Raw genomic sequence first — 135,014 nt, 5'->3', positions numbered from 1 at the left:
TTCCTTCTTCCATTTAAAAAAATTTTATTATTATTATTATTATTATTATTATTATTATTATTATTATTATTATTGAGACAGGGTCTTACTCTGTCATCCAGGCTGGAGTGCAGCAGCACAATCTCAGCTCACTGCGGCCTTGAACCTCCCAGGGTTCAAGCAATTCTCCCATCTCAGCCTCCCTAGTAGCCAGGACCACAGGCATACACCACCACACCTGGCTAATTTTTGTATTTTTTGTAGAGACATGGTCTCACTATGCTGCCCAGGCTGGTCTCAAACTCCTGGCCACATGTGATCCACCTGTCTAGCCCTCCCAAAGTGCTGAGATTGCAGGTATAAGCCACTGCACCCTGCAAAGAATTCTATTGATCTAACTATGCCGGAGTAGAGACAGATCAATATTACACATTGTATTATTTCCTGGGCCCGCCATAACCAATTACCACAGGTGGCTCAGAATTGTGGGAATTATTCTCTCACAGCTCTGGAGGCAGAAATCCAAACTCAAGGTGTCGGCTGGGCTGGGTCCGCTGAAGGCTCTCAGGGAGGGTCCTTCCTTGCCCCTGCCAGCTTCTGCTGGTTCCTGGCGTTCCCTGGCTTATGGCCGCATCCCCCCAGCCTCTGCTTCCATCGGCACATGGTCTTCCCGGCCTGTGTCTCTGGGTCTCTTCTTCTTATGAGGATACCAGCCATGGGGTCAGGGCCCACCCTGCTCCAGAACTACCCCCTCTTCACTTGACTACATCTGCAAAGACCCTATCTCCAAAGAAGGTCATATTCTGAGGCTCCAAGTGGATGTGAATTTTGTGGGGATTTTTTTTTTTAGTTAACACATAATAACGTACATATTCATAGGGCACATGTGATATTTCAATACATGTATATGATCCCATTTCAACAAGTAACGATCACAGCAGGTGACTGGGATGTCCGTCGCCGCAAACATGTATCTCTTCTTCATGTTGGGAACATTCCGATTCTTCTCTTCTAGCTATTTTGAAATATATAATAAATTATTAACTGTAGTCCCCCTACTGTCCCATAGAACACTAGAGCTCATTCCTTCTGCCCAACTGTAATTTTGTACCCATTTACCAATCTCTCCCTATTCCCCTCTCCCCATCACCCTTCCCATTCCCTGGTCCCCAGGCTCATCCACTTTTCCTCAAATGACAGAATTGCATTCTTTTTTATGGCCGTATAGTATTCCATTATGTATATGCACTTCATTTTCTTTATCCATTCATCCATTGATGGGCACATAGGTTGATTCCATCTCTTAGCTATTGTGACTACCACTACAGTGAGAATGTGGGTGCAGATGTCTCTTTCACATGCTGATCTCCTAGTCTTTGTATACATACCCACTAGCAGAATTGCTGGGTCATATGGTAGTTCTGCTTTTAATTTTTGGAGGAATTTCCATACTGTTGTCCAGAATGGCTGCACTATTTTAAATTCCCACTAAGAGTGTATAAGAGTTACTTTTCCCTGTATCCTCACCAGCATTTGTTGTTTGGTTGTTTTTGTCTTTTTGATAATTTTATTTCTATTTTAAGTGGGATGAGATATCTCACTGTGGTTTTGTTTTCTGGTTTTTGTTTTTGTTTTTGTTTTTGTGATGAAGTCTCGCTCTGTCACCCAGGCTGGAGTGCACTGCCACGATCTCCACTCACTGCAACCTCCACCTCCTGGGTTCAAGCAGTCCTTCCACCTCAGCCTCCCAAGTAGCTGGAATTACAGGCATGCATGACAATGCCCAGCTATTTTGTGTATTTTTAGTCGAGACAGGTTTCACCATGTTGGCCAGGCTGGTCTCAAACTCCTGACCTCAAGTGATCCACTCGCCTCGGCCTCCCAAAGTACTGGGATTACAGGTGTAAGCCACCATGCCCAGCCCTCATTGTGGTTTTAATTTACATTTCTCTGATGATCAGTGATGTTGAGCATTTTTTTCATATACTTGTTGGCCCTTTGTATGTCTTCTTTTGAGAAATGTCTATTTAGAATACTTGCCCATTTTTAAATCTTATTTGGATTTTTTGCTGTTGAGTTGTTCAAGTTCTTTATATGCTTTTGTTGCCAGTGCTTTTGAAATCTCAGCCATAAAATCTTTGCCCAGACCAATAGCCTGAAGTGTTTCCCCTATGCTTTCTTCTAGTAGTTTCATAATAAGTCTTTAATCCATTTTGAGCTTTTTGTGTGTATCGTATAAGGTATGGGTCCAACTTCATTCTTTTGCATGTGAATATCCAGTTTTTCCAGCACCATTTATTAGAAACCGTCCTTTCCCCAACACATGTTCTTGGTGCCTTTGTTGAAAATCAAGTGGCTATTAATGCATGGATTTGCATCTGGACTCTCTATTGTGGTCCATGTGTCTATGTGTATGTTTTTAGCCAGTACCATGCTGTTTTGGTTACTATGGCTTTGTAGCATATTTTGAAGTCAGGTAGTGTGATGCCTCCAGTTTTGTTCTTTTAGCACCAGATTGCTTTGGCTATTGGGGTGTTTTGTGGTTCCATACGACTTTCAGGATTGTTTTTTTCTATTTCTGTGAAGAATGTCATTGCTATTTTGATAGGGATTGCACTGAATCTGTAGATCACTTTAAGTCATATGTGGGGACATTATTAACCATCATTTCTTCAACCTAAAAGTTCATTTCTTTCTTTTGATTTTAAAAGACATTAAAACATCACTGTGGGTCCCTGCAGGTATCATGGGCCCAGGCGCAGTGTGTCCTGGAGGCGCCACCCCATCTCCATCCACCCCAGCACCTGGCACATTCTCCTGGCACACAGTAGGTGTGCACCAGACTGCCTTCCTGCAGGGGTCCCAGCAGCTAGAGAGAGGTCAGCTTGCCTGTGCTTTCTGCTCCCCCTCCCCAGTTATCACCTGTGCCTCCTCCCGGGTGCTGGGTGGATAATGTTCTTTGCTGTAATCTGCTTCTTCCGAGAGTGCCTTCCCACTGGCCGCCCTGCACAAACAGCCCCACTCTGGCTGCCACCCGCCCGGCTCCAGACTCCTGATATGAATGCAAAGGTTAGATATTCTTGACACCGCTTTAATTTTTCAAATAGCAAGCCAGTTACCAAGCACGTTGGCACCTGGGCTCGGTTCCACCACGACTTGGCAGGGCCCACGCAAGCCGCTGGCAGTGATGGATGCGTGCCCCTCGGCACACACCCCCCCACCCACCCGGCCGCAGCCACGCCAGCCCTGGGACCTCACGCAGCCAGTCCCCGGCAGCTGTGAGGCCCGAGTGCCAAGACACAGAGTGGGCTTTTCCAAGCCCCGGGATCCGGCTGGGCGGGCTTCCCAGCACGGCCTCTGGGAAATGTGTGCAAGGCCTCCGTCCATCTGTAGGGACTAAGCTGCTAGGAGGGCCTGGGGCTGAGCGATTTCATGTTTTTTCCCACCCACCTGGCCTCACCCTCCCTCAGCCTCCTCGCCAAAACAAAATCACTTTAAAAATAAAAGGTAACCGGCAATGCAGAGGCTCTCAGAGCTGGATGGAACTTAGCCATCAGAGGGTCCCATTCACTCATGGTACAGTTGGAGACACTGAAGCTGCAACCAGGAGGCTGAACAGCCAAGACTAGAGCCAGGGTTTTGGCTATCAGAGGGGACAGTCGCTCAGCAGTTCTCAGGAGCATGCGAGCCAGGCAGCCGGTCCGATTCCTAGCTCTGCCACTCATGAGCTCTGCAAATCCGGGCAAATCGCTTCACCTCTCTGTGCCTCAGTCTCCCCATCCACAGAGTACAACCCACACAGGACCTGCCTCTCAGGCTGTGGTCAGGACGACGGTGTCATCAGCGTATGGGGAGAGGTGGGCCTCAAGCAAGGCTGGACAGTCGCCGCACGGGGTACAGAACCCTGGAATGGTAGGGTCCCTGAGGAAGGTCAGAGTCAGACCCCTGCGGCAGGTGAGACACAAAGGCCATTCCGGACCACACTCCACAGTGAGGCCAGCACCCGCATCCATGCACCAGGCCACCAAGAAGGGCCATCTGTCCGCCAGGCACCGTCTGGTGCTGCTAGGCCTCTGGGAAGGACTCCAGCTCCTGACTTATGGGCACTGGCAAGTACTAGGTAGACAGACTGGAGCTCAAGGGGACATCAGAGCCCTCTGGACAGGCCAAGAGAGGGGCTGCGTGTGGCCCAAAGCACCCAGCCCAAGGACTCAGACCCCACCAGGTGTGTGCCCTCCTCAACCTCATAGCAGATAGGGCTCTGAGGCAAAGCCCCTCCCCTGCCTGCCTCCCTTTTGAGAAGACTGAAGCCCCATCTGATCAGCCCTCGAATGTCCGCTAAATGCCTCTAAACAGGAGGTGGGGTTCAGCCTCTCACAGACAAGTGTGCCTGAGAGCCTCAGGTGAGCCAGGGGCCACTCAGCTGGAGGGACAGGGCCCTGGACAGGTGCAGTTTGATGAGGGTAGAAGGACACAGATGACGCCGGGGCCAGCGTCACCCACACACCAGCCCCCGGCCACACAGCTGCTGATCACTCTGTACATGGCTGGTGAGACTCATAAACTGTGGGGTTTTTTTTAAACATATTTAATTTTAATTATTTTACATTTAAAAACTGAAGCAATAATTGGATTATTTGTAACTCAGAGGATAAATGTTTGTGGGATGGATACCCCATTCCCCAGGACGTGCTGATTTCACACTGCATGCCTGTATCCAAACATCTCATGGACCCCACAGGTACATACACCTACTACAGACCTGCAGAAAAATTCATTAAATTTAATTTTTAAAAACTGAAGCCATGTGGGCCAGGCGCAGTGGCCCACGCCTGTGATCCCAACATTTTGGGAGGCCAAGGCAGGCAGATCACTAGGTCAGGAGTTCGAGACCAGCCTGACCAACATAGTGAAACCCTGTGTCTACTAAAAATACAAAAATTAGCTGGGCGTGGTGGTGTGCACCTGTAATCCCAGCTACTCAGGAGGCTGAGGCAGGAGAATTGCTTGAACCCGGGAGGTGGAGGTTGTAGTGAGCCAAGATTGTGCCACTGCACTCCAGCCTAAGCAACAGAGTGAAACTCCTTCTCAAAAAAAATAAAAATGAAAAATACTGAAGCCATGTGAAATAGCCTCTTGTTCAACACAACTTTATTGTCTAGGTAGGACATTCAACATGTAGTGTCTGAAGTAAGAGGTACTCTCAATGTAAGAAAAGTACCAGGTTTTTAAGACTAGTACATACAAAAGAATGCAAAATATCCCAATAATTTTAATATTGATTATGTGCTGTTTCAATATTTTGGATGGATTGGGTTAAATAAAATGTGATTAAAATTCATTTCACCAGTTTCTTTTTACCTTTTTAATGTGGCTACTCAAAAATTGTAAATTATCTCTGTGGTTCACATGACAAATGTTGCCCAACTTACGATGGGGTTACGTTCCAGCAAACCCATCCATTGAATCAAACGCATTGAAGCCACCTGAACATCATAGCGCAGACTGGCCCACCCTACGTGTGCCCAGATCACTGCCATTAGCCTACAATTGGGCAAAATCATCTAACACAAAGCCTGCTTTATAATAAGATGTTTACTATTTCATGGAATTTACTGATGTTCTACTGAACGCATATGGCTTTCACACCATTGTGAAGTCAACAGATCCTTAAGCTGCATCCTAAGTTGGGAGCCATCTGTCTGCAGCTGACCCTTAAACAACATGGGTTTCAACCTATAGGCAGGTTTTCTTCCACCTCTACCACCCCTGAGGCACAAAGACCAACCTCTCCTCCCACTCCTCCTCCCCTTCTCCCCCTCCCCCTCCTCCCCCTCCTCCCCCTTCTCCCCCTCCCCCTCCTCCCCCTCCTCCCCCTTCTCCCCCTCCCCCTCCTCCCCCTCCTCCCCCTTCTCCCCCTCCCCCTCCTCCTCCTTCCCCTTCTCCCCCTCCCCCTCCTCCCCTCCTCCCCCTCTCCCCCTCCCCCTCTTCCCCCTCCTCCCCCTTCTCCCTCTCCCCCTCCTCCCCCTTCTTCCCCTCCCCCCCTTCTCCCCCTCCCCCTCTTCCCCCTCCACCCCCTTCTCCCCCTCCCCCTCCTCTTCCTCCTCCCCTCCCCCTTCCTCCTCCCCTCCCCCTCCTCTTCCTCTTCCCCTCCCCCTCCTCTTCCTCCTTCCTCCCCCTCCCCCCCTTCCTTCTCCTCCCCCTCCTCCTCTGACTTAGCCTCTTTGATGTAAGATGACAAGGATGGAAACCTTTATGATGATCCACTTCCACTTACTGAATAGTAAGTATATTTCTCCTCTTTATGATTTTCTTAATAACATGTTCTTGCTTTATTGTAAGAACACAGCATGTAATACATGTAACATACAAAATATCTGTCCATCAACTGTTGATGTTATCAGTGAGGCTTCTGGTCAACAGTCGACTATTCGTAGTTCAGTTTTGGGGGAGTCGAAAGTTACATGCAGGTTTTCACTGCATGGGGGAGGGGGTCGCAACCCTAACACGTGCATTGTTCAAGGGGAAACTGCGTGTCTGTTGGGCCCCAGTGTTTTGGGGCCTTTGCTGATTTGCTCCTTTTGAACTTGCCAGTAAAGGTGGTAATAAACGTAGCAGAACCCTCGCCAGCCCTCTCGAGCACCAGTCTGGGAGCTAAGCTTACATTCTCCAGCTGCCCTCAATGCCCCCGCATTCCGACAAGATAGGATCCATTGATCCCTATCCGGGCCCAGAGAGATGGAGTAACTTGCCCAGGTCACACAGCAAGGCCTTGGGGGACCTCATATCTACAGGCCTGAGGTGGAGGCCCTGGGAGCGCGCCTGGTCTCCTCTCCTCCCTCCAGCTCCTCAGCCACATTCTGCCCTGGATTTTCTCGGGGATTGGGGGCCTTTCTCAATTCCTAAAACCAACAGTGAATCCAACCCCAGGAGCGCCTCCTCTGGCCGCTGTCTACCGGAACCAGGGGAGGAGAGAAGTGAGACCAGAGACTGCAGACCTTGAAGGCCAGAACAGGGAAGGGGGAAGTGGGCCAGCGGGGAGGGTCGTGGCGGGGGCACCCAGGGGTACAAAGGTACTTAGCCCCTGCAAGGGCCAGGAGGGAGGGCAGGGGGAAGTAGGAGGACCCCACCCCTCGCCCACTCAGCAAAGGACTTTTGGGCACCTGACGCGCACTCACCACCGTGCTCAGTGTTGGGTGCAGTGGTGGGTGGGGCCTCAACCTCACAGAGCTGGCATTCGGCAGCAGGGACAGGTGCTGACCACCCTAATGGTCAAGCGGAATGCTTGCAGGGTGCAAGGTCACAAAGGTCTGGGTTCAAACTCTAGCTGGGCCCCACTATGTGACCCTGGGCTACCGTGGGCTGCAGCCCGCTGGCGTGAGGAGAGACCTCGAAGGTGCAGGGAACTCTGGGGCTTCCCCCACCACAGGTAGAGGAGATTCAGAGGTCTCCACAGAGCGCACAGAAAAGCCAGCTCTGCCCCAGCCCCCTCCCCGCCCTCACACCCAGCCTGAGCACTTCCTTCACTCCCTGGATCAGGGCTGCATGCAAGATGTCACCGGGGCTCACTGGCTCTGCAACCTACGTCTCTGCAAACCACTGATGCCTCCCACTCCCACCTCTCACAGGGAGCTGACTCGATTTGCCCGAGGTCCCTGAGCTGGCAGGAACAGATCGGAGTGTTCTGGCTCCCCTCCCCCCGCCCCCCTGCCATGGGTCTAGCAGATTAAAAGAAAACTTCCCCAGGAAGGCTGCAGAGACACACCCAGCCCTGTTTCTGAGATCACAGGCGAGGAGCCCAGAGGCAGGGACAGAATGACAAATGCTTCTTAGGGGACCCAAATGCCTCCCGTTCCGGGTACAGAGTGCTGCCCTATTATCCACCAATGCAGAGAGCACTGCTGCAGGGCGAGGGCTCCGGAATGTTTGCAGGACGCATAGCAGAGCTGTGAGTCAGCCGAGGCAGGGAGGAGGCCGCACAGCAGGGCGGGCAGGTGGGGAGCCGGGCGTGAGGTCAAACCCTCCATGCAGAACTAGGGTAAACAATGGCCCAGGACCAGCCCTTGGGCGGCATTCTCCATGGCCCAGCCCAGGTAACATCGGAACTGTGCCCAAGAGGAGGAAAGGCACTCGCCAGGAGGGAAGCCATTTGCCCTGGGTCCTTCCGGGATTTGGGGCCAAGATTCTGGACTCCCAGCACAGTGCTCTCTCTTGGCCAAGCGCTGCCTGGGAATGGCTGTCCCTGGATATAAATGAAACCTTGTAGATTTGAAGAGTATTCTAGCCGCCCCAGAAGGCTGGCTGCTCAGAGGTGCTGTCTCACGATGGGATCATATACGCAGACATGGGGCCCTACCTCAAACTGGCCGTGTGACCTGGGGCAAGCCACTTATGGGTCTGAGTCCCAGTTGCCCCACCTGGAAAAGGGACAGGAATTCCTACCACCCCAGGCACATGTACAGTTCCAATGAGATAAGAACCGAAGCACCCACTGTGTGCCAGGCACTGGGTAGGGGCTTTGCACGTGGTATCCATTGTCTGTGCTGCACCCTCTCCACGTTAGGGAGGCAGAAACTGGCACGTGGAGAGGCCAGCTTGCCATCGGCCACACTCTGAGGATGTGGCAAGGCCAGAACCTGCAGGTTCATGCCCTCTGCAGTGCAGTGCCTCCAGCAGGCTCCCAGAGGGCATGGGACCCTCTGCCCCAACCCACCTGTGAGCCCCTCAGAGCCTGGGAAGACACGTGCGGGTGCAGCTGCAGGGAGGACAGGGCTGATCCGAAGGCTCCTTGGGGTGGGGAAGGATGGCTGAGCTGGGATCCACTTTCCACATGGGTCCTGAGCACACTGCTCTTCACTCCAAGTTCTCGGCCACTTGGGATCACGCTCTTCTTTAATTCTCCAAGCAATGCCTCCCACTGCCCTCGGAGCGGTACACCCCACCAGGGGCCTCCCCAAAGTCCCTGGGGATCAGGCTGAGACAGATGGGCAGGGGCTTGACTCCCTCCGAGCTGCCCTCCGCCAGCTGCCTCCACTCCTGTTCTCAGGCCCACCTTGCCCCCTGCCCCTCGCTGGGCACCCCAGGGTCGTGGTGGGGGCAGGCGGTCCCAAAGGCCTAGGCTCTGGATGACTTGCATTGAATAATGCTCTACTGCTCCCAGGACCCCTGTGCAGGGTGGCACTGTCTCCCTCTCTCCAGCACCTCTGCCCAGTTCCCACGGCCCTCCCCCCTGACCAAAACCACCAGTTCCGAGCCTCAATGGTACAGAGTGGTCCAGCCAACCTTTCACCAGCTACCCAAAAATCCCAGGGGAGGTAGTCAGCTGGGCTTGAGGACAGCCACCCCAGCCCTGGGGGAGCCACTCCCAGGCAGGACACCTCCTGCCTCTCAGGTCACACCCCTTCCTAGATGCCCACATCTGTATGATGGGGATGAGAAAACCTTCTCTTTATGGAAGAAAATCTACAGAGAGCCCTGAGCAAGAGCTTGGCATGGATATAACACGCACCCAACAGCTGCTGCCACTTCCTTCCCTGGGAGGGCCTTCTGCAGCTCGGCGCCCTCAGCCTGTGCGTGGCTTTGCCCCCTGCACATTTGGTAAGTGAAGCTCAAGGCTGAGACCAAAGGCACACAGGGGCGTGTGCATGCTTGAGTCTTATGGGTACGTGCTGTGTGCCTGTGTGTATGCATGCCCAGGCAGGTACGTGTGTGTGGGTGTGCAGAAACATGTACGTGTGTGCATGCATGCCCAGGCAGGTACGTGTGTGTGGGTGTGCAGAAACATGTATCTGTGTGTGTTGTGTGCAGAAGCATGTACATGTGTGTTGGTGTGCAGAAGCATGTATGTGTGTTGTGCCTGTGTGTGCATGTGGGCAAGTATATGTGTCGCTCACATAAGAAAGTTCCTTAAATTATAACCACCTTGGAGTATGTCACACTTATTGCTGCCATGATTATAGCAGTGGTCACTTTTGGGCGCCTGGTGAGTGCCCAGCTAAGCACTTGCCCGGTGAGGGTCCCAGCCAGGATTGAATTCCAGCCTTCGTGACTGCAGACGGGCACCCCCCACCTGCACCTGGCATGTCATGGACCTAGCACACAGGAGCGTGTGACCACCTGACCCAAGAGCTCTGCAGCAAAGGGCCCAAGCCCATTTGCTGGATCCTGAGCCGCTATTGCGGCTGGACTCTCACACGTGACCTGTGCACCCGACCTGTTTGCCACATGGCACCAGGCCCTTTCTGACCGCACTCCCGCCTCGTCCCAGCCAGCAGGCATCAGCAGGACCCTGGGAAAGCAACAGTGATGTAGTCAGGGCCACCTCCTCATCTCCTGCTCCATGCTAAAGAGAGAGCCAGACAAAGACTGGAGGTCTCTAGGAGGGACAAATAGAGCCACCAAGTCCCCGCAGAGGAGCAGCCCCTGCATGCTGCTGTGAGCGTGGAGTACCCCACCTCCTCACACCAGCCCCACCAGCAGGAGGTCGACGGCCACGTTCTACAGGTGAGGAAACTGAAACGCAATGTGGACCCTGCCTGAGGTTACCCAGCTAACATGCTGCAGCTGCGGTGCGAAGCCAGCCGTGGCTTCCATTCAGACATGCTACTCCAAGGAGACCCCCAGACCTCCCCAGCAAGGCTGCCCTCTCTCCCTAACCTGCTTCCCCAGGGGGCTGAGTCTCTGATCCCATGAGAATGCAAGCCATAAGGATAGGACTTGGTCTGTTCTGTCCCCTGCGGTGCCCCAGCACTGTGAGGTGTGCTTGGCTCATGGAAGGTGTTCAGAAAGTGCTGAATGAATGGATGAGTGTGTAAGTGAATGAATGAATGGGCTGCTTCAGTCTCGGCTCAGAGTCAGGGTCCTGAGGTCATTTGCGGGTTGGAATCTTCATTCCACATTGGGTCGCACAGCCTTATGCAAAAGTCACTTTACCCCTTGGCTACTCCACCCGTAAAATAGTGACAGAGCTACTACAGGGGCTGGTGGTGGGATTACAGGGGAGAGGCCAGTGCTGGGCACAGTGGTACTGGCTGCCACTCTCCCCATCCGGATCTCAGGCCCTCAAAGCCAGTTTGCCCCTAGTGCCCTCACTCCAGAGGTTCCCCCAGAGTATCTCTCCCAAGAAACCCATGGTTGGTATCCAGGCCCCTGAGAAGCACCTGAGCTGCCCTCCTCATGTGTGTTAAGTCCATCCACTTAACTTTGGCACCCAAATCCTCACTTTCTGAGAGACAAGAGTCTTTGCCAAATGTATCGGTCAGGATGAAATTTGACCCCACGTAACTTTCCTATCATGTAAAAGAAGTCCAGGGATAGGCAGTCTAAGGCACCAAGAAGTCAACAGGAACCAAGCTTCCTTCCAACTAATTCACCACTCCCAGGGCGTGGCTCTCAACCTCATAGTCTAAGATGGCTGCAAGAGCTCCAGCCATCACATCCACATTCCAAGCAGCAAGGAATGTGGAAGGGAGAAAGGAGGTGTGCCTATTCCCTGGAAGGAGACTTCCTAGAAGACCCACGCTGCTCACATCTCATTGGCCAGAACTGAGTCACACACTCAGTGGTAGAGCATGACAGTAATGACCCCTAATTTATTCACACTCCCTCATATGACTGTTTGACTCTGTCACTCCTCCCGCCAGGAGATGAAGTTTATTTCTCTACCCCTGAATCTGGACTTGGCCTGTGACTTGCTTTGTCCAAAGGGACGAAGCAAACAGGACGCAAGCAGAGGCTGGAAAAGCTTTTGTGCATGCAGGCAGCTATCTCGGTACTGGGACCTCCTGCCAGCACATGAGCAAGGCCGGGCTGGTCTCCTGAGGATGAATGAGCACATAGGGAGAGCATCGCTGTCCCAGCAGAGGCCCCCAACATGGGAGAGAGGCCATCCCCAACCATCCAGCCACAGTCAGGCCAGCCCGGATCAGAAATCTTGCTTAGCCAACTCACAGAACCTGGAGAAATAATGAACTCTCGCTGTTTTAAGTCACAATGTTTTGAGGTGGTTTGTTACACTGCAAAAGCTAGCTGATACACTTCTCCAGCAACAGGGAGGCTAGGCAATGCAGCCTACTCAATGGACCACAAAGCTCCTACACTGGATTTTTGAGTCTAAAAGGAAAGGAAGTAGGCCCAGTGGCTCACGCCTGTAATCCCAGCTACTGAAGAGTCTGAGTTCAGAGGATCACTTGAGGCCAGGAGTTTGAGACCAACCTGGGCCACACAGCAAGACCTTGTCTCCAGCAAAAAAAAAAAAAAAAAAATTGTTTTAATTAGCCAGATGTGGTGGCTCATGCCTGTAGTCCCACCTACTCAGGCAGCTGAGGCAGGAGGATCACTTGAGCCCAGGAGTTTGAGGTTTGCCAGGCTGGAGTGCAGTGACAAAATCATTGCTTAAGCTATGATGCTGCCACTGCACTCCAGCCTGAGTGACAGAGCAAGACCCATCCCCCAAAAAATAAGTAATTAGGCCAGATGCAGTGACTTACGTCTGTAGTCCCAGGGCTTTGGTAGGCCAAGGCGGGCAGATCACTTGAGCCCAGGAGTTTGATACCAGCCTGGGCTACATGGTGAAACCCAATCTCTAGAAAAAATACAAAAATCAGCCAGAGGTGGCGGCATGTGCCTATAGTACTAGTACAGTCTAGGCACTGGACTATACTATAGCAGTAGTCCCAGCTACTTGGGAGGCTGAGGTAGGAGGATCACTTGGGCCTCAGAGGTCAAGGCTGCAGTGAGCCATGATTGCACCACTGCATTCCAGCCTGGGTAAAAAAGCCAGACCTGTCTCAAAAATAAATAATAAATAAATAAATAAATAAATAAATAAATAAATAAATAAATGGAAGGAGAAAGTGAACATAAGACCCAAGCTCAGTAGCCCCCACCACACCCAATTCCTGCTCTGGCCTTGCCCCCAAAAGTGCAGAAGAGAGGCATGGTAGTCCTCCCCTTGCTCCGAATTTCTGTTCCTGTACCACTGTGATGCCAGGCCATTTCAGGAAGGGGCTCTGAGCCAGCCATGCTGAGGTCTCACCACCATCTCTCTGTGGGTGACCAGTCACACAGGATCTCTTCCTCAGATGGTCTTCCCTGTGGTCTCCCCACAATGCATCCTCCATCCTAGACTCACTGCTGCCCCAGCTCCTGCACTCAGCTGTCCCCAAAAGCCTGAGCCAGGCACCCTTCGTGCCCCGCACACCCACCACCTATGTCCAGCCGCTCGGGCAGCCCGGGGCAGCCATGCCTGTGACGTTCAATACCCAGCTCCTGGAGTCATGTAACGCCCAGAGGGACAGAGACAGAGGCCCTTCTCGCTCCCCTTCCCCAGCACCTAGCTCAGGGCTGAGCACAGGATGGATGCAAAGAACAGGGAAACTCCACGGAAGGAGTTCCTGAAGTTTCTAAGGACACTTTCCGTACAGTTCAGGAGGGGACGCTGCACTGTCCCTGATGCTCACCACGGTCTGTCCCTCCTGTCCTAACCACGCTCCCCGTACAGCTCAGGAAGATAACACTGCACTGCCCTGATGCTCACCACATCTCTCCCTTCTGTACTCTTCAGGCTCCAAAACGCTTTCACATTCTGTCTCTCAGCCTTCAAAGTAACACTACCTAGGGCTATACCAGGCGACATTATTCAGCTTTACAGAGGAAAAAACTCTGATCCCCAGGATAAACGATAAATGACTGCTCATCCCAAAAGACGTGGCCATATTTGATTATTCTGAGTCATCCCAACCTGACACAAGCTACCCTTGGGGACAGGGTGGCAGACAGAACACCCTGGGAAGCCCCAGGTGGCTTCCATGTGACGAGAACTGGTAAACTGAGGGCTGTGTTGGGGTTTGCCCCGTGGGCCGGGTGCCCTGGGCAGCCCAGGCCTGGCAATAACTCACCCTGAGCTACCTCAGTTTACCTGGCTGTGAAATGGACTGGGAAGACCAGGTCAGGGGTCCCAGGCAGGGTCGGGGGTCAGGGGTGGGGTTTGCTGTGGCAGACAGGTGAGGGCCTGCCCCACCTAAAGCTTCTGCTACTCAGCAACCTCCAGTCACTGCTGGAGGGGGCCGGCCAAGCAACACCAGGTCCTCTGGAAATTGAGATGAATTCATGAAACCTCCTGTAGCGGCCTGCATGGTGGCTTCGAAAGACGTGTCCACGTCCTAACCAAATGTGGCCCTATTTGGTAACAGGCATCTGCAGATGCAATTAAGGACCTTGAGGTGAGATCATCCTGGAGAACCCAAAATCCAATGACCAGCCTCCTCCTGAGGGCTCAGAGGAGAGGCACAGGGAGAAGAGATGGGGGCCACGTGAAAACAAGGCGGAGACTGGAGCGGGGCAGCCACAAGCCACAGGGCACCTGGAGGCACCAGGGCAGACAGAGGCCGGGGTCCCTCCCTGGAGCCGTCGGAGGGAGCGCAGCCCTGCCTACATCTAGATATCGGGCTTCAGCCCCAGCACTGGGAGAGAAGGCATTTCTGTGGTTTCCAGCCCCCACCAGTTTGTGATCTTTTGTTATGGCAGCCACAAGAAATCTCCCAGCTGACACGGCTGGCTCGTTTCTTTCACTAGTACTGAAGGCGCCAGAACATATGTCACGGCCACCCTTGTCCTGGGGGTCCCAGCCAGCAAGGCCTGGACTCCAGATCACAGCCCTGCACTGGAAGTCAACGAGGAAACAGCCCCCAACATGTGACGTCGAGGAGGCGAAGCCCGCCTCCCAGGCCGCAGGCTGCTCTCTGGAGAGTGGGCAGTGACACGCCTCCTTCAAGGACCCTGGCTATGACGGCCTTTGTAAACTGCAAAGTGCCTTCCAGGTTACACGGTGGGGTTATGAACGGGACTGAGTTCCTATCTCCCGAGAGTGAGAGTGCGAGTTCCTGACCCACGCCCCACCCCAGGAACAGCCAGGGCACAGAGGCCAGTGCCGAGAGCTGGGCCCTGAAGGTCCCGCAGTGGCCTGCAGCACCCCTGGGGCTGCACCCGCCTGCCGGGAGAGGAGCGGCCCCGCCCTCCCCCAGGGGAGGCGGCCGTCACATGGCAGAGGTGCCAAGCTGGTGAAAGGCCGCCCTCCCTCTCCTGGCACCGCCGTCCACTGCAAATGCCTGGCCAGAGTCGGTGCCAGCAGCCTTCAGGGGCTGTCATGTGCCCAGGCTGCTGGCAGCTGCTGGTCAAGGGGCCTTGCCCTCCCTCTCTCTGGACACACCTTTGATTCGGAGGAATGTGTGTGTGTGCTTTTTATTCCTTGAAGGGGAAAAAGCTCTCTCTCGGCAGAATTCTTCCCGGGACCCCGGCTGCTGACCGCTGGTGAGGGGTCCTGGGAAGGTCAGGCCTCTGCAGAGACCTCCGCCCCTGCCTTCCCACCACCCTCCCTGACACCGTTAACACACTCCGTGCCTTCGGTTGCTCGGGAAGGATTAGAGGGCCGTGGCTTTAAATCCCACCTCTGAGATTATAAATCCTGGAATCCAACTCTGCCTCCAAGCTGGTGACCCTGGGCAAGTCCCTCCATCCCCCTGACCCACAGTTTGTTCATCCACATCATAGGGATATTCCAGAGGGCTCGACAGAGGACTAAGCACAAGGAAACCGTGCTCCTTATCAGCTCCACAAGGGCACTCTGAGAGTTTTCACCTTCCGGGGGTTATTAATGATGACGCCAGGGCGACAGGTGTCGCCCGGGACTTTGGGGCAGACTGGGATGTTTGGCAGGCTCTGATTAAATAAGATAACATACATCAATAAGATAACATCCTTGGCTCAGGCCTCCTAGCAAGTGCTCCGCAAACACTAGTGATCGCCACTCCCATCTTCTCCCAATCCAGGCTACGTGCCCGTGGTCGTGTCACCAGCTGCTCCAAGCTTCAGTCTCTGTAGGACAGAGCTGATCACTTGGAGCTGAGCCTTCCTAGGCCACGCTGGTCGCAGAGCCACTGCCCTGCAAGGGAGTTTCATTTATTCATAATAAATCCTATGTTAAGGCTGAGGGTGAGACAAGCCTTTTTGTTTCTGGCATTTTCTCCTAAGCAAAGCCTGGTGCAGACAGAAGGAAATCATGATCCGTCCATCTCAGCACCAGGAGTTCTCGGTGGAGGGCCCGTTGCCAGGTAGAGGGGCTTCTGGAAGAGCAGCCATAGGTTCCCAAGGAGCTGGAGGTCATGAGCCAAAGCTGCAGGTTTTGCTGGGTTCACAAAGGGGCCAAGGGGCAGGGGCCCAGTGACCACCTGGCCTCAGGCCCCAGAAGGACCCCTGTAGGCAGCTCGGCATCACCAAGGGCAGCTCCCAAGAGATGACCAGGAGCCTAGAGGCCACCCCCATGTGAACAATGGGGCCCTGGATCCCTACGAAAGAGGGTGGCAGAGCTGGACATGAAGCCGGCACCTGGCACAGGTCCTTCTCTTTCCTGGGTGAGGCCTGGGGCTCTCCCATTCTGGAAGGCATGAGCATAAAAGCACCTCCCTGTGGCACCCCCAGCCCCTACGCCCGGGGGCTAGCTTGCCTTTTTGCTCCACACACCAGGGTCATCCTCATGCAGTCAGGGACAATATCCCTACCCCTCGGTCCCCACAATATTCCAAACCCATCACTGAGCACTTCCGAGTGAGAGCTGGGCCACAGCCTCCCTGACCTTCCAGAAGGGCTGTCGCACGGCCTGTTTGCTCACATGAAAAAACCGGGCTCAGAAAGGTTAGGTAACTTGTTCAGATCACACAGCTGCGAGGGCTGGGCTCGAGCCCAGGTCTGTCTGGCTCCGCCGCCTGTGTTGTGGGCTGAGCTATAAAACTGCACACCCCTCACCCACCTCCCCACATACTGGTCCGTCTATCCCTCAGCCACAGTGCTCAGAGCTGCCTCTGGCCCCAGAATGCATGGAGGTGGAAGGAGACCCGGGAGGAAATGAGACTCATGGAAAGGGAATAACATGATGAATGCAGCACTAGAGCCCAGAGACAGGGACAGGTGAGGCCTCCTGAAGAGGGGCGTCGGGGTGGGTCAGGTTGGCCAGGTGGGGATGACGGGACAGCAGAGGGAAGAGCAGTGGACACGCAGAGAGAGAGACAGCGGTGCCATGTCCAGGCAGCTGCAGGACGTTCTGGAGGCTGCCCTGAGTGAAGGTGCGGGGAAAGGAGGGGCCGGGCTTCGCTGGGCATTCTCGGCTCAAACCAGGGGTTGGGGCTTTTCTCTTAGATTGAATCCTGAAGAACCATAGATAGTTCTAAGCCCAGGGTGAGTGACAACATTGACCATTTGGAAGTGCCCACCAGAGGCCACGTGTCCCAGAAGGAGAGGAGTTAGAACAGGGAGTTGCCGGGAGGGGAGATGGCACTGAGCTGGGGGCAGGGAGGGAGAACAGGCGGCCTAAGGAGGTCTGAGACGGGACTGGGCGGCAACATGAACCAGCTGGGGGTGAGACCGGGAGCCCACACACTGAAGGCACATTGGTTTTTAATGCCTTGCAATTGCCTTTGATTCTGCAAGAGAACGACATTTCTGGAAGCTCTGCTAGAAAATCTGATTAGTGCAAAACGAGAATCTATTCATGAGTGTGGCTGCTCCCCAACTCCCACCCCATCGACCTGCCCAACCCTCCGGTCCAAGAAGCCGCCTGAGGACTCCCAACCCGACCGAAAGCTGCACTTTGGCACGAACCTTTTGTAGGCAGAGAACGTCAAAAATGCAAGTCTTACAACGAGGACAGGAGAGTGTCCTGGCCAGGCCTGGAGGCCGAAAGGTGGAGAAGAGGACACCCAGACCCCCTGGTTGTCCAGGACGTAGAGAGAGCCCCTATTTTATTGCTGTTTTTGCTGGGGGGGTGGGGAGGAGTCTCGCTCTGTTGCCCAGGCTGGAGTGCAGTGCCGCGATCTCGGCTCACTGCAACCTCTGCCTCCCGAGTTCAAGCGATTCTTCTGCCTCAGCCTCCTGAGTAGCTGGGACTATAGGCGCCCATAACACCTGGCTAATTTTTTGTATTTTTAGTAGAGATAGGGTTTCACCATATTAGCCAGGATGGTCTCGATCTCCAGACCTCGTGATCCGCCCGACTCAGCCTTCCAAAGTGCTGGGATTACAGGCATAAGCCACCGCGCCCAGCCTGATTGCTATTTTATTCTGGGGGAAACACACCAAAGTAGGAATGTCAGAATCAAATCATTGGTGCCTTTTTAGGGCAGACGCCCACAATCTTGTGAAGACACCATGGTGGAGGGTTCACAAGGGGAATGAACTCCCAGAAAGGATAATGAAGTGTTCAGACCAGAGCCTGAGGGAGCCAGGGAGGCCTCCACATGGGCCCCAGCCCTGGCATCAGGAGAATTCGCCCCACCCGCTGGGGAAGGCGGCGGCCCACCCAGCCATGGCCCAATGGCCAGGCGGAATCAGCACGCTGGGCTGAGCTATCTCGGGCCAGAATTCGGAATGCCACACGTAGCAAACAGTTAATGATCAACTGGTCACCCCTATCCAAAAGACCTAAAACTAATAGGGCTATAAAATGTGTAAAATATCTGCCCCCGACCAGACCAGACAAGACAGCTTAGGGCAGTGAACATTTCTCTGTGTCCCCTTTCAATAACCTTGTGCTGGGAGGCAGGCCATGGGGCCACTCCTGTGGGAAAATTTTCCCGAAGCAAGCCATTTGGTCAGAAAGGCTTCCCATGCTCTCCTCAGCACCCTGTCCCTGGCCACGACCCCTCTCCCCTTGCAGCCAGCGCTGAAGGGACACAGATTCTTTCCCAAGTTGCACATTTTGGGAAGAAGGCTGGAGTGTTTTAAATGAACCATGTATTTGCCCCTTGAAGGGGAAAGGAGGGCGCCAGGGGAGTGGGAGTGGACCTCCCATCCGTGCACAGGCCTTCGCTCTCCTGTCCTGACACAGAGAGTGACTTCTGCTAGAGCTGCTGACTTCTGCCAATTTATATGCTAATTCCAGAAATGATTCTTCCTACATTAAATAAAAGCTGAGGAATGTTCCAAAGGTCTGAACAGACTGTACCATTAACAGACAGAGGAGAGCTGCGCAGGCCCTGCCCACAGGAGTTTTAAGCGTGTGAACTTGTGTGCAGCTCACACTCTTGCCTAATTTTAGGCGCACGTGCTCCTTCGGCTGACTTGCCAAAATAAAACTGCTTCGGCATCCAAAGCCTCCCCGTGCCCATCTTGACCTTGTGGTCCCCTTTTGGAGTAACCTTCTGAGAAAGCAGAGACTGCAAAACAGAATTGGAAGGGGGCCACATTGAGTTCACACCCCAGAGTGATCACCTGACCCTGAGTCTGTCAGCATCATCAGAGTATGGCCCCCCTGACCCAGTGCCTGAGCCCCCTGCCTCCTCCACAGCCTCTTCATTTTCCCCACCCACCCCTACAGACACCAGTCTTCCCACTTCAACAAGCCCTTCCTTCTTCAGACGCTTTGCACATTCTGTTCCTCCCACTGGGACTGCGCTTCTCTGCTCCCGACCAGGTCACTCTGGCTCATCCAATTCATCTCAGCTCACTTGCCAGAGAAGCCCACTCTAAGCAACAGGTGAGGGGGGCCTGGTTATACACTCTTAGTGAGTGCTGTACCTTCCTTCCTGGTGGTCCTCACAATTCTAGTAGATTTGCATAATCATTTCTTCAGAGCTTCCCAGTCTCCTGAGAGCAGGAACTAGGATCCATCCTGTATCCCCAGTACCAAGAAGAATGTTTGTCATAGACTACAAAGAGGGAAGTAGGGAGTTTGGATAGATATTTGAGGAATGTTTGGATGGATGGATGGATGGATGGATGGATGGATGGATGGATGGATGTTTGGATGGATGTTTGGATGGATGGATGGATGGATGGATGGATGGATGGATGGATGGATGGACAGATGGATGTTTGGATGGACGGATGGATGTCTGGATGGATGGATAAATGCTTAGATGGATGGACAGATGGATGGATGGATGGATGGATGGATGGATGGATGGATGGATGGATGGATGGGTGGATGGATGGACGAACGAATGGATAGATGTTTGGATGGATGGATGGATGGATGGATGGATGTTTGGATGGGTGCCTGGATGGATGGATGGATGGATGAATGTTTAGATGGATGGATGGATGGATGGATGGATGGATGGATGGATGGATGGAAGAATGGATGGCTGAATGGATGGATGAATAGATGGGTGTTTGGATGGATGGATGGATGGATGTTTGGATGGATGGATAAATGTTTAGATGGACGGATGGATGGATGGATGTTTGGATGGACAGATGGATGGATGGATGGATGGATGGATGGATGGATGGATGGATGGATGGAAGAATGGATGGCTGAATGGATGGATGAATAGATGGGTGTTTGGATGGATGGATGGATGGATGTTTGGATGGATGGATAAATGTTTAGATGGACGGATGGATGGATGGATGTTTGGATGGACAGATGGATGGATGGATGGATGGATGGACGAATGTTTAGATGGATGGATGGATGGATGGATGGATGAATGGATGGATATTTAGATGGATGGATAGATGGATGAATGGATGGATGGACGGATGGATGGATAGACATTTGAATGAATGTTTAGATGGACAGATGGATGTTTGGATGGATAGATGGATGGATGGATGGATGTTTGGATGCATGGATGGATGGATGGATGGATGGATGGATGGATGGATAGATGGATGGATGAATGAATAGATGGATGTTTGGATAGATGGATGTTTGGATGGATGGATGGATGAACAGATGGATGTTTGGATGGAGGATGGATGTTTGGATGGATGAATAAATGCTTGGATGGATGGATGGATGGATGGATGGATGAATGGATGGATGTTTGGATGGATGGATGGATGGATAGATGGATGGATGGATGGACAGATGGATGGATGGACGGATGATGGATGGATGGACAGATGTTTGGATGGATGGATGGATGGCTGGATGGATGAATAGATGGGTGTTTGGATGGTTGGATGGATGGATGTTTGGATGGATGGATAAATGTTTAGATGGATGGATGGACGGATGGATGGATGGATGGATGGATGGATGGATGGATGGATGGATGTTTGGATGAATGTTTGGACGGACAGGTGGATGTTTGGATGGATGGATGGATGGATGGATCGATGTTTGGATGAATGAATGGATGGATGAATAGACGGATGTTTAGATGGATGGATGGATGTTTGGATGAATAGATGGATGTCTGGATGGATGGATGGATGGATGGATGGATGAATGGATGGATATTTAGATGGATGGATGGATGAATGGATGGATGGACGTATGGATGGATAGACGTTTGAATGAATGTTTAGATGGACAGATGGATGTTTGGATGGATAGATGGATGGATGGATGGATGTCTGGATGGATGGATGGATAGATGGATGGATGAATGAATAGATGGATGTTTGGATAGATGGATGTTTGGACAGATGGATGGATGGATGAACAGATGGTTTTTGGATGGAGGATGGATGTTTGGATGGATGAATAAATGCTTGGATGGATGGATGGATGGACAGATGGATGGATGGATGGATGACTGGATGGATGGATGGATGGATGGACAGATGTTTGGATGGATGGATGGATGGATGGATGGAATGGATGAATGGATGGATGAATAGATGGGTGTTTGGATGGTTGGATGGATGGGTGTTTGAATGGTTGGATGGATGGATGTTTGGATGGATGGATAAACGTTTAGATGGATGGATGGATGGATGGATGGATGGATGGATGGATGGATGTTTGGATGAATGTTTGGATGGACGGGTGGATGTCTAGATGGATGGATGGATGGATGGATGGATGGATGGATGGATCGATGTTTGGATGAATGAATGGATGGATGAATAGACGGACGTTTAGATGGATGGATGGATGTTTGGATGAATAGATGGATGTTTGGATGGATGGATGGATGGATGGATGAATGGATGGATGTTTGGATGGATGAATGAATGCATTTTTGGATGGATGGATGGACGGACGGGCGGGCAGACGGACAGATGGATGGATGGATGGATGGATGGATGGATGGATGGATGGGTGGATGGATGGTGGGTGGAGAAAATTGGTCATACCCCAGAAAGACAACTGTCTTGGTAGAATAATTTATATTTCCTGCCTTTCTCTCCCTAGAACTCTACAAAGGTCTCAGTCAGGGACCCCACTGGCTGGTCCCCCAGTCGTAGCCTCAGAGACAGAGAACCCCACCAGGCCAACCTCTTGGCCCCATGTTTTCCAGCACTGTGCACTGCTCACACAATTCTCTCCTAGAACACCTGCACTTCCAGAAGCCCTCTCTCCCAAGGATCCCAACCTCTTCCTCCAAGTAGATGCTGGGTCACTGCATCTGCCAACTTCTCTCTCTTCCATGCCAGGACACACTGAACTCAGCCTCACACAGGCCTGAGGTCCATGCCAGAGTTGGCCACTTCCTAGCTGATGACCCTGAAGCCACAGACTTTCCTCTCTGAGCCTCGGTTTCCTCATCTGTATAAAGGGCCTCATAAGGGAAAGTGGGAAGGATTAAATTTGATAATGTGTGCCAGATGCCAGTGCTGTGACTGATACAGGAGGTGATTAACAAAGTAACATGAGGATTGATGTATTGATTGATTTATCAATTGATTGATTTGCGACTCTGAAGGGAGCAAGTGTTCTTCAAGGCAGCCAGGTGGGAGATGCCTAAAGGCAGAGCGTGGCAAACGGTGGTGCTGCCCTCTCTTGATCTTGGTCAACACCTCAGCTATCTCCCACCTCAGAGTGAGCAAGAAAATGGCCACATCTCCCAGCCCTTGATCTAAAGAGTTTGCAGTGCCTAATTAAAGTGATCAGTTGTCTCCCTTGCGGAGTCAAAAATGCCTGGAGCCACCCCTGCAGATCCTCACTTCTCACTTCTCCACTGCACAGCTCAAAGGCCATGGACATCCCAGCCATCAGGACTCAGGATGAGCCTTAACAGAGTACATTGGATCTCATCCTTCCTCCACTCAAACCACCAGGAGCTCCTCTGCTCCACACAAGGCCCCTTCAGGGAACCTCGAGGAGCTCAGCATGCCCCACCTCAGGGCCTTGGCATGTGCTGCTCTGTCCTGAGGTCTCCACTGGGATCCCTGCCTCCCTTTCCTTGGGTGTGTGTTCCTTCATCAGCCAGGCCTGCCCTGGCCCAGCCTAAATCTCCACTGGAGCTCACCACTGCCTGATGCACCAGACACTTGGTCTGCTTCTCCTGGCCACTCTGACTAAAGAGCCCACCAAGGCAGGCACTTGGGTCTGTCTTGTTCACAGCCATATCCCCAGCCCCTGGCACCCAGCAGCATTCAATAAATGGTAATTGAGTGGATAAATGAATGAATGAGGAGGTACCTGTTCATTCATTTAATACTAATAATAATACTGATTAACAATAATAATAGCAGGAGCCGGCTCTTCACAGATGCCGGGATTCAAAGGTAAACCAGACATAGTTTGCATTTTCAATAATCAACAAATGTGTAATTAGCCAATAAATAAGTTAATAAGTGATCAATAAATGCATGATCATAGACTGTGGTGGGGTTCCCAAAGGGGCAGGGGCAGGTGCTTGGATGGGCACCAAGGAGCTCCTCCCCCAGGGAGTGGGTCTGAGACCTGAAAGGCGTGTGAGAATGAGAAAAGCGTGTCAGCAGAACAAATGTGTACAAGTCTCCTGCAGCTGCTGTAACAAACCATCCCAAACTGGGTGGCTCAGAACAACAGACTTATTTTCTCAGTTCTGGGGACCCGAAGCCCAAGACCCAGGTGTCAGCAAGGCCGCCCTCCCTCTGAAAGTCTTCCTGACTTTCAGGAAGGGTCCTTCCTGACCCTTCCAGCTCCTGGGGGCTCCAGGTGTTCCTTGACTGTGGCCACATCACTCCAGTCTCTGCCTCTGTCTTCATGCATCCTCCTCCTCCTCTCCGTGTCTTCACCTCTTCTCTCATGAGACACCTGGCATTGGATTTTGAGCCCACACAGATAATCCAGGATGATCTCATCCCTTACCTTAATTTCACCTGCAAAGACCCTTCTTTCCAAAAAGGTCACACCCACAGGTTCTAGGTTAGGATTTGGACATACCTTAAGGGGGTCATCATTCAGCCCAATCCAAACATCCTGGACAAAGGCCCTGAGGCTGGGAGGTGTGGTGCTGGCCAGTGACATGGCAGGGGTGGCAGGCTCACAGTGGGCAGGGGCTCGTGCATGCAGGCTGGGGGCCAGGGTGGAGGGCTGTGGACGGCCATGGCTGAGTTTCACAATGGGGAGGGACATGATCCAATAGCTGCTGCGGGTGCAAAGACAGAGCAGAGAAGTCAGCAGTGGAGAAACAGGTGGACCATCAGGGACCACTATAGTCCTCCAGGTGTGTTGGATGGCGGGGCTGGGACAGGGGAGAGGGAATGAGGAGAGGCAGACCAAAAATGTGCTTGGAGGTTCAAATGGACTTTGTTGATGACTGCGATGGGGTGGGGTGGGAGCATCAACACCAAGCCCAGGACACGGGCATGAGCAGGTGGGTCACAGAGGCTTCTCCCAAGATGGGGAGGAGGGTGTGACCAGGTGTGATACTCTGGACAATCCTGAGGTGTGATACTCTGGACAACCCTGAGGTGTGATACTCTGGACAACCCTGAGGTGTGGGGGCCCCATCTCACAGAGCTGGGATAAGAGGAGGCTGAATTGTCTGAAGCAACATTCAGGTGGGGCTGTGCCTGCATTCACTGTGGCATCCCAGGCAGTATGGTAGTCAGCAAACCCTGGTGCTCAGCAAACCCAGGTGCTTAGCAAACCCCACTGCTGAGAAAATCCTGGTGCTCAGCAAAACCCAGGTGCTTAGCAAACCCCACTGCTTAGAAAATCCTGGTGCTCAGCAAACCCAGGTGCTTAGCAAACCCCACTGCTGAGAAAATCCTGGTGCTCAGCAAAACCCAGGTGCTTAGCAAACCCCACTGCTTAGAAAATCCTGGTGCTCAGCAAACCCAGGTGCTTAGCAAACCCCACTGCTGAGAAAATCCTGGTGCTCAGCAAAACCCAGGTGCTTAGCAAACCCCACTGCTCAGAAAATCCTGGTGCTCAGCAAACCCTCACAGCATAGTCCCTGGATGGCAGAGCCTTTCTCAGTGTTTCTGGCATGAATACTGCATTCCAGGCCATGGGGTTTGCACTGTGAGAGACCCATGGACCTGCCCCAGGTAAGCTCTTAGTGCAGCAGCCACTGGTCCTCTCCCAGCAGTGCGGGCTGGGCCACTCCTGCCATGCCAGGTTTCAGCCTCCCCAACACCAGGGGGCCTGATGCTAAGTTCTCCACAGGCCCTTCCCACTTTAAAGTTCTCCAGCTCCCAAAAAATCAGGGACTTTCCAATTTAGAAAATACCCTCACTGGATGGCCCTACCCATCCAGCCATTAGCTTCTCAAGCAGGCCAGGCAGTCCCTGGGCTGCCCACCTCTCCCCAGGCATCAGCCCCAGCACTACCTCTTGGATATGGAGCAGACACAGCATTGCCCACTGCCCTGGGCCCTCCTTACTCCTTCTCTGTCTGGACCAGTTCTTCCTCTTCCCTCCCCACATCCTGTTGCAACCATTCATGCTCAGGGATCCTCCTCTCCCCAGAAGCTGTGGCCTCTGAAAAGCCCAAATGCTGCCATTTGCTGTCCCACCTGCCTTTCTGTGGCTGGGCCCCCACACGCCAGATACAGATGCTGTCCCCTGCCCTGGTCACTCAGCAGGTGAGGGCTGGGCCCTGGGAGCCTGGCCTCTGTGTAGCCCTGAGTGGGAAGATGGTGGAGGGAGGCCTGTCCCCACTGGAGCAGTTCACCAAGGACAGGAGGCCGGGACAAGCTCCCTCTGTCCCCTGCCCACAGACTCAGAGAATCACCCAGAGGCACCTTCCCACAGCGCCTCACTGGGCAGCCGGGCCTGGGAGCCAGGGCCAGCAGGCCTCAGGGGACCTGGACAGTTTGGTTTTGCTTCGTGGATCTGGACAAACTGGAAATGTAAAGGGCTGCACTGGACGTACCCAGCTGGGCAAACTGGAAGTGCTTCAAAGAGCTGGGAGCAGGGCCGGGCGGCCGGTTCACACGGCTACGGCCAAGCTCAGCCCATCACTCAGGCCACCTGCCGGAGCCCATGCACCACCTCGCTGCTGCCCCTCCCCACTGCCAGCAGTCATGGACCCTGCCCACAGAGCCCCTCGGCAGCAGGGAGCTCCAGGCCAGCCAAGCGCAGGCCTCCTCCTCCATGAGATATTAATCAATCACATCCTGATAGTGATCAATGGAGGGCCCCTGGCAGCAATGGGCTGGCCAGCCTCCAGGCTCACCGTCCAGAGGCAGGAACGCCGAGGATGGCAAATGTGATCTTTGGCAAGGGACAGCACATTGTCTTACCGCTGTGGGAAAATGCTTAATGCGCAAACATTTCCTTAAAACGAGCTGACAAGGAAACGTTCAAGATGGCCTTATTAAAGATAATCATCCTGGCTGAACAGGACAAAAATAGATTAAGTCCCTTCCGAACTCTGAGAGCAGGATACATGGCCCAGCAGAGCATCACTAAACCAAGGCGGGTGGCAGCGGGGAAAGACTCCACGGCTTTCCCTTGGGTTTCACCACTTGGAGAAGCTTCCCAGTCGGCTGGCGTGGAAGCCCAGCTCCTCACCCCACCCCAAGCACAGGGCAGGCGCTGAGCCCCGGGCTGGCAGAGGTAGGGAGTGGGCTGCAGGCATGGGGCGGGGAGGGGGCCTCCGGAGCTGCACACAGGAATGTCAGGGCCTGGCTTAATTTCTAAACCTGCCATATGGCCCTGCGTCCTGGGACCCAGGCTGGTGGCCAAGGAGGAGCCCTGGGGCTCAGTCCACAGCCCTCCAGGCCGGCTGCACAAAGCCATTTTTCAAAGGTGTTTCCCAACAGTCTCTCTCGAAGGAACTGCCCTTTGAGAAGCTGTCTTGGGCTCAAGCCAGGCAGGGCTGTCTGGGGGCTCTTGGCAAACGTGCCAGCCGTCCCCAGATCAAAAGTGCCTTTCTTGGTTTGCTCACTGCCTCTCTGTGCCAGGTGAATGAGCTGTGGAGGCACCCCGGGCCGGGCAAGGCCGGAATTGTCTTACCCAGACTCAAAGATGGGGGTGGGGGCTGACCACAGGTGCGGTGTGCCCCACCAATCCATGGAAACCCCAACCCACGGGGCAATGGCTCACGTTACAAAAGACCCATGGCGGGGCCCCTTCAAACTGAAGCTCCCCAAGGACATGGCACTGTTGCTCAGGGATCATTCGCCATGTGACACAGAGAGGCCCAGACCAAGGAAATGTAAGGCCAGAGGGCTCACAGGCCCTGCCAGCTGACGTGGCCTCGGTCTAGACAGAGAAACGGGCAAAGTGGGCACGACGGGGGTCTGTGAAACCAACCCAACCTTCATTCACCCACCACGGGACCCTCCCTTCTGGGCAGAGACAGGTGCTTTCGACCCAGCAGGTGGGCGCTGACAGCTCCACTGCCACACAAGCCCCTGGCATCTTCTCGCTGCAGACACACTTGGTGGCAAGTGCTTGCATGTGGACGCTGGGTGGCCCGATGTCCCATTGGTCAGTGTCCAAGAGGAAGGCTCTGGGATGCCGCTTATGCAGAGAGCCCTGCACGCACCACTCCCAGCTTCACCTGTGCTGCCAGGCTGGGACCAAGTCCACCTTGGAGATGTGGCTGGCACCTGTCATCGCTACCAGGTCCATCTCACCGCTACTCACTCCCCACCGCACTCCAATAATGCCAACAAAACCCACGGTGGAGCCAGGGTCTCGGGGGAAAGAAGAAAGATCTGCAAGAGCCTCCCCGACCATCTCCAGATGCCTGAGCCCCAGAGCTGACTTGCACGGAGGCTGATCTGCATCGAGGGCTGGCCCCGGGCCAGGCACCTGGGAGGGCTTTGGGCCCGTCTCCCACCTGTCCTCGCCTTAAGCCAACAGGGCAGGAACTGTGGTTATTCCCGTTCTGCAGATGAGGTACCCAAGGCACAAGGAGTCTGTGCAGCCAGCAGGTGGAGGAGAAGCTGGGGCCACCCCCGGAACATTTCTGAGGACACCATTCCTGGCCCTGTACAAACCGACTCTGTCGTCTCCATTCGCTACAGAGAACCAGCAACTGATGCCAGTGCAGTGCAGAGAAATAACGGGCCCATTTTACAGATGTGGAAACTAAAGTTCAGGCAGGTCCAATAATTTGCCCAAACACCAAACAGCTGAAAATGGCAAGGCTGGGATCAGAAGGAAGACTGGATGCTAGAGCCTCCCTGGCCCCCATCCCTTCATTCCTGATACCTGCACCCCACTCTCTGGCCTTCACCCCTCCCAATGCCTAGCATGTGGCCATTCAAAGTAATGCTGGGTTCCGCCCCTCACCGTAAAAATCAAAAAGCTGCCTGCTCGTGAATGCTTGTGAGAGAGAAAATACCTGGAAAGGTAGAATCAGGTGCTCCTAAAATTCACATCCACTTGGAATCTCAGATGTGACTTTACTTGGAAATAGGGTTCCTGCAGATGTAATAAGTTGAGGTTATACTGGAGCAGGGAAGGCCCTGAATCCAATACAATAGGTGTCCTTATAAGTAGAGAGAAATGTGGACACAGACACACAGGGGAGAAGACACATGAAGGGGGAGACAGAGACTGGAATGATGCAGCCACAAGCCAAGGAACACCAGAGCTGCAAAAAGCCAGGAGCAGCAAGGAGGGACGCTTCCCTAGGGCCTTCAGAGGGTGCCCGGTCCTGCTGGCACCTGCACCTGGGACTTCTGGCCTCCAGAACTGCAACACAGCACATCTCCATGATCTAAAGCCACTCAGGCTGTGGTACTTTGCACAGCAGCCCCAGAAAATCAGCACAGCAGCCCCAGAAAATCAGCACAGCACCCAGCACCCCGCATCTGGGGGTCAGCTCCCACCTGTTCCTACCACATTATTGGCCAACTGAGGATGGGAGTTGAATTTTGTTCTGGAACAAATAATAATAATAAATGCCAGAACTCACCACCCCTGTGCTCAGGTCCCCAGAGCCTGGAAGTGTGGCCTCTCTGGAGAGCGTTCCTGCTTGCCCCAGCCAAGTGGGTGGCCCCTCTGTAACCTCTACCAGATTCACTTTTCCCCCGTGTCTCCCGTCCAGCCCGGAGTCCGCCTCCCAGGGCCGCTGCCCCCATGCAGGTTGGAGCAGAGCTCGCCATCCTGCCTGCCCCGTGGTCATGTGGAGTCGCTGCCTTTCAGTTATGCGGCAGGATGACTTGCCAGGTGGAAAGTGGGACCATCGGCCCTGGCGCCCCCAAACACATTCTTGGCAACTGAAATAAATGCCAGAGGTGGATGAGCCAGGCAAGATTGCCTCCCAGAGGGGGCACACTGCCAGGCCTGCGAACCCTTCATCAAACCCCAAGGAGCCAGTGAACGTTTGATGAGGGCCCTGGGGTCTCAGGCCCTTCTGCCTGAGCCAGTCTCGTCCTGCTTGAGTGACGTGGGTCAGCAGTTTCCCTCCAGCCCAGCCATGGCCATCGTTGCCCACCTGCCACCTCTCACGGGAGCAGGGCCCCCACTTCTCCTTCCCAGCTCTACTGAGAGGTCTCCTTGCCTTCAGCCACAGAGCCCCTGATGCACCCCTTCCTCCTGGCCAGAGCACAGGCTGTGCACGCCTGTCCCCACGGCTGAGCTAATACGGCCACCTTCGGGCACTCAGACTGAGACAATATCCCCCACCCGTGTTCTCCTGTCTTCACTGGGTGACTTCTAACCTCAGACAGTCCCCAAAACAAATGCAATCCCTTTTGCCTATCAGAGTGGCCAACACCACCCTGGTTTATGGAGGCAGCCAGCCCAGGTGTGCTCAGGGGTGGGCGTGTTCCAGGATGTTCTGAGCCCCAGCTCCCTCCTCTGTAAGTCAGAAGTGAGGATGCATGAGTATGCACAGCACACTTCCACACAGTGTTCCCGCTGCAGCCACTGACGGAGGTCCAGGGTCCCCCAGGCTCTGCTCTGATGCTGGCCCAGCACCCAGAGTTTTCCTTGACCATTTTTCCAGGGCTGTGCCAGAGGCTAGGTGGGCTATGCCAAGGAGAAAAATCAGGGAGGGGGCGTGGGCAGAGCTGATGGACAGGCAGGGCACCCGGGGCCCAAGCTGCTGCTGCACTCAAGGAACAGACATTGGGGTGACCTCAGCAATTGCCTGGGATGTCTGGGCCTCAGTTTCCCCTCTCAGTCCTCCCTGCCCTGTCCACTTCCAGGAGAAGGGGCTGTGCAGTGCAGGGGGAAAGGCGGAGCTGTCCAACTCGGCCTCTGACAGCTCCCAACCTATTTCCCCTTCTGGGACTTTGGCCCTGTCTGCAAAGCGTGACCCCCCTCACCAGTGGCCCACTGCATCCCCAAGCACAGAGCCTCTTTCCTTTGCCCCAGTGAAGGCTGAAAATGGCCTTTCCCTAAGCGCACACACCAGCAAGGGGTGACTGCAAGAGCCTCCTGGAGACCCGGATTTCTGGGGAAACGAGGTGGAATGAGTCGCATACCCACAGAAGCGCAGGGTCTTTTGAGCACCTCACATGCCTGGGGGCACTGACGTGGCCCACCCGGGGAGAAGGGAGTCTGAGTGTCCCCACAGTGGCTGGCAGGTGGACAGACCCAGGGGATGCTCCAGCCCCACCCAGCAGGAACCCCACAGCCAGAGAGGGCCCCATCAGTACCCTGCACTCCAGGTGGCCTGCTGGCCTGGTGGTGGGAGCCAGCAGCCCACCTCATCACACCCTCTCCCCACTAAAAGCAAGCTACCCTCTCTCCTGGCTAGAATCTAACAAGTGTTGGTTGTCACCGCCACCACACAGATTCCCCTAGGGTCTCTTAGGCAAGGGTTGTAAGGTTCCCAGCACAGGCCCAGGAAGGCTGCCAGGAGGGGACTCCCTCCTGCCTTCCTGGGCCTGGTGCTGAGCAAGACAAGGAGGGTACCAGGGCCTGGGCACTGGGTTGCCTGCTGCTAGGCTCTGCTGCCCTCCGCTGGCCTACCCAGGAACTGCGTGTGCCCAGGGCAGCATCTCCAGGTGTGTCTAGCCTACCTACTCCACCTGGCCCTGCCTCTGGACATGCAGGGCCTCTGTCGCAGGCCCTCACCTGTATGCAAATTATGCTCTGAGGGCATCTTGTAGGTTACAAGCCTCCGGTCCCCAGGCCCAGCTGGGACAGGCTCAGTCATGCCTGCCCTCATCTGCTAGGTCTACGATGCTCCTTCCCTGGTGCACACTGGGGGGTGGCGATCGCTATTCAACACCATCTGGGGCTTCTTCAAAAGGTGATGATGTCACCCCTGAGACAAGGTGGGCATTGGGACCCAGCACCGATGTGGGACCCAGAGGTAGGAGGCTCGCAGCCCTGCCAGGAGCCCCTTCCACTCACTTCCATCTCATCTCACACACCAGGAACCTGAGGCCAGTGGAGAAGGGGCCACAGTGCCTGTGCCCCCAGAGCTGGGCTCATATCCAAGACTGTGTCCCCTCCAAGCCCAGCTCATCACTCTCTGCCCTGCCAGTGATTGACAAACCAGTGGACCAGCCAGCAGGCCTCCTCTGAGGTCTCCCAGACTGCCTGCTCCTGGAGCAATACCCAAGGTGACTGATGCCCCATGCGGCTGGAGCACTCCCCACTTGGGCAGGCAGCTTTGCACCAGCACCACCCTGCCATGCCTGTCCCGTTGACCCCCCAACCCTGGGCCCAGGGCAGGTTGTTCCCAGATGCCGCAGCCCCCTGAGAGGTCACAGGGCATCCCTCTGCCCAGCTGGTACCCCCAGCCCAGGCTCGGGCAGCATTCGAGGCCACCGCTCCAAACAAAACTGAGAGAGAGGGGCCCTGGGGACAGCCCCAGGCTGCAAGCTCTCCACAGGCTCCCGGAACCCAGGGTCTCAGGCCTAGATGTGTTCCAGAAGCACCCCTGGGCCGCTGCATGCAGAAACAGCAGGGCGCAGAAGCATAAAATCATTGCACTTGCCCCATGTGGCCTTGGCTGCCTGGAGGTCGCGATGTGAGGTCTTGCGGAGCTCGGCACCCAGAAGTGGCTGCTAATGAGTACAATTTGGGGGCTGCAATGGTCTCCTCTGTCTGCCACAACAAATCACCACCGACCCGGAGCTCAGAACAGCAGAGGTTTCTTCTCCCACAGTTCCGGGGGTCAGAAATCAGGGCATTGGCAGGGCTGTGCTCCCACCGGGGGCTCTAGAGGAGGGTCCTTCCTGCCTCTTCCAGCCCTGGAGGGCTCCCAGCATTCCCTGGATTGTGGCTGCATCGCTCCAGTCTCCGACCTTTGTCTTCACGTGGTCTTTTCTGTGGTCTCTGCCTTCTCTATTCTTATAAGGCACCAGCCATTCTATTAGGGCGACCCTAAATCCCACATGGCCTCGCCTCAAGGTGTTTAACCTAATTATACCTGCAAAGACCCTATTACCCAAATAAGGTCGCATTTGAGGTGCCAGGGGTTAGGACCTGGTCATACTTTGGGGGATCCCCGCTCAGCCCACTACAGTGATGCTAATGCTGGCAGGTGGTTCTCACTGTGTGACCCCTGGCCGGCAGCATCAGCAACACCAGGGAGCTGGTCAGGAGCGGAATTCCCAGGTCCCTCCCAGGCCTGACAAATTGGAACCCTGGTGCAGGGCCCGGCAGCCTGTTCCACGAGCCCTCCAGGAATCCCGATGGATACGAATGTTTGGGAACCACTGGAACAATGCTGGAAAGCTCCCCCACCACCCCGCTTTCCATATGTATTGGGGAGTCTCAGTTTTGGGTGGATCGGGTGCCACGCTACGGGCTCATTTATTGGGACCGACGGCGTCTGGGACATTCCATCCAGGAGCACTCACAGGCCCACAGCCAGCTGTGAGACAGGAGGGAGAGATCGATGTTGGGACAGACAGAACAGGTGGTAGGAGCTGAGAGGGGGTTGTTCTGATGGGGGAGATCAGGAAAGCCCTCCTGGGGAGGGGGCTGGGCCGACCCCATCCCCTCCCTGCCACGGCTAAGCCACTAAACTACACCAGAACTGAGGTACAGCTGAGCTTAAAATCAGAGCTAAGCTACCGCTGACATTACACTCATAAAAGACAGGCAGGAGCCCTGCATGGACCAACAGAAGGCGCGCCCGTCCCGGGCCTGGGAACTTCCTGGCACCCCCTCCGATGTGAGCATGCCACAGACCACAGTCGTGTTCATGAGGCCTCTGCCCCATCAGGAGCAGAAGTCACAGGTGCCTTCAAATCACGCGGCCGCCACAGCCGGCATCTCCACGCGTCCTTCCTGCTCAGCGCCACGCTGCAGCTGCACAGGCCTTACTGTCACACCTTGGGGTTTGGGATATTCTGTTAACTGCTGCTCGATGTAATTATTTTCCTGTAATTATTTTCCTGTGGCTCCGTGGATTTGGGGCTGATTTAAAGACATTATTCGAGGCTGGGCGCAGTGGTGTGGCACTTTGGGAGGCTGAGACAGCTGGATCCTTTGAGGCCAGGAGTTCAAGACCAGCCTGGCCAACATAGTGAAACTCCATCTCTACTAAAAATACAAAAAAAAATTAGTCAGGCGTGGTGGTGCACACCTGAAATCCCAGCTACTCAGGAGGCTGAGGCAGGAGAATTGCTTGATCCCAGAAGGCAGAGGCTGCAGTGAGCCAAGATTGCGCCATTGCACTCCAGCCTGGGTGACAAGAGCGAAACTCCATCTCAAAATAAATAAATAAATAGAATAAAATAAAGACATTATTCAAAGAAAGGGCCATGGATTCAGCACATGCCTAGAGGCCCCGGCACCCAACTGGCTACAAACCTTGACTCCCACCCTCTGGCCAATCCAGAACTTCCTGGTATTTTAAAGTAGCTTGTAACTATTTGTTTCACCAACAGGATAAGATGTGTGTGTTCGTTCGTGACTTTAAACATCTTATTTTTCCTCATAGTTCTTAAAGTTCAGCCTGGAATGGTTTAAAATACTAAAACGGGGCCGGGCGCGGTGGCTCACGCCTGCAATCCCAGCACTGTGGGAGGACGAGGTGGGCAGATCACTTGAGGTCAGGAGTTCGAGCCTGACCCAGCCTGGCCAACATGGTGAAACCCAATCTCTACAAAAATCTAAAATTAGCCGGGCATGATAGTGGGTGCCTGTAATTCCAGCTACTCAGGAGGCTGAGGCAGGAGAATTGCTTGAACCCAAGAAGTGGAGGTTGCAGTGAGCCAAGATCAGGCCACTGCACTCCAGCCTGGGTGACAAGAGCAAAACTCCATCTCAAAAATAGTAAAATGCTAAAAAGGACAACAAAAGGAGCAAATGCCCCACTGACCCACCAACCACAGGACACGTTCATATGTCTGCAGTATTGTTTCTCTGCAAACACACCTGTAACGGGATTTAAAATGGGCATTTCCACCTGAAAACCAGAGACATGAATCCCAAGGCAGGAGCCCTCTGGACATAAGAATTTACAAAGGAAATGAATAAAAACCAGCTCCCGACTTATAGGCCTCTTCACCCACTGGAGACGAGAGAACACCCAGAGGGACCCAGAAAGTGGGGTTAGTGCAAACGATGTGGCCACTCCACCAGCTAACACCCAGCCTGGTGAGAGGGCTCAGGACCACATGGAGGGTGGACTGGTGCCCCCCACATGGAGATGGTGCCTGATGCCACAGCAGCCCAGCCATGCAGGGGTGGGCTGGGGAGGGCACCTCCAGCCTCCAGCCAGTGAGCCCAAGAATACCTGAGGCTGCTGGGATCCAGGTGGGGACCACGCGGGAGGGGCAGAGGGCCCTGCCATGAACTGTTTGAAGATTGGCTTAAGGACCCATGGGACGACCAGGGTCCCCAGTGCCTGAGGTGCTGGGCCAATGAAGGGCACAGCAGAAGAGTGGACAGGCACCCAGGGAGCCCGATTCAGCTGGAGGCCACCCGCATCACCCAACGTCAGAGCCCGCCTCCATCGACCCAGGAAAGAAAGTCCCCTCGCCTCTGATCTCTCCCGCCAGTGCCTCAATCAGCAAGTCTGGAAGGAAGAGGTGCCAGGAGAGAGGAAGTGGCCAGATCCCACAACTCCTGTCCCAACAGAGTTCCTATGAGTTCCGCGGCTGACCCACATCCCCCTCCTTCCCGACATGCCTGGCGCCCCTCACCTGGCAATGGGAGGGCCCAGCTGCACCAGGGATGGGTCCTGCAACCACAGCTTTGAGGGTCCCTCACCTGGAGCATTGCTACCGGAAGCTCTGCCTGCTGCACTCCACACTGCTTCTCCCTCCCTCACTCTTCACTCCACTCTGCACTTATCAAGGTCATTACCACAGGACATGGGAAAGGAGAGAGACCATATGCCCATCGCCATCCTGAAGATTGAGAGCTAAGGACATGAGTGTAGAGAGGCCGGTGGTCCACCCAGACCGCAGTCACTATGGCTGAGCCCAGGCCTGGAAACCCAGGAGCCACCCGTGGGAAGTCCGTGGCCACAGCTTGGGGCTGCAGGCAGAGCGGCCCTGGGCTCACGCTCTACCTTGCCACCTGTCTGCATGGGTCCCTGAATCTCGTGCCTCAGTCTCCTCACCTGCAAGATGGGGACAGTGACCCCACATGCAAGGAGCTCCAAGGCTTGAACCTGGTGGTTGAAGCTCACAGCCCATGCCGGGGTCGCTGGCTCGGCTCCCTCACTGCCATTCTCCCAACAAGCCCACTCGCCTCCCTTTCCAAAAGACAGGACAGGTGCCAGGAAAAGCCGATTTCAAGTCCAAGACCACAGCCAGTAGCAGGCAGGACCCAGGCCAAGCCTCAAACTCTAGGCCAAGTGTCACCCGCCACCTTCCACGGTGACACACAGAGCCACTGGGACTGGCTGGCCACCCTGCCATGGTGGGCAAAGGGCCGTCCTGGGAGTTGCATCTGACGCTGCAGCATTGGTTCAGCGAGTGTTTATCCGGGGCTAGGACAAGCCAGGCACGCAGAGCTCACGTTTCCACCCAGAGGTACCAGGGGGTGGAAAGCAGAGAAGACTGGGGCCGGGAGGAGCAGCGGCAGCACCATTCACCAGCCAGGCAGCCTTGGCAGGTTATCCACCTTCTTTGATCCTCAGTTTCCCCATCTGTCAATAGGGCCACAGCGGGTGACTCTAAGATTAAACACATCCATCTGCCAGCCTGCAGGTAAAGGGCTCCAGAAAACACCTAGAGGCCAGCAGGCCCCCAGCAACATGGCTTCTGTCTACCAACCAATTATCACTATTATTACTCTCCTGAGATTCCTTTTAAGGGAAATGAAATGCAGACAATGGGCATGTGTTCCCTGCCTTCAACACTAGAAGGTGCCTTCATACCCTTCACCCCCGGGCCTCCCGCCATGAACCTTCAAAACACACGGAGACCGAATTGAGGCTTCTGTGGGTCCTGGCTCACATCCCAATGTTTCCCAACATGGTGCTGGGGTCACCAACGCTGGGTGGTAGCCTTCTCCAGGCCTAGCCCACCCAGGGATGTCTCCGCCAGGAAGGGCAGGGCTCACCAACAAGACCCGTGCCTCTTCAGGTAGAAACCTTTTCCCTTTTCCCAAAGGCCCTCAGGAAGCTCCAAGCTGGCCTGGAGTAACAGTGGGTCTTCGGGCTTCATATCCAGCCTCTTCCTCCTCCTCCTGGTCCCAGCCTTTTCTCTGCTGTCATCCCCCTGGTACGTCCAGGTGAGAACGTGAGCGACCTGTGCCTGGCTCACAGTAACCTCAGATAAACACTGACTGCATGCTACAGCACCAGATGTAAGCTACCTTCTGTTCTTTCTGGCATTCGATGGCATGAATATCTACAAATTTCTCCACATCACAAGGCCTCACAGGGTGAGTGGAGGGGCTCAAAAGCCCAGGAGCATGGAGCTGGGGGATGGGAGGCATCAGCCGGGAACTTCCAGACCCCACAGAGGCCGGGACCCCATCTCTGCTCTCTTCATGCCCAGGGGCTCTTGCTGATGTCCGTGCCCCTGAGCGTGGCAGGGTCCAGCCAGGCTCTCCACATCCAGTCATGCATCCTGCACACACCCCAGAGCCAAGGCAGACAGGCCAATGTCCTGCCTGGCTCCTACCGGCCAAGCCACATGTCCGCCAGTGCGGCCGGGGGCACGGCAGCACTGAGCAGCCAGCACTTTTCCCTGATACCCCCACCCAGAGAGGCTGGGTTCATTCCAACCACCCAGAGAAGGGGCCTTTCTGTAGCTGCTCCTCCCAAAGCACTGCTAGTTTCAAACTGGCCCCTAGCAGCTCTGGGTGCTCCTTACAATTTGCTGAAAGAAAACAAGGGAAAGAGGGAGGGAAGCTGGCGCTCCTAGGCCAGTTGACCCCCACGTGTGGCCCCTGCCAGCAGCAGCACCTGGAACTTTTTTCACACGTGTACATCCTCAAGCCTGGCCATCTCAATCAGAAACTCTGGGGCAGAGCCTGGGAATCTGCATTGTCAACATTCCCCAGGGAGTTCTGACGCACGCTCATGTCTGAGGGGTGCTGGCAGACACCTGCCCGGCACTGCATAGGTCTCAGCTTCAGAAATAAGAACCACTCTATAATGTTCACCATGGACTTGTGTTATTGGGCCCCCGCCCACCTCACAAGTCAGTGTGCCCGTCAGCTGTGCTTAAAAAGGCCACAACCTGCAGGGCCTGGGAGGCAGGTAGGCAGGCTCACCTGGCAACAGGTGCTGCTGGGGCCCAGGCCCAGGCCCAGGTGTGGATTAGCCAACTGCGGTCGGAACCGGGGAGGCACCCAGGCCTACCCAGACCCCCCACAGGTGTGGGTCCCACCACCCTGTGAGGCTCCGATTGAATTACTCAGAAGAATAGCTGGCCCCCCACACACACCCTGAAACATGATTAGAGGGCTGGGGAGAGGCGTGCAGGAGGCTGCGCCCACTGCCCTGGGCCGTCTGCTGGCCACTTTGATGTGAGGAGCGTTGTCTGGGCTCCACGCCTCCTCTTTGATTTTTAGGAGCAGTGCAGTGTGCCCAGTCCCATTTGGTGGTTTTTAAGCAAGAACTCTTCTAACCTTTTCCTAAGAACCACTAATTATCTCAGGCGGGAAACCCAATCCAAGCCGTTCTGGCAGTAGGGAAGATTCCCCCTGCTGTGCCCAGCTGGACAGAGACCACATGAAAGGCCCCAGCCTGCTCGCTAAGACCCCGCTCCCAGGCCCCAGCGACAGACTGGGCATGGGTCTTGGACCCCATCCAGCCACCTGCACTGGGGACAGCATGTGGGAGGGAACCTGGGAGAGGACCCTGATGGCCACTGAGTGCTCCCACTGGCGATACCAGGCCTGCGGGGCCAGCAGAACTGCTGCTCTGGTCAGCCCTGCCTGTGCTTGAGCCCTGGGGGCAGAGGACCTGCCAGCCCGGCCCTGCCCAGCCCCGCCAAGCCCCGCCCCGCCTCTGCCCCACTGCTGCCCCTGGCACTGCACCTCCTGCCACTGCCCAGCAACGTCCCTGTGGCTGACCCCTGCCTGGCCTCCTCATTCCTGCTTTGTCACTTCTCTGGCTCTTCCCTGGGTCTTCCCCATCAGTCCACACAGGATCCTCCCACGTGAAAACCACCACAATATCCTCTTGACCCCGCCTCCCCTTTGCAGCGAGATTCCCTGAGGGAGCCGTCCATCCTCACTGTCTTCAATGCCTCTGCTCTCGCTCTCCTTTTAATATTTGGCACATGCAAAAGAACACATGTAACATGTGCATGTTCCTAAGGTTAATACCATGACCATGAGCCCTGCCCAGCCCCGCCAGGACAAGAACTTCCCCCGGAACTTGCTCATGGCAGTCAGTCCCTTCCCATCCCATCCCCATTTCCCCAAGAGGTGGCCGCTCCCCGGACCATAGGCTTCTGGCCATCTTGTGTTGAAGTAATCTCAGCACTGACCGGACCATAGGCTTCTGGGTGTCTTGTGTTGAAGTAATCTCAGCACTGACCGGACCATAGCCTTCTGGGCGTCTTGTGTTGAAGTAATCTCAGCACTGACCGGACCATAGGCTTCTGGGCGTCTTGTGTTGAAGTAACCTCAGCACTGACCAGACCATAGGCTTCTGGGCGTCTTGTGTTGAAGTAACCTCAGCACTGACCAGACTATAGGCTTCTGGGCGTCTTGTGTTGAAGTAATCTCAGCACTGACTGGACCACAGGCTTTGGGCCGTCTTGTGTTGAAGTAACCTCATCACTGATGTATGCGTGCCTACATGGTATGTTGTTTAACCTTGCTTTTGAATTTTACATGAATAATACCGTGCCGTGTGGAGACTTCTGGAACTTGTTCACCCAACATTATGTTTCTAAGATTCTTCCAGGTAGCTCTTTGCAGCTGGAGTTCATTCATGTTCACGGCCGTGTAATACTCCACTGTCACCAAGCTGCAGCGTACCTGTCATTCTGTTGAGGACGTTTCAGCTGGCAGATGTGTTGCTAGTACTGGTACTGCTCTTAGGATCACTCTGCCGACTGTCTTCCAGTGCACAGGGGCAGCGGTTTCTCTTGTGAGTGTATCTAGCAGAGAATTACCAAGGTATGTCCTATTCAATTGCAAGAAATGACACCAAACAATTTTCCAAAGAGGTTGTTTCAGCTTAGCTTGACTCTTAAGAATAAACATGTAAGTACCAACAATTAAGATGGTCCAACCTCTTCCATTTTGACCATGGAGTGAAATGTTGTGTTTCAGTTTCATTTTGCATATTCCTAATAACTAGTAAGACGGAGCAACTTTTGACATAGCTATGGAACCCGGGTGTTTGCTTTTCTGTGAAAAGCCCAACTTTCTACTGCTTTGTCTTTTTCTTCCTAATTTGTAGGTACTCTTTACGTGGTCTGGATATAAGTTCTCAGTTGTATCAGTTACCAAAATCTTCTCCCAGTGTGTGGCTTGCCTATTTTATGGCCTTTTTTAAAGAAAGAAGTTCTTAATTTAAATATATTGAGTTCATCTTCTAAACGTTCTAAAACTTGCTTTTCACACTTAAGCCCGCCTCCAGTACTTTTGTGTTAGGTGTGAAACAGGGAACTTATTTCTTTCTTTTCCCACCTCGGCTGGAATTTCTGGCAGCATTTATTAAACAACCATCCCTTCCCTGCGGGTTTGCTGCCATCCGTCGCAGTTCCGCATTTGTGCGGGGCTCCCGGGCTCTCTCCCCTTAGCCGATCCGCCCCTTGCGCCGGTGTGCGGGGCTCCCGGGCTCTCTCCCCTTAGCCGATCCGCCCCTTGCGCCGGTGTGCGGGGCTCCCGGGCTCTCCCCCCTTAGTAGATCCGCCCCTGCGCCGGTGTGCGGGGCTCCCGGGCTCTCTCCCCTTAGCCGATCCGCCCCGTGCGCCGGTGTGCGGGGCTCCCGGGCTCTCTCCCCTTAGTAGATTCGCCCTTGCGCCGGTGTGCGGGGCTCCCGGGCTCTCTCCCCTTAGCCGATTAGCTCCTGCACCAGGACCACGCTGCTGTGGCTGCTGTCCCAGCAATGTAAGTCAGGAATAATGGAGCAGCAATTCCCTCAACTGGATTCTCCCACAGAAAGGATTTTTGCTCTTGTTTTTGTACTTTCATGTTAATTTCTCAATCAACTTATCAAATTTTGTGGGAAAAAAATGGCATTATGTTTAGAATTATAATGAATGTATGGATGAAATTGGAGAAGACTGATATTTTTACAATATCAATTCTTTTTGACCATGAAGATAGAAAAACTGTGGTGGCCAGAATTCCAAGATGACCCCAGTGATCCTTACCCTTACACAATCTCCTCCCGTGAATAAGTCACTCCCGGAATTGGGCTACGTTAGGTGGCACACAGGACTTTTAAGGATGGGCAGTTGTCCTGGTGGGTCTGACCTAATCAGGTGAAACTGTAAACTGCACAGGCTTTTCCTAGAGATTCAAAGGGCGAGTGGGAGTCAATGTGAGGCAGCTTCTTCGTTGCTGACTCTGAAGATGGAGGGGGCCCTATGGCAAGGAATGTGGGTGGCCTCTAGTTCCTAAGAGCAGCCCCTGGCTGACAGCCAGCAGGAAACGGACATCAGCCCAACCCCTGCAAGCAACTGCATTTGGCCAACAACCCAAGTGAGTATGGGAGCAGACTCTTCCCCGGAGCTCCCAGAAGGAACCCAGCCCACTGACACCCCAATTTCTGCTGAACGGAGGACCTACCAAGCCGTGCCTGGATGTCTGACCTGCAGCTTGGAGCTAACAAATGAGGTTGTGATAAGCTACCAAGTATGTGGGGACTTGTTACACAGCAACAGAAAACTACCATAGTCTCTATTTACTTGTATCTACAGTCATGGGCTTTAATGAAGTTTTATAGTTTTCTGTATATAGGCCTTGAATATCTTTCCTTCCATTTATTTTTAGAAACCTTAAGAATTTTTAATCTTATTTAAATATCTTTTAAAAAATGAATATAACTGAATCCTTGAATGTAATTTATAAGCTTATTGCTAGTGTCTAGAAAAGCAATTGATTTCAGTATATAATCTCAGGGCAGGCCAGGTGCAGTGACTCACACCTGTAATCTCAGCACTTTGGGAGGCCAAGGTGGGAGGATCACTTGAGCCTAGGAATTCAAGAATAGCCTGGGCAACATAGAGATACTCCATCTCTACAAGAAATAAAACAATTAGCCAGACCTGGTGGCATGTGCCTGTAGTTACAGCTACTCAGGAGGCCGAGGTAGGAGGACTGCTTGAGCCCACGAGTTGGAGGCTGCAGTGAGCCATGATCACACCACTGCACTCCAGCCTGGGTAACAGAGCAAGACCCTAAAATAAATAAATGAATAAGTAATAAAGTAAAAACTTTTTAAATCTCATAGCAAACAACTGTGCTGAATTCTTACTATTCTTAATAATTTTGGCTTTTCTATGTAGACATCATATTTGAGAATAAAGCATTACGTTTCTTCTATTGCTGTTTTTATGTACTTACATATTTATTGCATCTTAATGAGCCAGGACCCTCAGCAGCATGTAGATTTTGCTGTTGCTGATTGTAAAGGCCCTGACAGTGACAACTTCCATTTGGAAAGCTGTTTGCTGAAGGTTTTGGCAGCAGGGCGTCCACACAAGAGGGGCACACAGTGTGGGAGTCAAAGCCCCAGTCGGATGAGCAGGGCCTCTCTGTGGGGAGTGGGTGGCAGTGATGGGATGCTGGGGACATGCAGGAAAACTGACCCAATAATAGATTAAGGAGAATGAGAACCATTCCCAGAAAGCGCCTTACAGCTATGGAAAGAGAGAAAAACTGGAACGTACCCTGTGGTGCTGGGCTGAAATCGGAGGTATTAGTGTCATTCCCAGCTGTGAATAGATGAGACAGAGAGAGAGATGGAAGTACGTGCACATATCCTCTAGCTCTGTCCACTAAGAGCTCCCGGGCGCGGCAATCTGCAACAGCCAGGAGCACGCCTTGCACCCACATCCTGGTTCCTGATGCTACTCTCCATTCAAAGGAACAGGTCTCCTTAGAGCCGCGGCTCACTCCAATAAATGAAAGAGAAAGGGGCAGGCAGGTATAAAATAAGGCTTGAACATCTTTTTGCACCAGAAAGTAAAGAAACAGCTAAAGAACTGTAGGTACATAACAAAAAAAACACAAAAGGCAGAAGAAGGGGCTCCCACAGGCCAAACAAGCAGGACCTGAGCCTGAGAGTAAACGTCATAACAGACCACAGCCCTGAATACAAGAAGGGACCAGGATCCACACAGGTGGGAGCAAGGAAGGAAGGAAAAAGTAAAGGCAGTTTGACAGGGATGGGATATTGGCATCGCTTCACACTACCTCCCCACTCATTCATTACAAAGGGGTCGTTCACTGGGCAGTGGAGAAGCTGACCGGGGCCACCTTCACCAAGCAACAAGAGAGAACACCAGCAGGAGGCTAACTGCATTGGGCAGCCCCTGCCAGGAGGCAGTGTCCATCCTGTGACACTCCTAGACAAAACGCAGACCCAGAACCTACCACAAGGAAACGTCACATGAACACAACCTGGGAGCCACGGGCTTATCTCCAGAAGTGCCAAGGTCGTCTAAGCCCAGGGAGACGGAGCCACCGTCCAGGCGGATTAAGTCGCCATGACCACAAAGCCACGTGCGACTCACTCCTGACGCGAATGCGGGTTGGACGCCGTCCCAAAGCACAGAGGGTGCAGGGCCAGAACGTAACCACTCAAGTGACTCAGAAGGAAGCTTCTCTTTACTGTACTTACAACTTTTCTCCAAGTTTGCGGTGGTTTCCATATTATTATCGTTATTATTCGACACGAGTAAAAAGAAACTCATGACCTTCTCCTTGGACTCGCTCCGCTCCCCAATCTCGATACCGACTGCACTGTTGTTCGGGTCGCCCCCTCCCCCACCATCCCACAGGGGCTATGGCGTGGGCTCAGCACCTCTGAAGGAAAAGCAGATGAAAGAACTTGTGCCTCCCAGGCGAGAATGCACAGTGCAGGGGCAACCCTGGCAGGGCCCATCCCTTCCTGGTCCCGCTGAGCTCGGTGTGGAGTGTGATGGGGAGTGGTGTCCCCGGAGTTGTTTCTGGAGTTGCTGGGTCCACCTAGCCTTAAATGTAGTCAACCAAGTCCCATCCCACCACTAGATGGCACCCAAACCTCAGCAGAAAGGGGGCGTGGGTTGGCACCTGAAGTGAGAAAACCATTGGTCAATCTGGACCTGGCGTGCTTCAGGTGACAACAAGGCTTTCCACACACTGCTCGCTTGCCCCACCTCCCCACCCCAGGCCCCCTGCCACACACCTGAGGACACAGAAAATAAGGTCACCCATTGGCTTATACATGCCTTTGAGCAAAACAGAAAAGGTGCCCCTCACTGCAGGTAGACAGCCCCCCGCCAGGATACATCTCACAGCCATGTGCCCTTGTGCAATGCACAACCCAAGCAACCTTATTCAACAACCCTACTCCAGAGAAGCAGGACTAGAACTGTGCTGAAGTGAGGAATGTCAATCCCATTCTTTGCAAGACTTATTGATGAAAATAACTGGCGATCAGACCCCTAAAGAAACACACCCAGTCACACTCATACAAGCCATGAAATAATAAAACACAGTCAAGGTTCTCTCCATGTCAAACCACCAGCATCCCCACCTGAATGCCCCGGAAGTCTGACGGTTAACCTGTGGAGGCCCTGGTCAGGCCTGTGGTACCCAAGGGCCGCCGGCAGCAAAGGCACCACAGAAGCTGCAGGGGACAGGGGAGGCCGCTGCTTCTTGCATTTTTGTCTGAAAGGTCCCTGTGGAGCCGACGAGGGAATTCTCACTGAAGCAGCTATAAAAGAAAGCGGAGGGCACAGCGCCTCCCTGAAGCACCAGCAGCTGTTCTGTAGATGGTTGTTGGGCCACACACAAAGGACTTGGTTCCTGTCCCCAGCTTAGTGGTCCGTCAGAGGAAAGGTCTCTTCCTGCCTGGCTGGCCACAGCATGGCTGCCTCTTCCATGACGGGCACCTGTGTAGGCCAGGCTCTCTCTCCTGCCGCCCCCGCTGGGACGGCAGCCCGGACGTCACCTGCACAGCCACAGGTGCGGGTGCTGGCTCAGCCTCTCTGTGAGCTCATCCTCCCCGGGCTCCTCCAGAATATCCCTGTGGAATTGAGGAAAGATGCACACAGGGGCCTCTAAAGGAGGGAGACCCTGGCCTGCCCACAAGAACAAGGGAGCAGAGCTTAGCAACACATGCGAAGTGAGTGTCACAGGGACACAGAGACACGGGGACTCAGATGAGCCTCAGGATGGATGTGGCCACTACACGGCATTCTCAAAAGCCCAGGGGCCACGTCTTCCCACTGGCTGGCAGGACCGCAGGGCTTGGCTGCAGCAACTCGGCAGCCCCTGGTGGAAGGCACAGAGGCCCCACAGCAGGGCTGCCTCTGGGTGGTCACTTTTCTGGACTAGCAGAGGAACCATCTCAAAGCTGCCAGGAGAAGAGATGGGTGCGGTTTCCTCAGGTCCCCTGTTTACATCCAACAGGATCCAATGGACCCTGAAGGATGGTGCCTTAAATATGCCCGATCCAAGAGCAGGAGAGCAGGACAAAGGCTATGACGCCAATGGCAGGAAGAAGAAGCCCCCCCGATCCCGGCTCTGAGCTGCTCTCCTAGAGCACAGGACCAAAGCCAGATAACCGGGCGGAGGGGGAGGACAGTCATCAGGGCCTGCCCGCCGCCTCAACCCCTCCACCCCCCAGCTCTTGGCTTCCCATCCCAGGGGGCCAGACAGAAGCGCCTTCCCCACCCACACACCTGAACAGGAGCTCCACAGTCATCTGGTAGGTGGCCTCTGGGGTCCCAGCAAGTGGCTGCAGGTGGCTGCGGGGGTCCCACTTGTGAAGGAAGTTCTGGCAAGCAGGAGGAGTGGCCAGTGAGTGTGGGCCCCGAGTGAAAGCAGCCTTGCCCCATCCCCGGCCCCTCCAGGGTCAGCCACAGGGCACCCGCTGAGGGGGCTGAGCCACTCACCCTGGACACCCAGGCACAGGCCCCATAAGGCTGCTGGCTCCTCCTGGAGCCAATGTCCAAGTCCCTCCTTCAGCCCGAACTGGGGGCCTGAGAATCCCCACAACCCAGATGTCAGGAGCACCCCCCAAGGCCCCAGCAGCCAGGGCGGGCAGCACTGAGCCCCACGGGAGGGGCTCAGCCTCACTCAGGACCCGCCTAACCCAGGACGACTCTCCCATCAAAGTTCCAGGCAGGCCCGGCTGGTGGCCTCAGACCCATCGAGAGTGAATTAGAAACAAACGACCATGGAGAACAGCCTGGGTGGGGATCTCTGATACCTCCAGAATCAGGGCCAGAAACAGGTTGACCCAGATGACAGACGACACCAGCCACCACAATACAAAATAGATCTTGGACCACCTGCGGAGGACAGAGACCCACCCTGTGAACCATGATGAGCAAAGCAAGAGCACTCGATACAAACACCACTGCTGCGAGGCCAGGACAGCTCTCGGGCAGCCGGCCCACACACACCATGATGCAGAGCGCGTTACTATTTCTATCTCAGAAACAACCCAGCTGAGGCCTAGAAACGTGCAACAAGCTGCCGAGGTAGCTAAGCCAGCAGGAGGCGGTGCTGGGATTAAAACCCAGGACCATCAGCTGGGGCCAGTCTGAGCTCTTCAAGCTCAGAGCTGAACTATCTCTTTTACTAAGCCTTCCCGGGGCTCCCCCACCCCCATGGAATTCCTCAGAAGCCCCAAACACACCAACGACCTCCAGGAGGTGTAAACCCAGAGTCACTGGCCACCATCCTGAGAGTCACGATATGGCTATGCAGGGGGCAGGGACAAGGCGAGCCAGGATGCCACGCTGGCCGACTTCCCTGTCAAGGCCCGAGTCCCCATCCCAGCCACGCTCCGGGCATCCAGTGCAGATGCAGCGTGCCCGGAGGTGAGGGAACCCCCAGGCTGCACGGAGAATCACTGCTGTCAGGGAGATGAGGACTCACGGGCCCGAGTAGCGCCGATACGCATCCAGAAACACCTGCCAGTTGTTCACCACCATCAAGTTCCACAGAGTGACCAGGGCAGCCTGCGGGGGCAGAGACCAGCGGTCCAGGAAGGCCCAGGAGGTGGGGAGGGGAGGAGCCCGGGGAGCAGGGTGCTGGGACAGGGCACAGGGCTCACCGCAAAGTCATCGAAGTTGTTGGCCCAGTACTCCAGCTGCTCGAAGCTCCCACAGGGCGCCGAGCCATTGGCAGGGGCCAGGCTGGGGAACAACACACCTGGGTCAGGGGCAGGGGCTCCAGGTTCTGAGGCCTGATACCTTACACCCCTTTCCTCTGCTGGTGTGCTCAGCCTGGCCTGAAAGTCCAAATTGGGATACAGAGGCTCAGGGGGCAGGGAAAGTGCTGCTCTGAGCAGGCCACGAGAAATGTGTTTAGCAGACTCCAGGCAAGGGCTCCTAGGAGAGGTGCGGAGCGGAGGTGGAAATTGGGGGTCGGGAAAAGGGGGTGGATGGAGGAGACGAAGGAACTGGGAGAACACCCTCCCATCCTGAGATGCTGAGCCCACTGAGGCCACTGCCAAGGCTTCCCGCCCACCCCAGCACCCCTGAGACACTCCCTGTGGCACCTCGGACCCCACCTCACCTGCTGTTTCCAGGAGGAGCCACAATGACGCCTCTAAACAAGTTGATCCCAATGATGGCAAATACGTAGTAGACCACCTGGCGGGCCAGGAGCCGGGGACTGGTCAGCCCCACCCATGGGTGCACCCGCCACCCCCCTCCCCAGACAGAACCGCAAAGCCAGAGGATGCCTGTGAAGCCAGGACCCTCTGCCCAGGGCTGGGATTCCAGCCTGGCTGCTACTTCAAAACACACGCAGCTGGCCTCCCCCAGGGCTAGCGGGTCCACAGACACAGTGGGGCTCAGGCAGGCGTGGTCATGGAGCTCCTAAGGGAATTAGGGCCCTGCCCCCAGGTACCCTGGCAGCCACAGTTACGGGACAGGCTGCCCGCCAACCCCAGGCCTGTCCCTAATATGCGTCAGCAGAGAGTAGAAGGGGTACATGCCTGGGCTAACCTGGTCCCCTTTCTGGGCCTCAGTTTCCTCTGCTGTGCAAGTTAGGGGGCTGGGCAGACAGTGCCTGAGGCAAGATTCTCTTCCCAGCGTCTATTTCCAGAGGCGTGAGGCACAGCTGGGGTCCAGCCCAGAGCACCCTGCGGCCCCAGAGACACCTTCTCACCCCAGTGGTCCCTATGTCAAGGTGGTCAGAATAAAATGGCAAAACTGCCTGAAGTGTGGCCGGGCTTCCTGCAAAGGGCGCCTCCTGTCACTCTGCACAGCGCGGATCTGGGGCCTGCCTGGTCACAGGCCCCTCTCCTGCCCAAGTCCGGCCACCAGGCAGAGCAGATGGGCTCCTCAGCTGGAAGGCTGGCCCCCAGGGAGGGGCCGGGGCGTCCCACAGTTCTCGCTCAGCAAATGTGGCTGCAAGTCCCTGAAATCCCTCTAAGAAAGGAGCCTCGACCAAGTCCTCATCCCAGGGCTTGTGCAGGCTTTGGGGTCCCTGGAGCAAAGCCCTGCACCTCTTAAATTTCTGTCCTTACTTTCTCAACGAGATCCACAACCCAGAAAACACGAGAGACTCAAAAATTACCAAACAGTCTCTGCCATGGGAGGGAAGGATGCTCAGGCAGGGCCACCAGCCACACCACCCGAGCTCCCTGCTGTGCAAAGAAGGGGATGCCTCTGGCTTCTTACCCCAACCCTGTACTTCCCTGGCCTCAGGAACCTGCTGACGTCCGAACCCAAGAACCTTCCTGCCGACAGAGCAGTGAGCCGGCCCGGCACTGCCTTCCACCAGCCTCCCAGCCTCCCACTCCAGTGCATGACCCGCCGCCAGCAGCAGCCTGGGACTCACCACCAGGATCCCGCCAAACGCACGCATGTTCTGCACCAGGCCCAGGACGGTACTGGCCACCACGGCCATCGGCTGAGGACAGGAAGAGAGCACAGCCCTTACTCCTCCTGGCCCCACTGAGGGGACACCATCCCGGCCCACCACGCTGACCCTGACAGAAAGGCAAGATGGGGCAGGCCAATGACCACCAACCCACACACACACACCTGGACCCACAGCCACCCCCACATGCCTCTACACACCCACACAGCCTGTCAGGCCCCCACGTCCACCCATACACACCCTCGCACCCCAACACCTACATCTACCCACACGCATTCACACACGCTTGCATCGCCACCTGCACGCACTCACTCACCCACTCCCGCATCCCAACACCTCCACCCCAGCCTCATTCAAGCACGGACTTCAAATTCCTGTGGGAGGCCCTTCTCTGCCTCCCAACCCACTGCGGGTGGGTCAGCTACTCTGTGGCCTGGAGACGCCAAAGAAATGCAGAGCTAGAGGTGGCAGGAGCACCTGCAGGAACTGAGTCTGAGAAGAGGCCTCTGAGAACCAGCAGGGAGGCCCCGGCTCCAAAGAGCCACTCCTCCTCATCACAGCCTAGCCGGGAGAAAGGCCTTCACATCAGCCCCATCAACCCACCTGAGGAATCCAAATTAGACAACACAGCTGAACGCCACAGTGGAGACCAGTCAGCATGTACATGTGCACACGTTGCGTGTCATCATGAGCATGTATATACTCACGTGAGAGGTCCTGGGAAACTGCGACTTCAAGCAAAACAGCATGATTGCAGGGTCTGCTGTGCGCCATTTCCCTTAAAGTCACAGTTTCCAAGAACCTGTGGATAGCACTGAGGCCTTACTGTGGATGTGTGCACACACGATCATGCATCTTACACGGGCACGAGTTCACATGGATATCTGCAGATGATGTGTGCACACACGATCATGCGTCTTACACGGGCACGAGTTCACATGGATATCTGCATGCGATGTGTGCACACACAATCATGCGTCTTACCCGGGCATGAGTTCACATGGATATCTGCATGTGATTATCTGTGCATATGGTGATGCGGGGGTGCGTGTGTATTAATGTACGTGTGTATGTGCATGATGATGTGTATTGTATCCAAACATGATTGTATATGTGTGACTGTGTATGATCATGTGTGCCTGTGATTGTGTGTGTGTATGCATATGCATGGTCACATGTGTGGTTGTGTGTGAGATCACGTGTGCTTGGCTGTATTGTATATATGCATGATTGTGCCTGTATGGCTGTAATTATGTGTGAACATGTGTGCGCGTGTGTGTGCGTAAGAAGGTCCCAGCACAGCAGCCCCCTAGGAAGGCTCAAGACCCCTGAGCTGCCTTCAAGTGGGACATACTGTCAGGTGGGACAAGTGCACAGCTCAGAGGAAGGATGAACGGGGACAGACGAGGGACCTGGACACTCAGAACATGGGTCTTAGGACATGGTGCCAGGAGCAGCAAGGCCCAGACCCCCGACCTCTGCCTGCCTGCCCCTTTAAGGTGCCCACTGCTCCTAACCGGTACATTAAGAGAAACCAGAGCTCAGAGATGGTCATGAGCCACCTGCGCCCGCATTAAAGGATCCTGAAAACGAGCTCCCTGGCCAGGGGTACCACTGCCCCTCATTAATAGCACCTTGGGAGCCATGGCAAAGGCCTTTCTGGGAACCTCAGAGACCTGGGGGAGCACTGGTGTCCAGGGCTCCAGCCCCAAGGAGCTCCTGCCACTGGCCAAAGCATTGCACCCGCCACACCCTTGCCCGCCTTCCTCTCCCAATCCAGAAATGCAGGGCTGGGCTCTCCCGCTTCTAATGACCCTTCCCCAGCATCACAAGAACACGGCAAAGAGCTGAGGGTGCAGCCAGGGAGCCCAGGGTGACAGGCACAGTCCTCGGGCCCTTCCTGCCCCAGGCTCACCCACCCTGGAGCAACGCAGCAGCGTGACCCAGGAGGAGGGGGCGAGTGGGGGTGGGGCCGGCACACACCTTCATGCTGGGGATGATACGCAGGAAGCGGAACACGATGAGCATGTTCAGCATGCGGGTCATGTCCCACAGCGACAGCAGGCCCAGCATCTCCGGCCTCCTGGGGAGAGACAAGGGAGGCGGGTTGGGAGGAGCCCAGGAGCCCCACAGGGAGGAGACACGGAGACGCGCGGGTTCCTGGACGGAGGCGCAGGGAGAGCAACAGGGCATGACGGGAGTGCACCCCACAGCCAACACGGAGCAGAAAAGCCTCTGCAGGGTGGCGAGAGGGCGGGGCCTGGGCTACTCACTGCTCCGCTTCCACCTGCAGCCCCGGAGCGACCCCCATCCCCCCAACACCTTCCCAGCCAGCCCTCGCGGGAAGGCCGCAGCCCTCCTTCTACACAGACCCTCCGTCCACACGGGAGGGCATGGAGGTTCCAGACACTGAGACTTGCTCCAGCTCAGGCCCCAGCAGAACTGGGTGAGCCCATGTCTCCTGCCCCGGTCTCCTGCGCCAGCCCCATCCCCTGGTTCCTGCCCCCATCGCCCACCTCCTGTCCCATGACCCTGACCCTGACCCCATCCCTGACCCAAGCCCCGCTTGGCATCCCTCATGGTCTTTCCATGCTTTCATTTCTGTTGAAACTCAAACCCATTCTCACCCACAGTGTCAGCCCCCCAAGGTAATGACTCAGAACAAAGTGCAGCGGGCATGCTCAGTGCACATGAAAGACGAGGCAATGCCAGCCCCACGGCACAGCACAGTGGCACTGCCTGCCTTCCTGAGGTAAGTTCTGGGGGGCTTCCTAGGGAGCTGACGGAATAGCAAGGCTCTTGCTGTCCACCGTCCCCACCCCCACCAAGCGACTCCCAGCTGCTCCCTAGGCAGTGGGGTGGATGACACAGCACACAGAGACCCAAGGAGCCCGGCCTAACCACAGGGCCGAGGCTGGCACGCTGGGCCCCGTGCCCCACCCTTCCTGTCTCATCACGGGCACACCGGAGCCACACTCTCAGGGCAGAGCAGCCTGGCTGACGGCCCTACGGTGCCATGAGGCTCCAGGGTCCCTGCCCAGGTTGTCTCTTCATGGCCAGAACCCCGGGCAGTGGGGAATCAGCACACAGCCTCAGAGTTCAGTGAGCCCCGGGCCCCTGGCTCCACCATTTTAAGGAGGCTAAAGTGACGTCCAGAGTGGGAGGCGATGACTCAAGGTCACACTGTGAGGCAGGGGCTCTCCCAAGGACCTTCCCGCCAGCAGAGGGGCCCAGCCAAATCCCAGTGGTCACAGGTCCCCTGAGACCTGAGCCAGGGGCATCTCTGCTGCCAGCCCCCAGCATGTGTGCTGGGAGGGGGAGCCCACTGCCGCCCTGGAGGGCATCTCCAAGGGGGAACAACGGCTTCCCTCCACAGCCTGCGGGGTGCCAGCTTCTGGAGAGAGGACCCCCAGAGCGATGGCAGGGCCCTGCCCTGACACAGCCTCTGCTGTGGGATCGGCCCACCCATTCCACCATCACGGGGTCTGCCCTAGAGTCAGAGCAGACCCAGCCCCCTGGACACCACTGAGACCCTCCCAGGGGCGCTGGGTGGTGGAGCTGTTTGCTGTAGCCACCCTCGGTTCTGCCCAGTCACATACCAGCCTGGGTGTGGCAATCGGTACACAGCCAGAGTTGAGATCTCCAAAACCTTTAATTACAAAAGAAAAGAAGGCTTCGCTACAGCAACACTAATCTGGGCGGCCCTTAAAGGAATTATAAAGCTCATCTCTAACACATTCTCCCCAAAAGGGGCTTTTGGGGAGAAATCAGAGCTTGGTCCTGGACCCCACGGGTTGGTTCCAGATGTCGGGACTTCTTTCAGCTGGAAAGACACCCTGGCCTCAGGAATCGGAGGACTGCACAGATTGGGGTGGCAGAGGTGGCAGAGAAGATACTGAGTCAAGGACAGACTGCAGGGCCCTTCTCAAATTTCTCTTCACCCGTGTGCCGAGGGGCCTGCTGGCTACAGCAAACGTCACTCTCATGTGGCTGCTTGTGACACACACACCAAGTGTGGCATGCCCTCACTCCCACCGGGTCTGGGGAAAGGAAGTATAAGCGTTTCCCTGGTGCCTGAGAGCCCCCTGGCCCCTCGCTCCACCCATGCTGAGGTCACACTGTCTATCAGTGACGTTAAGAGGCTGTGCCCCGGGCTGGAGTCGCTGGCCAGGGCTACAGGTCCTTCAGGGCTTCCCCTGGGGGTCGGGAGTGGCAGCCTGCCCCCCATGACACTCGGATGCAGTAGAAACCCAGCCTCCTAAAGACCCCACCAGCTGCCCACTGAGCAACTCGGCCAGCAGGGAAGCCAGCCCTCACCACTGAGAGCAGGAGCCCACCTTCCTACAGCCTCTAGTCCTCAGGGGAGGCCTGAGATGAGCCAGCACAGAGCCCAGGTGGCGCTCACCCACCCGCCCAGGAGAGGCCAGCCTCGGATGTGCCTACTTTACCAGCAGGACAATGGTGAGGAGCCCGTCAAACACGTTGCTGGGGTAGGACAGGTACCCTCGCAGGCCCAGGGCAAAGACCTTGAGCAGCATCTCCAACAGGTAGTACACAATGAAGACGCAGTTGAGAATCTGAAAGGGGCAGAAGAGGCACCCAGCATTGGGCCCCAGGGCTGCCAGCCCTGCCCAGCCTCACCCTGGCCCTGACAGGTGGACAGCTCAGAACTTACCCCCAGGATGAAGTCATCACGCTCAGCAGGCAGCACATCTGCATCCAGCACCAGGAACACCTGCAACGCCAGAACAGAGGGCTCGCCGGCTGGCCCAGCACAGCGCTGGGCGAGGCAGGAGGGGCAGGCTCCCGTGCAAGGTGGGCAGGAACCGGCACTTCCGCGCCAGCTCTGGGGCAAATCCACACTCACGCAAATGGTCACCAGGTTTGCCAGGGCGATGAGGTTCCCCAGGTAGTCAAAGTAGTAGTGGCCAAAGAGGAACTGGGCGCTCTGCAGAAACGGAGACTGGTACCCGGGCCTCGGCGGGTGCTGGGCAAGGAACACACACGCTCAGAAGCACAGGCCAGCAGCCGTGGCTGTTGCAGCCCAAAAATGCTCACACCCTCTTATTCTGGGATTTGATTTTTTCCTACCCCATCTCCCGTCATATCTATCCAGCCACAGGAAATAATCCCAGACACAGAAATCGCTTTATACACAAAGGTGTTCATCTCAGTGGTCTTTGTAACACCCAAAGAGAAATAGAAGCAACTGAAACGTCCACTGAGGCTGTAAGTAAACCATATTGTGATATTAGAGTCACCTGAAACGTATGCAAAGTGTCACCCTGATATATATAAAAAAAAAAAAGCTGTGTGAAAAAACACATGTAAGTGATATACTCATAGCTACAGAAACTCAGCACAGAACCGACTCCTGTACTGTGGCCAGCAGCAGAAGGCAATGAGGGGCAGGTGGGCAGACGCTGCCACTGTCAGGACCCTCATGAGACCCAGCACTTCCCACGCTCAGCAGCCTCCTTGAGACACGTCCGTGTGTGCACGAGGTCAACAAGGGGAATGGCCTAAACATTTCTCAGCAAGGGGACCTGCACCCGCTGTCCCAAACGGGAGCCACTGACCACCGGCGGCTATTTCATGAAAATTTCAATGCAACAAAATTCAACACTCGGTTCTTCGGTGGCAACAGCCATGTGTCAAGTACTCCACAGCCACATGTGACACGTGGCTACAGCTCATCCCCCCAAAAAGTCCATATGAAAATGGAGAGGGTAAGAAGACATGGCTGCATGAACAGGCAGGCTGCGGAGTGAAAATCGCAATGCTTCATGTATACGTCAAAGAAGAACAAAGCAACTGTTTCCCCAGATAACTACGAATGCCTGAAATTACACAGGGAAAAGTCTGGAAGGAAAACACCAAAATATCCAGTTGAATAGAGTGGCTATTCTCCAGTGAGACCCAAACTGGTGGTGCCAATGATCAGCGAACTTCCTCTCGGCTCCCGATATCCTCCTCGATACACACTCTGCCACAACGGGCAGGGTCCCTTTCAACGTCTCATCCACAGCGAGCGGGAGGTGAGGCTTTCTTAGCGGAGGGGCTGGAGGGACACAGCAGGAGGGCAGGAGGGCAAGTGGATGGACATGGCAGGAGGGCAGGTGGAGGGACATGGCAGGAGGGCAGGTGGAGGGACACGGCAGGAGGGCAGGTGGAGGGACATGGCAGGAGGGCAGGAGGGCAGGTGAAGGGACACGGCAGGAGGGCAGGTGGAGGGACATGGCAGGAGGGCAGGAGGGCAGGTGGAGGGACATGGCAGGAGGGCAGGTGGAGGGACATGGCAGGAGGGCAGGAGGGCAGGTGGAGGGACATGGCAGGAGGGCAGGTGGAGGGACATGGCAGGAGGGCAGGTGGAGGGACATGGCAGGAGGGCAGGAGGGCAAGTGGACAGACACAACAGGAGGGCAGGAGGGCAAGTGGAGGGACACGGCAGGAGGACAGGTGGAGGGACATGGCAGGAGGGCAGGTGGAGGGACATGGCAGGAGGGCAGGAGGGCAAGTGGAGGGACATGGCAGGAGAGCAGGAGGACAAGTGGAGGGACATGGCAGGAGGGCAGGAGGGCAGGTGGAGGGACATGGCAGGAGGGCAGGTGGAGGGACATGGCAGGAGGGCAGGAGGGCAAGTGGACAGACACAACAGGAGGGCAGGTGGAGGGACACGGCAGGAGGGCAGGTGGAGGGACACGGCAGGAGGGCAGGTGGAGGGACATGGCAGGAGGGCAGGTGGAGGGACATGGCAGGAGGGCAGGAGGGCAAGTGGACAGACACAACAGGAGGGCAGGAGGGCAAGTGGAGGGACACGGCAGGAGGACAGGTGGAGGGACATGGCAGGAGGGCAGGTGGAGGGACATGGCAGGAGGGCAGGAGGGCAAGTGGAGGGACATGGCAGGAGGGCAGGAGGGCAAGTGGAGGGACATGGCACGAGGGCAGGAGGGCAGGTGGAGGGACATGGCAGGAGGGCAGGTGGAGGGACATGGCAGGAGGGCAGGTGGAGGGACATGGCAGGAGGGCAGGAGGGCAAGTGGACAGACACAACAGGAGGGCAGGTGGAGGGACACGGCAGGAGGGCAGGTGGAGGGACATGGCAGGAGGGCAGGAGGGAAAGTGGACAGACACAACAGGAGGGCAGGAGGGCAAGTGGAGGGACACGGCAGGAGGACAGGTGGAGGGACACGGCAGGAGGGCAGGTGGAGGGACATGGCAGGAGGGCAGGAGGGCAAGTGGAGGGACATGGCAGGAGAGCAGGAGGGCAAGTGGAGGGACATGGCAGGAGGGCAGGAGGGCAGGTGGAGGGACATGGCAGGAGGGCAGGTGGAGGGACACAGCAGGAGGGCAGGTGGAGGGACACAGCAGGAGGGCAAGTGGAGGGACACGGCAGGAGGGCAAGCCTCCCCTGCGGTTTCCGGATGCTACGGGGTGGAGCGGGGTGTGGTGTTAAGCACATCTGGACACGCTCTGTCCGAGACACATAGTCCCCAGGCGACCTACAGCCACAGCCTGACCTCCTGAAAATTTCCCAGCTTCCCACAGTCCTCAATGTGGAAACCAGTGCCTAAAGGCCACCTGCCCACACTGGCACTGAATTCCCTCGGCAGGACCACGCCACTGCCTGCTCACATCCTGGGCCTGCTGCACCCGGGAGGGTCGCCTCCTGCTTACCCAGTGACCACAAACCAACCGCAGCCCAGGGAAGCCAGTGAACGTCTCTGCATTCCTGTGGGCAAAACCACACCTGCTCTCAAGAGGTCTGAACCCCGGCTTCGGAGGGTCCCCTTCCAGGTCCATCCTTCCTCATGCACTCCCCTCAGCCCAAGGACACCACATGGTTTCCTTACATCTTGCAGTTACTCTTTTATCGTAGTCGCCACTGCCGTATATGACATTTTCTGTTTAACCCAGACGGACACCTTGGCCAAGAGAGATTTCAGCATTATCTATTATGTCTAAATTGTTACAAGGAGAAGGTGTTCGTATGTTAGCTGTGTAACTGAGAGATAACTGATATGACTAAAGTGCTTGTCTCTGGGTAGAAAGCCAGTGAGGTGGATTTTCCCACTTCCCTCTGTTGTCTATAATGAATGACCACTACATTTTTAACCCCAAAAGTTTCTCATATGAAGAGGAGACTTCTTTCAGCAGCAGGCAGGGCACCTTCTCTGAAGCTCGCCAGCAAGCAACAACCGACTCCCTGGCCACGGCCAGGCTGACGCCCAGGCAGTGACCCCACACGGGAGGGCTCTCGAAAAGGCTGGAGCTCCCATGACGTCAGCCTGCTGAGAAAGGACCTCTTTGTGCTTCCAAAACCACAGGCTGCCCCAAATCTGAGCAATCCCAGAAGCATCTGCCTCCCAAACTGAAGCTCTGCCAGACCTTCACGTCAGCGGGTTCTGTGTCTGCAGACTGAACCAACTGCAGATCAAAACATACTCAGGGAAAAAGCGTCTGTACGGAGCATGTACAGGTTTTCTTACCCTTATTCCCCAAACTCCCACCGCATTCCTAGGTGCTAGGTATTCAAAGTAGTCTAGAAATGACTTAAAGTATACGGAAGGATGTGTGTAGGTTACATGCAAACACTACATCATCTTAAGTAAGAGACTTAAACATCCATGGATTTTGTATCCACATGGAGTCCTAGAACCAATCCCTACAGATACCGAGGGGCGACGGCCTCCCCTCTACAGTCAGCATTATTGAGGAAAGAAGGAGTCAGAAAACCAGATTAAGGCTATCGCGGCTCCCAAAACCTGTGGAACCTAAACTCCCATCTCAAAGCCCAGCGCTCGGTGCCCTGGGAAGAGCATCGCCGGGACCTCCAGGGAGACCGCCAGGCTGGGAATCAGGCCAGGCCTGCGTGTTGGGCCTTCCCCACTCCTGTGCGCACACGAGCCCGCTCTACTGGGTCACGGCCAAAGCAATCCATCCGCCCTTCCACCACATCATCACGGGAGGAGGAACCCCTTTCCAGGTCTCACCAAATCCAGACACTGGAAAAGGGTGGGAGAGTCAGCTCTGGACAACCAGGACTCAACCACGCCCTAGGGAACGGCGACAACTGCCCAGGGAGAGCCCAGATGGCCCAGAGCACACCAGGAGCAAAGCCTGAGGAACAAAAACCACCTTTCCAGAACCTTTAGGATGACTGGCTTCTCCCGGCCTGTCTGTCTGCCCCTTTAGTCATATCAGTTATCTCTCAATTACACAGCTAACATACGAACACCTTCTCCTTGTAACAATTTAGACATAATAGATAATGCTGAAATCTCTCTTGGCCAAGGTGTCCGTCTGGGTTAAACAGGGGCCAGATCACAGCAAACCTAGCCTACGACAGCCGCTAAGAGCTGCTTCCTGAGCCCCAAACAGCTCCGCCCCTAGGACAAGCGCCTTTATCTAGAATGGTGCTTCTTAACTTTCTGTTATCTGAGGACCATCTCCACAGTTTCTGCAAAATCTGCACCTGGTAAAATTTATTTCGTATCTTCAAGTCAACCTTAAGTTGATACCGCATTGCCCAGCCTTGTCCCAAACAGGTTTGATGGCATGAATATTCAAACTGCCACCTACTGATCCTCACCACACTCATCGCCCATATGCCCCAAGGGGCTGGGGGTGCCACACTGAGGAATGCAGCCCTGAAGAGGATGCCCGAAGTGACGATGGGGACGAGTGCGTGGCACTCAAGCTCAGGCTGGGGCAGGGCCTGACTCCAGAGGTCTGGAAGGACCTTAGGAAAACAGTGTTTTTAGAGAACCACCTCTACAGGGGCCTGCAGCCACAGGGGCCGACAAGGAATCCTGAAGCAGGTGACAGTTGCCATGGGCTGAATTTTGTCTCCCTCGAAATTCGTATCTTTAACCTCTAACCCCCAGTAGCTCAGAATGTGACTATATTTGGAGACAGGGCCTTTTAAAAGGTAATTTAGTTAAAACAAGGCCATTAGAATGGGCCCTAATCCAATCTGAATAGGGTCCTTATAAGAGGAGGAGATGACATACAGAGGGATGACCACGTGAGGATACAGGGAGAAGGCGATGTCTACAGCCATGGAGAGAGGCCTCAGGTGAGGACACAGGGAGAGGGTGGCATCTACAAGCCACGGAGGGAGGCCTCAGGTGAGGACACAGGGACAGGGTGGCATCTACAAGCCACGGAGAGAGGCCTCAGGTGAGGACACAGGGAGAGGGTGGCATCTACAGGCCAGGGAGAGAGGCCTCAGGTGAGGACATGGGGAAAGAACAGCACCTACAAGCCACTGAGAGGGGCCTCAGGAGGAACCAGCCCTGTGACATCTTGGCCTCGGACTGACAGCCAGGACCGTGAGATGACAAATGTCTGCTGCTTCATCCCTGCCCCCGCCCCAGTCTGTGGTGCCGTCCCAGGAGCCTGAGCAAACGAGAAAAGTGACACAGAACTGGCAGGCATCTGCCACCCCACCTCTCTGCCCCATCCCTGTTCCAGGGTCTGGCTCAGTCCTCTGAGGCTGAGCAGCTGGAATGGCAGCCCCCGTGCTGCCCCCACACTGCCTGTGAGCACCTGGGCTGTTTCCCACTGTCTCCACCCACCTGGCCCAGGCCTTCTGGACACAGAGCTTAGTCGGATGCTGAGGCCCACCTGGGAACTTTGTAAGTGTCAAGGGTGAAAGGCAAAGGCCTTGGAGAGGACCAGTGTGTGGACCTCCTGAGGAAGGACAGACAGGAAAAGGAGAGTCTGTCACGGAAACCGAGAAGACCATTTGGAAGACTCCTTCATGTCGGGCTGGGCTCAGGCTAGTTCCTGGGGTCTGGTGAATTTCATAAAAATCTCCCCAATCTCCAAGAGCCAAAGAGATCTCCATTCCCAGTTCCCATCCTAGGAGCCAGGATCCCTGGCAGGTGAATCCCAGCACTGATCATTAGAAGAGTTCCCCAGGTGATCAAGGGCAGGGGAAACTGGAATGCCCCCATTATCCACCCTGGGCGGCTGTGGCCCCAGTTACCTCTTTAACCACACTTCTGTCAAGCTCGTTGAAGAGCTTCTGAAACTCCTCAGCTGAGAGCAGAACACTGCCGTAGGAACGCACCTTCTGCACAGGAAGGAGCACAGGTCAGCGGGGGCGCATGGGAAGGTGAGCGCCCTCGAAGATGAGCGCCCCCAGCCCCAACCCCACCCCGACGGGCTGTGAACGCTGCAGGTGACCTGAAGCCACACCCCTAGTCCTGAAAAGGGACTGCTGGCCCAAGTGACCTCCTGGGAGGAGCCCAGAGGAGGCTGGGAGCAGGGGGCGGGTACCTCCATCATGGCCTGTTTGTGGGAGCTGTCCAGCTGGACCTTCCGAAGCACCTGCAGCAAGTTCTGGGGCTTCACCCCAACTCTGCAGGGAAAAACCCACAGCCCGGTGAGCACAGCCAGTTCGGCTCCCTTGGAACCCTGGCTTGGGTCCTCCTGCCCTGGCGTCTGGCTTGAGCTTTGCCATGAAGCCACTTTGCAGCTTGAACCACACCAAGAGCCCCTGTAATGAGCATCCTGCCACTGCCGTCCCCCTGAGGAGGCGCAAACTGACTTCACCACTATGAGCAGTCAGGACCAGAACTTTCCACTGCAATGTCCCTCAAGCTCTCTGCCCTCATTTCCAAGCAGGATGGTGGTGTGGACACCTGGCCCATGCACCTCTGGCTCTGCTGCCTAAGTCAGCACAGAAGGGTGGAAGAGCACAAAGGGGGACAAGAAGGCCGGGCCACTTGGCCCTTCACCAGCCCAGGGTCCCCGGGGGGCACGAAGACAAAGGCATGGACTCAGGACAAGGACGCTGGGAACCACAGAGCACCAGGGACATGGTGGTTTCCATGAGTCGGGTGCCAGCCAGCAGGGGTGAGGCACAGGCCAAGCAGGAGAAGCCCCTAATGAACACTCGGCCCCTGCCCAGCAGCCACAGCGCCCACCCTCAGGGAGAAGAGGGTCCATGCCCAGCACTCACGCCTGAGGGAAGGCTCCTCCCTCCCCCACCATGGAGGATAGGACTTCAAAGGCAGCCCGGGTTCCCAGCCGCCTCCGAAACAGCGAGGTCTGGAGAGATTTCTGCAAAGAGGAAGGCTGTGAACGGCAGGATCAGCCCTCCCCCAGCTCAGAACCCCCGAACCCCCGACCCTTCCCTCCCCTGGGGAACAGGCAGAGGGGGAGTCTGGGCAGCCTTGCGGGGGAGCCCAGTTCCCCACAGCCTGGGGGCAGCCCCTCACCCCCCAGGAATGAGAGGATTGGTCAGACTCCCGGGACAGGCCACACAGGAAGGTGTCTGACGGGCGTGCTGCGCAATATGCTGGGCCGCGTTTCTCCTCTGTGTGTTGGGGGCGCCCCCGGCTCCCCCTCAAGAGGGTTTAGGGTCCGCTGTCCTGGGAGTTGCCATCTCTGGCAGTGGCTAGAGCAACAACACATGTGCATCCCCGGCTGATCCACAAGAGGTGGCAACCCTGCCCTCCCGTACACCAGGGGCCTGGCCAGCAAGGGTCACCCAGCTGCTCAGCTCAAGCCACACCCTCCTTGGCCTCCCGGCAGCTCCAGGCACAGCCAGCATGGGGGAGCTCGCTCACCATCAGGTAGCCCCGGAACTGACTGTAGATGATGGCTGTCAGCAGGTTCATCAGAAACAGGCTTCCTTCAACAGGAGACAGCCACGGTCAGGGGCGCCACCAGCACAGCAGCAAAACCAACGCAAGGGTGGCCGGCACGGGATAGCACAGCGCCGGGGGCGTCCCCTATCAAATGGAAACATGGCCTGGCCAGCGCAGTCACAGGTGGGAGGATGACGAGGTCAATGGTGGGGACAGAACAGAAAGTGTGGGGTGGGGGATCCCTGGGGTGAAGCTGTTGGTGGGGGATCCCTGGGGTGAAGCTGTTGGTGGGGGATCCCTGGGGTGAAGCCGTGGGGTGGGGGATCCCTGGGGTGAAGCTGTTGGTGGGGGATCCCTGGGGTGAAGCTGTTGGTGGGGGATCCCTGGGGTGAACCTGTTGGCGGGGGATCCCTGGGGTGAAGCCGTGGGGTGGGGGATCCCTGGGGTGAAGCTGTTGGTGGGGGATCCCTGGGGTGAAGCTGTTGGTGGGGGATCCCTGGGGTGAAGTTGTTGGTGGCGGATCCCTGGGGTGAAGCTGTTGGCGGGGGATCCCTCGGGTGAAGCTGTTGGTGGGGGATCCCTCGGGTGAAGCTGTTGGTGGGGGATCCCTGGGGTTAAAAGCTGTTGGTGGGGGATCCCTGGTGTGATCTCTGGAGTGAAAAACACGGATGTGAAGTTTCAGGTCGTGGAGGCAGCAGGGTGTATCGGTCCCTGAGCTCTTGGGATCCTGTCACAAAATGCTGGCCACGTTACCTGCACTCACCTATCACAGTGAAGACTATGAAGAAGATGGCATAGGCCCGGTTCTTGGAATACGCAGGAATCATCACTAAAAGAAAAAAGAAATAACAGAAACTGACAACCTCAGTACCTGATCCCACTCCCATCCTGACGCTACACTATTTGCTTTTGCAATAGAAAGGAGGTCTCCATTGCTGAGCGTGGTGGCTCACGCCTGTAATCCCAGGACTTTGGGAGGCTGAGGCGGGTGGATCACTTGAGGTCAGGAATTCGAGACCAGCCTAGCCAACATAGTGAAACTCCATCTCTACTAAAAATACAAAAATTAGCCAGGCGTGGTGGCTCATGCCTGTAAACCCAGCTACTCGGGAGGCTGAGGCAGGAGAATCACTTGAACCTCGGAGGTGGAGGTTGCAGTGAGCCGAGATTGTGCCACTGCACTCCAGTCTGGGTGACAGAGCGTGGCACCATCTCAAACAAAGAGAAAGAAAAGAAAAGAAAAGAGAAAGAAAGAAAGAAAGAAAAGGAAAAAAAAGAAAGGAGGTCTCCTGGGAGGGCTGAGAGGCCTTCCTGTCCAAATTCGATCTCCTGCCTCTGCTCGCACACCCTCCAGGACGGGGAACTCCCTACCTATCAAGGATGTCCATCTGCGCACAGAGCTGAAAACCTCCCTGCAGCCCTCCCCACAGTCAGTCCTGCTCCCCCTGCGGTCACTTCGTAGGACTCAGACAGTCCTGCTCCCACTGCGGTCACTTCCTAGGACTCAGACAGTCCTGCTCCCAGTGCGGTCACTTCCTAGGACTCAGACAGTCCTGCTCCCACTGCGGTCACTTGCTAGGACTCAGACAGTCCTGCTCCCCCTGCGGTCACTTCCTAGGACTCAGACAGTCCTGCTCCCCGTGCAGTCACTTGCTAGGACTCAGACAGTCCTGCTCCCCCTGCGGTCACTTGCTAGGACTCAGACAGTCCTGCTCCCACTGCGGTCACTTGCTAGGACTCAGACAGTCCTGCTCCCACTGCGGTCACTTCCTAGGACTCAGACAGTCCTGCTCCCACTGCGGTCACTTCCTAGGACTCAGACAGTCCTGCTCCCAGTGCGGTCACTTGCTAGGACTCAGACAGTCCTGCTCCCACTGCAGTCACTTCCTAGGACTCAGACAGTCCTGCTCCCACTGTGGTCACTTCCTAGGACTCAGACAGTCCTGCTCGCACTGCGCTCACTTCCTAGGACTCAGACATCCTGTTCCCACTGCAGTCACTTCCTAGGACTCAGACAGTCCTGCTCGCACTGCGGTCACTTCCTAGGACTCAGACAGTCCTGCTCCCACTGTGGTCACTTCCTGGGACTCAGACAGTCCTGCTCCCAGTGCGGTCACTTGCTAGGACTCAGACAGTCTTGCTCCCACTGCGGTCACTTGCTAGGACTCAGAGGACACAAGAGACAGCACTCAGGGTCCGCAAGATGAAAGGCACCAGCCAGGGTGGCTGGGCCACAGCCAAGCCCAGGACCATGGCCTCCATCCTGGCCACACCTGCACCTGAGCAGTGGAGGCCCCATGAGCATCACACAGGGTGAGCATCGTGGCCAGTAAGACCCTTGGCCCTCATGTGCTGCTGCCCAGTGGCTCCCACAGCTGAACCTCGGCAGCAACAGGAGCGTGGGTGTGTGGAGCTCCAGCAGGACGGCACCAGGAGACCCCTCTGACCACTGCCATCATCGCCCTATGAAGAACACCAGCCACTTTCAGCTTCTCAGAGGAGTGAGAAGACGAGGAAGAGGAGATGAAAAGAAAAAGGGAGGAGGGAGTGAGAAAGCAAAGGCATGAGACAGAAAAGGAAAGAAGGAAAGAGAAGGGACAAGAGAGAGGAAGAAGAAAACCAAGACAAAAAAAGAAGAGATAGGAAAAGAAGGGGAGGAAGGAAAATGTCACCCTTTCTTCTCCACTTATCGATAAAAAGGCCTCAGACACTCCCACTGGGTTCTAAGGCTCAGCAGCCCAAACCGGCCCCCCAGTGCTGGGCTCACCGACCCCCAGGGTCCCTCCCTGGCCCTGCACGCACCATCGGGGTTGTTGGCCGTGGTCAGCAGCACCAGGAGGGAAGTCAGAGACTCAGGCAGGTTCTGGAAGTAGGTCAGCCTCTCCCTGTCCTGCCCATCATCCTGCTGAGAGCAGAAGCAGCAGCTCCAGGGCACCACTGGGTCCCCACCCCACAGGCTGAGCTCCAGGCCCCGGACCCAACCGGCTGGAACCATCCACCCGCCGCCCAGCCTGCATCTCCCTGTGGCCTCCCAGCAGGCTGAGCTCATGGCCAGACACGACCGAACTCAGGATCTCCGGGCGCAAGAGTGGGCACCCAGGGAGACCGCTCACCTGCATGGACACGGTGCCTGGAAGCAGGCCGGCTCAGAACCACAGCAAAAAGCCCTCAGCCAGCCTAGTGACCTCCCTCAGGCCACCTCGCCTGCTCGCAACCAACTCTGCCATGCACTGTGCAAGCAGTGAGGCTACGGGGCAGAGACAGGAGGGGCAGGAGGAGCAGAGGGGCCCAGGCTGCCAGGGTGAGATAGGTTGGACCCTTCGTGAAGCCTGCTCTAGAGGCTGTGTGTCAGGGCCCAAAGCCGCCCACAGCCACCCACGGGACTCAGTGGCACTGTGCTTGTGGCTGTGGCAAATCACAGCCATTGGCAAGGGGGCATCCACACCGGAGTCCCTATCCTCTCTCCCTCCTGAGAGGGGTCCCAGCCACAAAACACAGCTGGCACGTGCAGTGTTTCTGCTCGGAAAGCAACTCCGCTTGAGACTCCGGGCCCAGGGCTCTCACTGGGGCCAGGCTCGTGGGCACCCTCTGCCTACCAAGCCTCCAGACCCCCCAGCTGGAAGATGGGTGGTTCCCGCAAACCAGACTGGTTGTATGAACTGTGGGGGCAGGTGGCACAGTGGGACTTGGCACACAAAGCAACCTCCTCTCTTAGGGATCATTTCAAAGCCACAATCCCAGCTGCTGGCCAAGGGGCAACCCCGCAGGCAGGCCCTGGCACGGAGGCACCTGTGATGGCCACTCTCTGTCGCACAGGCCGCCCTTCCTGCCTCAGAGCCGCATCAATAGCACTGAGGCCTCCAAGGCCTCACCTATAAAATGGCACTGTCCCCTCGTCTGTCCAGTCAGGGGCTCCCAAGGACACGTGAGCTAACTGGTGAAGACTCCACAATCTGCTGGGGGAGGGGGCACAGGGGCCACTGAGAGGAAGTTAGAAGGCAGGGAGTGCTGTCAGGCACAGAGCCACGGGTAGGGACAGGCTCCCCTGCTGGGGAGAGCTAGGCGGGCCCCTCCTGGGCCTCAGCCCAAGCCAGAGTGGAGGAGGAGAGCGAGGCCTTCCGAGGCCTGGAGGGCAGGCTGGCCTCCAGCGGTCACCGGGGACGGCAGGACCAGAGCGCTGGGCCCAGGCCTCCCAGGCCTCCCCCGTCCCACCCTCACCCAGTCAAACCACCACGTTCCCAAACGTAAAGCAACCCACCGAGTGCCCACGGAGCAAGGTTTAGGGCCAGGCTTCGAGCCAGCTGAGGCACACCACCTAACAGACGCTGAGGTCCATAGAGCCGACAGAACTCCCCAAGGCAGGTGGCCCTGCCCCGGCCCATCTCCCACCCGACACTGTGTACCTCCCAGCAGGCCTCACGCTCCCCCTCTACAATTCAGCTCCAGACCCTAGGCATGACTTCCCATACCTCCTGCCCAGCCCAAGCCACAGCTCTGCAGGGACACAGAGGAGCCCTGGGCTCCTGCCCAACCTGCCACAACCAGCGACAATGGACCCGAGCCAGCCCACAGCCCTGACCTGAGAAACCTCTGTAAAATGGGACAGCACCATCACGGCTGCTGGGAGACCACACACCCCAACACCAACCCTGGTTCTTGGAAATCAATCCAGGTTGGAGCTTCACAACGAGCAAAGCCAGCAGAGGACAAGCAGGCTGGCTCTGGACCGCACTCACAAAGGTAGCTAAAGCAAGGCGGCCACTGCACCCAGAAGCACAGCCTGGCTACCGCCCCAGACCAGGCTGGCAGGGCATGATGGCCAGGGAAGGAAGGCAGGACGGGCCGGCCACCATCCCACGCTCCTCTCAAGTCCTGCCTCGGACAGGGATCCAGACTCCTGCCAAGACCACGACAAGCACTCACCCCTCACACAAGGTACACCTTGCTCCCCTAGGTCCCCTTCATGGGGCAGAAACCCACGCCTGGAGGAGGAGCCAACACTTCCAGGTGCCTCAGGATGGGACACTCGGCTTTCCCGGGGCGGAGGACCACACCCTGGCCTCAAGGCCGAGGCTGTTGCCACTTCCAGCACCCACACTGACGCCATCCACCTGGTACAGGCTCTGGCAAACAGCGCCACCGCAGCGGTCACTGGACGGTCACACAGAGGAGGGCCCGAGATTCTGTCAGCCGGTTCCATCTCCACAACCCAGCTGCCCCCACCACCCACAGACAGGCACACAAACACACACATACACACAGACATACGCACACACATGCACACGCACACAGGCATACAGACACCACGCACGCAGAGACATACAGACACCATGCATGCACACAGACACACCACACACACGACACCACACGCACACACAGACATACAGACACCACGCACACAGACACCACACACGCACACAGACATACAGACACCACGCACACAGACACTACACATGCACACATACAAACACGCACACAGACATAAACACCATACACCTACACATACAAACAAACATGCACACAGACATGCAGACTCCACACACACATGCAGAGCCACACAGGGGCTCAATGACCGCTTCCGCCCTGGGTGAGAACGCGGGCTTCAGCCTTCCCCTTCAGGACAACACACACCAAACCCCAACACAGCCACAAACAGGAACAGCAGCGCAGGCTGAGCACTGTCCACTCCCACGACAAAGCAGCAGAGATGCAGCGTGGCCCCAGCCCCAAGAAGGATGGTGCCCTCGGCCAGGACAGGAGGACAAACACATAGCACTGGAGCGGGGTGGGTGGACAGGAAGACGCCTCCACACAGCAACGAGCTGCTGGGCCCCGGGGCAGCCGCAGAGGAGGATATGGTGGGAGAGACTAGTGGCAGGAGAGGGCGTGGGAGGTGAGGGCCCTCCCAATAGGCCAGCGCAGCCTTGGGGGCTGCAGTCAGAGAGGGTGCAGGGCAAGCCTAGTTGTCAGGAAGGATGAACGGGGCTGGAGGAGAAACCAGAGGACCCAACCTCAGTGAACAGCCTGGCGGGGAAGGGCGGGGGATAGGGAGGGAGGGAGGGAAGTGGGAAGGAGGACAGAGGAACTGAGTCAGGATGGGAGGGAGCAGAGGAGGGTGGGAGTGGGCAGCCAGGACAAAGGCCAAGTGGCCCTGAGCCCAGGAGACCCCAGGGCAGACAGGTGTCTGGGCAGTGGGGTGGTGGAGCACTGTGGCCACCCAAAGGCAGACTCCTGGACCCCAGATGGGCCACTGCTATTACGGGACAGAGTCTGCACATGGGTTAGGCCAGGGCAGCAGACACCAGCCCAGCCCCCTCTGTCAGTCACAGCACAGGGCAGCCCCATTCCCAGACCCTGACCATGGGCGCCCTACCTTCCCACCGGCGAACAGCAGCATTCCGAACATGGTGAAGAGGCACAGGTGGATGGCCAGCAGCAGCCCGACGCTGGGGGAGAGCACGGCACTCAGCCTGGGCCAGGCGACGGGCAGGCAGGGACACCTGACCTGCCTGCAGGGCTCGGTGACAGGAGCGCCCAGGAGTCTGCAGCAGCTGGGGTGGATCCAGGCAGCAGCTGGGTCCCCCTCTCCCCGAGGGCCTTGCCTCATGCTCAGCTCATGGTGCCCAGAGGAAAGGCCTGGTCCTGCCCTGGCAGGGTCCTTTCTTTGACAGTGACAAATGAAACCCTGGGGGCCCAGCTGAGACAGCATCCAAGGACCCAGGGCTCTCAGAGGGGAGGCCACTTCCATCCACCTGAGCTGGATGGTGAGGGGTCAGCACGTGAGCCACTGGGGACTCGGGCAACGCTGCCACTGGCAAGAGCGGAGGGCGGCAGGGGATCGGGACCAGGGGTGAGCCGAGGCTGGATGGAGGCTGGGCCTGGGGCGCAGGAAGAGAGCCCCACGCTTCTAGTGGCAACAAGAACCACGAGGGCTTCCAAGCAGGGGTGCCGTCAGGACCAGCTCAGCTTTATGAAGTCTAGGCTGGCAGCATGCCGACACCATGAGTGGGAGGGGACGGCAGAGGGGAGAGGCAGGGCACAGCCACAGCGCGGACAGAGGGGACAAGAAGAGACCCATCGGAGAGAGTGCCCATGGGACTCAGCAGCCTTTGAGCTGGGGCCGCGGTGTTTGCAGCCCTGGCCCTAGCTCGAAGGCTGCTGGGAGGCTTCTGGGGAACTGCTGGAACCACGGAGACCCCAAAAGCCCCCCAGCAGCCTCCCCACACCGTCACCAGCCAGCCAGGGATGTGGAGCACGCAGTCCAAGATGAGACTCCGGTGGGCCCCACCCGCAACCACATGGCCCAGGGCAGGGAGAGCCCCTTCCCAACCCTGCGAGCCCAGAGCACCAAGAGCCCACCTGGCCATTTCCGGCAGCGACCAGCGGATGCATTTCAAGGTCTTCTTCATCATAGAGGAGTTCTGCAGCAGGAAGAAAGGACGGAGAAGCCGGCGGATCCGCAGGGGCTGGAAGAGACCCAGGAAACTGAGGACCACGTCAAGTACTTAGTTCTACCCCTCACCGACCATCCCAGATGGGCATATGGTTCAGAGACCCCGGTGCCCTGGGGGCCACTCCAGGGTCACTGAACTCAAAGTGGAGGGCCTGGCTCCAGAGCTGGCCTTGAGACCTGTTCCAGGCCACATGCTCTGCAGTCCTTCCCTGTCACAGGCCTCCCCACTACCCATCTCCCAACTCCTGGGCGCTGCACACACAGGTTCCCCAATCCTAACACCTGTCCCTGTCCCTGTCCAAGGCCATCCTCCCCTCTGTCCACCCAGGACACAGCTGGAAGGGTGGTGGCCCCATGCCTCCCTTGGTACCCTCCTGCCTTGCCCAGCACACCTGGCTTCTCAGGGTACCATCCCCGCCTCCTCACCCCTCAACCCGCCTCCCCTCGTGTCCCCATCTCCAAGCCTTCCCCTCCCAGACACAGACCCTGCCTCCAGAAGCCCCACCTCCACACCCCCACACTCACACAGCGCCCTCCAGCCTCACTGCTCCCACACTCAACACTCACACGGTGTGAATGTGCATCCCCTCCAAATCTCACGTTGAATCTGACTCCCCGTGTTGGAAGCGGGATCTAGCAGGAGGGGTTTGGGTCGTGGGGTGGATCCCTCATGAACAGCCTGGTACCCTCCCTGCAGCAATGACTTCAGGTGAGGGGTTCACGAGAGATCTGGTTGTTAAAAGGAGTCTGGGGGCCTCTCTCGCCATGTGACACACCTGCTCCCCGTCTCCTTCTGCCATGAGTGGATGCTTCCTGAGGCCTCATCAGAAGCAGACGCCAGCACCATGCTTTCCATGCAGCCTACAGAGCCATGAGCCAAATAAACCCCTTCTCTATTAATACCCAGCCTCAGGTCTTGCTTTATGGACACGCAAAACAGACTCACACACACACTCACACTCACACACACACACTCTCACAGGTATCCCCATCTTCCCTGCCTTCCTTCTGTGAGGACAGAAGGGCCCACCCACGGCCACCACCCACAGTCCTGTCAACCCACCCCAGCCCTCTCAGGATTGGCTCAATCACCACCTTCTGCCCCAACCATCACACACCAGTGTTCTCACAGCTTCCATCATGCCATGTTTCCCTGCCCTCCCCTCCATTCACTCCCCTGCTCCTATCCCAGCCCATCCTCCCCTCCTGGCCACTGGGACCCACCTGGGGGTCCCCATGAGCACCTTCCCATCCTGCCTGGCATCCTCAGCACCAGACACAGCTACCTTGGCGCTCCCGGCTGCCCTGTGGGTCCCCGCACTGCCCGATCCGCCTGTGCTGGGCACCCTGCCTCCACCTCCTCTCTCTGCCTCACACCTGGATTCAGTCCCTTGAGTATCTCGTTTACACTTTGGCGCCTGTCAATCTCAAATCCATGCTCTCCACTGCAGTCTCGCATCCTCATCAGTATCTTGTTTTAGAAACGCAGAGCTGTCAGCTCCTTGCACAAAACCAAAACCCTCCGACAGCTGCCCACAGCTCTGCCCATGGCCTCCGGGGTCCACGGAACAGGCCCGGCCAGTCAGTCCAGCCCCTTCCCAGACCTCACAGGCCACGGCCCTCAAGCCGCCAGTGTCTGCCCAGCCGGCCGGCTCAGCCCCCGCAACCTGCAGAACGCCGCCTCTGCCAGGGCTGCCGGGCTCCTCTCCGGCATGGCACCCACCACCACACTTGGGAATCACACTGTATGTCTGGCACTTTGTGCGCTGGCAGTCTCTCTCTCACTCCAGAAGGGAGTCTCAGAGGACAAGAGACCTGCCTATTCTGTTCACCAAGGTCCAGCCAGCAGCAGCACGGCAGGCCCTCCAGAACATCTGCAAGTGACTGATCCCCAGCGCTCACTCCAAGTGAATCACCATTCTCAAAAGGGACCCCAGGGCCTGGCGCAGGACTGAGAAGGCCAAGAGAACAGCGGTGAACAGAGAACTGCTCAGGGCTCTGGCCCCTGCCCTGTGCGCCCAGCTCACCCGGAACCCATTCATTGCCCACTGGTTGGAAACTCTGGTCTTAGGGCCTGATAACAAAGGCTTCTTTCAGCCCCTCTACAGGCCAAGGAGGCACTGAAGGTGCTGCTGGGTCCCCTCCCCTGCCCAGGAACTTGCACCCTCACCTGTAGTCAGACACAGACCACAGCACAGCTTCCCCAGACACAAGAGCCCAACCTGAGGGCCTTCCCTTGACAGCTGGGGCCATGAGGCCTCTATGAGGATGGGAAGGTACATCCAGGTGACCAGCCTCCAAGGACAACCAACCACAATGCCAGTCAAGCCCCTGGGACCCTCAGACCCAAGGCCTTGAGGAAAAACCACGTCCAAACAGCCCTGGCAAAGACAAGAGTGAACAAGCAAAACCCAACAGTGACCGGCAGCCTCCATATTATCCAACCCACTCGGCCACAAGGCTGGAGGGCACCCAGTCCTCCCTGCAAGCCACCCCATGCCTGTGGGAGTTCTTTATGACTGGACAGCTGGCCACAGAGGAAAACCTCAGGCCTGGTTTGCAGATGTGCTGAGTGATAGCCGGCCCAGCCGGAAACACACACACGCACATTTCAGCCTCCATCAAGAAAGCGCCGCACGGACGCTGCGGAAGGGAAAGCTCTGCAGTGGGCAGGGTTTGGGCGGTCCCCTGTGTGGACTGAGAAAGGGGACATTCCCAGGTGGAGGACAGGGGCGTGGAGAGAGAAGGGTGGAAGACTGGGGACGAGGTCTGGGAGGAAGTATGTGGACCAGCTGCTCTGAACGAACTGTTCTGCAGGGCACGTGGCCTAAGGAGCTGGTGCCCCACGTGAACGCCCACCATGGGCATTGCGGAGAGGAGGCTCTCTGGCCAGGACCAGGCGTCCTGTGGATGCAGCTAGGCCTCTTCCTTCAGCCACCCTGCTCCTAACTCCCTCCACCACACACAAAGCAACCACCACGACAGACACGGAGGCTATGCCTGGTGCCAATAGCACAACCACTCAGCCAGAGGAAGGGCCAGGCACCAGCCCGAGACAGCCCCCTGACAACAGAGGGGCCCTTGCCCATAACCGTCGCTCATCTGTCCTCCCTGGACAGACAGGCATGCAGGTTATGAATTTGCCTGCCCTGCCCCCAATGCCTCTCCCAGCACCATCCCAGGACCTGGGGAATGAACTGTGGGGCACTGTGTCCCACTCACAGCCCCGCAAATGCTGCTTCAGGTGAAAGAGCTGGGGCATCCCCGGCGCGGCCCCACAGTAGCTGGCTGTGGGAAGGGTCCCAGAGCCTTAGGAAGACTCAGCAACGCTGTCAGCTTAGGGTCACAGGGCACAGCACAGGCTCTGAACCAGAGGCCACTTGGCGGGGCTGTCTCTCCCCCAGCCAGGACCCACTGGGACCCAGGCAAGGGCAATGGGAGTGAACATGGTGAAGAGGCACAGGTGGATGGCCAGCTTTCCACTTCCCACCTCCCCCATTCTGGGTCCCCGCTGTGGAAATATCCACTCCCAAGGTGGGGATGCTTCCACCGGGACACATGCTGGACCATAGCCTGTTCATGGAAAGAGGGCTGCTGCGCCAGCGGGGTGAGCGGGCAGGCTGGCTGCTGCCACTGAGAACAGCAGGGAGGGCTGGGTGGGGGTCCTCTGGGCCACCTCTTACTCCTATGTCCCATAGGAAAAGTTAGCAGAAAACTCCAGCCTTCCAAAGACAGGACCACCAAGGACTTGGGCCCCTCAGGGAGGAAGGTCTAGTCCCTGTGCCAGGTGAAAAACTCAGGCCAGCTGGGGAGCTGGCGGAGGCGAAGGGAGCGCGGAGCGGGTGGCAGAAGAGATCCAGGCAGGGCCCACGGCCAGGTATAAAACCAGGCCTTTATTCGTTTTCTTCCTTGCTTGTAACATAGACCTGTGTCTCTTTTTCCTGTCTCCTTCCCCATCCTAATTTCATATAAGGATTCTTGGTGTGGCTTACAATTTAGCCTGTAAGTTACAGAACATGATACAGCTGCCACAACCGTAACTCAGAAATGGCAGTGGGAGGGCCATCCTCGCTCCCTTTGCTGGGGCAGTCACGCGAGAGGCTCTCCCTTTGCAGGGAGGAGGCTGCGGGAAGCTGCCGAGTCAGGGAGACAGGAAGGAGGTGGCCACGGAGGCCCCGCAGCAGCACAGCGGGGCTGCCCTCCAGGCACCCTTCCGCTCTGCCGTGCTGTGGGCTGCGATGCTGCCCGTTCCAGCTCTCCTCAGCAGCTACTCCCCACCAGGTCCTGCAGCAGGGCCCTGGGGCAGGCGGGGACAGGAGATGCACTCACTAGGCTGTTCCTATCAGCTGCACCTGGAGCTTCCAGCTCCCCCATCAGCACTGCTGGGACCAACCTCATTGAGCTTCTGGGAGGCACCAGCACCCACCAGACAGCACCCCCTCCCAGAGGACCGAAGGCAAGGTCCCAGCTCTATGGGCCCCTCCCCTGGGCCTCCAGGTGCTAACAACCCCCATCTCTCCCCCGTCCCCTGCCCAGGGGTGGGACTGCTCCCGGTGGTTCTGGGTTCCACTGGGCTCCTTTCACTGTTGGTCTTTCGGAGCCTGTTTAAGGCCCTCTGTTCATTCTCTCCACAAGGCCCCTGTGGGGCTCTGCTCCCCGACAGACCCCAGTGGATTCTGCTGACTCCGCACCCACCTCTCCCAGCTCTATTCTCCCAAAGCCCAGGGGGTGCTTCTGGGTGCTCTGAGGGGAAACCAAGGAACTGCGGTGGAAAGGGCTGAGTGTGGCCAGGTGAGGGGGCTTTCTCACTGTCAGGCCTCACAGAGCTTGGGGCTTGTGACTACGGGGCATGGTGAGGCCCTGGTGTGGCGCTCTCATCCGGGGCTGGACGGCCAAGGCCTTCAGCTAGAGAGCAGAGAGCCGGGAGGCAGAAGTCTTGGAGCTCACTCCCAGGTCCGCCCTCAAAAACAGGGCGAGCCAGGAGGAACCCTGTGCCCGTCCAGGCCTCCGTGTCTTCATCTGCAAGACAGGAACAAGGATCCCCAGCCAACAAGTGAAGGAAGTGCCATGGGAGGTGGGCAGTGCTGGGTGGGTGGGCAGGATGGCTAGCAGGCTCAGGGCTCCATCCCAGCACCCCCGTGGGCCTTGCACCCACACCACCCCCAGATCTCTCCATCTGTCTCAGGGCTGCCTCACCACCTACCTCATGACACACGAGACTCAGGGACACGGTCCAGTCCACCAGAGACACCACCAGCACCACGAGGTAGCCCAGCAGCCAAAGGTTTTTCTGGAAATGGGCCCACCCAAACAGGTAACCCTGCAAGAGAGACGGGCGGGTGAGCAGCAAGTAGCCCCACACGCTGACCCTGCAGCCAGAGAATGACGGTGCGCAGGGCAGGGACCAGGCGACCAGAGCAGGGTGCGCCTCCACAACAGTGTGGTCCCCACGGGACGCAGAGCAGCAGTCAGGAGGCCCGAGCTCCCGCCCAAGCCTGCTAGGGACTCGCTGTGCAGTCTCAGGCAGCACCAAAGCTCTCTGGCCTGGGGTCCTCATCAGTAATGGGAGGCTCCTGCCTGTTCTGCCTATCTAACCAACCACCTTGTGCAGGCTGAGAAGACATGGAATGCACTCTGGAAAAGGCTAGAAGAGTACCGGCTCAGTGGGCAGGTCTCCGCCGCCACAGCAAGGCAGTTTGGGAAGTGAGGTCTGGTCTGTTCTTCCCTTACCTAACTGCCATTTCCCACCATCAAGAAAGTCCCCAGAGGGCAGTGGCTCACGCCTGTAATCCCAGCACTTTGGGAGGCCGAGGTGGGCGGATCACTCAAGGTCAGGAGTTTGAGACCAGCCTGGCCAACATGGTGAAACGCTGTCTCCACCAAAAATAGAAAAATTAGCCAGGCATGGTGGCAGGCACCTGTAATCCCAGCTACTTGGGAGGCTGAGGCAGGAGAATCACTTGAACCCAGGAGGCGAAGGTTGCAGTGAGCTGAGATCATGCCACAGCACCCTAGCCTGGGCGACAGAGCTAGACTCTGTCTCAAAAATAAATAAATAAATAAAAGACGGCCGGGCACAGTAGCTCACACTTGTAACCCCAGCACTTTGGGAGGCCGAGGCGGGCGGATCACGAGGTCAGGAGATCGAGACCATACTGGCTAACACGGTGAAACCCGTCTCTATTAAAAATACAAAAAATTAGCCAGGCATGGTGGCACGCGCCTGTATTCCCAGCTGCTGGGGAGGCTGAGGCAGGAGAATCGCCTAAACCCAGGAGGCGGAGGTTGCAGTGAGCCAAGACTGCGCCACTGCACTCCAGCCTGGGCAACAGAGCGAGACTGTGTCTCAAAATAAATAAATAAAATAAAATAAAATAAAAGACAGCCCCCAGAGGTCACGGCTTGCTGATATACCCTCTCTCACCTTTTGACACTTCTCAAACACACCAACCATTCAAAAAACGCTAATGACAACCTCTTGCCAGTTTCAGTTCCAGTTGAAAAACCCCCAGACCTGCTAACCACATGATAAGCTACAAAGGAAGAAATGAGAAACTGCCCGGGGCCTGCAATCACACACACCAGCAACCAGCCACAACCCTCGGTCAGCACACAGCCCGCCCTGCCCACAAGCGACTACAGGGCAGTGCCGGGCAGAGGCCCCACGCGACCAGGAAGCCACGTGAGCCCAAGGCCCAGCCAAGGAGCAGCAGGGCTGGCGCTGAGGATGGCTGCAGCCAGGGCCCGATCTAACACCATGGGCATGGATGTGGGGGCCCCTGAGACCGCAGCACTGGAATCACTGTTTGACAAAAATAGAAAACGTAGCCTGCACCTCCCTGGAAAGGCACTAAGGCTCTGACAAGGCTCAGAAGCTTAGGTGAGCACCAAAGGCCCACCTCCAGCTTCTGGGAGGACGTGCGTCACAGGCAGAACCCAGAGTCAAACATGCAGCAGCTGCTGTGTGCATAAGAAACCCCTTTCTGCCCCACGCCCACCTCCTCTCCTCTTCTCTTTGGGGTGGTAGGGTGAGCCTTGAGGAGGGACCACCTGGGCCTCACTTATTCACTTGGGACCTCTCCTCACAGCAGCACTGCAGACACTGGACTGTTCCCAGAGGCCCTGCCAGCCTGCGCAACCCCTGACGGCACACTGGGCTCAGTCTGCATGGTGGAGAGGGAGGAGAGCTGACGGCACACTGGGCTCAGTCTGCATGGTGGAGAGGGAGGAGAGCTGACGGCACACTGGGCTCAGTTTGCATGGTGGAGAGGGAGGAGAGCTGACATAGCCTCTGCCTCAGGCACTTGCTTGTCCAAGAAAGCGTGCCTTGCTCACCGGGTCAAAGTACAAAGTCTGGGGAAAAGGCAGCTCACTCCAGAGAATCAGCAATAAACCAGGAGAGCAGCGGCCAGGCGCTGGGACGCCGGGGCAGCACATAGAGGGCCTGGCACCCGTCTCACCTTCACAGAGAGGTCGGCCGCAAAGACCAGCAGGCAGAGCACCTCCACACTCTCGGTCAGGCCGCAGGGCGGCTCCCAGGGGGCAGCGCGGTAGCGCACGTCCGCCGTGCTGGTGAGTGAGGATGGGGTCTCGATAAAAGCCAAAAACAGGATCAAGAAGATGGTGAAGCTCAAAGTCCTGGAAAGGGGACAGAAACATGAAAACACAGGAGCCAGCAGCCCTCAGGGCCCAGAGGCTGGTCAGGAGCTTCCCCAGTCCGAAGCACGGGGGTTGGCGCTGCCTGAGCGTGGACACTCGTGACTGGGGAGATCACGAATCTGCTCAAAGCTCCATTGCCGAGGGCTGACCACAGCATTCCAGAAAGGAACCCTTGTTGTAGAAGGAGCCTGCCATCACAGGCCATCTCCTTTCCAGAGAGGATGATGGTAACCGCCCTATCTATGTAGTGGGGAGCCTGCCTGGACCCTGAGACCAGGTGATCCCCAGGTGGGGGCCAGCCTCCCCCGCCACGCAAGCCGGCAGGAACCCTGAGTTCCACATGGGTGCGTTCTCACCGTTGGCATACGTTCGAGTAATACCGTCGGTAAAGCCACATCGAGCTGGCATCCACCCGGTGGTTGATGGAGCGGTACTAGAAGCGAAAAGTCACATGAGGCATGACGGGTGCATGCAGTGTGGGCCGTGACCCGAGCCCCACACCACACACAAGACAGGCCCAAGTCTCAGGCTGTGGATCGCAGGGGACGCTTCAGCGTGTGGACATGGCCAGCCCTGACCCATCAGGCCCACACCATCACAAACCTCAAGGTTTGCCCAACACACAAGACCTCACAGGCCACACACCCGGGGTGGGTGGGTACGTGAGCAAACACTCAGGTAACACTTGCTGAGAGCACAGCTGTGCCCGTGTCTGCCTGCGAGGCTCTCTCTTCTCTGTGCAAGGCTGACCCTCCCACGCCCCGTGCAGCCGTGTCATCCTCCAGGATGCCCCCACCCACCCAGGACCTAGAATGGGGTGGTCCACAACAGGCCTCAGAACACGGTGCATCAAAGCAGCAAATGCGTCCAGGGTGCAGAAGACAAGTCCTCCGGGGACTGACGAAGAGCCATGCCCAGAGGCTCCACCCTCAGTTCCCTTAACCTACAGTCCAGCAATGGAGGCCTTAGACCCAGTCAGTCGCCCCTGGACGGGCGAGCCAATCGGAGGGCGGCCACCCCCCAGGCCCGGCCACAGGGAGCAGGTGCCACCGACCTGAATAGCATCTTCGATGAAGACCACAGCCTGATCAATGCAGAGGTCCCACCTGGCCGCGGCACCTGCAGGCAGAGGGGACACATCAGGTGACCGAGCAGGATGACATGGCCTCACCCTCCAGGATACCCATGATCAAGGAAAGATGCCGGCCGTGGTTCTTCCCAAGGCCGTTTGTAAAGAGATGATTCCACCCGGCAGTGGGGCTGCACGTACCTGCCTGGGGCAGGGACCAAACCAGGTAAGTGCCTCGGCATCACATGCACAGGCCAGGCCCAGGGCACGGCACCTCCGCATGCAGTGCACACACCTAGCAAGCCCGTGGGAAGCGGCACGTCCTGCAGGGCCCTGGCACCAGCGTCGGGGTTCAGAGCCCGGCTCCTCCACGTGCTGGCAGGAAGGCTGTGGCTGGCTCCTCCTCTGTCAAGTGGGGCTATTTACAGCCACCCAATCGGCTCCCCAGAGGGTACTGTGAGGTGCAACACAGGAGCACAAGAGCCCCCTGCCACGCTCCCCAAGCATGCTCGGTACACGGGGCTGCTGTCACCCCTCTTCTGCTCGGCCCTACCTGGCTCCTGCACAGCCTTCATGAGCCAGGACACTGCACCCAGTGTCCCACCCACCCCCATCAAACCAGACCTCGGATTCAACAGTGACAGGGAGAACTGGCATCTAGAACCCAAAGGCACCGCCGTGAGGCTTCATGAGTGCTACCAAGGTCCCATTCCCTCACTGTCCCGGTCCATGGGCCCAGGCAAGCCCACCCAAATCACTCCCAGGGTCAGAGCTGCAGGAACGCCTGAGTCCCCCAGCCTCTGCCAGTGCCTTCTGTGGTGAAGGGTGGCCGCCCGCCTTTACCAACAGCACAAGCAGGGTGGAGCCTCCCGGCAGGCCTGGGCAAAAGCAGCAGTGGCTCCTGACTAGGAGGGGCCTTCAGGAAAAGTCAGGCGGCACAGAGGCCAGGACCCAGCACCCCGGCCTGCTCACAAGCCCCTCGCCTGCCAGAGAGCAGCCAGCGGGCGCACCTGGTCAGCCACTGAGCCACTGCGGGGAGCCTGGGCCACCCACCCGCATCGTAGGCACAGGCCACCTCTGTGGCCTCGCTGCAGAGCTGCTCCCCAGCAGGCCAACAGGGAAGGAAAACTCAACCCGAAGCAACTGAGGAGCCCGGAGAGGCTGACACTTCCCAGCACGGGGAGAGGGTGAAGCAGCTGCTTTTTCAGTTGAGACTCGGCTTTCACACCTGGCCCCTTGGAGCCCACAGCTGCACCAAGACAATGTGGTGACATGGGAGGCAGCAGCAGAGGCCTCGGGAGGTGCTGGTCCCCAGGCAGAGCTCCAGGCCATGACCCACCCATGCCACTGGCCATCCTTAGGGAGGCAGCTGCCCCTGTCCTCGGGGCTCCTACTTGGGGGCATGAGGTAGAGGCAGCTGGGCCCTGGACGGATTAGAGGTGTGAGGGGCCCCAGACAGAGGCAGGAGACCGGACCCCACCCTCGCTCTGCCCGGCCCTGCTGCACTGCCGGGAGCAAGAGCCTTCCCTCCCTGTGGCTTTGGTGCCCACATGCACAGCCACGAGACCCACCCTGAGGACACCCGAATGTCTCCCCAGGGAAGCTCTGAAAGTGGCTACTGTTTATGTCCCCTGAGCACATCCTGGGATCGCTATGAACAGAAGCCACACTGTTTTGTTCCCTGCTGTATCTGCAGAGCCCAGAACTCAAGCACACAGGACTCAAAGCTGATTTATCCCATGAATAAATGAACAGCCCTGAGGGGAGCCTGGGGGGCCGGTGATCTGAGAGGCCCCACCTTACCAGATTCCCTGGAAGAAGACAGAATCTCTACCGGGAGAGATCTAGTGATACAAGCTTCTTAGACAAGAGACAAGCGGCCAAGTTCCGGGCCTCACTCCAGCCCCAGGACCAAGGAAAGTACTCACATCCACCCAGGCCAGCCATCCCGGGCCAACAGTGGTGGGCACCCCTGGAACCATCCAGCACTCGTGGTTCCCTTTCACCTGGCTTTTTGGTTGCTGGTTTGGAAAATTCTGGGTCTGGCCATCCTCTGTTTCACCCTGCAACAGCCCAAGGATCTTGTTCCAAAAACTCAGAAGCACATCACAGCTTCCCCTGGGCCCCCACTATTCCAGGCCCACACTCCACCCTGGTCTGGCACTGCAGGTTCCCACATTTGCCGGCCCGCCTCTCTCCTGCCTTTCAACCCTCGGTGCCACTCATTCCGAACTGGGCTCTGCCAAGGCCATGCTCTCCAAAGCCTCCAACCCTTTACTCAGGCTGCTGTTTCTGCCAGGAGCACCATCCCCCAATTTGTGGGTCCAGGGACTCCCCTGGGGCAGCTCGCCCCGCCCTGAGCTCATCACCCTGGGGGACAATCACCTGTCCACACACCATCACCCACTGGGGCTGAAGGGTTCTGCAGGGCACAGAGGACAGCAGGGGCTGAGATGCTGCATCCGGCACACCAGGCCTCGACACGGCTTCCTAATCCAAGCCTCTGCCCCGCAACATCCAGGTCTGAGCTCCCGCTCCCCTATTGCTCCAGGCTCCAGGCTGCACAACCTGTGTAGGGTCCTGACCATCATCCTGTGTGACCCTGGGCAAGTCCCTTAACCTCTCGGTGCTCCAGGTCCTCATGGACCCCCACCCAATAGGAGCTAAGTACAGACTGAATGACTTACTATAGCCAGAGTACTTTGCTAAGTGAGCCCTTCATAAGCATTCAGTTACTCTGAAAGCCTCTACAGCATCGCAATCCCTTGTCCTCTGACTTGTTTGATAACCAGTAAAAGTGTGATTTTCTGACTCAGAAACAAGAGAAAGCAACTGTTCTCAACCTTTGACCCCAGCCCCATCAGGTGGGGCCAAGTCAAAACGACCCGACAGCAGGGTCCACTGGGGTCCTTGGGGCACCCAGAGCAGCAGCCCCCCCCCCCACAACCCGTTGGCAAGAGACCAACCACAGGACTTGCAAACCAGAGCACAGGGCCTTCATTTCAAAGCCTGGCACAGGCCTCAGCACAGAGACTGAACGAGCCTTTCGGAGTCTCCACGGCTCCACAGTCTGCCAGTCCTTGTCGGGGACCCTGGCCAAGGGGATTCGGAACACAGAGCGTCCTGTCCACGTTCTCAGAAGCCCTGGCTGAGGCCACAGCAAAGGGACAAAGAGCGCTCCCCGAGAGCCTCCTCTTGTCAGCCACACTGACCAGCAGAGTGGGTCTCACCTGCCAGGGAGGACCTGCAATGATCACAGAGCTTACCCAGGACAGCCACTGGCCCCCACACCAGCCCACCGGGCCCTGTGCTGAGGACAAACTCTGGATTCTCTCTGAATCCTCACAATGCCCGCCAGGCAGTCCTTAGTATTATCTCCCTTTTACTGAGATTCGGAAAGGTGAAGCATGGCCAGGCACAGTGGCTCACGCCTGTAATCCCACCACTTTGGGAGGCCGAGGCAGGCAGATCACCTGAGGTCAGGAGTTTGAGACCACCCTGGCCAACACGGTGAAACCCCATCTCTACTAAAAATACAAAAATTAGCCAAGTGTGGTGGTGGGCGCCTGCAGTCCCAGCTACTCGGGAGGCTGAGGCGGGAGAATCGCTTCAACCCAGCAGGTAGAGGTTGCAGTGAGCCGAGATCAACGCCACTGCACTCCAGCCTGGGTGACAGAGTGATACTCCATCTCAAAAAAGAAACAGAAAGGTTAAGCAACCTGCCAAGGTCACACAGCCAGGGCAGCCCCAGAAAGGCACCCAGACCCCTAGACACAAAGTCTGTGTTCCCTGAACGGTGCCATATGCTGGGCGTCTCATCAAGGGGCCTGCCAGAGCTGCTCCCTGCAGATCTGGTTCCTGACTGGTCCCAGGAAGCACCTGAAGAACTTCCTGGAGGCAGCTTCTGAGGTGAGCAGACAGGGTGGCCACCTTGGCCTCTGGTTTTTCATCTCTCGTCAGGGTCCCCTCCTTGGCCCCTCATTACTTCATGGATGGGCACATGCCACAGACCAGCGGGTGGGCACCAGGATTCCAACCTAGTTCCTTCCAGACAGAGGGGAAAGAAGGAAAGAGAGGCCAGAGAGGGAAGGAGCCAGGTGTGAATTCTCAGAGTGGTTCGAGCAGCAGCCGCACCAGAACAGAGGGCTGTGACCTTGGGCAGGTCTCAGGGCCTCTCTGGGCCTCAGTTTCCTCATCTGTGAAGTGAAGCTAAGGTCCTTCCACCTCTTAATCCAGAATCTCATTCCCCTGGTGTCAGCGACGGGCGGACGCACCCCACCCTCGGGGGGCGGATTCAGCAATCTTCAGACCAGGACAAAAAACAGGAAGGGCAGGAGGGAGTGCAGAGGGGACTCTGGGCTAGCAGAGGGCAAGGAGAGGAAGCCGCCCCCGTCTAGGGAGCCCGCCCCAGCCCCACGGATAGTGGGACGGGGAAAGGCACCCTACAAAGAAAGGACTCCTAGCTCCCAACTGGTTCGAATCCCACCTCGGCCACTTACTGGCTGTGTGACCTCGGGTAGGGTAACGCCTCTCTGTGAGCCTCTGCTTTTTCCAGAAGAAACGGGAAAAATCAAAGTGCTGCCTTCTCTGAGTCAATTAGGCGACCCTCATTACGGCGACAGTCGGGAAGTATGGGGTCTGCGCCCGCCCGGGCACACGGAAGGTGCCTGCCGCAGGGGGCCGGTTCCCTCGGGGCTGCCCAAGGCTGGGCGAGGGCCTCTTCGCCCGGCTGGTCGGGATCAGGACGCGACACGGAAGAGACCCCAGCTCTGCCCTGACCCCGGTCCGGGTCTGCAGGACGCAGCCCACTCGCCCTCAGAACACCGGCTCGCCTGGCACCCGGCGCGGCCCGGGCCCCGCTCGGACTCGAACCTGGTGGGGGCGCGCCCGGCAGAACGCGGGGTGCTGGGACAGCGGGACCCCCACGCGCGACCCTGGTCTCCCGGGCCAGTCCCCTCCCCAGGTCCGGGCGGCTCACCAGGGCCGACTTGGATGCTGCGGTAAGTGGTCAGCCCCGCCGGCCAGTCGCCGACACCGCCGCGGGCCCCGCCCAGCAGGGGCTCCGACTCCGCCTGGGGTTCCGCCATCCAGCAGCCCGCGCGCGGGACCCGACCCTCAGAAGCTCAAGCACCGAGGGCGCCCAGCTTCACTGCGCAGGCGCGGAGACCCCGCCCCTGGCGTTCTTGCGGAGGCGCGCACGGCACTGTGACGCAGGGGATCCCTGCAGTCCCAGCCAATGAGAACGGGGAGGGCGGGGCGGGGGGGGGGAGGGGGGGCGGTGGTTCTCCTGAGTGGGGCGGAGCTAAAGGGCCCCGCCCCTCTAGGGTGGAGCTCAGCTTCCTTCCATCCAGGGCGGGGCAGCGTTCTGGGGCTTAAGGGCCGAGGGGTGAGGAGGAAATATGTTCTCCAAGGATGGTCTTTCCGGCCAGAAGCTTCAGCATCACCTGGAAACATTTTAGAAATGCAAATTCTTGGGCCCTTAAACCTACTAAATCAGCAACTCTGCGGGGAGGACCCAGGAATCTGTGTTTTAACAAGCATTCGGGGTGATTCTGATGCATGTGAGTATTGAGTACCCGGGGTGACTGCAAAGGACTCCCCCCAGAATGGAACTGGAGTTTACCCTCTGATGGTGAAATTAGGAGGATTCAATATCATTAAGGGAAAAGTTTAAAAACATATGACACACTTAAAAAATATTTACAACGTATATAAAAAGTGTTTTCAACATTAATGCATAAAGACCTTGTATTCGTTTTCTATTGCTACAGTGACAAATTACCACAATCTTAAAATATAAAATAACTCCCATTCATCATCTTTCAGTCCTGCGGGGCAGGAAACCTCCTGTCTCAGGGCCTCACGAGGCTAGAGTCAAAATGTCAGCTGCCGTGGGCTCTTATCTGCAGACTCTGGGGAAAGCCCACTTCCAGGCTCATCCAGGATGTTAACAGAATTGTCTCCATGGGCCTAGGACCGAAGTCCACGTCTTCTTGCTGGATGTTGGCTGGTGTCATTCTCACTCCTAGAGGCCACTGCATTCCTTCCACGATGGCTTGAACACCTCCATCATCAGAGCCAGCAAGCAAGAGCACGCTGAAGACGCTTCGAGATGCAGCAAGACGCCTGTAATCCCAGCCCTTTGGGAGACCGAGGCAGGTGGATCACGAGGTCAGGAGATCGAGACCATCCTGGCCAACATGGTGAAGCCATGTTGAAATACAAAAAGTTAGCCAGACGTGGTGGCACGTGTCTATAGTCCCAGCTACTCGGAGGCTGAGGCAGGGGAATCGCTTGAACCCGGGAGGTGGAAATTGCAGTGAGCTGAGATTGCGCCACTGCACTCCAGCCTGGCAACAGAGCGAGACTCCATCTCAAAAAAAAAGGTGCTGCAAGACGCTTCCAATCTCTGTGACTTCCCCTTCTGCCACATCTCTTTACTTTTTCCCCCTCTTTTGGGGAGGGGGGAGAGTTTAAAATAAATATAAAATTTACCATCATAACTGTGAAAGGAAAATAAATCTCAGGACCCCAAAATCACTAAGCCAAAGGGAAAAGTCAAGCTGGGAACTGCGTTGGGCAAACTGCCTCGTCTTTTCTTCTTTAATAAAACAGCTACAAAGATTTAAAAAGCTACATACCTCCCTCACAATTTGCCCACTAGGAAATTTTTTGTGGGCCCCCAAGATCTTTACCCTAAAACAGTTTTGTTGAATTTTACCCTAACAATGTACATTGACAACTGATCTTCACAGGTTCCAAACAAAGGATGGAACTCTAAGTCATCCCTCTGCTCACCTGATTGCTTCCTCTGGTGTAAAAGTGCAGATTCACCGAGCCAGACTAAGGCATAAGTGACTATTCCTCTACCCCCGCAACCTGTAAATTGTGTATTTCAGTGAAAGTCTGATCAAAGACTCACAAGAATGCAACCTTTGTCTCTTATCTCTCCACATATTTTTAAAATTTCTCCCTCTTCCCCAATATCCACCCTTTCCCTTTTTTTTTTTTTTTTTTTTTTTTTTTGGGACAGAGTCTTGCTTCGTTGCCCAGGCTAGAGTGCAGTGGTGCGATCTCAGCTCACTCAGCAACCTCCGCCACCGCACCTGGCCAGTTTCCCCTTTAAATATTGAAGTCCTACAAATCATCCTTGGAGGAAGGCATAGACCTGCCTCCCAGGCACTCCTTAACCTTGGCAAAATAAACTTACCAAATAGATTGAGACCTGTCTCAGATATTTTTAGTTCACATAACTATATTGAAGTGTACAGCTCATTGATATTAAATACATTAATGATGCTATACAACTATCACCTCCAACTCCAGAACTCTTTTTATCTTGCAAAACTGAAATTCTGGACCCATTAAGCACTGACTCCTCATTCCCTCAGCCCCTGGAAACCACCATTCTCCTTTCTATCCCTAAGATTTTGGCAACTCTAGGTTCCTCATTTAAGTGGAATCCTGCAGTATTTGTTCTTTTGTGACTGGCTTATGTCATTTAGCCTAAAATCCTCAAGGTTCATCCATGTAGCATGTGTCCAAATTTCGTTCCTTTTTAAAGCTGAATAATACTCCACTGTATGTATCCATGACATTTTGCTTATCCAGTCATCCATGGATGGGCACTGGGTTGCTTCCACCTTTTGACTATTGTGAATAATGCTGCTGTGAACATGAGTGTACAAATAATTTCGTCAAGACTCTGCTTTCAGGCCAGGTACAGTGGCTCATGCCTGTAATCCCAGCACTTTGGGAGACCGAGGCAGGCGGATCACCTGAGGTCAGGAGTTCAAGACCAGCTTGACCAACATGGTGAAACGCCGTCTCTACTAAAAATACAAAAATTAGCCAGGCATGGTGGCAGGTGCCTGTAATCCCAGCTACTCAGGAGGCTGAGACAGGAGAATCGCTTGAACCTGGGAGACAGAGGTTGCAGTGAGCCAAGGGCTCATATGATTATGTCTGAGGCATTCGAACCAGAGCGACTCCATCTTGAGTTAGGACTAGGAAAAATGAGGCTGGGACTTGCTGCGACTCCATCTTGAGTGAGGACTAGGAAAAATGAGGCTGGGACTTGCTGTGACTCCATCTTGAGTGAGGACTAGGGAAAATGAGGCTGGGGCTTATCGGGCTGCATTCCCAGAAAGTGAGGCATTCCCAGCCTCTAGCTGTTCACAGTTAAGGGAACAGATTGATAATGTTTACTAAGCAGACCTAGACTTGGGAGTGTGCTGATATCCTGATATCTTCAGAACAGAAGCATCCCTAATTTTGCTTTAAAGGTAATAATATCAATTCTTGCAAAATACAGTAATTAGGAAAATTCTTTATCACAAACCCCAGTGGCAGAGCACGTGTCCTCATGATCTTTGATCTTTTTTCATCCTATATATAAATGAGTATTGTACCTAGGGTGGACACGTTCCTCCTTACTTTCCGGAACATCCTAACTCTGTCTATGGAGCAGCTGTTCTGTCACCACTTTACTTTCTTTTCTTTTTTTTTCTTTTTTTTTTTGAGACAGAGTCTCGCTCTGTCGCCAGGCTGGAGTGCAATGGCACGACCTCAGCTCACTGCAACCTCCGCCTCCCAGGTTCAAGGGATTCTCCTGCCTCAGCCTCCTGAGTAGCTGGGATTACAGGCACCCGCCATCACACCTGGCTAATTTTTGTATTTTTAGTAGAGACGGAGTTTCACCATGTTTCTCAGGCTGGTCTCGAACTCCTGACCTCAGGTGATCCACCTGCCTTGGCCTCCCAAAGTGCTGGGATTACAGGCATGAGCCACCTTGCCTGGTCTCTCTCTTTTTTTTTTTTTTTTTTTTTTTTTGAGACAGAGTTTCACTCTTGTCCCCCAGGCTGGAGGGCAGTGGCACGATCTTGGCTCACTGCAACCTCCGCCTCCTGGATTCAAGCGATTCTCCTGCCTCAGCCTCACAAGTAGCTGGAATTACATGCACACGCCACCACGCCCAGTTAATTTTGTGTTTTTAGTAGAGACGGGGTTTCACCATGTTGGCCAGGCTGGTCTCGAACTCCTGATCTCAGGTGATCCACCCGCCTAGGCCTCCCAAAGTGCTGGGATTACAGGAACGAGCCACCGCACCCAGCCTACTTTACTTTCTTAATTAACTTGTTTTTGCATTGCACTGTGGACTTGCCCTGAGTTCTTTCTTGCGGGAGATCCAAGAACCCTCTCTTGGGATCTAGATCAGGACCTCTTTCTGGTAACAATTACACTGGGCTCATCAGATAATCTAGGATGATCTCCCTAATTTAAGATCAGCTCATTCACGACTTCAATCGCATCTACAAAGTCCTTTTTGCCATCTCATCTAACACAACCACAGGCAGGACACCAGGAGTGAAGATCATGGGTGCCAAAATTCTGCTTCCTGCAGAGCCTTTAAAATCCCATACATTCAGCCTTAAATTCCACATATGGGAAAAGACTTGAACCAGAAGTTCCCAAGAAAGAGGAAATATCAGTGAGGAATGCCTAAAATAAAGCTCCATCTCATTAGGCTACAAAGGGATGCAAATTAAAGTAACAATGAAATCACTGAACTCCTAAGTCAGCAAATGTTTAAAAGATGACACAGCTCTGGGGAACAGAGTGGGGTCGAGAGAGATCTCAGGATGTGGCCACAGGTTTGAGTTTTGTTTTTGTTTTGTTTTTTGTTTTGTTTTGTTTTGACAAGGAGCATACATTTTAAAACATGAAAAAAGTATAAGATATTTTTATTTCGAAGAAAGGAAATAATAGATGCACGCAGCTGTCTGCAAAAATGGCACATCCCAATAAATTGTCTTTATTGCCACTAAAGAATTCCCTTGATGTTTGGGTACACAACCCCAGAGGCCCTAGTGGAATGCGGTTCCCAGTAAGCAGTTACACCATGTGGAGCATGATGCTGGAGGGAGCTCAGAAGGAGCAGAAACAAACAATGTGGGCAGGGCCCAGTGAGGTCCCGCAAGAGGGCGCTGAGACTGGGATGGCAATGTCCTGTTCCTGGCACAGCCAGAATGGGGCACGGACAGATGGCATCTGGGCTGTGTCCCTCACCGGCATTCAGTGAGTCTGTCGCCACGTACTTACGGGTCTCGGGAGGGAGAGAAAGAGCTAGTGTAGGGGCCCCTCTGGGTAGCACCATCCTCACAGCAGCCTGGCAGTCACCGTTTGTGGGTGTTCTGGGCCCTGGCTTAGGGACCTGTCACCAAGGGAGCAGTGCTAGCCTGGGAGTAAAACTAGAGAGACACAGCCAGGCACGGTGACTCACGCCTGTAATCCCTGCACTTTGGGAGACCGAGGAGGGCGGATCACTTGAGGTCAGGAGTTCAAGACCAGCCTGGCCAACATGGTGAAACCCCGTCTCTACTAAAAATACAAAAATTAGCAGGGCGTGGTGGCCCACGCGTATCATCCCGGCTACTCAGGAGGCTGAGTGAGGCAGGAGAATTGGTTCAACCAGGGAGCAGAGGTTGCAGTGAGCCAAGATCGTGCCACTGCACTCCAGCCTCGGCAACAGAGCGAGACTCCATCTCAAAAAAGAAAAAACTAGTGAGACACCAGCCCAGCCTCTGCAGGACCTCGGGCAAGTCACAGCACTTTTCGGCTGCTCAGTTGCCTCTTCCGTGAAGTGGGGGTGTAACAAGCCCAAGCCCCCTGTGCTGGGTGAAGGGGGTCTTCCCAGACACACGTGCCTCCAATAGCGGAGGTCCAGGCCCTGGCTCGAGCTGCTCCTTCAGGGCCAGTTGCTCTGCGAGGTTGACCAGGAACCACCCCCCAGCAAGCCCTGCCCAGCAAGCATTTACTGAGCGCCTCGTAGGTGCTGTGCGCTCTTCTGGGTGCTGTGGATACAATAGAGGGGAGGGCAAAATGGGGATCTGCTGCTGGCTCTGCTGATTCCACGCCTACACTGGCCCAGCTGTGAGATGCCGGGTGCATCACCCCCTCTCTGAGCCTCAGTTTCCCCATCTGTAAAGTGGGGAGAGAATTGCACCTCACATGGCTGTAGGGAGGATTCGAACAAGATGACATGTGTCAGAAGCGGGGCCAATGGGAAGCACTTGGTGAAGGCGGCACCCTTCCAGTAGGCACAGTCTGAGTGCCCGGCCCCATCCTCAGAGCTCCTTGTCTGTCTGGTCCAGTGGAGGAGACAGAACCCAGAAAGAGGAGTCTATGACAGCATTTCCCAGACCCAGAGAAGAAGGACAGAGACTCAGTGGCTCTGGCCACCTCCCCTTCAAGGCTATACAGTCCAGAAAGGCCTCCGCAATCCTTTTAGGGAGGGAGAAACTAAGCCCAGAGGCAAGAAGGGCTTGGCCAAGATCTCCCCTTATCTGCAGCCGAGGTTGGGTGAAGTCACCAGTCCTCCTGCCTGCCCCATCCATGGGTCTTTCTGGTGCCCCAGACTGGGAGGCAGTTCTGCAGTGGACTCGAGGCAGAGCAGTGATGTCCTTTGACCCTGTCCCACCTATCCCCTACCCTTATCTTTCTCTCTCCTTTCTCTTCCACCCTACCCACCACTGTTCCTCTTCCTCAGCCCAGCGAAGAGAAATAACCCTTCCACAATTCCTGTTCAGGTGATGGCAGAAGCCGTCCTAGAACCAGGGATGCTGGCCAGGTGTGGTGGCTCATGCCTGTAATCCCAGCACTTTGGGATGCCAAGACAGGCAGATCACCTGAGGTCAAGAGTTCGAGACCAGCCTGGCCAACATAGCAAAACCCCATCTCTGCTAAAAATATAAAAAATTAGCCTGGTGTGGTTGCGTGCACCTGTAGTCCCAGCTACTGGGGAGGCTGAAACAGGAGAATCACTTGAACCTGGGAGGCGGAGGTTGCAGTGAGCCAAGATCGTGCCACTGCACTTCAGCCTGTGCGACGGAGCGAGACTCCATCCCAAAAAACAAAAAAAAAAGAACCAGGGTTCCTGGATCTCCAGTCCCCTCAGGCCACTGGACACAGGGCTACAGCAAACAGGTCACAAAGTCATTCCTTCCCTGATGGGTGTGCTGCCTGCACTGAGGCTGGGGGTAAGGCAAGAAAGAGCTAGGGACGGGAGGGAGCTATGGGAGGCAGGCAGCGGGAACCCAGATGATTTTGATATGCAGCCCCCTCAGCAGGGCACAACTTACCATTGGAGGTGGAGGCACTTGCTGCACCCTGTAGACTCCTGCACCCAGACAGAGGTAACCCTTCATTATTCTTCATTATTCCTAACACTGAGCACGCATACTATGGCTTTGGAATCATGGTCAGCTCAATTAGCTCAGTGCTTACCAAACTTCAGTCATTGTCCTTCTACCCCTTGCTGTTTGCCATCCCACACCCATCTGTACCTCTGTTTATCTTACGGTTCTCTTCAAATTGATTTACATTGATTCATTTTCTCTACTTACTTTCATTGCAAGTAATAAAACACTAAAACTCAATTTGATGTGTTAGTTCTATTTTTCTAAGAGATGTTGAAATAAATATGTGTATTAGTTATCTATGGCCATATAACAACCCCAAAACGTAGTGGTTTAAAACAATGCTGATTATCTCCTGGTTTTTCTTAGGCAGGAATCTGAATGCAGCTTGGCTGAGTGCCTCAGACTCTGGGTCTCCCAAGAGGTTGTAATCAAGGTGTCAGCCAGGGCTGCAATCATCGCAAGGTCTCTGACCTGTCTTTACTCACATCTCTGACACCAAGTGTGTGGGATATTTTTTCCCACACACCAACCAACTCTCTGGACGCCAAGTGAGTGTTCTATAATTCCATTTAATTCTGACACTATCTTCCTGGAGTTAATGCAGATCCCACATGTTAAGGGATCCCACAAGACTGCCTCCACTTCAGATGTCAGTTGAAAGTCCAGGGCCTCCTGCACTAATGACAGACCAGCTATACATTGAAGGTTCCCACAATCTCCTCCTCAAGTTAAATAATTTGCTAGAATGGCTCATAGAACTCAGGAAAACAGTCTACATACCATTACCAGTTTATTATAATAGATACAACTCAGGAAAAGCCAAATCGAAGAGATGCATAATCGAGGTATGGGAGAGGGGCTCCATGCCCTCTCTGGGCCCACCACCCTCCCAGAGCCTCCATATGTCCACCAAACCAGCTCTCTGTATTCTGTTGTTCTCATGAGACCCAATGTTTTTACGGAGGTTCCATCACATAGTCATGCTTGGCTGAATCATTGGCCATGGGTGATTGAACTCAATCTCTGGCCCCTCTCTCCTCCCTGGAGGTTGGGGGTGAGGCTGAAAGTTGCAACCCTCAATCACGTGGTTGGTTCCTCTGGCTACCAGCCCCCAACCTCCATGAGTCACCTCACTAGAATAAACTCAAGTATGGTTGAAGGGGGCTTATTATGAGTAACAAAAGACACTTCTCTCACCCCTTTTACTTAGGAAATTCCAGTGGTTTTAGAAACTATGCCAGGAACCCTAGATGAAAACCAGATATACACTCTTTATTATATTACAATAGCACAAAGCTGCCCCAGGGAAGGGTCCTCTTCCAAGCTTGCTCAGTGGCTGTGGGCTGGATTGAGCTCTTCACTAGCTACTGAACTGAGGGCCTCAGTTTCTCAGAGGCTGTTACCCAAAGGCCTCCCTCAGCTCCCTGCCATATGGGCCTCTCCACAGGGCAACTCACCACATGGTGGCTGGCTTCACCAGAGCAAGCAAACAAGAAGAGCCCAAGAGAAGACTAACAAGCTGGAAGTCACCATCCTTCCAACCTAATCTCGGAAGTGACATCTCATCACTCTTGCTGTATTCTATCATGTAGAAGCAAGTCACCAGGTCCAGCCCACATGCAAGGGGAGGGAAGAGCAAAGCTGTGACCACCAAGAGGTAGGAGTCCTTAGGGGTCATCTTAGAAGGTGGCCTACCACAATATGTAGTGTGGAAGCTTACAGTGGTGAGACTTTAGGTATACGCCTGCTCCTATGCCTCCTAAGATCCCACACCCCACTTCCCATCTGGTTCTCACAGCCAGGCTGTGAGCCAAGGACACTGTCACTCTTCTTAGTTGGCAGATGAGAAAGCCGAGGCTAGAGGGACTCTGTGACGTTGCATCACCCAGAGGGCTGGTGGCATAGTGTCTGGAAGCGGCCCTGGTATGTCATCCACTGCTTCACACGAGGCCAGGACCCACCCAGGGTAGGATGATGTCAGGAGGGTGAGGCTGACCCAGGCCGGTTGATGTAGTTTGGCTGTGTCACCACCCAAATCTCACCTTGAATTATAGTTCCCATAATCCCTGTGTTGTGGGAGGGACCCAGTGAAAGGTAATTGAATCATGGGGGCAGTTACCCCCATGCTGCTGTTCTTGTGGTAGTGAGTTCTCATGAGATCTGATGGTTTTATAAGTGGGGCTTTTCCCCCTTTTACTCGGCACTTCTCCTTGCTGCTGCCACATGAAAAAGGACATATTTGCTTTCCCTTCCACCATGATTGTAAGTTTCCTGAGGTCTCCCCAGCCATGCTGAACTGTGAGTCAATTAAACCTCTTTCCTTTAGAAATTACCCAGTCTCAGGTATGTCTTTATTAGCAATGTGAGCATGGACTAATACACTGGTCAACCCACAGCAGCTCGCTGGGATTGTCAGAGGCATCCTAACCAGAGTGACTCCGTCTTGAATAAAGGCCAGATAACGCCAAACCTACTGGGTTACATTCCAGGGGGTTGGGCTGTCTTGCCCACAAGATGTTTTTTATGGTTGAGAGAATGAGTTGACGATGCTAACTGAAGACCCAGAACTGATGGAAATGCCCCAATCTTTCAAGAACAAAAAGCATTCTTGGATTAAGAATAAGTTTTTCTTGCCAGGCATGTGGCTTGCTCCTGTAATCCCAGCACTTTGGGAGGCCAAGACAGGTGGATTGCTTGAGCCCAGGAGTTCGAGCCCAGCCTGGGCAACATAGTGAAACCCTATCTCTGCAAAAACATTAAAAATTAGCCAGGCGTGGTGGTGCATGCCGGTAGTTCCAGTTACTCAGGATACTGAGCCGGGAGGACTGCTTGAGCCCAGGAGGCGGAGGTTGTAGTGAGCTGATATTGCACCACTGCACTCCAGCCTGGGCTACAAAAAAAAAAAGAAGAAGTGGTTTTTCTTTTCTTTTCTTTTTTTTTTGAGCCAGAGTCTCACTCTATCACCCAAGCTGCAGTGCAGTGGCGCAATCTCGGCTCACTGCAAGCTCCGCCTCCCAGGTTCAACCGATTCTCCTGCCTCAGCCTCCCAAGTAGCTGGGATAATAGGTGCCTGCCACTGTGCCTGGCTAATTTTTGTAGAGACGGGGTTTCACCATCTTAGCCAGACTGGTCTTAAACTCCTGACCTCGTGATCCACCTGCCTCGGCCTCCCAAAGTGCTGGGATTACAGGCATGAGCCACTGGGCCCAGCCAGAAGAGGTTTTTCTTAAAGATAATAGTACACTGGTAAATTCTTATTAAAATCAGTAGTAACATAGGAAAATAATGCTAATAGTCTGTCACAAGCTGATCACAAGCCTTTGTAATAAAGCACACTGTTTTTAACAGCCTGTATAAGCAAGCACTATGAGTACTATGTTTAAGATAGAAGCATTCCTCCTCTTGCTTCCTGAGGAGGCCCTACTCTGCAATGAGTGATTTCTTTCTTTCTTTCTTTCTTTTTTTTTGAGACAGTGTCTTGCTCTGTCCCCCAGACTGGAGGGCAGTGGCACAATCTCGGCTCACTGCAACTTCTGCCTCCCGGGTTCAAGCAATTCTCCTACCTCAGCCTCCCAAGTAGCTGGGATTACAAGCGCCCGCCACCACGCCCGGCTAATTTTTGTTTTTAGGAGAGACAGGGTTTCACCATGTTGGTCAGGTTGGTCTCAAACTCTTGACCTCAGGTGATCTGTCTGCCTCGGCCTCCCAAAATGCTGGGATTACAGGCACAAGCCACTGCTCCCAGCCTAGAGTGGTTTCTTTGGTTTCTTTTTTTGTTTTTTGAGATGGAGTCTCACTCTGTCGCCCAGGCTGGAGTGCAGTGGCGCAATCTTGGCTCACTGCAAGCTCTGCCTTCTGGGTTCACGCCATTCTCCCGCCTCAGCCTCCCGAGTAGCTGGGACTACAGGCGCCCGCCACTGCACCCGGCTAATTTTTTGTATTTTTAGTAAAGACGGGGTTTCACCATGTTAGCCAGGATGGTCTCGATCTCCTGACCTCGTGATCCACCCCCCCTTGGCCTCCCAAAGTGCTGGGATTACAGGCACGAACCACTGCGCCCGGCCGAGTGGTTTCTAATAAACTGTTTACCTTTACTATACTCTGCGACTCACCCTGAATTCTTTCCCACGAGAGATCCAAGAACCCACTCTTGGGGTCTGGGACAAGACCCCTCTTCTGGGAATAGGATTGCCGTCCAAGTCCCCAGCACAGCGGCCTCCTCTTGCGAAGGAGACTGGCCCAGCTGTGTGAGCCAGTGTTGTGTGAGGTCGATGAGAAAGGGGGTCCCTGGCACAGAAACCCCATTCCCTACCCTCCCCCTAGGCTAGAAAACAACCCAAGAGAGTCATAAGAGTACTCTGTCCTCCTCTTCCCCCCGCCCCGCTACCCCATAAATGAACCAAGAACAACCCTCACAGCACAGCTGCACTCTCCAATGTGGCTTTTGTTGCCCGTCACGCATGTCTTTTGGAACCAGCAGTGGAGAAAGACTTCTTCTTGGTGGGGACAGTGATGTTGGCTCGGCCTGAGGGTCCCTTATGTCCTGCCAAGGCCGAGGGCTGGTGCCATCGACTGGGAGCTTTTTCTCCCAAGGCACTCAGAGGTTGCACCTAATTTGGTTTGAATATCAGAAATACTTCCCTGGGCTTCCAAAAACCGCCCCAGTTGTGTTACTTTGGCCAAAGTGCCCATCATCTCTCCCCCTTTATTTTATAGGAGGAAGAAATGGTGTCTTCCGGGGAGGCTGCCGGGGCTTCTGTGAGGTCCAGCAATGAGTTGGAGGCACCAGCGCTGCACTGAAATCGATGTCTCCCAAGACGGAGAATGCCTGGGGAGGCAGGAGCTCCGCTCCCCTGCAGGAACCTCCCAAGAGGGACCCGAGCATCCCCGCAGCCTGGAGACTGGCCGTCTGCGGTTGAGCACCCCGGACCTGCTCCGTGCTTCTTGGCCATATTTACTTCCCCGGCTCCGGGTGCGTCAGGCCGACTGCCCACGTGCAGCTGGGTTTCCTCTGTTTAGCTGCATCCGCAGGGGTCATGTGTCCGTATCGGTCTTTCTAAGGGGAGCTCTGTGGTTTTTATTCATTCATTCATTCACTCATTCACCCACGCATCTACTGAGCACCTACTACATATCATGAACTGTCCTAGGCACTAATGAATAACACCAAACATGCTCATTGTAACAGTCTCTGATGATTGCTAAGATCACATGGAAGAAAGCAAAAACCATCAGCCTCATGGTCATGTGAGCAAAGCCTGTGCCCTGACCTACCCACCGCCAGCCCCATGAGCTCTGGCAACCCCAGGATCCCACTGAGCCTCAGTTTCTGTATCTGTAGAATGGGGATAATGATGGTGAGGGCCCAGGTTTGCAGACAGAAGGGACATGCGGTAGGGCCCCAGGCCAGGTTTCTGCCCTCCCACCCCCTTACCTTCATGCCCATTCTCTGGGAGAAAAAAAAAAAAATGCTGTTTTAAAATCACCAGGTATTCTCCAATCCCTTGGGAGGCCAAGGCAGGAGGCGCACTTGGGCCCAGGAGTTCAAACCCAGCCTGGGCAACATAGGGAGACCCCATCGCTACAAAAAAATTTAAAAATTAGCTGGGTGTGATGACACATGCCTGTAGTCCCAGCTACTTGGGAGGCTGAGGTGGGAGGATCGCTTTGGCCGGGGAGGTTGAGGCTGCAGCGAGCTATGATCCCATCACTGCACTCCAGCCTGGGTGACAGAGAGAGACCCTGTCTCAAAAAAAAAAAAAAAAAAAACCTCATGAGCTATTCTCCCATCCCTTGTCACACTTCAACCTTGAAACTACTGCCCAGAGCAGCCCAGGGATTATCCCTGTGTTGCACGCTGGGAAATGAAGACTCAGAGAGGCTGTGTGCTTTGTCTGAGGTCACACAGTGAGCAAGGGGCACAGTGAAAGCCAAGCCTGGCCCTGGAGGGGAAGGAGAGCGTGTGAGCTGGGCACAGGGCCCAAAAATGGGGCGTTGGTGAGCAAACCCCCTTGTCCTGCCCTGGGGACCAACCCCTGGGAAAACCAGATACTTCCCAGGCCAGGGCGGGCTGCACGTGCTATTTTGAGTTCTCTTGCATATGATACAAGCAACAGGAATTCGGGGAGACCCAGGCCATTTGCTATGTTGTGAACCAAATGGCTTGTGGTGGCAGCCAAGGAAGGGGCCGGTGGGGGACGAGAGTCACCAGGGTGGCGTCGGGAAAGTGAGGGCTGAAGTCCGAGCCCAGAGGCCTGTGGGGTCGGGGGTGCAGAGAGGGGAGAAGGCTGGGAGGGGCCCCTGGGGTGAAGCCCCGGGAGAGGGGGTTGGGGGTACAGAGAGGGGAGAAGGCTGGGAGGCGCCACTGGGGTGAAGCACCGGGAGAGGGGGTTGGGGGTACAGAGAGGGGAGAAGGCTGGGAGGGGCCCTGGGGGTGAAGCCCCAGGAGAAGCAGGGGCCAGTCAGGCCTAGCTGGGAGGACAGCCAGCAGGGTGGAAGCTGGGGTCTTGCCAGCTCTTAGGCCGGGGCCCTGGACGCTCCCGCTGAGACAAGGATTTGAGCACAAGTAGTGTGTTTTGGTGGAGAGCCTGGGAAGGGTGGGAGGGAAAGAGGGAAGGGGCGCAGGGGAGGGGAGAAGCCAAATAAGGCAAGTTTTCAGCAGTGGCAGCGGGGCTAGGCCCCGTGGAGACCTCTGGGAGACCACATAGAACAAGCCTCAGAGGTATCGGGGAGGTGGGGAAGCAGGCTGTTCTCTCCACTCCCGGTGGTCCCTGGCCATGGCTGGGAGCTGTTCCTAGGGCACAGATCTCCCTGCGTGGAGGGGCGCAGGGGCCGGCAAGGGGGCACCACCAGTCTGTCCTGGGTCGGGGAGTGCAAACGTGCTGTGGGTGGCACCATGCACCCCTGCAAGGAGGCAGTGCCGAGCTCAGACCCTCCCCCCACAACCACACACAAGGAGCACCCGAGGTTTGAGGCTGCGGTGAGCTGTGATGGCATGGCAGCTCCAGCCGCGCGGCAGGGTGAGACTCTGTCTCTATAAACAGTTTTTTAGAGACAAAGGCAGTTAGGACTTTCACTCATCTTCTTTTCTGTTTCTTTCTTTCTTTCTTTATTTTCTTTGAGATAGGGTCTAGCTCCGTCACCCAGGCTGGGGTGCAGTGGCACAATCACAGCTCACTGCAGTCTCGACCTCCCCAGCTTAAGCGATCCTCCCACCTCAGCCTCCCAAGTAGCTGGGCCACAGGTGTGTGCCACCACGTCCAGCTAATTTGTTTCTTGGTTGTAGAGACGGGGTCTTGCTATGTCGCCCAGGCTGGTCTTGAACTCCTGGGCTCAGTGATTCTCCCTCCTTGGCCTCCCAAAGTTTTGGGATTATAGGCATAAGCCACTGCACACGGCAAATTTTTTTTTTAATTAATACAAAAAGAAAAAGAAAAACAAGCACACAGATAAATAAAAAGTACAGGCCAGTCACGGTGGCTCACGCCTGTAATCCCAGCACTTTGGGAGGCCGAGACAGGCGGATTACCTGACCTCAGGAGTTCAAGAACAGCCTGGCCAATGTGGTGAAACCCCATCTCTACTAAAAATACAAATATTAGCCAGGTGTGTTGGCACTCGCCTGTAATCTCAGCTACTAGGGAGGCTGAGGCAGGAGAGTTGCTTGAACCTGGGAGGCAGAGCTTGCGGTGAGTCAAGATCGTGCCACTGCACTCCAGCCTGGGAGACAGAGTGAGACTCCATCTCAAAAATAAAATAATATAAAATAAAATAAAATAAAAATAAAAAGTACAAACTGGACTTGTGCTACCAAGGGACTGATGAAAGGAACCAACGTAACCCACTCCGGACGGTATGTTACTCGCCCGCAGAAAGCAGTGAGGCTCCGACACCGGCTTCAATGGGGATGGATCTTGGAAACATGACGTTGAGTGAAGGAAGCCCAGCTCGAAAGGCCACATATTACATGATTCCATTTATACGAAATGTCCAGAAGAGGCAGGTCCTGAGAGAGAAAAAGCAGCTTTACAGTTGCCAGGGCCTGGGAAGAGGGAGGAACAGGGAGAGACTGCTAACGGGGATAGGGTTTCCTTTTGGGGTGATGAGAACATTCTGAAATTGGAAAGTGGTCGTGGTTGTTCAACCTTGTGAATATACTAAAAGCCACTGAAGTGTGTCCTTTTAAGAGGGCCCATTTTATAGTAAGCGAATTATGGTGCAATTTTCAAAAGCACACACGCAGCAGGGCCAACTTTAAATGAGATAAACAGGGAGAGCCTCTGGGAGGAGGTGCCGCTTCAGCTGAAGCCTGAAGGCTGATGAGGGGTCCTCCACATGGTGGGTACAGACTGGGAGGCAGGAGGAGCCGCAGTGTGCAGGGGCGGTGCTGGGAGCAATGAGCTTGAGGGGAGACGACCCAGAGGAAGTGAGGGGCAGCTGCAGACCCCGTGGGGCCTGATGTCTGTGCTGAGGGGTTTAGACCTCACTCCGAGAGCAAGGAGAAGGCCGCCAGACGGTCTTGAGCAAGGGAGAGAAACACGTGGGATCTGTGCTTTTAAGAGGTCCCTGGGAGAGGCCTGGGGGGATTAGAGGGGAAGGAGGCCGACCCTCCAGGGGGACCAGGTGCCTCTGGGATGCAATGGCTTGAGACTGGGCTGCGGTTACCTGGTGCAAGCAGCCATTCACCCCTGGGCCTGAAGAGGGGCCGTGGTGGGGGCAGCTTGCACTGGGGTGGCCGAACCCCACGATGTCTTAAAGGCAGCCCTGCCCTCAGACGATGAGCCCCAGGCTGGAAGAGAAAAGTCTGGGTGTGCTCCGGCACAGAAAGGGGCTCCACAGGACTCCCACCTCAGGGCTTTGAGGTGAGCTGAGGGTGAGTGAGACCCAGTAGGGTGGGGCCAAGGCCAACCCCACAGTTGCCCTGGGACCAGACTGTGAGCCAGCCTTGCAGGCTTTTTACAGCGGGGGACCCAGAGTTCGGAGGTGGGAGGGGAGGCCCCGGGATAGACCTGAGGTCGGGCGGGGCTGGGGGTCACGCACCCAGGGAGGGCTGATCCTTCCACGGCCTGCCAGAGGGAACTCATCTCGGCTAGGGGACCCTGGCGGTTCATGGGCAAGGCCTACTCTGCCACTGCACCTTGCCCCTGTGAAGCTGAGAAGCCCCCACCCATCTCCAGCGGCTACTAATGTATGTGAGCAGCTTGGAGAGTGGGCAATGTCCCCCAGCCCAGTAGCTGGGACCAGGAAGCTACTCAGGGATTGATGCCAAAGACAGCCTCTGCTCCCCTGCTGTGCTGGCTGAGGCCTCCACGCTGAGGACATTCGCCCCGCACCAAACTCCCATGAAGCATCTCCTGCATGCCAGGTCCTTGCTGGGCACTGGGGACAGCAGCATATCTGCCATGGTGCCTCTCCCTGATAATCTCACTGCACACCCCCCCGGGGCCAGGAGCCAGGTCTGTCTCATTTACCCCAGGGTAACACACAGAAACTGAACACATAGTAGCTGCTCAGCAAACGTTGTTTGGATGCACGATAGAATCCACACGTGTTGAATGGAGTCAGGAGCAGCAGCACTTACGGAAGGGACAAACTGAGCTTGGGCTAAGAAGCAAGGCTTCATGAGGAGGCTTCCTGGAGGAGGTGACATCTGAGCTGGGCCCTGAAGGATGCATGGAAGTTTTCCAAGGGACAGTGGTAAAGAAAACAGTGTGATCACAAACCGAGGGGCGGAAAAGGGCCCACACCAACCGGGAACCCCAGCAGTCCACGGCGGGCCAGGGGCTGGAAAGTTGGGGAAACTCCTCCGGGAGGACTGTGGCTCTAGAGTCCCTCTACCTGGAGCCCCTGTGGACTGGGCCAAGCCAGCATGATTCATCCAGCTCCTGGCTTGGCTGAGGGTCCCCCTGCTCCTGTTCCCAGAAGCCTCTTTCCCAGATGAGGCTGAAGATAGCACGGGTCAGGACAGAGGTGAGGGAGCTCCGCATTCCTTTTTTTTTTTTTGAGACGGAGTCTCACTCTGTCCCCCAGGCTGGAGTGCAGTGGCGCAATCTCAGCTCACTGCAAGCTCCGCCTCCCGGGTTCATGCCATTCTCCTGCCTCAGCCTCCCGAGTAGCTGGGACCACACGCACCCACCACCACGCCCTGCTAATTTTTGTATTTTTAGTAGAGATGGGGTTTCACCGTGTTAGCCAGGATGGTCTCGATCTCCTGACCTCGTGATCCACCCACCTCAGCCTCCCAAAGTGCTGGGATTACAGGCGTGAGCCACTGCACCCAGCCGGAGCTCTGTGTTTCTACCAGAAGTGACTTTGGTGCAGCTCAGACCCGGGAGGACATGCATGGAACTTGGTGGTCGCTCTCCCCATCTCAGGGAGAGAACTCAGGCTTTGCAGGCCTCTCTGCAGGGACCCCCCTCTGCACCCCACAGAAAAAAGGCCTCAAAACCACACAGCCACCCCCTCCCCTATGGTCAGGAAAGCTGCAAGGTCCTGTGTACATTATCAAGGTGGGAGGGGTACATCCCAGGACCAGACGCAGGACTCAGCAAACAGCATGGGCTGGGATTCAGCCCCACTTACCCTCTCAGCCAGGGGCACTTGAGGAGTGCACAACCCAGCAACAGGACAGGGCAGCCCTGCTTAGAGCTCTATCCACAGGGTTTCTGCAGTCTCAAGACAGGGGCCCAGGCCCTGAGACATGTCGTGCTCTGCTCTTTGAAGCTTCTCATTTCCCCTGAAGAACACTGGGGGCTGCCATCCACACTGTGGCTTTTATAATGAATGTTTCTGCTACTTTTTGGTAAGTGGGTTTGAAAGCAATTTTGGGAAGATGGGACAGTGATGCCATAGTTTTTTCCACCTCCCCAAATTCCCCAACAATTGACAGAGCATCTAGGATAGAAAAACCAAAAACCTCTGGATAACTATAGCCACAATGAGACTAGGTGGCAAGGTGTCCACAGCACACAAGCAGGTGGGTACAAGTCACTGACAGCCACAAGCCTTGCATGGTATCAGCAACCGCAGGAGAGGAAGAGGAGAGAAGTCAATGCAGAGGGGGATTCTGATGGTCCTGAAATCTGGAGAGACCCCAAAATCACAGCAGGTACTCCCTGGAAAGCCCATAGTCCAGTCAGAGAACAAGAGTCAAAGCAGGGAGACTCATGGCCTTCCTTCCACTTGCAAGCGCCTGCAAGGAGAAAGCAGTAAGGCAGACGGTGCCGGAGCCATCTGGGCCATGGACTCTTGAAATTCACAAAATGCAACTCGCTTCCAAGACAAAGCCCTGCGCGGAGAAGAAATTGCTGGGGGTAGAATCCAAATTGACCAGGGCAGAAGCACAAAGGAAAACAGGTCCCAGCAAAAGGGAGAGAAGAGAACAGAGGCAGCAGGTTGCAGAAAGCAAGGGGCTGTGTTTACCATCTCTTCTCAGAACTATTAGGTTGGTGCAAAAGTAATTGCAGTTTTTTACTTTTGCACCAACTTAATAAGAGCAGAGGGCGCTCTCAAGGGAGCTATCCTGGCCCACCTTTCCCCCAGAGATATTCAGAAAGATGCATCTCACTGTGGGGGGGAAATGATCAACAGGAAGGAAGTGTTGTCCAATCCCATACAGAGATGCTATACAAAAAGAGAGACAGGCCAGGCACGGTGGCTCACGCCTGTAATCCCAGCACTTTGGGAGGCCGAGGCAGGCAGATCACCTAAGGTCGGAAGTTCGAGACCAGCCTGACCAACATGGTGATACCCTGTCTTTACTAAAAATACAAAAATTAGCCAGGCGTGGTGGCACATGCCTGTAATCCCAGCTATTCAGGAGGCTGAGGCAGGAGAATTGCTTCAGCCTGGGAGGCGGAGGTTGCGGTGAGCCAAGATCTCACCATTGCACTCCAGCTTGGGCAAAAAGAGTGAAACTCCATCTCAAAAATAAAAATAAAAAGGAGAGACAAAGGAGCAGAATGACAGCCCTACCCAGCCAATGATGGTGTGCCCAAAGGACATGTCCTCAAAACAGACAGAAGCAGTCACTTTAACATCGCACAACAAGCTATGATTTTAGATATTAAGAAACTAATAGAAGTTATGGAAAATAGCATAAATCAAAACTAGAAAAACTCAGAAATGAAGCAATCGGTGAAAAGGAAAAGTTGTAAAGAGATGATGAAATCAGAAAGGAGTTTAAAAGAGAAAAGGAATTAAGAAATGAAGACTGAAACTGAAAGGAGTAGAAGGGCAAATGAGTACCACAAATAAAGCCTTAAGATAAACAGACTGGAAAAGCAGGCTGTTGGGGCTCATGTCTGCGGTCACAACTACTCGGGGACTGAGGAGGGAGGATCACTTGAGCCCAGGAGTTCAAGTCCAACCTGGGCAAAACAAGACTCTCATCTAGAAAGAAGGGAAGGAAGGAAAGAAGGAAGGAAGGAAGGAAGGACAAGAGGGAGGGAGGGAGGGAGGGGAAGAAAGAGAGAGAGAAAAAAAGAAAGGAGGGAGGGAGGAAGAAAGGGAGGGAAGGGGGAAGAAAGAAGAAAGTAAGGAAGAAAGGAAAGAAAGAAGGAAGAAAGAAAGAAAGAAGAAAGAAAGAAAGAAAGCAGAAAAGTTTTTAAACCAAAAAGAAATGTTGAAGCCAAAAAAAAAGAGTCCAGAGAAAATTATAGCTATAGAAAATAGGCAAATAAGATTCAAGATACATACAATAGGAATCCCAGAAGAAAACCAAAGCAATGAAGCAGAACAAATAATAATTATAATTCAAGAAAATTTTTCTGAAATAATAAAATAAAATAAAATAATTTTAAACTGAGTAAAGAACACCAATCAACAAAAGAAAACCAATCGACAATCCCCCCTGCCAAAAAAGAGGGGATTAAAGGTATCATATGAAGGTATTGGGGGAGGGTAGCCACAAGAATAAAAACACAAAGGTTCTCAACACCAAAATCTACACTAAACCAAGAAAGAGTAACGTGGCCCCACCAGCACACCCCTCTAAGGCTGCAAGTCCTTGAATCCCCTTCTCTATAAGGTTCCTGGTAAGAGTTTAACAATGAGATGGGTTTTCTTTTTTTTTTTCTTTGAGATGGAGTCTCGCTCTGTCTCCAGGCTGGAGTGCAATGGCGCAATCTCGGCACGATCTCTGCTCACTGCAATCTCTGCCTCCCAGGTTCAAGCAATTCTCCTGCCTCAGCCTCCTGAGTAGCTGGGATTACAGGCATGTGCCACCATGCCTGGCTAATTTTTGTATTTTTAGTAGAGGCTGGCTTTCACCATGTTGACCAGGATGGTCTCGATCTCTTGACCTTGTGATCTGCCCACCTCGGCCTCCCAAAGTGCTGGGATTACAGGCATGAGCTACCTCACCCAGCCTAGAGAGGTTTTCAAAAGATGTATAGTAGGCTGGGTGCAGTGGCTCACACCTGTAATCCCAGCACTTTAGGAGGCAGAGGGAGGAGGGTTGCTTAAGGCCAGGAGCTCAAGACCAACCTGGGCAACATAGCGAGACCCTGTCTCTACCAGAAAAAAAAAAAAAAGAAATCATAAAAATAGCCAATTGTGGTGGCATAGGCCTGCCTGTAGTCCCAGCTACTCGGGAGGCTGAGATGGGAGGATCGCTTGAGCCCAGAGGTTGAGGCTGCAGAGAGCCGTGATCATGCCACTGCACTGCACTCCAGCCCGGGTGACAGAGCGAAATCCTGTCTCAAAAAGAAATTTTTTTTTTTTTTTTTTGAGACGGAGTCTTGCTCTTTCGCCCAGGCCAGACTGCAGCGGTGCTATCTGGGCTCGCTGCAAGCTCTGCCTCCCAGGTTCACGCCATTCTCCTGCCTCAGCCTCCCGAGTAGCTGGGACTACAGGCGCCCGCCACTGCGCCTGGCTAATTTTTTGTATTTTTAGTAGAGACAGGGTTTCACCGTATTAGCCAGGATGGTCTCGATCTCCTGACCTTGTGATCCGCCCACCTCGGCCTCCCAAAGTGCTGGGATTACAGGCGTGAGCCACCGCGCCTGGCCAAAAAGAAATTTTTTTAAACTAAAAAATTAAAAACCATATCCATCTGAGTTTGGAGAGGAAAGCAGGGCCACTCCATGCATTCCAGAGAAAAAGGGGCTTACTATAGAAATCAGTGCTTCCATAAATGCAGGAGGAGCTGGAGGGTGGGCCTGGGGAAGGTGTGGGAAGCTTGCTGCAGTCCTCATCAGCGATCACATGGGGTCAAGTGCCTGCAGAAGGCAAACAGGCAACGGTAGCTGTTGCAACAGAACGCGATGGTGAAATACAGAGTTTGCATCCTGTGAAGTTGTTGGCCTCCTCCTATTGCACTGGAGAATTTGCTGGGGGAAAAAAATAGGAACTCAGGGCTTTAAATATCCAGTTCAAGACCTAAAGTACCAGAAACCCTCCACTGGTGCTTGAAAAGAAGTCCATATCTCTTGTAGCCACAGAGTTGAGAGATCAAAAAAATAAACAAATCCAAACTCTGATCCCCTGGGTGGCAAAATAGAATCAAGTTCAACTACTACACTTGAACTCAGGGCCGCAAGTTTCTCTTCTGTGAAAGTCAGGGCACTGACAGGGAAAGAGTGGATCCCTGAATGGTGGAACCGATTCCATTTGGGAGGATTCTAATCCTAGGGTAGACTCTTCCTCAAGAGCCCCTACCACCTCCAGCTTCTAGATCGAAATCCCGGTGAGCCAGGAATGTGGCCACAAAATCTGACCCAGGAAGATGTACTATACACAACAAAAGAAGTGCGAGCTATTTCCGGTTCATACTGGCAGAAACCTAGGAAATCTGTAGGGGAACAAACCCTAAGGGTGTCAGACCGGCGGGGTGGGGGAAGAAAGTAATGCCGGGTCAGGCTTAATTATTTTGATATGGTGCACTCACCAGAGATCCTGAGCTCCACGTGTCCACTTGGCACCTGGGAGTGGCTCTCAGAGTTGGCCCATTCCATCGACTGAAACCTGGAGCAGTGGTGACCCATCTTTTTATTTATTTATTTATTTGAGACAGAGTTTCACTCTTGTTGCCCAGGCTGGAGTGCAATGACGCGATCTCTGCTCACTGCAACCTCTGACTCCTGGGTTCAAGCGATTCTCCTGCCTCAGCCTCCTGAGTAGCTAGGATTACAGGCACCCACCACCATGCCCAGCTAATTTTTGTATTTTCGGTAGAGGCAGGGCTTCACCCAGTTGGCCAGGCTGGTCTCGACCTCCTGACCTCAAGTGATCCACCTGCCTCGGCCTCCCAAGTGCTGGGATTACAGGCATGAGCCACCATGCCAGGCCTTGTTTTTTTTGTTTGTTTGTTTGTTTGTTTTGAGATGGAGTCTTGCTGTGTCACCCAGGTTGGAGTGCAGTGGCACAATCTCAGCTCACTGCAACCTCCATCTCCCGGGTTCCAGCAATTCTTCTGCCTCAGCCTCCCAAGTAGCTGGGACTACAGGTGCCTGCCACCACGCCAGGCTAATTTTTGTATTTTTAGTAGAGATGAGGTTTCACTGTGTTGGCCAGGCTGGTCTCAAACTTCTGAGCTCAAGTGATCCACCCACCTCCACTCCCAAAGTGCTAGGATTACAGACATGAGCCACTGCACCCGGCCCAGTGGTGACCCATTTTAAATGAAGATGGGATTCCAGGACTTCTTTGGAATTCCGTGGAGCAGAGTTTTTCTACTTCAGCACTATTGATATTTGAGGCCAGATGGCTCTTTGCTGTTGGGGGAGGTTGTGGGGACCTTAGCAGCATCCCTTGCCCACTCAATGCTAGAAACTCACCCCTCCCAGCCATAACAACCAAAGATGCCTCTGGACATTGCTAAGTGTCCCCACGGGGGGCAAAATCTCCCCTGATTGAAAGCCACTGCAGTAGAGAAAGGTGTCCAAAGAGTAGGGCCAAGCACAGTGGCTCACACCCAGAATCCCAGCACTTGGGAGGCCAAGACAGATGGATCACTTGAGCACAGGAGTTTGAGACCAGCCTGTGCAACAAGGTGAAGCCTCATCTCTACAAAAAAATGGAACAAATTAGCCAGGTGTGGTGGTGCGCACCTGTGGTCCCAGCTACTCAGGAGGCCTGAGCCCAGGAGGATGAGGCTGCAGTGAGCTGTGATCACACCACTGCACTCCAGCCTGGATGACAGAGAGAGACCCTGTCTCGAAAAACAAACAAACAAACAAAACCAAAACAGAAAAAAAAACCCGACAGTTAAGGAGAGGAATACTGGAGTGAATGTATCATGTACAGTCTACTCTTTTTTTTTTTTTTTTTTTTTTTTGAGATGGAGTCTAGCCCTGTTGCCCAGGCTGGTGTGCAGTGGCGCAATCTCAACCCACTGCAACCTCCACCTCCTGGGTTCAAGCAATTCTCCTGTCTCAGCCTCCCAAGTAGCTGGGACTACAGGCTCCTGCCACCACATCCGGCTAGTTTTTTGAATTTTTAGTAGAGACAGGGTTTCACCATATTGGCAAGGCTGCTCTTGAACTCCTGACCTCAGGTGATCCACCTGCCTCGGCCTCCCAAAGTGCTGGGATTACAGGCGTGAGCCACTGTGCCCAGCCGCAATCTACTCTTTCATCCCCTAACTAGGCCCTCAGGAGGGCCCCTCACCCAAGCATTGAGAAAGACACTGGGTCAGGAACATCAGCATGTTTGAAGAGTTTGTAGTGGCTGCTCTCTGCAGGCCAGGAGTGACAGTGGGAGATGCTGCCATTGAAATGGGCTTCCTGAATTCAGTGAGGATGGTGGAATCCCAAAGTGGTGGGGCCAAGGGACAGTTCACCACGCAGACAGGGAGGGTGTCATTACATCACAGAGAACTAGATTAATAATCAGAATGGCTTGACCTCCCACCCCCACCCCAGAGTTCCCTGGCAGTGGTTAACTCGTCATGAAGAACCTAGGACTGAAACAGTTGGTTTTACCATGTAAAATTGCCAATGTTCAACCATTTTCTTTCTTTTCTTTTTGTTTTTTTTGTTTTTTTTTTGTTTTTTTTGTTTTTTTTGTTTTTGAAATGGAGTCTTGCTCTATCACCCAGGCTGAAGTGCAGTGGCACGATCTCGGCTCATTGCTGCAACCTCTGCCTCCCAGGTTCAAGCGATTCTCCTGCCTCAGTCTCCCGAGTAGCTGGGATCACGTGTGTGCGCCACCACACCCAGCTAATTTTTGTATTTTTAGTAGAGATGGGGTTTCACCATATTGGCCAGGCTGGTCTCAAACTCCTGACCTAGTGATCCACCCGCCTTGGCCTCCCAAAGTGCTGGGATTACAGGTGTGAGCTACCGTGCCCGGCTGTTTAACCATTTTCAACAAGAAAAACTACAATTTAACATCATTCAGCCTAATATCTGGGCAACCTACTAAGATCTTACTTGACCTGATTAAGGAGATCTGTGAACGGACAGCTGACTCGAGTCACCGTGGTGGAGGCTCGGCGCCCTGACCCAGTTCCCAGATTTTACCCAGAGCTCCTTGAATAAAGTGAGGCTGGGTCTCACTGAGGAAGGACGCTGCTCTGCCACCAAACATTTACAATGTACACACGTTTTCCTTGCTGTCCCCAAAGGGACCTGTGCCATTTATCTGGGAAGGGTGAATATGGAAAGGCAAATACCCAGAGGGGAGGGCGGTCACAGGGAACTGAGTCTTAGCGGTACTCGTTCTGCCTGACGCACACAGCCACTGCGGTCCCACAGTCAAAGCAGGGGCTTTTGGAGGTCAAGCAATGAATGGGGTTTGTTCTGTTCCGTCTCATGGGAGGCTCCGCAGGCCCTGAAACCCACCCTGTGGTTATTTTCTCATTCTGGAAAGTACAGTGGAAGAGGCACTCAGTCATGTAGAAGCCATGGGGTGGCTCCTTGACTGGTAGAGTGAGGGCTACTATGGTAGAAAGGGCCACATGGATGCCACCAGCACTGCCTCTCTCTCCCAGCATGGAAAACCAAAAGTCATACTGTGAACTTAGTCAAGCAGTAACTGCAACTTCATGTGCTTTTCTGGATGTAATGTTTTTATGGAGCAAATCAACACAGCTCCCAACACTCAATACCAATTATTTTTCTCTATACTCATTACTTAACAGAAACAGGCCAGGCGCGGTGGCTCATGCCTCTAATCCCAGCACTTTGGGAGGCCTAGGCGGAGGATCACTTGAGGTCAGGAGTTCAAGACCAGCCTGGCCAACATACCAAAACCCCGTCTCCACTAAAAATACAAAAATTAGCCAGGCATGATGGTGCATGCCTGTAGTCCCAGCTACTCGGGAGGCTGAGGCACAAGAATTGCTTGAACCTGGGAGGCGGAGGTTGCAATGAGCCATCATCGTACCACTGCACTCCAGCCTGGGCAACAGGGCAAGACTCTGTCTCAAAAAAGAAAAAAAAAGAAAAAAAGAGAAACAAATGAGAAGTGTGTTCCATTGGGCAGTGACAGGAAAACACCTTTACCCCCTTACCTCAGGTCTACCAACTCTCCAGCCCTCTGTGACAGCTAGTTCTGGAGTACTTCCATTACCTCACCATTCCACAGGCTGACGAACCGACCCACTGTAGTGATAGCATGTGTGCGTTGGACCTGAGAAGAAACAGTAAATACCCGAGCCATCTTGGCAAGACACATGCATGTCAGCCAGTGGGAAATGAACCCCACAAAACGCCTAACATCTCAGTGAAGTTTCTAGGGGTACAATGGTGGGGGGCGTGTTGAGATAGCCCCTTGAAGAGGAAGACCAGTTGCTGCACCAGGCACCCCCTCCTGTTAAGAAAGTGGCATGACCTTTGGTGGGGCTCTGGGTTTTGGTGCAGCTTATACCTCGTTCAGGTGTGCTCTTCCGACCGACTCACTGGTAACCTGCAAGGCTGCTGCCAGTTTCAGGACCCAGAATGAGAGAAGCCTCTGCAATACATCCAGGCTGCTTTCAAGCTGTCATGCTATTGAGCCCAACAGACCCAACAGATCCAGTGGATCTTGAGGTGTCCGGGGCAAGTAGGGATTCTGTATGAGGCCTCTGGCAGGCTCCAACAGGTGTCACAGAAGAGACCACTGGGATTTTAGAGCAAAGACATGTCCTCTTCTGAAGATAACTATTCTCCTTTTGAAAAACAGCTTCTGGGCTGGGCGCAGTGGCTCACGCCTGTAATCCCAGCACTTTGGGAGACCAAGGCCAAGGCGGATCACCTGAGGTAGGCATTCAAGACCAGCCTGGCCAACAAGGTGAAACCCTGTTTCTACTAATATATAAAAATTAGCCGGGCATAATGGCAGGTGCCTGTAATCCCAGCTACTGAGGAGGCTGTGGCAGGAGAATTGCTACGAACCCGGGAGGTGGAGATTGCAGTGAGCCGAGATGGCACCATTGCACTCCAGCCTGGGTGACAAGAGTGAAACTCTGTCTCAAAAAAAGAAAAGAAGAGAAGAGAAGAGAAAAGTCCGGGAGCGGTGGCTCACGCCTGTAATCCCAGCACTTTGGAAGGCCGAGGCAGGCAGATCACAAGGTCAGAAGTTCAAGACCAGCCTGGCCAATATGGTGAAACCCCATCTCTACTAAAAATACAAAAATTAGCCGGGCGTGGTGGTGGGCGCTTGTAATCCCAGTTACTCAGGAGGCTGAGGCAAGAGAATCGCTTAAACCCGGGAGGCAGAGGTTGCAGTGAGCCAAGATCCTGCCACTGCACTCCAGCCTGGGAGACAGAGTGAGACTCTGTCTCAAAAAAAAAAAGAAAGAAAGAAAGAAAAAGAAAAACAGCTTCTGGCTTGCTGTTGGACTAAATGTGTCACATTTTCCCACAGGATCTGAGCTGCCCATCCGAAACTAGAAGGTAACCAATCCAACACATGATACATGTAATGTGTGCTGTAGCACCGTGATCAGGTAGAAGTGGGCCACGTGAGCTCACACTTGAGCAGCTCCTGAAGTCAGTTGCACAAGCAGATGGCCCAGACTCCCATGCACCCCCTTCACTGCAGAGCTCCTCCCACCGTCCACACGAATGATCTCATGGGAGTCCCTTATGACCAGCTGACCAAGAAAGAAAAAACTCCAGGCCTGTTTTATGTATGGCTCGCTGGCATCACCTGAAAGTGGGCAGCTGGAGCTCTACTGCCCCAGTAAGGGTGGCCCTGAAGTGTCCGGGGACAGACTTGCAAACAGTGCACCTGGTTGTTCACATTACACAGAAGGAGAGATGGTCAGAGATGTGAGTCTACACTCACTCATGGGCAGGACCTAACGACCGCTCCGGAGCTTGGAAGGAACACTATTGGACAATTAATCCAAGGTCTCGGGAAGAGGCATGAAGGCGAATCCCTTTTAATGGGCATAAGGGGGGCAGATAGCTCTTTGTGTCCCATGTAAATACTGGCCAACGGTCAGCCTCCCAGAGACGGCTCTCACTAAACAGGTGGACCGGATGACCTATTCCGAGGATGACACTCAGCCTGTTTCTCTGGCCACCTGGTTTCCCATGAGCTCAGCCATGTGAGCTTCCCCTGGCCAAGGTTGACCATCTACAATCACTGTTGAGATCCTACAGGCCCATGATGGGACATCATTTCCCAGGGGACAGCCAGCCACCTCGTGCGTGGCAGGTTGATTTCTTTGGACTGATTCCACTGTGGAAAGGGCAGAGATTTGTTTTTCCTGGAATAATCACTTGGTTTTTTGTTTTGTTTCGTTTTGTTTTTGAGACAAAGTCTTGCTCTGTCACTCAGGCTGGTAGCTGGGATTACAGGAGCGCATCACCACGCCCGGCTAATCTTTTTTGTATTTTTAGTAGAGACGGGGTTTCATCATGTTGGTCAGGCTGGTCTCAAACTCCTGACGTTGTGATCCGCCTGCCTTGGCCTTCCAAAGTGCTGGGATTACAGGCGTGAGCCACCGCACCCGTCCAATCACTTGTTTTGAATATGGATTTGTCTTCCTTGCCTACAATGCTTCTGCCAGAACCACCATCCGTGGGCGTATGGGACCTTACAGATCATTAATGTATTCCCCACGCATTGCTTCTGATCAAGAAACTTAGTTTTCCACAAATGCAATGGACCCGTAGGCTTGTACCCACTGAATTCTCTGTCTTGCCAAGTTCCCCATCATCCTAAGCAAGGAGCAGTTTTTGGACACAGGAATGACCTTTTCATGGCAGGTGATGACATGTTGTGGGACTACAGGATGAAGTGTAGGCTCTGAACCATCAACCCCTGAGCCCACCAGCACAGAGGGGGTCACGGCACCGGCTGAGGTGGCTGGCCCTCATGGGTTGCTATGATGGAAATGGGAGACCCATGCCTAGAATCCAGGAGATTCTCTGACGTATCCCGTAGCACTCTGGTGTCCCATGGTAAAAAGTCATAGGAAACTACAGCAATGCAAAAGAGGTAGCCCCACCCAGGGCACAGATCCTTTGAGAATGAAGGCCTGCATCCTGGCTGACACTGTGAAACCCTACTCTACTAAAAATACAAAAAATCAGCCAGGTGTGGTGGCACATGCCTGTAGTTCCAGCTACTCGGGAGTCTGAGGCAGGAGAATCGCTTGAACCCGGGAGGCGGAGCTTGCAGTGACCCAAGGTCATGCCGCTGCACTCCAGCCTGGATGACAGAGTGAGACTCCATCTCAAAAAAAAAAAAAAAAATGAAGGCCTGGATTGCCCCACCAGGCCAAGAACAGTGACAAGCTGAGATGGCGGGTGGGCAAAGGCAGCGTGGAACATGCCGGGGAAAAGAGGCCTTATCTGTTCCTTATCACGGGAACAAGGTTTGCGGTGGTTGCGTGTGCTCTCACCCCTGCTTCGGTATGTGTACATGGTATATATTACTGAGTTCTTTTTCCTTTCCCTCCCTCCCATTCCTAGTCTATCTGATGTGTGTTCATAGCTGTCAGCCCTATACCTAGCACTGAAGTTACAGAATGTGCAAGGCAGGTGTGGCTTAGGAAGGACAGAGATGGACATGACCCAGATGTGGATCAAGGGACAAATGGGGACGGGCGCAGTAATCTCAGCACTTTGGGAGGCCGAGGCAGGTGGATCACCTGAGGTCAGGAGTTTGAGACCAGCCTGGCCAACATGGTGAAACCCCCTGTCTCTACTAAAAATACAAAAATTAGCTGGGTGCGGTGGTGCGTGCCTGTAATCCCGGCTGCACAGGAGACTGAGGCAGGAGAAACACTGGAACCCGGGAGGCGGAAGGTGCAGTGAGCCGAGATCGTGCCACTGCACTCCAGCCTGGGCAACAGAACTAGACTCCAGCTAAAGAAAAAAATATATAAATGGCTAAAGATAAATTTCATACTATGCACAATTTATCACAATTTTAAAAAATGATCCTGGAATTAAATATTTTTAAAGAAGCAAAAGTGACTTGAAATATGCACACCAACACACCTACACCCATCCCCCAGTCAGTGTCATCTGTTCAGCCATCCCGTGGAATCAAGCCTTGGGAAAATTCCAGATTCAAGAGATGCATTCGAGGCTGAACAATCAGAAGTTTTGTCTGGAAATAGCTGCTTCTGATAAAAAGTTTGGGAAACATGGTCTCTCCCAAACAGAAGACCCCAGATCTCTCAGACTTGAGAAAGCAAAGAGTTTTGTATTAGTTTTGCACCAGTCTCAGGGGAAACTGTGACGAAGTTTGATTGGGTTTGAAGACATATTTGAGTTTTGTTTGCCTACCAGTGGCAGGCCCAGAAGGAAAGCCCGCATGTGATCTCAGTGTTCAGCGCAACTTCAACTCCTGTTTCCCTCTCTCTTGCTGCCCCAAAGCAGGAGTGAACTTCCCGCCAGGCCCCTGAGGGTCCAACAGCCATCCTGGCAGCTGCTCTCAGCCTGTCTCTGGCTGCCCAAGCCACCCTCGCTGAGGACCTACCTAGGGTTTGCACGTGTCTGTTGCCACAATAATCCACAAAGAAGGCAAGGGCAGTGGTAAGCTGAAGACAAGACCCCTCAAAGCAAAGTGAGAGAGAATTCTCAGAACTCTTTTCCTTCCCTGTAACGTTTCTTGGGGTCACCCCCCAAAATAAACTCCTTGCACCTCCCCACTAAAAGGTTAAGTCTCGTTAAAAGAGTATCCGCATGGCAAATTGACAATTGGAGTGTGCTGGACCTGGATGGCCTCTCAGTCCCATCACCTCCTCCTATGGCTGGAAACTGTTCCCCGAGTCCCTTCCATGATAGATGCTGGGTGAGAGTTTCTCAATGAGAAGGGTTCATGGTGAGGTTTGGAAGGTGAGTCAGTTGGGACCCGTGATTCCCAGGAGGCCATGGCGCCCAGATGCAGTGGCTTCACAGACCTCCCCACGAGCTCTTCCTTCAGGCTTGTGGCAGCCACACGGGGCAGCTTCCCAAGCTCTTCCAGCTCCAGTACCCACACAGGGGCTGGCCAAAGTCCCAGTGAGCGTTCCTCTGATTCTCTGACTACAGCCTTCCAGACTCGCATGCCTCGGACCTGCCCACGCCACGTGTGAACCCCTATTTCCCTGATAGTGTGATGTGTCTGTTTCTTGACCCAAGTCAGGGCGGGGGGAGGAGGAGGGCAGGAGGGAGAGAGACTGAGGAAGAGGGACAGGGAGATGCTGTGGGAAACCTGTCATTAAAAGGAGCACATCAGGCAGGGCATGGTGTCTCACACCTGTAATCCCAGCACTTTGAGAGGCCGAGGTGGGGGGATCACATGAGGTCAAGAGTTTGAGACCAGCCTCACCAACATGGTGAAACCCCGTCTCCACTAAAAATACAAATATTAGCCAGGCGTGGTGGCACTGCCTGTAGTCCCAGCTACTCAAGAGTCTGAGGCAGAAGAATCGCTTGAACCCAGGAGACACAGTGAGCCAAGATCTTGCCACTGCACTCCAGCCTGGGCAATAGAGTGAGACACCATCTCTCCCCAACCCCAAAAAGAAGCACATCCACTCACGGGCCTTGTTTAGCTTGTGACACACATGCAGAGCTGTAAAAAAAGTGTGCAAACACTGATTGGATGTTGAATGATGTTTAAGGAATTATTTGTTATTTTTAGGAGTGACAAGGCTACTGCAAACTTTTTGAAGGTTAGTTATTCAGTCCTGTGCTGAAATTGAAAGTCTAATGACGGGACATCACGGATCCGCTTAAGGCGGGACAGAAGCAGGCGAGTGTGGACGAGGTGGACCAAACCTGGTGTCCAGGCTGCCCTGGAAGTTGAGGTGGACAGGGCAGAGGAGGGATGCCAGTGGGTGCACCACCCACCCATGGGCAGGCACCACACCAAGGAGCTGGGTGTGTGGGAAGGACTCTGCTGGGGGCAGCGAGGAGAATGCACCTGGGAGGCACCAGCGAGGGGTCTCAGCAGGGAGGTGGCCCAGGGGACGGGGGAGAGATGGACACAGTCAGGCAGTATCTGGCATCAGGGAAGTGGGGAATCGGAAAAGGCAGAGAATCCCACATTGGAAAGATGGGAAACTGGAATGTCCAGACCTCAGGGCTCAAGGCAGCAGCTCTGTGCCTGGACTTACAGGGGCCTGTAGGGTGCCTCAAGGCCCTACCCTCCTGCCCAGCCTGCACATGCACCCTCCCCTCCTGCCCTGCAGCCACCCCCTTTGTTCTCCTAGTGCACCAATCCTTTCCATCACGGGGCCTTTGCACCTGCTGTTCTTGATCCTGGAACACTTTCCTGTGGGTTGCGTAAGCAGCCACCTCCTCCTTCTCCTTCAGGTCTCAGTGTAAGCATCATCTCTGTAGAGGAGCCTCCAGCCCCACCCCAGCTAATCAGGCCTGGCCATCCCCCTGGATTAGTTTCTTGTGGCTTCTGTAACAAATGACACAAACTTAGTGGCTTAAACAACACAAACGTATTCTAGTAAGAGTTCCAGAAATCAGAGGCCTAAAGTCAAGGTGTTGGCAGGGCTGGTTCCTTCTGGAGGCTCTAGGGGACAGCTTGTTTCCTTGTCCTCTCCAGTTTCTAGAGGCAGCCTGCATTCTTTGGCTGGTGGCCCCTTCCTCACATCAACACATGGCCCACTACTCATTCTGATCTCCTGTCTCCTTCTTACAAGGACCCATGCAATGACATGCGGCCCACCTGGATAATCCACAATGATGCTCCCATCTCAAGAGCCTTCTCTCCATCCCAACTGCAAAGTCCCTTTGGCCAGGTGTAAAGTCACATGTTCTCAGGATCTGGGGATTAGGACGTCAACATCTTTAGGGGCCATTATTCAGCTCACCTCCCATCCCTCCCTGCCTACCACCTAAGTTTCTGCCACTATGCCTGTTTGGTTTTCTCAATGCACTAATCACAGGTTGGAGTTCTTGTGTTCAGTTTTTTCTATTTATCACCTGCTCCCCATGCCCCATGTCTGGTTCTTCCACAATTCTTTTCCTAGCACCAACATTGCTGGTGTTCAGTACAAATGCGTTGAATTAAGGTAAGAATGAATGGATGAGTGAATGGGTGAGTGGGTGGGTGGATGGCTAGATCGATGAATGGATGGATGGATTGATGGATGGATGGGTGGGTGGATGGATGGATGGATGGATGGACGGATGGATGGATGGACGGTTTGGTGGATGGATGGATGGATGGATGGATGGATGGATGGATGGATGGATGGATAGATGGATGGATGGATGGTCTGGTGGGTGGGTGGATGGATGGATGGATGGATGGGTAGATGGATGGATGGACGGTCTGGTGAGTGGGTGGATGGATGGATGGATGGATGGTTTGGTGGGTGGATGGATGGATGGATGGATGGATGGATGGATGGATGGTCTTGTAGGTGGATGGATGGATGGATAGATGGTTTGGTGGGTGAATGGATGGATGGATGGATGGATGGATGGATGGATGGATGGTCTGGTGGGTGGATGGATGGATGGGAGGATGGATGGATGGATGGATGGATGGATGGATGAGCAAGTAGATGGGTAGTTGAGTGGGTAGATGAGTAAGTGGATAGAGGGAAAGATGGACAAATTAACAAATCAATGGTCTACCACATGCAGGACAGAGGATAATGTGGACTTTTGCCAAGATTCCCAAGATGCACCTTCCAGCACAGAAAGGCCCAGCCTAGTGGAGGAGGGGAACAGAGCAGAAGGAGAGGGGTCCCTTTCACTATTAGGAAAGACAGCTAGGCCTTGGTTCAACCTTTTTTATTTAGACAGAGTCTCGCTGTCTCACCCAGGCTGGGGTGCTGCAGTGGCGTGATCTCAGCTCACTGCAACCTCCACCTCCTGGGTTCAAGTGATTCTTATGCCTCAGCCTCCCAAGTAGCTGGGACTACAGGTGTGTGCCACCATGCCCAGCTAATTTTTTGTATTTTTAGTATAAATGGAGTTTCACAATGTTGGCCAGGCTGGTCTGGAACTCCTGAGCTCAGTCAATCCACCTGCCTCAGCCTCCCAAAGTGCTAGGATTACAGGCGTGAGCCACCACACCAGCCGAATGGCCCTGCACGCCTTCTTCATCGCAGGTGCATTTTACTGTGTTTCCTTTGACCTGGTCTGCCTCTCTGTTGGACATCAGCTCCCGGAGAGCAGGGACCTTGCCTGTCCTATTCATCAGCACAGAGCACAGTGCTTGGCACCCAGCAGGTGCTCAGGAAATACCTGTAGTCTTTACTGAGGATGGTGCTGGCTGCAGAGGGGCCACGAGGGCTGGTCCACACCCACCCCCTCGTCCAGGGAGCAGCAGGACAACCATAGGCCACAGAAGCACCTGGCAGAGAGACATCTCTGTCCAGAACCGACCTCCTTCCCCCAAGGATCCCCCCAACAGAGGAGGGTCCAGGCCTGCACCCTCAGGAGGGGACATGGGGAGAGGCATAGGACCATGAGGCCCTTGGCAAGGGATGATTAAAAACAAAGTTCTACTGGGAGGGGCACGGGAGGACTCCTGACGGCAGGTGGTGGCTGTTTAGAAAGTGAAGGCTGGACGAGCAGGGACCATGCCCCATTCTCAGCATCAGCCAGAGCCCTGAGCCTTGCAGGGAGGGAATGGCACCAGCGGGACACCTGGAGCAGGGAGCGGCGTTGCTGAGGTGCATGAAGAGCTCTTTCTCCCAGCTCCTCCCGGCATCCAATCCCTCCTTGCTGTAACCCTGTGGGTCATTATCTTCTCCCATCTGACAGCTGAGGAAACCAAGGTCCCCAGTGGGAAGCAAACTGTCCACGGTCACCCAAGCCTGGAGGCAGCACGGGAACTCCTTGCACTGGGCCTCTGGGCACCACCCCACACACACAGCCCACCACTCCCCCAGGGGGTGGGGAGAGACCCCCAGGGTGGCTGCTAGAGACTGCATGTTTGTGACCCCACCCCCTGCCCTGCTGCCCCACTGCCCTGAATTCATATGTTGACATCTAATCTCCTGTGTGAGGTGGTGTGTTTGGGAGATGAGCAGGTTATGAGGGTGGGGCCTCATAATGGCATTAATGCCCGAGTAAAAGAGGCCCCATCGAGCTCCTTCGCCTGCCTGAAAGGGGTCACCACATGGGGACTCAGTGAGAGGCTGGGTCCTCACCAGACGCTGAATCTGTGGGTGCCTTGATCTTGGCCTTCCAGCCCCCGGAGCCGTGGGAAACAAACGCCTGCTCCGATAAGCCCCTGGTCTGCGGTACTGCACCAGAGCAGCCGGACACACCAAGCCCACGGGAAGGGGACTCCACAAACTCAGGCCAGGACGACCTTCCCGTTTACAAGCGCCTCTCGCTTATTTTGAGAGAAACAGATTTCCATACCAAATAAGGCGGTGGACTTCAGAGCCTCTGCCCACTTCACACAATTCCTTTTAAGTGTCCAAACGCAATTACACTTGGAACTCGCCGGGATTCAGCCTCCCCCGGCCTCCCCATGTAAACAAGCGTTCCAGCTGGGCCCCAGCTGGCTGCCCTGGAGAGGAGGGGACGGGTCACCACCCTGCCTGCTGCCTCCAGCCTCTCTCTCAGCCTCAGGCATGGCCCGTGAGCCTCCAGGATCCCAGAGTTCCTCCTCACCCCATCCCCGAAAAACGGACCCCAGGAGGCCAGCCGAGCCGCGCAGGGAGCAGCGCAAGAGTCCCTCTTCCATGCTGAGGTTCGCACATGGGCAGGACAAGCAGGAGGCAGGCAGCTCCCAGCGCAGGTGCAGGGGCAGCTCCGCTTCTCATTTCCCTTCAAGATGCCCACAGAGGCACATCTCTCCCAGTCTGGGCACTGCACTCCTGCAGGGAAAGCTCAGAATTCCCTCGGGCTTCCTGGACCCTGAGAAAGTTGGCCCAGGGTAGGAGTGGAGCCTTCTCATCACCCCCTCCTCCTGGCCACCCTGCTGGCTCCCGCACCCCCGACTCTGCACCCCCACCCCTACCAATGCTCAGTGCCCCAGGCATGAACGCGTTCCAGGACCCCCCCCCCGCCCACCGCCCGCCTCCAGGGGCTCAATGGGGAAGGGGGGCCTGACTCATCCTCCCGCTGAGCAGCGCAGGCACCAGGCACCACAGCCCGCCAATTTCCAGCTTGCTCGCCGAGCGCCGTGATTTTCCACTTGCGCCATCTGATTGCTATTAGGGCTGGGGAAAAGGGAATTCCTGGTTCCATAAGCCCCCAGGGGGCCCAGGCCGAGTCCGGGGTGGGAAGGGGGAGGGGTGCCGCTTGGGCGGCGCTGACCACCTCTGCCAGTTCTGCACTGCCCCTCCATGGAGCCCTCGCCCTGCTGCCCCCCACTGCTCTGTATCAGCCCCTGAGTAAATTAAAACAACGGGGTGGGGACTAGTCCCTCCTGGGCCAGCCTGCTCCGAAATGCCCACTGGGGGCAGACCAAAGACGCCAGGCAAGTGTACAGCCGGTGCTCCCTCTCCTGGGCAGCCTTGCCGAGCAGCAGAATGCGAGGGAGATGAACAGCTGGACTCAGGCTGCAGTGCTCGGGCCAACGTGACGTCACCAGGCGGAGAGATGAGTTCCCGGTGGGGCTCTGGGGGGGCTCCTGAGCGGGGCATTCCTTCCTGAAGCCTCATCCCTGCTCAGCCCCTCCTCCTACTCCCCTCCCCCTCCCCCTCCTGCCGGGCCAGGAATTGGGTTTGGGGCGGGTTCTGCTTCCAAAGCCATCTCTTCCAGCAGGAGAGGGCTCTACTCTGAGCTCGTATTTTCCGAGGCTCCGGGCCGCGCTCGGCGCTGGCCTGCTGCCCCGGTGGGTCGGCCGGCCGGAGGCGGGAGTCACAGGAAGAGCCCTCCACAAAAGGAGGCCTCGGCGGATCAGGACAGCTGCAGGTAGCTCCAGGGGCCCAGGGTCCAGGGGAGGGTGTTCCAACAACCAGGGCTGCAGGGTGAGGGCCAGGCAGGGAAGGAAAATGACGCGGGCACTGTCGGGGCAGAGAGGTGGACGCTGTCGGCGCAGGCAGCTCCCAGAAATCCTAAGGCCCCAGGAAGGGAGCCCTGAGACCCCAGAGAGGCTGTCACTCACTGGAGAAGCTCCCCTGCCACTCCTGAGGCTCCAGGGTTCCGGGGCCATGGAGGAACTTTAAAAGTCCCCCTTCTGTGGCAGGACCTGACCCCTCCCAGCTGGCCTCACCCCCAGCCCCACTGTTCAGCTCCTGCTCTGTGCTGCTGGGGGTGAGGGCTCCCTCTGGGTCCCTCCCCCAGCCTCACTGGCCATTCAAGCATGCATTCTAGAGGGGCTGGAACGGAACACCCAGCAGGCAGTGTCCCACACACAGGGAGATGGCTCCCCCTGCTCTCAGCCCTGGGGTGCACACGGGGTGTCCGTGTGGGCAGCCACAGGATGTTGGGCAACTGCAGTCCCACCTTCTCCCAGGGCAGCGGCCCTAATGAAGCTGTTGGCCTTGGATGGAGGCGGCTCCTGGAATGATCTGCAAGGTATCAGTCCCACCAGACAAGCCTCTTCAATCCAAGCTGTTAAGCAGGGGACTCCAGGCCCAGAGTGAGGAAAACAGAGGCTCTGTGTCTGGGGGAGCGAGACAGGCCCCTCTGATGGCGGCACAAGCGGCTAAGGAGAGGGGCTGGGACAGCCCCAGCGGCGTCGGGGCTGGGTCATGGTGGGATGGGGTGAAGGGAGAGGAGGAGCTTCCTGCGGGCAAGGCTGCAGGAGGCTGACAGGTGGCCAGGCCACCCTTGGGCTTGCTCCGAGGGGAGGGTCAGGTGTGAGCTGTGCTGGCAGCTTTTTGGGTCAGCTTCAGTGGAAACTAGTTCTGTCACAGCAGCCCAGATCCCACCCAGAGGAACACACATACACATGAACTGACACGCATGCCCCATCCACGTGTCACACACATGTCCTTTAATATGGCCCATCTGCGGTCCGCTGGCTTCTAGATCTTTCTGTGCATGCGTGAAATCGCTTTTCAGGTTGTCCCTGGCAGGACAAGGACAAATGCACAGGGACACCCACATAATGGAGGGATGCAGATGGTAGAGAGGGGAGCTGGGGGCCCCCACTGCATGCCTACCTGCAGCGTAGGGGGGGGGGGCCCAGCCCACTGCCTTTGGGGCACTAGTTGGTGTGGCTGGGGTCTAGCCTGGCCAGGGTGAATGGGTGAGGCTCCTGTGAGTCAGGACATCTCTGGAAACAAGGCTGGGGGCCCAGACCTAGGGGTGGTGGGTGTCCAGAAGGGCCACCAAAAAGAGTAGGGGCAATGGAGAGAGCTTGGGGGGCTCTTACCAGGCGCCCAGAAGGATGAGGGCAGGTGATAGGTCTGGGCAGGAAAGCTCAGACAGGCCCCAGAGCATGGAGAAATTACGGCCTGTCTGTGGCAATGGGACAATGGCCCAACTGGAGTCCAAGGAGGGAGACTAAAGACACACAGGTCGCAGCACCAGCCATCTGCAAGCCCACTGCACACACATCACAACGCACTGGCTCACTCTGGCACACAAGGCGCCCCTACCCTGGGACACCCCGAAGACCTCAGGCTGAGTCACCCGTAGGCCAGGCACAGGTGCCCGCAAACGCCCTTTGAAGGCGCAGAGCGGCGCGGTCTGGCTGCGCGGGGCCGAGGGGAGCCAGGCCACTCGGTGGGAAGGGTCCTGGGAGCGGCCCCTGGGGCTACACTTGCGCCACCAGCTCCGGGAGGCCAAGGGTTAAAGAGGGGGCGGGCCACACGCGCAGACGGCCACCTCTTCCAGCCAATGGTGGGCGCGGAGGCCAGGGGTACGGCCCGCCCCCGGGCGGGAGGAGTGGGCGGCGGGCGGGGGCACGTGGCTGGCTGGGGCCGGGCGGACCCGCGCGGCGCAGAGGAAAGAATTTCCGGGGAGTTGAGCCGAGCGGGCTGCCTAGCTCTCCCCTTGGGAGAGGAGGGGCCCGGCAGCCTGCGACCTGGGCTGTGCCCAGCAAGGCCCTTCTCCGCTCACAGCCTCAGTTTACCCCCCAGTACAGCAGGGAGTAGTAATAGGTGCTTCCGTGCGGGGAAGGGGCACAGGACTTCACGGGGAGAAGCTTCCTCCAAGGGGGGAAGCTCGGGTTGGGGGACAGGGATCAATTCCAGAGGACCCAAGGCAAGCAGACCCATGAGGTCTGGCCGGCCAAGGTGGACCGGCCTCCAGCAGGGTCGCCCCCTACCCCAGGCCTCCCATTGGCAGCCCTAGGGTGGGTGCAGCTTCCCCTCTCTATGCCAGCAGTCCCTCCCTACGGCAGCTGCTGGAAACACAAATATGCAAGGCTGCAGGGCATGGCGTGGCTAGGGGTGTGCCTTTGGGCAGGTGACCTCGCCCTCTAAGCCCAGGAGTGCCCATCAAAGGGGCGTGAGGATACCTGGCCCATAGCTGGTCATGAGGACCAAACCAGATAATGGGTGTAGGCGGGCTGGCAGGGTAAGTGGTGGTGACAGTGATGCTGATGACCGGGCTGTCCTGCCTCCCAGGCACATGTAGGGGAAAGGCCAGATGCCTTAGCATGTTACAAACTGCGGCTCAGCCAGAGCCCTCCTCCTCCAGCAGGTCCCCCCTGCCAGGAATGATCCCTTTTCCCCTGCTCCTCCTTCTGGGACTGATTGCTGGGAAACCCCTGTCCCCACACCAGGCAGGGCACAAAGGAAGTACCCCAAAAATGTGTGTGGGGAAGTAAATGTATGTCTGCAAAAGCAGCCTGGCTCCAGAACTCTCACAAGAAGAGGAAAAGGAGAGGGCTTCTTTTCCAGTGAGCTGCGGTGGGGCTGACACGGAGTCCACAGGCAGGAGGGGGCCGTGCCCCAGGGGTGACCTCCAGAATCTCACCAGGACAGTCCCACAATGCCTCTGCTGCTGAGGGTGTGGGGTGATTGCCTTTCCTCTAAGGTGATGGCTGAGAGCCACAGGCCTTGGGGGCCTAGGCACGGGGGTCCAGGAAGGGGAGGGGTCCCTGCTGTCCTCATCCACCCTCTCTCTGGGCTTCTGCCAGGTGGGTGTGCAGACTGGTGAGCTGCCAGCAGGGGCCCAGACGCGCCAGGCCTGGAGATGGCTGGAAACTGCTCCTGGGAGGCCCATCCCGGCAACAGGAACAAGGTAAATGCCACAGGCGGAGGGCCCTGGTCCTGCCCAGACGGGTGTGGGTGGGAGGGGCAGACCCAGCCCAGCATCTCCTCCACCATCCCCCCCTTCCTGGCCCCACTTTCCAGCTCTGGACCCACCGTGGGCAGTGGGCTCCTCTGGGCTATGTGGCCGGGCACAAGTTCCCTGGACCCTCCTACCCTCCTGTCCTCATCAGTGAGGCAAGCACCAGGACTGGACCTCAAGGTCCCTCACTGTGCTGACACTGTGGTCGCCTTGTAGCATCCCTGCAAGGTCTCGTTTCATCTCTTCCCTGCAGAGGTGGGGCAGTCAGCTACTTACTACAGCCAGGCGGGCCAGGAAGCCCTGGGACGCTGACTCCAAGGTGGCCCTGATGTCATGTGCTCCATGGAGCCTAGGGGGTCCTGGGCCACCCCGAGAGTGTTGCCCCAGGCCAGGGTCCATTAGTCATGAGTCACCCACCCTGAGACTCTGACAACCCCTCCAGGCTGACCCTCCTCCTGCCCTCAGCCAACCTAGTCCCCTACTTCTCTGAATCCCTTGAAAAGTCTGGGATTTCCTTCGCTCTCAACTTGGAAGGATCTCTTGAATTCCTATCCATCCTCTTCTGCATTTGAGGAAACTGAGGCTTACACCCAGGTAGTAACTTGACTGGGATCAGCCCCTGGGTCAGGAGCAGAGTGGCAACTCCAGCCCAGCCCCCGGGATCTCACCCCCACGCCCTTGGGCCTTGGGCCCTCTCCCTCTTCCCTGTAGTGACCGCTGTGGAGTGGCGGCCGCAGGAGGCAGAGGTTGGACTGGTGGGTGGGGTGGGGCAGTCTGCAGAAGCTCCCAGCGCAAAGGCAGAGCCCAGGGTGGGGCCGGGCTCCAGAGCAGGCATTTTATAAGGCGGTATGCGGCTGGTCATGGCAGCTACACGCCCAGTGACTCACCCTGCCTCCCCCTCTGACTCCGAGGAGGGGATTGCAGACTTTTTCCAGCGTGCATGCATGCAAGAGGCACTGAGTAAGCTGACCGCCTCCATCCAGCCCCCTGAAGCCCAGCTCTTTCCCAGCACCTGAGCTGGTCCTCTTGGGCCTGTTTGGGCACCAGATCCTACGGTCTAGTTCCCCAGCCCAGAAGAGTGTCCAGGTCACCCACAGGAAAGAGAAGCTAAGGAGTGGGATTTGGGGCGAACAGACCGGCCGACAGGGGTTGAGCCGATAAATGTATTTAGAGAATGGCAGGGAGGGAGCAGGGCCCCCTTACAGTGCTTGCCCTGACCTCACAGAGTCTCCCCAGAGTTTTGCCAACACCTTCAGTCCTGTTTTCAGATTCCCCTTGACCTGAGCAGGCTAGGAGGTCCCTCCCTTTGCAACGGGGTGTCCAACCCAGAGAACAGTCTCTCAGGACCCAGCTTTCTGCCAGAGCTGGGAGTCATCTGAAGGTGGCAGAATGGATCCTGCCTTCATAACCTTGTCTTTTGTTTTGTTAGGGAGCCCTGAGCAGTGGGAACAGAAACCAGCCTTTGGGGGGAGATGCTGGATGTGGGAAGAGGAGTGACTGTTCTCCGGGCAGGCAGCCTTTGCCTCTGGGAGGAAAGGTCGGAGAGGACTGCCGGAGAGCTGAGCCAGCCTGTAGATAGATGGGTTGTTTGGCCCGCACAGCGTGTTTAAATGTTAACATTTAAAGATCGGGTGTTCCACATTCCAATCTAGAGTTCAGGCTCCTCCAGGGAGCAGGGGAGGACGATCAGCCACTCCAGTGCACCCAATCCCTGGCCCCCACCAGCTGGAGAACAGCAGGCTGCCCGCTTCGCTCAAGAGAGGGGCTCTCAGATTTGCCACTGTGCTCCCTCTCACCTGTTCCTTGCACCTAGCCCACCTGCATGCATTTATACACAAGCCTAGACCCTGAGGGCAGGACAGATACTCAGCTGGGATGCACTCTTACAGCCACACCAACAGTTAAAGTATTGAAATGCTTCCCTGCAGCTTGATAAATAGCTGATGCCTCTCCTCCACCCCAGGGACCCCCCTGGACTTTCCCACAATCTGGAAACCCCAGGGGCAACCCTGACTCATCAGGAAGCCACCTCCCATCCCACTAGAGGACAGGGTCCGGCTCCGGGGAAGGCCGAGATCCACTCGTTTTTTTTTTTTTTTTTAAATGTAACTTACAAGTGATTTTATTTCTTCAAATAGTTTTGTGTTTTTTGAAACATTGCAAGATTTTGCAAGAATAGTACAATGCCCACCAATACCTCACCTCAGCTCAGTCATCGTTAATCCTTCACCACAAGTGCTTTCTCTCTATCTCTTGGCAGATACGCTTTTTTTCCCAGAATGATTTGAAAGTAAATTGCAAGGCTGGGTGCGGTGGCTCACGCCTCTAATCCCAGCACTTTGGGAGGCCAGGATAGGCGGATCACCTGAGGTCAAGAGATCGAGACCAGTCTGGCCAACATGGTGAAACCCCATCTCTACTAAAAATACAAAAATTAGTCAGGCATGGCGGTGCGTGCCTGTAGTCCCAGCTACTCGGGAGCCTGAGGCAGGAGAATTGCTTGAACCTGGGAGGCGGAGGCTGTAGTGAGCCAAGATCGCGCCACTGCACTCTAGCCTGACAAAGCAAGACTCTGTCTCAGAAACAAACAAACAAACAAAAGTAAATTGCAGACACCAAGCCCTTGATGCCCAAATAGCCTGTATCTTCTAAGAACAAGGACGTTCCCGTAGCCACATAGTGAAAATGTGCGTCGCCACAGTACATTGTCACATTCAAAAGCTGCAACACCGATGCAATGCCATTATCTCTGCACCGTCCATACTCACATTTCCCCAGTGGTCCCAACGATATCCTTTCCAGCAGTTGTTGAGATCCAGCGTATAATCCAGGATTCTAACACTGTGTTTACGAGTCATGTCTCTTTGCTCTTCTTAAAAATGGAAAGGCTCAGCCAGGCGCAGTGACTCACGTCTATAATCCCAGCACTTTGGGAGGCAGGTGGATCACTTGAGGTCAGGAGTTCGAGACCATCCTGGCCAACACGGCGAAGCCCCGTCTCTACTGAAAATACAAAAAATAGCCGGGCATGGTGCCACGTGCCTGTAGTCCCAGCTGCTCAGGAGGCTGAGGCAGGAGAATCGCTTGAACCTGGGAGCAGAGGTTGCAGTGAGCCGAGATCGTGCCACTGCACGCTACAACCTGGTGACAGAGTGAGACTCTGTCTCAAAAAAAAAAAAAAAAAAAAGGAAAGGCTTTGCAGTTTTTTGTGCGACTTGGACGTTTTTTGGACAGTCTACTCTGACCGGTGGGCAGCCTGGCACCCTTCCTGGGCACTGTCTGGTGCTACCTCTACTCCTATAGGCACCATTCTGTGCTGCTAGCTCTAGACTCTGGGACGGAGAGTTAACATCAGGTGAGGTCAGGGGCGTTTGAGGATAGAGTTGCAGCCAGTTAGCTGCTCCACAGCCACTGCCTTACAGACCCCCTCCCTGCCCCAAGTCCCTCATTGGGACCCCCCCTCCCCCACGCTGGGCCCCAGATGCAGGTCTGTGGGTGGGGGCCAGCCGGCATCACAGGTGTCCCTCTCTGCACCTGCGCAGATGTGCCCCGGCCTGAGCGAGGCCCCGGAACTCTACAGCCGGGGCTTCCTGACCATCGAGCAGATCGCGATGCTGCCGCCTCCGGCCGTCATGAACTACATCTTCCTGCTCCTCTGCCTGTGTGGCCTGGTGGGCAACGGGCTGGTCCTCTGGTTTTTCGGCTTCTCCATCAAGAGGAACCCCTTCTCCATCTACTTCCTGCACCTGGCCGGCGCCGATGTGGGCTACCTCTTCAGCAAGGCGGTGTTCTCCATCCTGAACACGGGGGGCTTCCTGGGCACGTTTGCCGACTACATCCGCAGCGTGTGCCGGGTCCTGGGGCTCTGCATGTTCCTTACCGGCGTGAGCCTCCTGCCGGCCGTCAGCACCGAGCGCTGCGCCTCGGTCATCTTCCCCGCCTGGTACTGGCGCCGGCGGCCCAAGCGCCTGTCGGCCGTGGTGTGCGCCCTGCTGTGGGTCCTGTCCCTCCTGGTCACCTGCCTGCACAACTACTTCTGCGTGTTCCTGGGCCGCGGGGCCCCCGGCGCGGCCTGCAGGCACATGGACATCTTCCTGGGCATCCTCCTGTTCCTGCTCTGCTGCCCGCTCATGGTGCTGCCCTGCCTGGCCCTCATCCTGCACGTGGAGTGCCGGGCCCGACGGCGCCAGCGCTCTGCCAAGCTCAACCACGTCATCCTGGCCATGGTCTCCGTCTTCCTGGTGTCCTCTATCTACTTAGGGATCGACTGGTTCCTCTTCTGGGTCTTCCAGATCCCGGCCCCCTTCCCCGAGTACGTCACTGACCTGTGCATCTGCATCAACAGCAGCGCCAAGCCCATCGTCTACTTCCTGGCTGGGAGGGACAAGTCGCAGCGGCTGTGGGAGCCGCTCAGGGTGGTCTTCCAGCGGGCCCTGCGGGACGGCGCTGAGCTGGGGGAGGCCGGGGGCAGCACGCCCAACACAGTCACCATGGAGATGCAGTGTCCCCCGGGGAACGCCTCCTGAGACTCCAGCGCCTGGAGGAGGCAGGGGCAGGAAGCGGCCTCCAAGACCCTTCGCCTTGGGACAGGAATGGGCACCTGCTTCTGAGTCCATACAGGAGAAGAAAGATCTGTTTCCTCTCCTCGGGCCTCCTTCTCCCTGGGCTGGGGACTCCAGGGGTGGCTGGGAGACTGGGCAGCCACCAGCAAACAGACCCTGTGGCCCCTGCCAGGCTCCCCCACCCATTCTGCTCCCCTAGAGACCTCTTGTACAGAAGTTGCCCCCAGGTGGTGGGGCCCCTCCTTGCCCTAGGCTGGTTGGTAAAAGAGAGGAGGTCATCACCCAGCCTAGCCACCTCTGCCTCTTGGGTCAGCCCTCCTTGACTGTGTCCCAGCCAGCACCAGGCCAGCAGCCTCATCCCTGCCATTCAGGGCTGTTCCAGAGATTCGATCCTCTTAAGGTATTATCAGTGAGCAAATGTGAAGGAAATGGTGTCTGGAAGAAAGTTCTGGTTCACATGTCTTGTAGCTAAGTCTTTCTGCAAACAACCTCCCTTCCCCCCGTCGAGTCATTTGGTGACTTTGATGGGGGGATTTCTGGTTATGTCAAGGCTCTGGAGACAGGAAGGGCCTTTGGCCGCCTTGGGTAGTTGACCTGCCTTTTCTGACTCCGGGACGAGCCAGTCCTAGGCTGCCTCCGGGAGCACTTGAGGTATCCCGCAGGCCATGAGGACCCACTGGGCAGCTCCTGGACAGCCTCTTGGCTCCAGCCCCCACCCGAAAGTGGACACTGGCTCCGCCCTGGCCACCTGGGGACTGGCACTGTGGTGCACAGTGGCCCAATGTGGCCAACGGAAGTTTTATAAAAGACAAAATGTATATCAATAAACATTTTATAACTTGCAGCCAGGAAGGCTTCATGCCCACGGTCCTACCCTGGGTCTCTGTTTCCCACAGTGAGGACGCCCAAGGGCACAGAGTCCCGGGACGGGTGGCACCCCCCGCCAGCTCTCCCGCACACTTTGCTCTTTGCCTCTGCTCTCAGGCCTCCTCCTGGGGCTGGGTCTGCACACACCCGTGTTCCCGCTCCTGTGGCTTGCGCACTCCCTGCCAGAGGGAGCCGCGGTCAGCCGGGCTGTCCTGTGCCAACGTATCCCAGTGCCCCTTCTCAGCTCGGAGGCCCCCACGGCCTCTGGGAGCCACAGCTCTCACCTCCTCCATGCCAGGCCCTGGGCTGGCCACCATGGTCCTGCCTGTGTCCACCGGAGGCTCCATGGAGTGGGTTGCTGCCTCTCCTGTTGCCCCCGTTCAGGATGCCCCTCTCTGTCTTGAGATCCCTGAGCCAGCCTCCCAGTGCCCAGACATCTCTCTACAACCCAGCGATAGGCTGGGAGCCCTCCCAAGATGACAGCCTAGCCAGCGCCATGCTAGAAGGGTTCCTGCCTGGCCCTTTTGCCTCTGGTCAGCCCCCAGAAGGGCCCCATTCTGGGTTCCTGGTGTGCAACCTAGGACCCTGGCTCCTTTGAGACAAGCCTTAAGGCAAGCCTGCTAACCCCATGGTCCCATGGAGAGAGATCATGGCAGAGGTGTTGGTGCCCCCAGTCAGGAAATGTGGCTGACAGAGCTGGGCCCCTCGTCTGCAGAGCAGAGCCAGGAGCAGGCAGGCGGGCAGCACTCCGAGCTCCAGGTGGGAATAAGTAGAGGCGTGGGCAGTACCGCCAGGTTCACGCACCCAGCCACCTGGAACGTGGCCTTCTAACTGCAGGCCTTGGAGCCTGCTCAGCCTGCCCCTGGTGAAGTGGTCCAGCCCTCAGTGGGCTGACCCCCCAGTTCTGTGTCCCTGATGATCCACTGCCCAGCCAACCTGACCTCCACTGCCCTCCTGCCCACTCAGCCCACTGCTCCTCCATGCTCCCCTTTCTAACAATCCTGGTCGGGTCCTCTCAGCAAGACCACCGCTCTATGTGGCCCAGATGTCGTAGTTCCAGGACCTCTAGGTGATGAAGGTTGCATGTCCCCACCCGCTCCCTCCCCGTGCCCAGAACGAGCTCTGCCATCCTCCAAGTCCCACCCTCCCCAGCGCTGGTGAGAGGATCCCAGAAGAGCAGAGCTGGAGACCACCATGTCCAACAGGTCATTTCCAGCGACTCAGAGAAGCCAGGTGGGGCCTTGAGCAGACACACCAGGAGGCAGGGCTGGGACCTCGTCCAGTGGCGAAAGCTCCCACCAGCACGGGCATTCTAGCTACACAAGTGGGCAGAAGCACGGCCCTCTCCTGAAGGCAGCCGGGGGGTCCATCTGGGGTCCTGGCTCCTCCTCAGGGCCCAGAGCATCCCAGTTCCTGGGAATTCATCTCTTCCTTAGGAGTCCCCACCCCAGGACTCCAGCCCTGAGTCCTCGTGGGGAGCTGCTGACCTAGAAGGAAGGGGCCTCCCTGCCTGGATGCTGCTGCAACAGCTCAGAGCCAGGGCCGGTGAGGGGGTGGACAGCCTCACACAGTAGCAGGGCCTGGAGGTCAGGAATAGGCTGGGTCCGACTCTAGGAGGAGGCATCTGCCCTGATGGATCCTAAGGCGGGAGGGGCAGAGGTGAACCCCAGGAACTAGGCCTCCCCCAACCCATGGCCCTTCTCAGGTGCAGGTGTTTGCAGTCTTGCTAGGGAACAAGCTTTCTTCCCCTCCATCCCCCCGCAACGCCCCAGGATTCCTGCACCTCCCTGGACCACCTCGCTCTCTGTGCTAATGGAGGTTTAGACTGCACAGATGATGAGATGAGCGGGAACTGCCCGCTCTCCACCACTTTCCTCCTCCTTCCTTTGGTATTTAATTATTAAAGTGGGCTTGGGAGGAGCCGAGGGCTGCGGGGGAGATTTCCATCCCACAGCTCTGGGAAAAGGATCCACAGCAGGTCACAGAATGGAGAGTGGGGCGTGGGACCAGAGCATCTGGGCTGCCCTGGTTGTTACAAAGCCGACTTAGTAACAACCATGTGGTATGTGGGAAGGGTGGGGTGAAGGGGCAGGGGTGGGGGCATCAGGCAGGGCAGAACTCTCCACTTTTCTGTGCTTCCTGCCACCCACTATTTCTATAAAAATACGCTGCTCTTTTAGATTATGCAAGGGATAAGCAAGGCCAAATTTGGAAAGTCAAGAGCAAGCCTCGGGGAGGCAGAGGGCTGCCACCTATAAGACATGGGACCTCAGTCTTACTGTGCCTCACTTTCCTTGGATAAGTCAGCTATAGCACCGACCTCCAGGAGTTGGTGCAGTGGCCTGGGGTGGCGGCCGGTGTGCCTGATTGCCCTGGTCGGGCGTTCGGGGCAGGGAGCAGAATGGCCACTGCAGAAGGGGTGTGCCTGTGAGTGGTTTGTCCCCAGCACCAATCTGCTGTTTGTGGACATACTATGGGCAGTGGGTGCTGGCCAAGAGCTGCATGTAGGTTTTCTGTTGACTGTCCATGCAGGGCTACACTGCCCATACTGTCAGCCCCAGCTGTGGAAGTGGGGGCTCATGAATGGAGTTTTTCATCCAAGGTCAGTCACGCTGGTGGATGGCCCTGGCTGGAGGCCTACATCACCATCCAGGGACTCCCCACAGTGGCCTTCCTGTTGCCCTGGAGGCTCAGGTCTCTGACCTTCCATCTCCCATCTGCAAAGCACTGGACGCTGGGGTTCCGGCGAGAGGCATGGAGTGGCCTGGACATGCCCATCACAGCCCTAGGATAACCCAGACGGGCCATCGAGACCTATCCACACTCTGTGGAGACCAATGGCGGAAACAGCTCAGTTTCAGGCTGTGGGCGTCTGAATCAAAGTGGGGACTGGGAACAAGGTGCTCAGCGGACACTCAGCAAACGGCCTGAACGCTGACACCTCTCCCGTCTCTGTCTCCTGTCTTCACAAAAGGAAACGGAATGCCTTTCTGGCATCCACCCAGCTTTCCCGGATCCCCTGCCAGTTGTCGTTTTCAGAAAACTTGAATTTTATATTTTATGCCAGGATTTTTAAGCCCCCAGGATCTTTTCACATCTGCACAGCTTGGCTTGGAATCCTCAGCTAGGACCATCCTTCCTCCCCAAGAACCAGGGCCTCATCTAGAAGGTAGGGCAGGGAAATGAGGGTCCACATGTGGTCCGGCCCCTCGGCATACAGGGAGATGACCAGGCCTAGGAAATGTGCCCTTCGACGGGCTGGTGACAAGGCCAAAAAGCTGGGCAAACACATTGCGGAGATCCTCCCAAACCAAAACCACTGAGAGTACAAGTGCAAAACATTCCCTTTTAAGCCAGTAGGGGCTTGACAGCTGGAGAACTTGAAAACAACAGGGCACAGTTCACAAAATCAAAACTCATGGAAAACTCTGCGCGGGTGAGTCAGAGTGCCAGCGCCAAGTTTCCTGGCATGCAAGAGGAGGCTTCCCCGCTCAGGCAGATTTTTTTAAACATCTTTTTAATTAATTGAATTGAGACCTAATTTACATAAAATAAAACTGACCCATTTAATATACAGTTTCATTATCTTGGACAAATGTTTATGTGCCCATGTCATCAGAATGTTTCCATCCCTGCAGAAGAATCGCTTCCATCATCCCCCCAAAGTTCCCTGGCACCACTGGGCAGTAGGTCCAGCCTCGGGCACAGCCCTGCCCCCACCTGGGTGGACCATCCATCTCTGCTTTTATGCCACTGTACATTAGCGTCCCAGGCAGACTTCTACACCGTATCAAACAGGGTGCTGGGTGGCAAGTAACAGAAACCCCGGGTTAATCTAGCTTTGGCATGTGGGGTACGTGGGAGGTATGTGTGTATTTAAGGGAGTTTACTGACTCACATACCCAGAAAGTTCCAGAAGTGATTCTGGCTTCAGACACAGCTGGATCCAGGGCCACAGATGATGTTCGCTAGGCCACTTCTCTTTTCCCTGTTTTCATCCCTGTTTTGGTCTGTGTTCCATTTATTCTCAATGGGAAAACTAAATGGCAGGTAAGCGGCAGTTCTCGGGTTATCTTCTACAAATTCTGCAATCCCAGCAGAAAGAGCACGCCCTTCCTGGAGATTCTAGCTTAAGTCCTGATATCAAGTGCACTGGCCAGGCCAGGGGCACGCACCCTCCCAGGAGCTGGAGGCAGGGACGGGGGACAGGGGGTGACAGTCACCCCACCTTAGCCCAGTGGACTGAAAACAGGGAAGAGGTGCACCCAAGGTAAAACTGGCAAGCATGGCCAGGTACAGTGGCTTATGTCTGTAATCCCAGTATTCTGGGAGGCCAAGGTGGGTGTATCACTTAAGGTCAGGAGTTCGAGACCAGACTGGCCAATATGGCAAAACCCCGTCTCTGCTAAAAATACAAAAATTAGCCAGGCGTGGTGGCAGGTGCCTGTAATCCCCGCTACTCGGGAGGCTGAGGCAGGAGAATCACTTGAACCTGAGAGACGGAGGTTGCAGTGAGCTGAGATCACACCACTGCACACCAGCCTGGGCGACAGAGTGAGACTCTGTCTCGATAAATAAATAAATAAATAAATAAACAAACAAACAAACAAACAAACAAACTGGCAGGCAAACAGCAGGTGTTGACCACGTTCCTCCCCTCAGTCCACCCTCTACGTGCCCACTTCTTTCCTACGTATGATTTTTAAATGCTCCCAGCCAAAATCTGTAGCTGTATAATTTACAACATAAAATGTCTGCCTTCCCCACAGAAGAGAGATGACCAAAGTCAACCGCAGGGCCTGCCTCCCCAGCTCCGAGCCCACGCCCTGGGTGTTACTCACGCCACCCTCCGTCAGAGCCACAAACACCTCCTCTTTGAAAGGTACTTGTAGTACTTTCTGGGGATGCTATCACCCATTCACCAATACCACAGACTGGTGGGAGCACTTAAACAACAGAAATTTACTTTCTCTCAGTCCTAGAGTCCAGAAATCCAAAATCAAGGTGTGGCAGGGCCAGTTCCTCCTGAGGCCTCTCTCCTTGGCTTGCAGACGGCCACCTTCTCCCTGTGTCCTCACAGGGTGGTCCCTCTGTGCCTGTCTGTGTCCTCACCTCCTCTTATCAGGACTCCAATCAGACTGGATTCAGGGACCATCCTAGTGACCTCATCTTAACTTCATTAACCCTTTAAAGACCCTTTCTCCAAATATGGTTACATTCTAAGGTACAGGGGGTTTGGGGGTTCAACATACAAATTTTGGGGAGACCCCGTTCAGGCCACAACAGTGCCCTTTGGCCAAATGATGGTCACTCTCCAGACACACAACACGCAATGGAAAGGAAAAAGGAAATAACAATAATTTTTTTTTAGAATTCCCACTTGGAAAGGAAAAGGAAAGAACAAAAACACACGGTGGTTGTTGGTCTGCGGCATATTCTGTGCTAGGCAGGAAACCAGCAGCGCAAGGGGGGTCTTGGTCAGCCCACCGATGTGGCGGCCAGAATCCAAGACAGCCCCCAGCGATGCTGTCTCACCCTCGTGTCATCCCCTCCCTGTGCGCATGGGCTGTACCAAGTGGCTTGCTTCTAACCGATGGAACACAGCAAAGCTGATTAGGCTGCACAGCACTGTGACTTGCATCTTGCTAGCAGACTCTCTCCCTTGCTGCCTTCAATGAAGCTAGCTGCCATGTTGTGAGCTGCCATATTAGAGAGGCCCCTGTGGCAAGCCATTGAAGGCAGCTTTTGGCCAACAGCCAGCAATAAACAGATGCTCCCAGACTGGCAGCCAGCAAAGAAACGAGCCCGGTCAACAACCACATGAACTTGAAAGCAGATTCTTCCCGGAGGGAGGCTTCAGATAAGACATCTGCAGGGACCACTCCTGATGTCACATGTTCTTTAAAGGCCTGGGGAAGCAGAGCTGAGCTGCCTCCTGACATGTGTGGCCCAACACAGAAAGTGGGGCTTTACCAACCTCACGGTGTCATCCCACCAGGACCCAGCCAATTGCATATGTAAAGGCAGGTATTTGCAACAAGCCTCTTTGCCTCTTTCAGGTATTAGTTTCTCCACTGGTCAGGAATCTTTGTTGCAAATGACAAAAACCCCATAGAAACACACATGCGTGCGCACGCGCACGCACACACACACACACACACATAGAATGCACTGGCTCCTATTACTAAAAAGTCCAGGCAAAGATGGGCTTCAAGAACAGCTGGATCCAGGTGCCTGGATCTGGGGACTCTGTCAATCAACTAGCAATTAGTCAAGAAATGTGAGCATCTCTACATGCCAGGCAATGTTCTAGGCACAGAAGGCACAAAAAATGTGATAACTGCCACCTTCTGGAAGCTTATACCTTTCTGAGCAGCCTGTCTCTGTCTCTTGGGTCTTGGCCCATTCTCAGGCAGGATCTTCCCTCCTGGAGAAGAGACAGGCACCATAGCTCCAGCACAGCAAACCCAGAATAAATAGGCCAGGGAAGTCCTCACTGTCACTGCTGAGTCAGCACCACCCACACCCCTAAGACTGTCCCCCAAGTCAGTTGCCTAGGGTTACTTCTGTGATCAGCCTTAACGTCTGGGGTCCCCGCTTTTTCTTTCCTCATGCACATTTGTTCAAAGCAGATGCCCAGCTTCTCCCATGCCTATACCTCCTTCCGCTGCAGGGCGGGGCAGTGAGAATGAACACCATGCTAGCTCGGGGACCGTCCTAGAGACTCAGCCATCCACTGCACCACCCATACGGCCCACCCAGCACCTGCTCCAGGCCAGCACCCTCACAGGGCAGGTGACACGGGTAAGATGCCGGCCTCCATCCTGCCCTTGAGGGGACTGACACATCAGAACTCTTCCCTCACCAGGCAGGAAGGGGGCCTCGGCCGGTGTGGGGAAAGGGCTGCTCTACCATCTGCCTGTGTGGCATCTGTGTGAGCTCTCCTTTCTAGGAATTGAGGGAGGCCCTGAGGGACTACAGGCATTTTGGTGAGGACTTTGAGGCTCAGAGAGGTCACCTGAATGGTGTGGTTCCCCAACTCACAAGCAGTGGAACTCAGACTGGAAACAAGATCCCGGGCTCCGGGCCCAGCTCTTCTTCCTCCCCATCCCTCCGTAGGCAGCATCCTTAGTGAGTCCATTAGCCAGAGCATCTCCCCAGGCAGGCAGTTGGGGGTGGCTGTAATAGCCTTTCCCAGCCCACAAGAACCCCCATTTCCTCCATGGCTTCACCTGAACCCCCCACGGTGGGTCTCACTAATGCTGTGAGGTCTCCTCGGCCATCCCTGGTGGCATTCAGGAAGGGAGGTATCACCTTTCCTTGAAGGCCCCAGCCTCATCCTCCATTTCACTGCCGCCAAGCTGTCTCCTATGGGGGCCAGGGGGGTCGTGCTCAGGTCCATTAGACTTGAGCTGGCTCTTCTGGGCCAGCACCGCGGCACCCACGTGCAGAGGCCCTGGCAGGCGGGGCCGGCACCCATCCTGCATTTATACCTCAGGCCCGGCTTCCCACTGCTCAGAGGGAACCTAGCGAAGATCATCAGGGGATCCCGGGGACAGGCTCCTCTGAGCCTGGGGGCAGCCCTGCCCAGTGGGAGAGAAGCAGGCAGCTCAGGCCAGAGCCAGAACAGGGCGAGCGGCTCAGGGGCCTGGGCCTAGGTGGCTGCTGAGGC

General features: G+C 55.4%; 2 protein-coding genes and 1 long non-coding RNA gene across 14 annotated transcripts; 2 read left to right on the top strand and 1 right to left on the bottom strand.

Annotated features, from left to right (window-relative positions):
• Positions 1 to 43,200: 43,200 nt before the first annotated feature.
• Positions 43,201 to 82,431, bottom strand: TPCN2 (two pore segment channel 2). Of its 11 annotated transcripts, none has more exons than XM_063693292.1 (26): positions 82,200 to 82,295; positions 81,721 to 81,763; positions 77,207 to 77,271; positions 76,509 to 76,585; positions 75,954 to 76,131; positions 73,697 to 73,813; positions 68,400 to 68,506; positions 67,414 to 67,591; positions 63,843 to 63,945; positions 61,804 to 61,869; positions 61,020 to 61,084; positions 60,410 to 60,510; positions 59,725 to 59,806; positions 59,432 to 59,518; positions 53,306 to 53,425; positions 53,114 to 53,173; positions 52,887 to 53,015; positions 52,038 to 52,087; positions 50,422 to 50,521; positions 48,397 to 48,468; positions 47,125 to 47,201; positions 46,661 to 46,742; positions 46,483 to 46,565; positions 45,809 to 45,890; positions 45,279 to 45,373; positions 43,201 to 44,620 (listed from the first exon to the last, which is right to left on the bottom strand). In XM_063693292.1, the coding sequence occupies exons 4-26, from the start codon at positions 76,547 to 76,549 to the stop codon at positions 44,542 to 44,544; spliced, it is 2,154 nt and encodes a 717-aa protein (XP_063549362.1). In that variant the 5' UTR covers positions 76,550 to 76,585; positions 77,207 to 77,271; positions 81,721 to 81,763; positions 82,200 to 82,295; the 3' UTR covers positions 43,201 to 44,541. The 11 variants fall into 11 exon arrangements, 10 of the variants coding, with proteins under 10 accessions (XP_063549362.1, XP_063549363.1, XP_055210672.2 ...); XM_063693293.1 differs by having other exon boundaries at positions 67,414 to 67,486; XM_055354697.2 differs by lacking the exons at positions 81,721 to 81,763; positions 82,200 to 82,295 and adding exons at positions 77,517 to 79,284; positions 79,607 to 81,264.
• A 189-nt stretch (positions 82,432 to 82,620) lies between these two features.
• On the top strand, positions 82,621 to 91,057 carry LOC129525273 (uncharacterized). Its single transcript, XR_008669444.2, has 3 exons — positions 82,621 to 82,782; positions 89,792 to 89,969; positions 90,869 to 91,057. It is a non-coding gene; the product is annotated as an uncharacterized lncRNA (long non-coding RNA).
• Positions 91,058 to 118,052: 26,995 nt separating this feature from the next.
• MRGPRF (MAS related GPR family member F) lies at positions 118,053 to 127,319 on the top strand. 2 transcript variants are annotated; one of them, XM_063693290.1, is made up of 3 exons: positions 118,053 to 119,243; positions 121,759 to 121,862; positions 125,456 to 127,319. In XM_063693290.1, exons 2-3 carry the CDS (start codon positions 121,815 to 121,817, stop codon positions 126,437 to 126,439), a joined length of 1,032 nt encoding a protein of 343 aa, XP_063549360.1. In that variant the 5' UTR covers positions 118,053 to 119,243; positions 121,759 to 121,814; the 3' UTR covers positions 126,440 to 127,319. The 2 variants fall into 2 exon arrangements, with proteins under 2 accessions (XP_063549360.1, XP_004051733.1); XM_004051685.5 differs by having other exon boundaries at positions 118,164 to 118,637.
• The last annotated feature ends 7,695 nt before the right edge of the window (positions 127,320 to 135,014 follow it).

Source organism: Gorilla gorilla, chromosome 9 (genome assembly GCF_029281585.2).
Source record: "Gorilla gorilla gorilla isolate KB3781 chromosome 9, NHGRI_mGorGor1-v2.1_pri, whole genome shotgun sequence".
Classification (NCBI taxonomy): domain Eukaryota; kingdom Metazoa; phylum Chordata; class Mammalia; order Primates; family Hominidae; genus Gorilla; species Gorilla gorilla.
This window is presented reverse-complemented; position numbering and strand designations above follow the sequence as displayed.

Coding starts and splice junctions, on each gene's coding strand:
- TPCN2 (XM_055354695.2), bottom strand. CDS start 82,308: ATGGCGGAACCCCAGGCGGAGTCGGAGCCCCTGCTGGGCGGGGCCCGC. Junction 67,592..68,399: donor TCGCTGCCGGAAATGGCCAG/GTGGGCTCTTGG, acceptor GATCCACCCCAG/CTGCTGCAGACTCCTGGGCG. Junction 48,469..50,421: donor GTATCATCCCCAGCATGAAG/GTGTGTGCCGGC, acceptor TCCTGTCCTCAG/CCGATGGCCGTGGTGGCCAG.
- MRGPRF (XM_063693290.1), top strand. CDS start 121,815: ATGGCTGGAAACTGCTCCTGGGAGGCCCATCCCGGCAACAGGAACAAG. Junction 121,863..125,455: donor ATCCCGGCAACAGGAACAAG/GTAAATGCCACA, acceptor GCACCTGCGCAG/ATGTGCCCCGGCCTGAGCGA.